We start from the raw sequence: 137,618 nt of genomic DNA on the forward strand, positions 1-137,618 counted from the left end.
CCTGATTTGGCTGAAGTAGAACTTCTGCTCTGGGTGTGCTCCATTGCCCTAGAGCTGCCATGCCCAAGGTGCTGCCTTGGTTCCAAACGGGCAGAGAGGCCCCAAAGCATCTTGCTTCCAGCTCTCTTGGAAGCTAAGAACCAACTCGCTCTGCCCCGTGCTCTTACAGCCTACCGGGAACATGTCTTTGAAAGGCCTGTGAAACGCACTTCCTTGGCAGGCCTGACCTGGCTGAAATAGAACTTCTGCTGTGGGTGTGCTCCATTGCCCTAGAGCTGCCAGGCCCAAAGGGCTGCCTTTTTCCAAAGACGGAGAGTGGACCCAAAGCATCTTGCTCCCAGCTCTTCGGGAAGCTAGGAAACAGCTGGCTCTGCCCAGTGCTCTTACAGCCTAAGAAAACATCTCTTTGAAAGGCCTGTGAAACGCAGTTTCTTGGCAGGCCTGACCTGGCTGAAGTAGAACTTCTGTTCTGGTTGTGCTACATAGGCCTAGAGCTACCAGGACCTAAGGGCTGCCTTGTTTCCAAAGGGGGAGAGAGGCCCCAAAGCATCTTGCCTCCAGCACTTTGGGAAGCTAAAAAACAACTGGCTCTGCCCAGTGCTCTCACAGCCTACCGTGAACATCTCTTACCAAGGGCTGTGAAACGCAGTTTCTGGGCAGGACTGATCTGCCTGAAGTAGAACTTCTGCTGTGGGTGTGCTCCATTGGCCTAGAGCTGCCAGGCCCAAACGGCTGCCTTGTGTCCAAAGGGAGAGAGAGGCCCCAAAGCATCTTGCTTCCAGCTCTGTGGGAAGCTAAAGCAACTGGCTCTCCACAGTGCTCTCACAGCCTACCGGGAACATCTCTTACCAAGGCCTGTGAAACGCAGTTTGTTGGTGGCCTGAACTGGCCGAAGTAGAACTTCTGCTCTGGGTGTGCTCCACTGGCCTAGAGCTACCTGCCCCAAAGGGCTGCCTTGATTCCAAAGTGAGAGAGTGGCACTAAAGCATCTTGCTTCCAGCTCTTCGGGAAGCTAAGAAACATCTGGCGTTGCCCAGTGCTCTTACAGCCTACCGGGAACATCTCTTACCAAGGCCTGTGAAACGCCGTTTCCTGGCAGGCCTGATTTGGCTGAAGTAGAACTTCTGCTCTGGGTGTGCTCCATTGCCCTAGAGCTGCCAGGCCCAAGGTGCTGCCTTGTTTCCAAAGGGGCAGAGAGGCCCCAAAGCATCTTGCTTCCAGCTCTCTGGGAAGCTAAGAACCAACTCGCTCTGCCCCGTGCTCTTACAGCCTACCGGGAACATGTCTTTGAAAGGCCTGTGAAACGCAGTTTCTTGGCACGTCTGATCTGGCTGAAGTAGAACTCCTGCTCTGGGCGTGCTACTTTGGCCTAGAGCTGCCAGGCCCAAAGGGCCGCCTTGTTTCCAAAGGGGCTGAGAGTCCCCAAAGTACCTTGCTTCCAAATCTTTGGGAAGCTAAGAAACAACTGGCTCTGCACAGGGCTCTCACAGCCTACCGGCAACGTGACAGAGAAAGGCCTGCGAGACGCAGTTTCTTGGCAGGCCTGACCTGGCTGACGTAGAACTTCTGCTCTGGGTGTGCTCCATTGCCCTAGAGCTGCCAGGCCCAAAGGGCTGCCTTTTTCCAAAGACGGAGAGTGGACCCAAAGCATCTTGCTCCCAGCTCTTCGGGAAGCTAGGAAACAGCTGGCTCTGCCCAGTGCTCTTACAGCCTAAGAGAACATCTCTTTGAAAGGCCTGTGAAACGCAGTTTCTTGGCAGGCCTGACCTGGCTGAAGTAGAACTTCTGTTCTGGTTGTGCTACATAGGCCTAGAGCTACCAGGACCTAAGGGCTGCCTTGTTTCCAAAGGGGGAGAGAGGCCCCAAAGCATCTTGCCTCCAGCACTTTGGGAAGCTAAAAAACAACTGGCTCTGCCCAGTGCTCTCACAGCCTACCGTGAACATCTCTTACCAAGGGCTGTGAAACGCAGTTTCTGGGCAGGACTGATCTGCCTGAAGTAGATCTTCTGCTGTGGGTGTGCTCCATTGGCCTAGAGCTGCCAGGCCCAAACGGCTGCCTTGTGTCCAAAGGGAGAGAGAGGCCCCAAAGCATCTTGCTTCCAGCTCTGTGGGAAGCTAAAGCAACTGGCTCTCCACAGTGCTCTCACAACCTACCGGGAACATCTCTTACCAAGGCCTGTGAAATGCAGTTTGTTGGTGGCCTGAACTGGCCGAAGTAGAACTTCTGCTCTGGGTGTGCTCCACTGGCCTAGAGCTACCTGCCCCAAAGGGCTGCCTTGATTCCAAAGTGAGAGAGTGGCACCAAAGCATCTTGCTTCCAGCTCTTCGGGAAGCTAAGAAACATCTGGCGTTGCCCAGTGCTCTTACAGCCTACCGGGAACATCTCTTACCAAGGCCTGTGAAACGCCGTTTCCTGGCAGGCCTGATTTGGCTGAAGTAGAACTTCTGCTCTGGGTGTGCTCCATTGCCCTAGAGCTGCCAGGCCCAAGGTGCTGCCTTGTTTCCAAAGGGGCAGAGAGGCCCCAAAGCATCTTGCTTCCAGCTCTCTGGGAAGCTAAGAACCAACTCGCTCTGCCCCGTGCTCTTACGGCCTACCGGGAACATGTCTTTGAAAGGCCTGTGAAACGCAGTTTCTTGGCAGGCCTGATCTGGCTGAAGTAGAACTCCTGCTCTGGGCGTGCTACTTTGGCCTAGAGCTGCCAGGCCCAAAGGGCCGCCTTGTTTCCAAAGGGGCTGAGAGTCCCCAAAGTACCTTGCTTCCAAATCTTTGGGAAGCTAAGAAACAACTGGCTCTGCACAGTGCTCTTACACCTACCGGGAACATCTCTTACCAAGGCCTGTCAAACGCTGTTTCTTTGCAGGCCTGATCAGGCTGAAGTAGAACTCCTGCTCTGCGTGTGCTCCATTGGCCTAGAGCTTCCCGACCCAAAAGGCTGCCTTGTTCCCAAACGACCAGAGGGGTCCCAAGCATCTTGCTTCCAGCTTTTCAGGAAGGTAAGAAACAACTGGCTCTGCCCAGTGCTCTTACAGCCTACCGGGAACATCTCTTACCAAGGCCTGTGAAACGCAGTTTCCTGGCAGGCCTGATCTGGCTGAAGTAGAACTTCTGCTCTGGGTGTGCTCCATTGCCCTAGAGCTGCCAGGCCCAAGGTGCTGCCTTGTTTCCAAAGGGGCAGAGAAGCCCCAAAGCATCTTGCTTCCAGCTCTCTGGGAAGCTAAGAACCAACTCGCTCTGCCCCGTGCTCTTACAGCCTACCGGGAGCATGTCTTTGAAAGGCCTGTGAAACGCACTTCCTTGGCAGGCCTGATCTGGCTGAAATAGAACTTCTGCTCTGGGTGTCCTCCATTGCCCTAGAGCTGCCAGGCCCAAAGGGCTGCCTTTTTCCAAAGACGGAGAGTGGACCCAAAGCATCTTGCTCCCAGCTCTTCGGGAAGCTAGGAAACAGCTGGCTCTGCCCAGTGCTCTTACAGCCTAAGAGAACATCTCTTTGAAAGGCCTGTGAAACGCAGTTTCTTGGCAGGCCTGACCTGGCTGAAGTAGAACTTCTGTTCTGGTTGTGCTACATAGGCCTAGAGCTACCAGGACCTAAGGGCTGCCTTGATTCCAAAGGGGGAGAGAGGCCCCTAAGCATCTTGCCTCCAGCACTTTGGGAAGCTAAAAAACAACTGGCTCTGCCCAGTGCTCTCACAGCCTACCGTGAACATCTCTTACCAAGGGCTGTGAAACGCAGTTTCTGGGCAGGACTGATCTGCCTGAAGTAGAACTTCTGCTGTGGGTGTGCTCCATTGGCCTAGAGCTGCCAGGCCCAAACGGCTGCCTTGTGTCCAAAGGGAGAGAGAGGCCCCAAAGCATCTTGCTTCCAGCTCTGTGGGAAGCTAAAGCAACTGGCTCTCCACAGTGCTCTCACAGCCTACCGGGAACATCTCTTACCAAGGCCTGTGAAACGCAGTTTCTTGGCAGGCCTGATCTGGCTGAAGTAGAACTCCAGCTCTGGGCGTGCTACTTTGGCCTAGAGCTGCCAGGCCCAAAGGGCCGCCTTGTTTCCAAAGGGGCTGAGAGTCCCCAAAGTATCTTGCTTCCAAATCTTTGGGAAGCTAAGAAACAACTGGCTCTGCACAGTGCTCTCACAGCCTACCGGCAACGTGACAGAGAAAGGCCTGTGAGACGCAGTTTCTTGGAAGGCCTGATCTGGCTGAGGTAGAACTTCTGCTCTGGGTGTACTCCATTGGCCTAGGGCTGCCAGGCCCAAAGGGCTGCCTTTATTTCCAAAGTGTGAGAGAGGCCCCAAAGCATCTTGCTTCCTGCTCTCTGGGAAGCTAAAACAGCTGGCTCTGCACAGTGCTCTCAAAGCCAACCGGGAACGTCACATACAAAGGCCTGTGAAACGCAGCTTCTTGACAGGCCTTATCTGGCTGAGGTAGAACTTGTGCTCTGGGTGTGCTACTTTGGCCTAGAGCTGCCAGGCACAAAGGCTGCTTTGTTTCCAAAGGGGGAGAGAGGCCCCAAATCATGTTGCTTCCAGCTGTTTTTGAAGCTAAGAAACAACTCGCTCTGCCAGGTACTCTTACAGCCTTCCGGGAACACCTCTTACGAAGGCCTGTGAAAAGCAGTTTCTTGGCAGGCCTGATCTGGCTGAGGTCGAACTTCTGCTCTGGGTGTGCTCCATTGCCCTAGAGCTGAAAGGCCCAAAGGGCTGCCTTGTTTCCAAAGGGGGAGAGAGGCCCCAAAGCATCTTGCTTCCACCTCTTGGGAAGCTAAGAAACAACTGGCTGTGCCCAGTGCTCTTATAGCCTAAGAGAACATCTCTTATCAAGGCCTGTGAAACGCACTTTCTAGGCAGGCCTGATCTGGAAGAAGTAGAACTTCTGCTCTGGTTGTGCTCCATTGCCCTAGAGCTGCCAGACCCAACGTGCTGCCTTGTTTCCAAACGGGCAGAGAGGCCCCAAAGCGTCTTGCTTCCAGCTGTTTGGGAAACAAGGAAACAACTGGCTCTGCACCGTGCTCTCACAGCCTACCGGGAACGTCACATACAAAGGCCTCTGAAACGCAGTTCCTTGGCAGGCCTGATCTGGCTGAGGTAGAACTTCTGCTCTGGGTGTGCTCCATTGGCCTAGAGCTGAAAGGCCCAAAGGTCGGCCTTGTTTGCCAAGGGGCAGAGAGGCCCCAAAGCATCTTGCTTCCAGCTCTTCGGGAAGCTAAGAAACATCTGGCGTTGCCCAGTGCTCTTACAGTCTACCGGGAACATCTCTTACCAAGGCCTGTGAAACACCGTTTCCTGGCAGGCCTGATTTGGCTGAAGTAGAACTTCTGCTCTGGGTGTGCTCCATTGCACTAGAGCTGCCAGGCCCAAGGTGCTGCCTTGTTTCCAAAGGGGCAGAGAGGCCCCAAAGCATCTTGCTTCCAGCTCTCTGGGAAGCTAAGAACCAACTCGCTCTGGCCCGTGCTCTTACAGCCTACCGGGAACATGTCTTTGAAAGGCCTGTGAAACGCAGTTTCTTGGCAGGCCTCATCTGGCTGAAGTAGAACTCCGGCTCTGGGTGTGCTCCATTGCCCTAGAGCTGCCAGGCCCCAAGTGCTGCCCTGTTTCCAAGGGGCAGAGAGGCACAAAGCATCTTGCTTCCCGGTCTTTGCGAAGCTAAGAAACAACTGGCTCTGCCCAGTGCTCTTACACCTACCGGGAACATCTCTTACCAAGGCCTGTCAAACGCTGTTTCTTTGCAGGCCTGATCAGGCTGAAGTAGAACTCCTGCTCTGCGTGTGCTCCATTTGCCTAGAGCTTCCCGACCCAAAAGGCTGCCTTGTTCCCAAACGACCAGAGGGGTCCCAAGCATCTTGCTTCCAGCTTTTCAGGAAGGTAAGAAACAACTGGCTCTGCCCAGTGCTCTTACAGCCTACCGGGAACATCTCTTACCAAGGCCTGTGAAACGCACTTTCCTGGCAGGCCTGATCTGGCTGAAGTAGAACTTCTGCTCTGGGTGTGCTCCATTGCCCTAGAGCTGCCAGGCCCAAGGTGCTGCCTTGTTTCCAAAGGGGCAGAGAAGCCCCAAAGCATCTTGCTTCCAGCTCTCTGGGAAGCTAAGAACCAACTCGCTCTGCCCCGTGCTCTTACAGCCTACCGGGAGCATGTCTTTGAAAGGCCTGTGAAACGCACTTCCTTGGCAGGACTGACCTGGCTGAAATAGAACTTCTGCTCTGGGTGTCCTCCATTGCCCTAGAGCTGCCAGGCCCAAAGGGCTGCCTTTTTCCAAAGACGGAGAGTGGACCCAAAGCATCTTGCTCCCAGCTCTTCGGGAAGCTAGGAAACAGCTGGCTCTGCCCAGTGCTCTTACAGCCTAAGAGAACATCTCTTATAAAGGCCTGTGAAACGCAGTTTCTTGGCAGGCCTGACCTGGCTGAAGTAGAACTTCTGTTCTGGTTGTGCTACATAGGCCTAGAGCTACCAGGACCTAAGGGCTGCCTTGTTTCCAAAGGGGGAGAGAGGCCCCAAAGCATCTTGCCTCCAGCACTTTGGGAAGCTAAAAAACAACTGGCTCTGCCCAGTGCTCTCACAGCCTACCGTGAACATCTCTTACCAAGGGCTGTGAAACGCAGTTTCTGGGCAGGACTGATCTGCCTGAAGTAGAACTTCTGCTGTGGGTGTGCTCCATTGGCCTAGAGCTGCCAGGCCCAAACGGCTGCCTTGTGTCCAAAGGGAGAGAGAGGCCCCAAAGCATCTTGCTTCCAGCTCTGTGGGAAGCTAAAGCAACTGGCTCTCCACAGTGCTCTCACAGCCTACCGGGAACATCTCTTACCAAGGCCTGTGAAACGCAGTTTCTTGGCAGGCCTGATCTGGCTGAAGTAGAACTCCTGCTCTGGGCGTGCTACTTTGGCCTAGAGCTGCCAGGCCCAAAGGGCCGCCTTGTTTCCAAAGGGGCTGAGAGTCCCCAAAGTATCTTGCTTCCAAATCTTTGGGAAGCTAAGAAACAACTGGCTCTGCACAGTGCTCTCACAGCCTACCGGCAACGTGACAGAGAAAGGCCTGTGAGACGCCGTTTCTTGGAAGGCCTGATCTGGCTGAGGTAGAACTTCTGCTCTGGGTGTACTCCATTGGCCTAGGGCTGCCAGGCCCAAAGGGCTGCCTTTATTTCCAAAGTGTGAGAGAGGCCCCAAAGCATCTTGCTTCCTGCTCTCTGGGAAGCTAAAACAGCTGGCTCTGCACAGTGCTCTCAAAGCCAACCGGGAACGTCACATACAAAGGCCTGTGAAACGCAGCTTCTTGACAGGCCTTATCTGGCTGAGGTAGAACTTGTGCTCTGGGTGTGCTACTTTGGCCTAGAGCTGCCAGGCACAAAGGCTGCTTTGTTTCCAAAGGGGGAGAGAGGCCCCAAATCATGTTGCTTCCAGCTGTTTTTGAAGCTAAGAAACAACTCGTTCTGCCAGGTACTCTTACAGCCCTCCGGGAACACCTCTTACGAAGGCCTGTGAAAAGCAGTTTCTTGGCAGGCCTGATCTGGCTGAGGTCGAACTTCTGCTCTGGGTGTGCTCCATTGCCCTAGAGCTGAAAGGCCCAAAGGGCTGCCTTGTTTCCAAAGGGGGAGAGAGGCCCCAAAGCATCTTGCTTCCACCTCTTGGGAAGCTAAGAAACAACTGGCTGTGCCCAGTGCTCTTATAGCCTAAGAGAACATCTCTTATCAAGGCCTGTGAAACGCACTTTCTAGGCAGGCCTGATCTGGAAGAAGTAGAACTTCTGCTCTGGTTGTGCTCCATTGCCCTAGAGCTGCCAGACCCAACGTGCTGCCTTGTTTCCAAAGGGGCAGAGAGGCCCCAAAGCGTCTTGCTTCCAGCTGTTTGGGACACAAGGAAACAACTGGCTCTGCACCGTGCTCTCACAGCCTACCGGGAACGTCACATACAAAGGCCTCTGAAACGCAGTTTCTTGGCAGGCCTGATCTGGCTGAGGTAGAACTTCTGCTCTGGGTGTGCTCCATTGGCCTAGAGCTGAAAGGCCCAAAGGTCGGCCTTGTTGGCAAAGGGGCAGGGAGCCCCCAAAGCATCTTGCTTCCAGCTCTTTGGAGAGCTAAGAAACAACTGGCTCTGCCCAGTGCTCTTACAGCCTAAGAGACAATCTCTTACCAAGGCCTGTGAAACGCACTTTGTTGGTGGCCTGATTTAGCTGAAGTAGAACTTCTGCTCTGGGTGTGCTCCATTGGCCTAGAGCTGCCTGGCCCAAAGGGCCGCCTTGTTTGCAAAGGGGATGAGAGGCCCCAAAGCATCTTGCTTCCAGCTCTTCGGGAAGCTAAGAAACATCTGGCGTTGCCCAGTGCCCTTACAGCCTACCGGGAAAATCTCTTACCAAGGCCTGTGAAACGCCGTTTCCTGGCAGGCCTGATTTGGCTGAAGTAGAACTTCTGCTCTGGGTGTGCTCCATTGCCCTAGAGCTGCCATGCCCAAGGTGCTGCCTTGGTTCCAAACGGGCAGAGAGGCCCCAAAGCATCTTGCTTCCAGCTCTCTGGGAAGCTAAGAACCAACTCGCTCTGCCCCGTGCTCTTACAGCCTACCGGGAACATGTCTTTGAAAGGCCTGTGAAACGCACTTCCTTGGCAGGACTGACCTGGCTGAAATAGAACTTCTGCTCTGGGTGTGCTCCATTGCCCTAGAGCTGCCAGGCCCAAAGGGCTGCCTTTTTCCAAAGACGGAGAGTGGACCCAAAGCATCTTGCTCCCAGCTCTTCGGGAAGCTAGGAAACAGCTGGCTCTGCCCAGTGCTCTTACAGCCTAAGAGAACATCTCTTTGAAAGGCCTGTGAAACGCAGTTTCTTGGCAGGCCTGACCTGGCTGAAGTAGAACTTCTGTTCTGGTTGTGCTACATAGGCCTAGAGCTACCAGGACCTAAGGGCTGCCTTGTTTCCAAAGGGGGAGAGAGGCCCCAAAGCATCTTGCCTCCAGCACTTTGGGAAGCTAAGAAACAACTGGCTCTGCCCAGTGCTCTCACAGCCTACCGTGAACATCTCTTACCAAGGGCTGTGAAACGCAGTTTCTGGGCAGGACTGATCTGCCTGAAGTAGAACTTCTGCTGTGGGTGTGCTCCATTGGCCTAGAGCTGCCAGGCCCAAACGGCTGCCTTGTGTCCAAAGGGAGAGAGAGGCCCCAAAGCATCTTGCTTCCAGCTCTGTGGGAAGCTAAAGCAACTGGCTCTCCACAGTGCTCTCACAGCCTACCGGGAACATCTCTTACCAAGGCCTGTGAAACGCAGTTTCTTGGCAGGCCTGATCTGGCTGAAGTAGAACTCCTGCTCTGGGCGTGCTACTTTGGCCTAGAGCTGCCAGGCCCAAAGGGCCGCCTTGTTTCCAAAGGGGCTGAGAGTCCCCAAAGTATCTTGCTTCCAAATCTTTGGGAAGCTAAGAAACAACTGGCTCTGCACAGTGCTCTCACAGCCTACCGGCAACGTGACAGAGAAAGGCCTGTGAGACGCCGTTTCTTGGAAGGCCTGATCTGGCTGAGGTAGAACTTCTGCTCTGGGTGTACTCCATTGGCCTAGGGCTGCCAGGCCCAAAGGGCTGCCTTTATTTCCAAAGTGTGAGAGAGGCCCCAAAGCATCTTGCTTCCTGCTCTCTGGGAAGCTAAAACAGCTGGCTCTGCACAGTGCTCTCAAAGCCAACCGGGAACGTCACATACAAAGGCCTGTGAAACGCAGCTTCTTGACAGGCCTTATCTGGCTGAGGTAGAACTTGTGCTCTGGGTGTGCTACTTTGGCCTAGAGCTGCCAGGCACAAAGGCTGCTTTGTTTCCAAAGGGGGAGAGAGGCCCCAAATCATGTTGCTTCCAGCTGTTTTTGAAGCTAAGAAACAACTCGTTCTGCCAGGTACTCTTACAGCCCTCCGGGAACACCTCTTACGAAGGCCTGTGAAAAGCAGTTTCTTGGCAGGCCTGATCTGGCTGAGGTCGAACTTCTGCTCTGGGTGTGCTCCATTGCCCTAGAGCTGAAAGGCCCAAAGGGCTGCCTTGTTTCCAAAGGGGGAGAGAGGCCCCAAAGCATCTTGCTTCCACCTCTTGGGAAGCTAAGAAACAACTGGCTGTGCCCAGTGCTCTTATAGCCTAAGAGAACATCTCTTATCAAGGCCTGTGAAACGCACTTTCTAGGCAGGCCTGATCTGGAAGAAGTAGAACTTCTGCTCTGGTTGTGCTCCATTGCCCTAGAGCTGCCAGACCCAACGTGCTGCCTTGTTTCCAAAGGGGCAGAGAGGCCCCAAAGCGTCTTGCTTCCAGCTGTTTGGGAAACAAGGAAACAACTGGCTCTGCACCGTGCTCTCACAGCCTACCGGGAACGTCACATACAAAGGCCTCTGAAACGCAGTTTCTTGGCAGGCCTTATCTGGCTGAGGTAGAACTTCTGCTCTGGGTGTGCTCCATTGGCCTAGAGCTGAAAGGCCCAAAGGTCGGCCTTGTTGGCAAAGGGGCAGGGAGCCCCCAAAGCATCTTGCTTCCAGCTCTTTGGAGAGCTAAGAAACAACTGGCTCTGCCCAGTGCTCTTACAGCCTAAGAGACAATCTCTTACCAAGGCCTGTGAAACGCACTTTGTTGGTGGCCTGATTTAGCTGAAGTAGAACTTCTGCTCTGGGTGTGCTCCATTGGCCTAGAGCTGCCTGGCCCAAAGGGCCGCCTTGTTTGCAAAGGGGATGAGAGGCCCCAAAGCATCTTGCTTCCAGCTCTTCGGGAAGCTAAGAAACATCTGGCGTTGCCCAGTGCCCTTACAGCCTACCGGGAAAATCTCTTACCAAGGCCTGTGAAACGCCGTTTCCTGGCAGGCCTGATTTGGCTGAAGTAGAACTTCTGCTCTGGGTGTGCTCCATTGCCCTAGAGCTGCCATGCCCAAGGTGCTGCCTTGGTTCCAAACGGGCAGAGAGGCCCCAAAGCATCTTGCTTCCAGCTCTCTGGGAAGCTAAGAACCAACTCGCTCTGCCCCGTGCTCTTACAGCCTACCGGGAACATGTCTTTGAAAGGCCTGTGAAACGCACTTCCTTGGCAGGACTGACCTGGCTGAAATAGAACTTCTGCTCTGGGTGTGCTCCATTGCCCTAGAGCTGCCAGGCCCAAAGGGCTGCCTTTTTCCAAAGACGGAGAGTGGACCCAAAGCATCTTGCTCCCAGCTCTTCGGGAAGCTAGGAAACAGCTGGCTCTGCCCAGTGCTCTTACAGCCTAAGAGAACATCTCTTTGAAAGGCCTGTGAAACGCAGTTTCTTGGCAGGCCTGACCTGGCTGAAGTAGAACTTCTGTTCTGGTTGTGCTACATAGGCCTAGAGCTACCAGGACCTAAGGGCTGCCTTGTTTCCAAAGGGGGAGAGAGGCCCCAAAGCATCTTGCCTCCAGCACTTTGGGAAGCTAAGAAACAACTGGCTCTGCCCAGTGCTCTCACAGCCTACCGTGAACATCTCTTACCAAGGGCTGTGAAACGCAGTTTCTGGGCAGGACTGATCTGCCTGAAGTAGAACTTCTGCTGTGGGTGTGCTCCATTGGCCTAGAGCTGCCAGGCCCAAACGGCTGCCTTGTGTCCAAAGGGAGAGAGAGGCCCCAAAGCATCTTGCTTCCAGCTCTGTGGGAAGCTAAAGCAACTGGCTCTCCACAGTGCTCTCACAGCCTACCGGGAACATCTCTTACCAAGGCCTGTGAAACGCAGTTTCTTGGCAGGCCTGATCTGGCTGAAGTAGAACTCCTGCTCTGGGCGTGCTACTTTGGCCTAGAGCTGCCAGGCCCAAAGGGCCGCCTTGTTTCCAAAGGGGCTGAGAGTCCCCAAAGTATCTTGCTTCCAAATCTTTGGGAAGCTAAGAAACAACTGGCTCTGCACAGTGCTCTCACAGCCTACCGGCAACGTGACAGAGAAAGGCCTGTGAGACGCCGTTTCTTGGAAGGCCTGATCTGGCTGAGGTAGAACTTCTGCTCTGGGTGTACTCCATTGGCCTAGGGCTGCCAGGCCCAAAGGGCTGCCTTTATTTCCAAAGTGTGAGAGAGGCCCCAAAGCATCTTGCTTCCTGCTCTCTGGGAAGCTAAAACAGCTGGCTCTGCACAGTGCTCTCAAAGCCAACCGGGAACGTCACATACAAAGGCCTGTGAAACGCAGCTTCTTGACAGGCCTTATCTGGCTGAGGTAGAACTTGTGCTCTGGGTGTGCTACTTTGGCCTAGAGCTGCCAGGCACAAAGGCTGCTTTGTTTCCAAAGGGGGAGAGAGGCCCCAAATCATGTTGCTTCCAGCTGTTTTTGAAGCTAAGAAACAACTCGTTCTGCCAGGTACTCTTACAGCCCTCCGGGAACACCTCTTACGAAGGCCTGTGAAAAGCAGTTTCTTGGCAGGCCTGATCTGGCTGAGGTCGAACTTCTGCTCTGGGTGTGCTCCATTGCCCTAGAGCTGAAAGGCCCAAAGGGCTGCCTTGTTTCCAAAGGGGGAGAGAGGCCCCAAAGCATCTTGCTTCCACCTCTTGGGAAGCTAAGAAACAACTGGCTGTGCCCAGTGCTCTTATAGCCTAAGAGAACATCTCTTATCAAGGCCTGTGAAACGCACTTTCTAGGCAGGCCTGATCTGGAAGAAGTAGAACTTCTGCTCTGGTTGTGCTCCATTGCCCTAGAGCTGCCAGACCCAACGTGCTGCCTTGTTTCCAAAGGGGCAGAGAGGCCCCAAAGCGTCTTGCTTCCAGCTGTTTGGGACACAAGGAAACAACTGGCTCTGCACCGTGCTCTCACAGCCTACCGGGAACGTCACATACAAAGGCCTCTGAAACGCAGTTCCTTGGCAGGCCTGATCTGGCTGAGGTAGAACTTCTGCTCTGGGTGTGCTCCATTGGCCTAGAGCTGAAAGGCCCAAAGGTCGGCCTTGTTGGCAAAGGGGCAGGGAGCCCCCAAAGCATCTTGCTTCCAGCTCTTTGGAGAGCTAAGAAACAACTGGCTCTGCCCAGTGCTCTTACAGCCTAAGAGACAATCTCTTACCAAGGCCTGTGAAACGCACTTTGTTGGTGGCCTGATTTAGCTGAAGTAGAACTTCTGCTCTGGGTGTGCTCCATTGGCCTAGAGCTGCCTGGCCCAAAGGGCCGCCTTGTTTGCAAAGGGGATGAGAGGCCCCAAAGCATCTTGCTTCCAGCTCTTCGGGAAGCTAAGAAACATCTGGCGTTGCCCAGTGCCCTTACAGCCTACCGGGAAAATCTCTTACCAAGGCCTGTGAAACGCCGTTTCCTGGCAGGCCTGATTTGGCTGAAGTAGAACTTCTGCTCTGGGTGTGCTCCATTGCCCTAGAGCTGCCATGCCCAAGGTGCTGCCTTGGTTCCAAACGGGCAGAGAGGCCCCAAAGCATCTTGCTTCCAGCTCTCTGGGAAGCTAAGAACCAACTCGCTCTGCCCCGTGCTCTTACAGCCTACCGGGAACATGTCTTTGAAAGGCCTGTGAAACGCACTTCCTTGGCAGGACTGACCTGGCTGAAATAGAACTTCTGCTCTGGGTGTGCTCCATTGCCCTAGAGCTGCCAGGCCCAAAGGGCTGCCTTTTTCCAAAGACGGAGAGTGGACCCAAAGCATCTTGCTCCCAGCTCTTCGGGAAGCTAGGAAACAGCTGGCTCTGCCCAGTGCTCTTACAGCCTAAGAGAACATCTCTTTGAAAGGCCTGTGAAACGCAGTTTCTTGGCAGGCCTGACCTGGCTGAAGTAGAACTTCTGTTCTGGTTGTGCTACATAGGCCTAGAGCTACCAGGACCTAAGGGCTGCCTTGTTTCCAAAGGGGGAGAGAGGCCCCAAAGCATCTTGCCTCCAGCACTTTGGGAAGCTAAGAAACAACTGGCTCTGCCCAGTGCTCTCACAGCCTACCGTGAACATCTCTTACCAAGGGCTGTGAAACGCAGTTTCTGGGCAGGACTGATCTGCCTGAAGTAGAACTTCTGCTGTGGGTGTGCTCCATTGGCCTAGAGCTGCCAGGCCCAAACGGCTGCCTTGTGTCCAAAGGGAGAGAGAGGCCCCAAAGCATCTTGCTTCCAGCTCTGTGGGAAGCTAAAGCAACTGGCTCTCCACAGTGCTCTCACAGCCTACCGGGAACATCTCTTACCAAGGCCTGTGAAACGCAGTTTCTTGGCAGGCCTGATCTGGCTGAAGTAGAACTCCTGCTCTGGGCGTGCTACTTTGGCCTAGAGCTGCCAGGCCCAAAGGGCCGCCTTGTTTCCAAAGGGGCTGAGAGTCCCCAAAGTATCTTGCTTCCAAATCTTTGGGAAGCTAAGAAACAACTGGCTCTGCACAGTGCTCTCACAGCCTACCGGCAACGTGACAGAGAAAGGCCTGTGAGACGCCGTTTCTTGGAAGGCCTGATCTGGCTGAGGTAGAACTTCTGCTCTGGGTGTACTCCATTGGCCTAGGGCTGCCAGGCCCAAAGGGCTGCCTTTATTTCCAAAGTGTGAGAGAGGCCCCAAAGCATCTTGCTTCCTGCTCTCTGGGAAGCTAAAACAGCTGGCTCTGCACAGTGCTCTCAAAGCCAACCGGGAACGTCACATACAAAGGCCTGTGAAACGCAGCTTCTTGATAGGCCTTATCTGGCTGAGGTAGAACTTGTGCTCTGGGTGTGCTACTTTGGCCTAGAGCTGCCAGGCACAAAGGCTGCTTTGTTTCCAAAGGGGGAGAGAGGCCCCAAATCATGTTGCTTCCAGCTGTTTTTGAAGCTAAGAAACAACTCGTTCTGCCAGGTACTCTTACAGCCCTCCGGGAACACCTCTTACGAAGGCCTGTGAAAAGCAGTTTCTTGGCAGGCCTGATCTGGCTGAGGTCGAACTTCTGCTCTGGGTGTGCTCCATTGCCCTAGAGCTGAAAGGCCCAAAGGGCTGCCTTGTTTCCAAAGGGGGAGAGAGGCCCCAAAGCATCTTGCTTCCACCTCTTGGGAAGCTAAGAAACAACTGGCTGTGCCCAGTGCTCTTATAGCCTAAGAGAACATCTCTTATCAAGGCCTGTGAAACGCACTTTCTAGGCAGGCCTGATCTGGAAGAAGTAGAACTTCTGCTCTGGTTGTGCTCCATTGCCCTAGAGCTGCCAGACCCAACGTGCTGCCTTGTTTCCAAAGGGGCAGAGAGGCCCCAAAGCGTCTTGCTTCCAGCTGTTTGGGACACAAGGAAACAACTGGCTCTGCACCGTGCTCTCACAGCCTACCGGGAACGTCACATACAAAGGCCTCTGAAACGCAGTTCCTTGGCAGGCCTGATCTGGCTGAGGTAGAACTTCTGCTCTGGGTGTGCTCCATTGGCCTAGAGCTGAAAGGCCCAAAGGTCGGCCTTGTTGGCAAAGGGGCAGGGAGCCCCCAAAGCATCTTGCTTCCAGCTCTTTGGAGAGCTAAGAAACAACTGGCTCTGCCCAGTGCTCTTACAGCCTAAGAGACAATCTCTTACCAAGGCCTGTGAAACGCACTTTGTTGGTGGCCTGATTTAGCTGAAGTAGAACTTCTGCTCTGGGTGTGCTCCATTGGCCTAGAGCTGCCTGGCCCAAAGGGCCGCCTTGTTTGCAAAGGGGATGAGAGGCCCCAAAGCATCTTGCTTCCAGCTCTTCGGGAAGCTAAGAAACATCTGGCGTTGCCCAGTGCCCTTACAGCCTACCGGGAAAATCTCTTACCAAGGCCTGTGAAACGCCGTTTCCTGGCAGGCCTGATTTGGCTGAAGTAGAACTTCTGCTCTGGGTGTGCTCCATTGCCCTAGAGCTGCCATGCCCAAGGTGCTGCCTTGGTTCCAAACGGGCAGAGAGGCCCCAAAGCATCTTGCTTCCAGCTCTCTGGGAAGCTAAGAACCAACTCGCTCTGCCCCGTGCTCTTACAGCCTACCGGGAACATGTCTTTGAAAGGCCTGTGAAACGCACTTCCTTGGCAGGACTGACCTGGCTGAAATAGAACTTCTGCTCTGGGTGTGCTCCATTGCCCTAGAGCTGCCAGGCCCAAAGGGCTGCCTTTTTCCAAAGACGGAGAGTGGACCCAAAGCATCTTGCTCCCAGCTCTTCGGGAAGCTAGGAAACAGCTGGCTCTGCCCAGTGCTCTTACAGCCTAAGAGAACATCTCTTTGAAAGGCCTGTGAAACGCAGTTTCTTGGCAGGCCTGACCTGGCTGAAGTAGAACTTCTGTTCTGGTTGTGCTACATAGGCCTAGAGCTACCAGGACCTAAGGGCTGCCTTGTTTCCAAAGGGGGAGAGAGGCCCCAAAGCATCTTGCCTCCAGCACTTTGGGAAGCTAAGAAACAACTGGCTCTGCCCAGTGCTCTCACAGCCTACCGTGAACATCTCTTACCAAGGGCTGTGAAACGCAGTTTCTGGGCAGGACTGATCTGCCTGAAGTAGAACTTCTGCTGTGGGTGTGCTCCATTGGCCTAGAGCTGCCAGGCCCAAACGGCTGCCTTGTGTCCAAAGGGAGAGAGAGGCCCCAAAGCATCTTGCTTCCAGCTCTGTGGGAAGCTAAAGCAACTGGCTCTCCACAGTGCTCTCACAGCCTACCGGGAACATCTCTTACCAAGGCCTGTGAAACGCAGTTTCTTGGCAGGCCTGATCTGGCTGAAGTAGAACTCCTGCTCTGGGCGTGCTACTTTGGCCTAGAGCTGCCAGGCCCAAAGGGCCGCCTTGTTTCCAAAGGGGCTGAGAGTCCCCAAAGTATCTTGCTTCCAAATCTTTGGGAAGCTAAGAAACAACTGGCTCTGCACAGTGCTCTCACAGCCTACCGGCAACGTGACAGAGAAAGGCCTGTGAGACGCCGTTTCTTGGAAGGCCTGATCTGGCTGAGGTAGAACTTCTGCTCTGGGTGTACTCCATTGGCCTAGGGCTGCCAGGCCCAAAGGGCTGCCTTTATTTCCAAAGTGTGAGAGAGGCCCCAAAGCATCTTGCTTCCTGCTCTCTGGGAAGCTAAAACAGCTGGCTCTGCACAGTGCTCTCAAAGCCAACCGGGAACGTCACATACAAAGGCCTGTGAAACGCAGCTTCTTGACAGGCCTTATCTGGCTGAGGTAGAACTTGTGCTCTGGGTGTGCTACTTTGGCCTAGAGCTGCCAGGCACAAAGGCTGCTTTGTTTCCAAAGGGGGAGAGAGGCCCCAAATCATGTTGCTTCCAGCTGTTTTTGAAGCTAAGAAACAACTCGTTCTGCCAGGTACTCTTACAGCCCTCCGGGAACACCTCTTACGAAGGCCTGTGAAAAGCAGTTTCTTGGCAGGCCTGATCTGGCTGAGGTCGAACTTCTGCTCTGGGTGTGCTCCATTGCCCTAGAGCTGAAAGGCCCAAAGGGCTGCCTTGTTTCCAAAGGGGGAGAGAGGCCCCAAAGCATCTTGCTTCCACCTCTTGGGAAGCTAAGAAACAACTGGCTGTGCCCAGTGCTCTTATAGCCTAAGAGAACATCTCTTATCAAGGCCTGTGAAACGCACTTTCTAGGCAGGCCTGATCTGGAAGAAGTAGAACTTCTGCTCTGGTTGTGCTCCATTGCCCTAGAGCTGCCAGACCCAACGTGCTGCCTTGTTTCCAAAGGGGCAGAGAGGCCCCAAAGCGTCTTGCTTCCAGCTGTTTGGGACACAAGGAAACAACTGGCTCTGCACCGTGCTCTCACAGCCTACCGGGAACGTCACATACAAAGGCCTCTGAAACGCAGTTCCTTGGCAGGCCTGATCTGGCTGAGGTAGAACTTCTGCTCTGGGTGTGCTCCATTGGCCTAGAGCTGAAAGGCCCAAAGGTCGGCCTTGTTGGCAAAGGGGCAGGGAGCCCCCAAAGCATCTTGCTTCCAGCTCTTTGGAGAGCTAAGAAACAACTGGCTCTGCCCAGTGCTCTTACAGCCTAAGAGACAATCTCTTACCAAGGCCTGTGAAACGCACTTTGTTGGTGGCCTGATTTAGCTGAAGTAGAACTTCTGCTCTGGGTGTGCTCCATTGGCCTAGAGCTGCCTGGCCCAAAGGGCCGCCTTGTTTGCAAAGGGGATGAGAGGCCCCAAAGCATCTTGCTTCCAGCTCTTCGGGAAGCTAAGAAACATCTGGCGTTGCCCAGTGCCCTTACAGCCTACCGGGAAAATCTCTTACCAAGGCCTGTGAAACGCCGTTTCCTGGCAGGCCTGATTTGGCTGAAGTAGAACTTCTGCTCTGGGTGTGCTCCATTGCCCTAGAGCTGCCATGCCCAAGGTGCTGCCTTGTTTCCAAAGGGGCAGAGAGGCCCCAAAGCATCTTGCTTCCAGCTCTCTGGGAAGCTAAGAACCAACTCGCTCTGCCCCGTGCTCTTACAGCCTACCGGGAACATGTCTTTGAAAGGCCTGTGAAACGCACTTCCTTGGCAGGCCTGACCTGGCTGAAATAGAACTTCTGCTCTGGGTGTGCTCCATTGCCCTAGAGCTGCCAGGCCCAAAGGGCTGCCTTTTTCCAAAGACGGAGAGTGGACCCAAAGCATCTTGCTCCCAGCTCTTCGGGAAGCTAGGAAACAGCTGGCTCTGCCCAGTGCTCTTACAGCCTAAGAAAACATCTCTTTGAAAGGCCTGTGAAACGCAGTTTCTTGGCAGGCCTGACCTGGCTGAAGTAGAACTTCTGTTCTGGTTGTGCTACATAGGCCTAGAGCTACCAGGACCTAAGGGCTGCCTTGTTTCCAAAGGGGGAGAGAGGCCCCAAAGCATCTTGCCTCCAGCACTTTGGGAAGCTAAGAAACAACTGGCTCTGCCCAGTGCTCTCACAGCCTACCGTGAACATCTCTTACCAAGGGCTGTGAAACGCAGTTTCTGGGCAGGACTGATCTGCCTGAAGTAGAACTTCTGCTGTGGGTGTGCTCCATTGGCCTAGAGCTGCCAGGCCCAAACGGCTGCCTTGTGTCCAAAGGGAGAGAGAGGCCCCAAAGCATCTTGCTTCCAGCTCTGTGGGAAGCTAAAGCAACTGGCTCTCCACAGTGCTCTCACAGCCTACCGGGAACATCTCTTACCCAGGCCTGTGAAACGCAGTTTGTTGGTGGCCTGAACTGGCCGAAGTAGAACTTCTGCTCTGGGTGTGCTCCACTGGCCTAGAGCTACCTGCCCCAAAGTGCTGCCTTGATTCCAAAGTGAGAGAGTGGCACCAAAGCATCTTGCTTCCAGCTCTTCGGGAAGCTAAGAAACATCTGGCGTTGCCCAGTGCTCTTACAGCCTACCGGGAAGATCTCTTACCAAGGCCTGTGAAACGCCGTTTCCTGGCAGGCCTGATTTGGCTGAAGTAGAACTTCTGCTCTGGGTGTGCTCCATTGCCCTAGAGCTGCCAGGCCCAAGGTGCTGCCTTGTTTCCAAAGGGGCAGAGAGGCCCCAAAGCATCTTGCTTCCAGCTCTCTGGGAAGCTAAGAACCAACTCGCTCTGCCCCGTGCTCTTACAGCCTACCGGGAACATGTCTTTGAAAGGCCTGTGAAATGCAGTTTCTTGGCAGGCCTGATCTGGCTGAAGTAGAACTCCTGCTCTGGGCGTGCTACTTTGGCCTAGAGCTGCCAGGCCCAAAGGGCCGCTTTGTTTCCAAAGGGGCTGAGAGTCCCCAAAGTACCTTTCTTCCAAATCTTTGGGAAGCTAAGAAACAACTGGCTCTGCACAGTGCTCTCACAGCCTACCGGCAACGTGACCGGGAAAGGCCTGTGAGACGCAGTTTCTTGGAAGGCCTGATCTGGCTGAGGTAGAACTTCTGCTCTGGGTGTGCTCCATTGGCCTAGAGCTGAAAGGCCCAAAGGTCGGCCTTGTTGGCAAAGGGGCAGGGAGCCCCCAAAGCATCTTGCTTCCAGCTCTTTGGAGAGCTAAGAAACAACTGGCTCTGCCCAGTGCTCTTACAGCCTAAGAGACAATCTCTTACCAAGGCCTGTGAAACGCACTTTGTTGGTGGCCTGATTCAGCTGAAGTAGAACTTCTGCTCTGGGTGTGCTCCATTGGCCTAGAGCTGCCTGGCCCAAAGGGCCGCCTTGTTTGCAAAGGGGATGAGAGGCCCCAAAGCATCTTGCTTCCAGCTCTTCGGGAAGCTAAGAAACATCTGGCGTTGCCCAGTGCTCTTACAGCCTACTGGGAAAATCTCTTACCAAGGCCTGTGAAACGCCGTTTCCTGGCAGGCCTGATTTGGCTGAAGTAGAACTTCTGCTCTGGGTGTGCTCCATTGCCCTAGAGCTGCCATGCCCAAGGTGCTGCCTTGGTTCCAAACGGGCAGAGAGGCCCCAAAGCATCTTGCTTCCAGCTCTCTGGGAAGCTAAGAACCAACTCGCTCTGCCCCGTGCTCTTACAGCCTACCGGGAGCATGTCTTTGAAAGGCCTGTGAAACGCACTTCCTTGGCAGGCCTGACCTGGCTGAAGTAGAACTTCTGCTCTGGGTGTGCTCCATTGCCCTAGAGCTGCCAGGCCCAAAGGGCTGCCTTGTTTCCAAAGACGGAGAGTGGACCCAAAGCATCTTGCTCCCAGCTCTTCGGGAAGCTAAGAAACAGCTGGGTCTGCCCAGTGCTCTTACAGACTAAGAGAACATGTCTTTGAAAGGCCTGTGAAACGCAGTTTCTTGGCAGGCCTGACCTGGCTGAAGTAGAACTTCTGTTCTGGTTGTGCTACATAGGCCTAGAGCTACCAGGACCTAAGGGCTGCCTTGTTTCCAAAGGGTGAGAGAGGCCCCAAAGCATCTTGCCTCCAGCACTTTGGGAAGCTAAAAAACAACTGGCTCTGCCCAGTGCTCTCACAGCCTACCGTGAACATCTCTTACCAAGGGCTGTGAAACGCAGTTTCTGGGCAGGACTGATCTGCCTGAAGTAGAACTTCTGCTGTGGGTGTGCTCCATTGGCCTAGAGCTGCCAGGCCCAAACGGCTGCCTTGTGTCCAAAGGGAGAGAGAGGCCCCAAAGCATCTTGCTTCCAGCTCTGTGGGAAGCTAAAGCAACTGGCTCTCCACAGTGCTCTCACAGCCTACCGGGAACATCACTTACCAAGGCCTGTGAAACGCAGTTTCTTGGCAGGCCTGATCTGGCTGAAGTAGAACTCCAGCTCTGGGCGTGCTACTTTGGCCTAGAGCTGCCAGGCCCAAAGGGCCGCCTTGTTTCCAAAGGGGCTGAGAGTCCCCAAAGTATCTTGCTTCCAAATCTTTGGGAAGCTAAGAAACAACTGGCTCTGCACAGTGCTCTCACAGCCTACCGGCAACGTGACAGAGAAAGGCCTGTGAGACGCAGTTTCTTGGAAGGCCTGATCTGGCTGAGGTAGAACTTCTGCTCTGGGTGTACTCCATTGGCCTAGGGCTGCCAGGCCCAAAGGGCTGCCTTTATTTCCAAAGTGTGAGAGAGGCCCCAAAGCATCTTGCTTCCTGCTCTCTGGGAAGCTAAAACAGCTGGCTCTGCACAGTGCTCTCAAAGCCAACCGGGAACGTCACATACAAAGGCCTGTGAAACGCAGCTTCTTGACAGGCCTTATCTGGCTGAGGTAGAACTTGTGCTCTGGGTGTGCTACTTTGGCCTAGAGCTGCCAGGCACAAAGGCTGCTTTGTTTCCAAAGGGGGAGAGAGGCCCCAAATCATGTTGCTTCCAGCTGTTTTTGAAGCTAAGAAACAACTCGCTCTGCCAGGTACTCTTACAGCCTTCCGGGAACACCTCTTACGAAGGCCTGTGAAAAGCAGTTTCTTGGCAGGCCTGATCTGGCTGAGGTCGAACTTCTGCTCTGGGTGTGCTCCATTGCCCTAGAGCTGAAAGGCCCAAAGGGCTGCCTTGTTTCCAAAGGGGGAGAGAGGCCCCAAAGCGTCTTGCTTCCACCTATTGGGAAGCTAAGAAACAACTGGCTGTGCCCAGTGCTCTTATAGCCTAAGAGAACATCTCTTATCAAGGCCTGTGAAACGCACTTTCTAGGCAGGCCTGATCTGGAAGAAGTAGAACTTCTGCTCTGGTTGTGCTTCATTGCCCTAGAGCTGCCAGACCCAACGTGCTGCCTTGTTTCCAAAGGGGCAGAGAGGCCCCAAAGCGTCTTGCTTCCAGCTGTTTGGGAAACAACGAAACAACTGGCTCTGCACCGTGCTCTCACAGCCTACCGGGAACGTCACATACAAAGGCCTCTGAAACGCAGTTCCTTGGCAGGCCTGATCTGGCTGAGGTAGAACTTCTGCTCTGGGTGTGCTCCATTGGCTTAGAGCTGAAAGGCCCAAAGGTCGGCCTTGTTTGCAAAGGGGATGAGAGGCCCCAAAGCATCTTGCTTCCAGCTCTTCGGGAAGCTAAGAAACATCTGGCGTTGCCCAGTGCTCTTACAGCCTACCGGGAAAATCTCTTACCAAGGCCTGTGAAACGCCGTTTCCTGGCAGGCCTGATTTGGCTGAAGTAGAACTTCTGCTCTGGGTGTGCTCCATTGCCCTAGAGCTGCCATGCCCAAGGTGCTGCCTTGGTTCCAAACGGGCAGAGAGGCCCCAAAGCATCTTGCTTCCAGCTCTCTGGGAAGCTAAGAACCAACTCGCTCTGCCCCGTGCTCTTACAGCCTACCGGGAACATGTCTTTGAAAGGCCTGTGAAACGCACTTCCTTGGCAGGCCTGACCTGGCTGAAATAGAACTTCTTCTGTGGGTGTGCTCCATTGCCCTAGAGCTGCCAGGCCCAAAGGGCTGCCTTTTTCCAAAGACGGAGAGTGGACCCAAAGCATCTTGCTCCCAGCTCTTCGGGAAGCTAGGAAACAGCTGGCTCTGCCCAGTGCTCTTACAGCCTAAGAAAACATCTCTTTGAAAGGCCTGTGAAACGCAGTTTCTTGGCAGGCCTGACCTGGCTGAAGTAGAACTTCTGTTCTGGTTGTGCTACATAGGCCTAGAGCTACCAGGACCTAAGGGCTGCCTTGTTTCCAAAGGGGGAGAGAGGCCCCAAAGCATCTTGCCTCCAGCACTTTGGGAAGCTAAAAAACAACTGGCTCTGCCCAGTGCTCTCACAGCCTACCGTGAACATCTCTTACCAAGGGCTCTGAAACGCAGTTTCTGGGCAGGACTGATCTGCCTGAAGTAGAACTTCTGCTGTGGGTGTGCTCCATTGGCCTAGAGCTGCCAGGCCCAAACGGCTGCCTTGTGTCCAAAGGGAGAGAGAGGCCCCAAAGCATCTTGCTTCCAGCTCTGTGGGAAGCTAAAGCAACTGGCTCTCCACAGTGCTCTCACAGCCTACCGGGAACATCTCTTACCAAGGCCTGTGAAACGCAGTTTGTTGGTGGCCTGAACTGGCCGAAGTAGAACTTCTGCTCTGGGTGTGCTCCACTGGCCTAGAGCTACCTGCCCCAAAGGGCTGCCTTGATTCCAAAGTGAGAGAGTGGCACTAAAGCATCTTGCTTCCAGCTCTTCGGGAAGCTAAGAAACATCTGGCGTTGCCCAGTGCTCTTACAGCCTACCGGGAACATCTCTTACCAAGGCCTGTGAAACGCCGTTTCCTGGCAGGCCTGATTTGGCTGAAGTAGAACTTCTGCTCTGGGTGTGCTCCATTGCCCTAGAGCTGCCAGGCCCAAGGTGCTGCCTTGTTTCCAAAGGGGCAGAGAGGCCCCAAAGCATCTTGCTTCCAGCTCTCTGGGAAGCTAAGAACCAACTCGCTCTGGCCCGTGCTCTTACAGCCTACCGGGAACATGTCTTTGAAAGGCCTGTGAAACGCAGTTTCTTGGCACGTCTGATCTGGCTGAAGTAGAACTCCTGCTCTGGGCGTGCTACTTTGGCCTAGAGCTGCCAGGCCCAAAGGGCCGCCTTGTTTCCAAAGGGGCTGAGAGTCCCCAAAGTACCTTGCTTCCAAATCTTTGGGAAGCTAAGAAACAACTGGCTCTGCACAGTGCTCTCACAGCCTACCGGCAACGTGACCGGGAAAGGCCTGTGAGACGCAGTTTCTTGGCAGGCCTGATCTGGCTGAGGTAGAACTTCTGCTCTGGGTGTGCTCCTTTGGCCTAGAGCTGAAAGGCCCAAAGGTCGGCCTTGTTGGCAAAGGGGCAGGGAGCCCCCAAAGCATCTTGCTTCCAGCTCTTTGGAGAGCTAAGAAACAACTGGCTCTGCCCAGTGCTCTTACAGCCTAAGAGACAATCTCTTACCAAGGCCTGTGAAACGCACTTTGTTGGTGGCCTGATTTAGCTGAAGTAGAACTTCTGCTCTGGGTGTGCTCCATTGGCCTAGAGCTGCCTGGCCCAAAGGGCCGCCTTGTTTGCAAAGGGGATGAGAGGCCCCAAAGCATCTTGCTTCAAGCTCTTCGGGAAGCTAAGAAACATCTGGCGTTGCCTAGTGCTCTTACAGCCTACCGGGAAAATCTCTTACCAAGGCCTGTGAAACGCCGTTTCCTGGCAGGCCTGATTTGGCTGAAGTAGAACTTCTGCTCTGGGTGTGCTCCATTGCCCTAGAGCTGCCATGCCCAAGGTGCTGCCTTGTTTCCAAAGGGGCAGAGAGGCCCCAAAGCATCTTGCTTCCAGCTCTCTGGGAAGCTAAGAACCAACTCGCTCTGCCCCGTGCTCTTACAGCCTACCGGGAGCATGTCTTTGAAAGGCCTGTGAAACGCACTTCCTTGGCAGGCCTGACCTGGCTGAAATAGAACTTCTGCTCTGGGTGTGCTCCATTGCCCTAGAGCTGCCAGGCCCAAAGGGCTGCCTTTTTCCAAAGACGGAGAGTGGACCCAAAGCATCTTGCTCCCAGCTCTTCGGGAAGCTAGGAAACAGCTGGCTCTGCCCAGTGCTCTTACAGCCTAAGAGAACATCTCTTTGAAAGGCCTGTGAAACGCAGTTTCTTGGCAGGCCTGACCTGGCTGAAGTAGAACTTCTGTTCTGGTTGTGCTACATAGGCCTAGAGCTACCAGGACCTAAGGGCTGCCTTGTTTCCAAAGGGGGAGAGAGGCCCCAAAGCATCTTGCCTCCAGCACTTTGGGAAGCTAAAAAACAACTGGCTCTGCCCAGTGCTCTCACAGCCTACCGTGAACATCTCTTACCAAGGGCTGTGAAACGCAGTTTCTGGGCAGGACTGATCTGCCTGAAGTAGATCTTCTGCTGTGGGTGTGCTCCATTGGCCTAGAGCTGCCAGGCCCAAACGGCTGCCTTGTGTCCAAAGGGAGAGAGAGGCCCCAAAGCATCTTGCTTCCAGCTCTGTGGGAAGCTAAAGCAACTGGCTCTCCACAGTGCTCTCACAACCTACCGGGAACATCTCTTACCAAGGCCTGTGAAACGCAGTTTGTTGGTGGCCTGAACTGGCCGAAGTAGAACTTCTGCTCTGGGTGTGCTCCACTGGCCTAGAGCTACCTGCCCCAAAGGGCTGCCTTGATTCCAAAGTGAGAGAGTGGCACCAAAGCATCTTGCTTCCAGCTCTTCGGGAAGCTAAGAAACATCTGGCGTTGCCCAGTGCTCTTACAGCCTACCGGGAACATCTCTTACCAAGGCCTGTGAAACGCCGTTTCCTGGCAGGCCTGATTTGGCTGAAGTAGAACTTCTGCTCTGGGTGTGCTCCATTGCCCTAGAGCTGCCAGGCCCAAGGTGCTGCCTTGTTTCCAAAGGGGCAGAGAGGCCCCAAAGCATCTTGCTTCCAGCTCTCTGGGAAGCTAAGAACCAACTCGCTCTGCCCCGTGCTCTTACAGCCTACCGGGAACATGTCTTTGAAAGGCCTGTGAAACGCAGTTTCTTGGCAGGCCTGATCTGGCTGAAGTAGAACTCCTGCTCTGGGCGTGCTACTTTGGCCTAGAGCTGCCAGGCCCAAAGGGCCGCCTTGTTTCCAAAGGGGCTGAGAGTCCCCAAAGTACCTTGCTTCCAAATCTTTGGGAAGCTAAGAAACAACTGGCTCTGCACAGTGCTCTTACACCTACCGGGAACATCTCTTACCAAGGCCTGTCAAACGCTGTTTCTTTGCAGGCCTGATCAGGCTGAAGTAGAACTCCTGCTCTGCGTGTGCTCCATTGGCCTAGAGCTTCCCGACCCAAAAGGCTGCCTTGTTCCCAAACGACCAGAGGGGTCCCAAGCATCTTGCTTCCAGCTTTTCAGGAAGGTAAGAAACAACTGGCTCTGCCCAGTGCTCTTACAGCCTACCGGGAACATCTCTTACCAAGGCCTGTGAAACGCAGTTTCCTGGCAGGCCTGATCTGGCTGAAGTAGAACTTCTGCTCTGGGTGTGCTCCATTGCCCTAGAGCTGCCAGGCCCAAGGTGCTGCCTTGTTTCCAAAGGGGCAGAGAAGCCCCAAAGCATCTTGCTTCCAGCTCTCTGGGAAGCTAAGAACCAACTCGCTCTGCCCCGTGCTCTTACAGCCTACCGGGAGCATGTCTTTGAAAGGCCTGTGAAACGCACTTCCTTGGCAGGCCTGACCTGGCTGAAATAGAACTTCTGCTCTGGGTGTCCTCCATTGCCCTAGAGCTGCCAGGCCCAAAGGTCTGCCTTTTTCCAAAGACGGAGAGTGGACCCAAAGCATCTTGCTCCCAGCTCTTCGGGAAGCTAGGAAACAGCTGGCTCTGCCCAGTGCTCTTACAGCCTAAGAGAACATCTCTTTGAAAGGCCTGTGAAACGCAGTTTCTTGGCAGGCCTGACCTGGCTGAAGTAGAACTTCTGTTCTGGTTGTGCTACATAGGCCTAGAGCTACCAGGACCTAAGGGCTGCCTTGATTCCAAAGGGGGAGAGAGGCCCCTAAGCATCTTGCCTCCAGCACTTTGGGAAGCTAAAAAACAACTGGCTCTGCCCAGTGCTCTCACAGCCTACCGTGAACATCTCTTACCAAGGGCTGTGAAACGCAGTTTCTGGGCAGGACTGATCTGCCTGAAGTAGAACTTCTGCTGTGGGTGTGCTCCATTGGCCTAGAGCTGCCAGGCCCAAACGGCTGCCTTGTGTCCAAAGGGAGAGAGAGGCCCCAAAGCATCTTGCTTCCAGCTCTGTGGGAAGCTAAAGCAACTGGCTCTCCACAGTGCTCTCACAGCCTACCGGGAACATCTCTTACCAAGGCCTGTGAAACGCAGTTTCTTGGCAGGCCTGATCTGGCTGAAGTAGAACTCCAGCTCTGGGCGTGCTACTTTGGCCTAGAGCTGCCAGGCCCAAAGGGCCGCCTTGTTTCCAAAGGGGCTGAGAGTCCCCAAAGTATCTTGCTTCCAAATCTTTGGGAAGCTAAGAAACAACTGGCTCTGCACAGTGCTCTCACAGCCTACCGGCAACGTGACAGAGAAAGGCCTGTGAGACGCAGTTTCTTGGAAGGCCTGATCTGGCTGAGGTAGAACTTCTGCTCTGGGTGTACTCCATTGGCCTAGGGCTGCCAGGCCCAAAGGGCTGCCTTTATTTCCAAAGTGTGAGAGAGGCCCCAAAGCATCTTGCTTCCTGCTCTCTGGGAAGCTAAAACAGCTGGCTCTGCACAGTGCTCTCAAAGCCAACCGGGAACGTCACATACAAAGGCCTGTGAAACGCAGCTTCTTGACAGGCCTTATCTGGCTGAGGTAGAACTTGTGCTCTGGGTGTGCTACTTTGGCCTAGAGCTGCCAGGCACAAAGGCTGCTTTGTTTCCAAAGGGGGAGAGAGCCCCAAATCATGTTGCTTCCAGCTGTTTTTGAAGCTAAGAAACAACTCGCTCTGCCAGGTACTCTTACAGCCTTCCGGGAACACCTCTTACGAAGGCCTGTGAAAAGCAGTTTCTTGGCAGGCCTGATCTGGCTGAGGTCGAACTTCTGCTCTGGGTGTGCTCCATTGCCCTAGAGCTGAAAGGCCCAAAGGGCTGCCTTGTTTCCAAAGGGGGAGAGAGGCCCCAAAGCATCTTGCTTCCACCTCTTGGGAAGCTAAGAAACAACTGGCTGTGCCCAGTGCTCTTATAGCCTAAGAGAACATCTCTTATCAAGGCCTGTGAAACGCACTTTCTAGGCAGGCCTGATCTGGAAGAAGTAGAACTTCTGCTCTGGTTGTGCTCCATTGCCCTAGAGCTGCCAGACCCAACGTGCTGCCTTGTTTCCAAACGGGCAGAGAGGCCCCAAAGCGTCTTGCTTCCAGCTGTTTGGGAAACAAGGAAACAACTGGCTCTGCACCGTGCTCTCACAGCCTACCGGGAACGTCACATACAAAGGCCTCTGAAACGCAGTTCCTTGGCAGGCCTGATCTGGCTGAGGTAGAACTTCTGCTCTGGGTGTGCTCCATTGGCCTAGAGCTGAAAGGCCCAAAGGTCGGCCTTGTTGGCAAAGGGGCAGGGAGCCCCCAAAGCATCTTGCTTCCAGCTCTTTGGAGAGCTAAGAAACAACTGGCTCTGCCCAGTGCTCTTACAGCCTAAGAGACAATCTCTTACCAAGGCCTGTGAAACGCACTTTGTTGGTGGCCTGATTTAGCTGAAGTAGAACTTCTGCTCTGGGTGTGCTCCATTGGCCTAGAGCTGCCTGGCCCAGAGGGCCGCCTTGTTTGCAAAGGGGATGAGAGGCCCCAAAGCATCTTGCTTCCAGCTCTTCGGGAAGCTAAGAAACATCTGGCGTTGCCCAGTGCCCTTACAGCCTACCGGGAAAATCTCTTACCAAGGCCTGTGAAACGCCGTTTCCTGGCAGGCCTGATTTGGCTGAAGTAGAACTTCTGCTCTGGGTGTGCTCCATTGCCCTAGAGCTGCCATGCCCAAGGTGCTGCCTTGTTTCCAAAGGGGCAGAGAGGCCCCAAAGCATCTTGCTTCCAGCTCTCTGGGAAGCTAAGAACCAACTCGCTCTGCCCCGTGCTTTTACAGCCTACCGGGAACATGTCTTTGAAAGGCCTGTGAAACGCACTTCCTTGGCAGGCCTGACCTGGCTGAAATAGAACTTCTGCTCTGGGTGTGCTCCATTGCCCTAGAGCTGCCAGGCCCAAAGGGCTGCCTTTTTCCAAAGACGGAGAGTGGACCCAAAGCATCTTGCTCCCAGCTCTTCGGGAAGCTAAGAAACAGCTGGCTCTGCCCAGTGCTCTTACAGCCTAAGAGAACATCTCTTTGAAAGGCCTGTGAAACGCAGTTTCTTGGCAGGCCTGACCTGGCTGAAGTAGAACTTCTGTTCTGGTTGTGCTACATAGGCCTAGAGCTACCAGGACCTAAGGGCTGCCTTGTTTCCAAAGGGGGAGAGAGGCCCCAAAGCATCTTGCCTCCAGCACTTTGGGAAGCTAAAAAACAACTGGTTCTGCCCAGTGCTCTCACAGCCTACCGTGAACATCTCTTACCAAGGGCTGTGAAACGCAGTTTCTGGGCAGGACTGATCTGCCTGAAGTAGACCTTCTGCTGTGGGTGTGCTCCATTGGCCTAGAGCTGCCAGGCCCAAACGGCTGCCTTGTGTCCAAGGGAGAGAGAGGCCCCAAAGCATCTTGCTTCCAGCTCTGTGGGAAGCTAAAGCAACTGGCTCTCCACAGTGCTCTCACAGCCTACCGGGAACATCTCTTACCAAGGCCTGTGAAATGCAGTTTCTTGGCTGGCCTGATCTGGCTGAAGTAGAACTCCTGCTCTGGGCGTGCTACTTTGGCCTAGAGCTGCCAGGCCCAAAGGGCCGCCTTGTTTCCAAAGGGGCTGAGAGTCCCCAAAGTATCTTGCTTCCAAATCTTTGGGAAGCTAAGAAACAACTGGCTCTGCACAGTGCTCTCACAGCCTACCGGCAACGTGACAGAGAAAGGCCTGTGAGACGCAGTTTCTTGGAAGGCCTGATCTGGCTGAGGTAGAACTTCTGCTCTGGGTGTACTCCATTGGCCTAGGGCTGCCAGGCCCAAAGGGCTGCCTTTATTTCCAAAGTCTGAGAGAGGCCCCAAAGCATCTTGCTTCCTGCTCTCTGGGAAGCTAAAACAACTGGCTCTGCACAGTGCTCTCAAAGCCAACCGGGAACGTCACATACAAAGGCCTGTGAAACGCAGCTTCTTGACAGGCCTTATCTGGCTGAGGTAGAACTTGTGCTCTGGGTGTGCTACTTTGGCCTAGAGCTGCCAGGCACAAAGGCTGCTTTGTTTCCAAAGGGGGAGAGAGGCCCCAAATCATGTTGCTTCCAGCTGTTTTTGAAGCTAAGAAACAACTCGCTCTGCCAGGTACTCTTACAGCCTTCCGGGAACACCTCTTACGAAGGCCTGTGAAAAGCAGTTTCTTGGCAGGCCTGATCTGGCTGAGGTCGAACTTCTGCTCTGGGTGTGCTCCATTGCCCTAGAGCTGAAAGGCCCAAAGGGCTGCCTTGTTTCCAAAGGGGGAGAGAGGCCCCAAAGCGTCTTGCTTCCACCTATTGGGAAGCTAAGAAACAACTGGCTGTGCCCAGTGCTCTTATAGCCTAAGAGAACATCTCTTATCAAGGCCTGTGAAACGCACTTTCTAGGCAGGCCTGATCTGGAAGAAGTAGAACTTCTGCTCTGGTTTTGCACCATTGCCCTAGACCTGCCAGACCCAACGTGCTGCCTTGTTTCCAAAGGGGTAGAGACGCCACAAAGCGTCTTGCTTCCAGCTGTTTGGGAAACAAGGAAACAACTGGCTCTGCACCTTGCTCTCACAGCCTACCGGGAACGTCACATACAAAGGCCTCTGAAACGCAGTTCCTTGGCAGGCCTGATCTGGCTGAAGTAGGACTTCTGCTCTGGGTGTGCTCCATTGGCCTAGAGCTGAAAGGCCCAAAGGGATGCCTTGTTTGCAAAGGGGCAGAGAGGCCCCAAAGCATCTTGCTTCCAGCTCTTTGGGAAGCTAAGAAACAACTGGCTCTGCCCAGTGCTCTTACAGCCTGAGAGAAAATCTCTCACCAAGGCCCGTGAAACGCACTTTGTTGGTGGCCTGATCTAGCTGAAGTAGAACTTCTGCTCTGGGTGTGCTCCATTGCCCTAGAGCTGCCTGGCCCAAAGTGCCGCCTTGTTCGCAAAGGGGATGAGAGGCCCCAAAGCATCTTGCTTCCAGCTCTCTGGGAAGCTAAGAACCAACTCGCTCTGGCCCGTGCTCTTACAGCCTACCGGGAACATGTCTTTGAAAGGCCTCTGAAACGCAGTTTCTTGGCAGGCCTGATCTGGCTGAAGTAGAACTCCTGCTCTGGGCGTGCTACTTTGGCCTAGAGCTGCCAGGCCCAAAGGGCCGCCTTGTTTCCAAAGGGGCTGAGAGTCCCCAAAGTATCGTGCTTCCAAATCTTTGGCAAGCTAAGAAACAACTGGCTCTGCACAGTGCTCTCACAGCCTACTGGCAACGTGACAGGGAAAGGCCTGTGAGACGCAGTTTCTTGGAAGGCCTGATCTGGCTGAGGTAGAACTTCTGCTCTGGGTGTGCTCCATTGGCCTAGAGCTGAAAGGCCCAAAGGTCGGCCTTGTTGGCAAAGGGGCAGGGAGCCCCCAAAGCATCTTGCTTCCAGCTCTTTGGAGAGCTAAGAAACAACTGGCTCTGCCCAGTGCTCTTACAGCCTAAGAGACAATCTCTTACCAAGGCCTGTGAAACGCACTTTGTTGGTGGCCTGATTTAGCTGAAGTAGAACTTCTGCTCTGGGTGTGCTCCATTGGCCTAGAGCTGCCTGGCCCAAAGGGCCGCCTTGTTTGCAAAGGGGATGAGAGGCCCCAAAGCATCTTGCTTCCAGCTCTTCGGGAAGCTAAGAAACATCTGGCGTTGCCCAGTGCTCTTACAGCCTACCGGGAACATCTCTTACCAAGGCCTGTGAAACGCCGTTTCCTGGCAGGCCTGATTTGGCTGAAGTAGAACTTCTGCTCTGGGTGTGCTCCATTGCCCTAGAGCGGCCAGTCCCAAAGTGCTGCCCTGTTTCCAAGGGGCAGAGAGGCCCAAAGCATCTTGCTTCCCGGTCTTTGCGAAGCTAAGAAACAACTGGCTCTGCCCAGTGCTCTTACACCTACCGGGAACATCTCTTACCAAGGCCTGTCAAACGCTGTTTCTTTGCAGGCCTGATCAGGCTGAAGTAGAACTCCTGCTCTGCATGTGCTCCATTGGCCTAGAGCTTCCCGACCCAAAAGGCTGCCTTGTTCCCAAACGGGCAGAGGGGTCCCAAGCATCTTGCTTCCAGCTTTTCAGGAAGGTAAGAAACAACTGGCTCTGCCCAGTGCTCTTACAGCCTACCGGGAACATCTCTTACCAAGGCCTGTGAAACGCAGTTTCCTGGCAGGCCTGATCTGGCTGAAGTAGAACTTCTGCTCTGGGTGTGCTCCATTGCCCTAGAGCTGCCAGGCCCAAAGGGCTGCCTTTTTCCAAAGACGGAGAGTGGACCCAAAGCATCTTGCTCCCAGCTCTTCGGGAAGCTATGAAACAGCTGGCTCTGCCCAGTGCTCTTACAGCCTAAGAGAACATCTCTTTGAAAGGCCTGTGAAACGCAGTTTCTTGGCAGGCCTGACCTGGCTGAAGTAGAACTTCTGTTCTGGTTGTGCTACATAGGCCTAGAGCTACCAGGACCTAAGGGCTGCCTTGTTTCCAAAGGGGGAGAGAGGCCCCAAAGCATCTTGCCTCCAGCACTTTGGGAAGCTAAAAAACAACTGGCTCTGCCCAGTGCTCTCACAGCCTACCGTGAACATCTCTTACCAAGGGCTGTGAAACGCAGTTTCTGGGCAGGACTGATCTGCCTGAAGTAGACCTTCTGCTGTGGGTGTGCTCCATTGGCCTAGAGCTGCCAGGCCCAAACGGCTGCCTTGTGTACAAAGGGAGAGAGAGGCCCCAAAGCATCTTGCTTCCAGCTCTGTGGGAAGCTAAAGCAACTGGCTCTCCACAGTGCTCTCACAGCCTACCGGGAACATCTCTTACCAAGGCCTGTGAAACGCAGTTTCTTGGCAGGCCTGATCTGGCTGAAGTAGAACTCCTGCTCTGGGCGTGCTACTTTGGCCTAGAGCTGCCAGGCCCAAAGGGCCGCCTTGTTTCCAAAGGGGCTGAGAGTCCCCAAAGTATCTTGCTTCCAAATCTTTGGGAAGCTAAGAAACAACTGGCTCTGCACAGTGCTCTCACAGCCTACCGGCAACGTGACAGAGAAAGGCCTGTGAGACGCAGTTTCTTGGAAGGCCTGATTTGGCTGAGGTAGAACTTCTGCTCTGGGTGTACTCCATTGGCCTAGGGCTGCCAGGCCCAAAGGGCTGAGTTTATTTCCAAAGTGTGAGAGAGGCCCCAAAGCATCTTGCTTCCTGCTCTCTGGGAAGCTAAAACAACTGGCTCTGCACAGTGCTCTCAAAGCCAACCGGGAACGTCACATACAAAGGCCTGTGAAACGCAGCTTCTTGACAGGCCTTATCTGGCTGAGGTAGAACTTGTGCTCTGGGTGTGCTACTTTGGCCTAGAGCTGCCAGGCACAAAGGCTGCTTTGTTTCCAAAGGGGGAGAGAGGCCCCAAATCATGTTGCTTCCAGCTGTTTTTGAAGCTAAGAAACAACTCGCTCTGCCAGGTACTCTTACAGCCTTCCGGGAACACCTCTTACGAAGGCCTGTGAAAAGCAGTTTCTTGGCAGGCCTGATCTGGCTGAGGTCGAACTTCTGCTCTGGGTGTGCTCCATTGCCCTAGAGCTGAAAGGCCCAAAGGGCTGCCTTGTTTCCAAAGGGGGAGAGAGGCCCCAAAGCATCTTGCTTCCACCTCTTGGGAAGCTAAGAAACAACTGGCTGTGCCCAGTGCTCTTATAGCCTAAGAGAACATCTCTTATCAAGGCCTGTGAAACGCACTTTCAAGGCAGGCCTGATCTGGAAGAAGTAGAACTTCTGCTCTGGTTGTGCTCCATTGCCCTAGAGCTGCCAGACCCAACGTGCTGCCTTGTTTCCAAAGGGGCAGAGAGGCCCCAAAGCGTCTTGCTTCCAGCTGTTAGGGAAACAAGGAAACAACTGGCTCTGCACCTTGCTCTCACAGCCTACCGGGAACGTCACATACAAAGGCCTCTGAAACGCAGTTCCTTGGCAGGCCTGATCTGGCTGAAGTAGGACTTCTGCTCTGGGTGTGCTCCCTTGGCCTAGAGCTGAAAGGCCCAAAGGGATGCCTTGTTTGCAAAGGGGCAGAGAGGCCCCAAAGCATCTTGCTTCCAGCTGTTTGGGAAGCTAAGAAACAACTGGCTCTGCCCAGTGCTCTTACAGCCTGAGAGAAAATCTCTCACCAAGGCCTGTGAAACGCACTTTGTTGGTGGCCTGATCTAGCTGAAGTAGAACTTCTGCTATGGGTGTGCTCCATTGGCCTAGAGCTGCCTGGCCCAAAGGGCCGCCTTGTTCGCAAAGGGGATGAGAGGCCCCAAAGCATCTTGCTTCCAGCTCTTCGGGAAGCTAAGAAACATCTGGCGTTGCCCAGTGCTCTTACAGCCTAAGGGGAACATCTCTTACCAAGGCCTGTGAAACGCAGTTTGTTGGTGGCCTGAACTGGCTGAAGTAGAACTTCTGCTCTGGGTGTGCTCCACTGGCCTAGAGCTACCTGCCCCAAAGTGCTGCCTTGATTCCAAAGTGAGAGAGTGGCACCAAAGCATCTTGCTTCCAGCTCTTCGGGAAGCTAAGAAACATCTGGCGTTGCCCAGTGCTCTTACAGCCTACCGGGAACATCTCTTACCAAGGCCTGTGAAACGCCGTTTCCTGGCAGGCCTGATTTGGCTGAAGTAGAACTTCTGCTCTGGGTGTGCTCCATTGCCCTAGAGCTGCCAGGCCCAAGGTGCTGCCTTCTTTCCAAAGGGGCAGAGAGGCCCCAAAGCATCTTGCTTCCAGCTCTCTGGGAAGCTAAGAACCAACTCGCTCTGGCCCGTGCTCTTACAGCCTACCGGGAACATGTCTTTGAAAGGCCTCTGAAACGCAGTTTCTTGGCAGGCCTGATCTGGCTGAAGTAGAACTCCTGCTCTGGGCGTGCTACTTTGGCCTAGAGCTGCCAGGCCCAAAGGGCCGCCTTGTTTCCAAAGGGGCTGAGAGTCCCCAAAGTATCGTGCTTCCAAATCTTTGGCAAGCTAAGAAACAACTGGCTCTGCACAGTGCTCTCACAGCCTACCGGCAACGTGACAGGGAAAGGCCTGTGAGACGCAGTTTCTTGGAAGGCCTGATCTGGCTGAGGTAGAACTTCTGCTCTGGGTGTGCTCCATTGGCCTAGAGCTGAAAGGCCCAAAGGTCGGCCTTGTTGGCAAAGGGGCAGGGAGCCCCCAAAGCATCTTGCTTCCAGCTCTTTGGAGAGCTAAGAAACAACTGGCTCTGCCCAGTGCTCTTACAGCCTAAGAGACAATCTCTTACCAAGGCCTGTGAAACGCACTTTGTTGGTGGCCTGATTTAGCTGAAGTAGAACTTCTGCTCTGGGTGTGCTCCATTGGCCTAGAGCTGCCTGGCCCAAAGGGCCGCCTTGTTTGCAAAGGGGATGAGAGGCCCCAAAGCATCTTGCTTCCAGCTCTTCGGGAAGCTAAGAAACATCTGGCGTTGCCCAGTGCTCTTACAGCCTACCGGGAACATCTCTTACCAAGGCCTGTGAAACGCCGTTTCCTGGCAGGCCTGATTTGGCTGAAGTAGAACTTCTGCTCTGGGTGTGCTCCATTGCCCTAGAGCGGCCAGTCCCAAAGTGCTGCCCTGTTTCCAAGGGGCAGAGAGGCCCAAAGCATCTTGCTTCCCGGTCTTTGCGAAGCTAAGAAACAACTGGCTCTGCCCAGTGCTCTTACACCTACCGGGAACATCTCTTACCAAGGCCTGTCAAACGCTGTTTCTTTGCAGGCCTGATCAGGCTGAAGTAGAACTCCTGCTCTGCATGTGCTCCATTGGCCTAGAGCTTCCCGACCCAAAAGGCTGCCTTGTTCCCAAACGGGCAGAGGGGTCCCAAGCATCTTGCTTCCAGCTTTTCAGGAAGGTAAGAAACAACTGGCTCTGCCCAGTGCTCTTACAGCCTACCGGGAACATCTCTTACCAAGGCCTGTGAAACGCAGTTTCCTGGCAGGCCTGATCTGGCTGAAGTAGAACTTCTGCTCTGGGTGTGCTCCATTGCCCTAGAGCTGCCAGGCCCAAAGGGCTGCCTTTTTCCAAAGACGGAGAGTGGACCCAAAGCATCTTGCTCCCAGCTCTTCGGGAAGCTAGGAAACAGCTGGCTCTGCCCAGTGCTCTTACAGCCTAAGAGAACATCTCTTTGAAAGGCCTGTGAAACGCAGTTTCTTGGCAGGCCTGACCTGGCTGAAGTAGAACTTCTGTTCTGGTTGTGCTACATAGGCCTAGAGCTACCAGGACCTAAGGGCTGCCTTGTTTCCAAAGGGGGAGAGAGGCCCCAAAGCATCTTGCCTCCAGCACTTTGGGAAGCTAAAAAACAACTGGCTCTGCCCAGTGCTCTAACAGCCTACCGTGAACATCTCTTACCAAGGGCTGTGAAACGCAGTTTCTGGGCAGGACTGATCTGCCTGAAGTAGACCTTCTGCTGTGGGTGTGCTCCATTGGCCTAGAGCTGCCAGGCCCAAACGGCTGCCTTGTGTACAAAGGGAGAGAGAGGCCCCAAAGCATCTTGCTTCCAGCTCTGTGGGAAGCTAAAGCAACTGGCTCTCCACAGTGCTCTCACAGCCTACCGGGAACATCTCTTACCAAGGCCTGTGAAACGCAGTTTCTTGGCAGGCTTGATCTGGCTGAAGTAGAACTCCTGCTCTGGGCGTGCTACTTTGGCCTAGAGCTGCCAGGCCCAAAGGGCCGCCTTGTTTCCAAAGGGGCTGAGAGTCCCCAAAGTATCTTGCTTCCAAATCTTTGGGAAGCTAAGAAACAACTGGCTCTGCACAGTGCTCTCACAGCCTACCGGCAACGTGACAGAGAAAGGCCTGTGAGACGCAGTTTCTTGGAAGGCCTGATTTGGCTGAGGTAGAACTTCTGCTCTGGGTGTACTCCATTGGCCTAGGGCTGCCAGGCCCAAAGGGCTGAGTTTATTTCCAAAGTGTGAGAGAGGCCCCAAAGCATCTTGCTTCCTGCTCTCTGGGAAGCTAAAACAACTGGCTCTGCACAGTGCTCTCAAAGCCAACCGGGAACGTCACATACAAAGGCCTGTGAAACGCAGCTTCTTGACAGGCCTTATCTGGCTGAGGTAGAACTTGTGCTCTGGGTGTGCTACTTTGGCCTAGAGCTGCCAGGCACAAAGGCTGCTTTGTTTCCAAAGGGGGAGAGAGGCCCCAAATCATGTTGCTTCCAGCTGTTTTTGAAGCTAAGAAACAACTCGCTCTGCCAGGTACTCTTACAGCCTTCCGGGAACACCTCTTACGAAGGCCTGTGAAAAGCAGTTTCTTGGCAGGCCTGATCTGGCTGAGGTCGAACTTCTGCTCTGGGTGTGCTCCATTGCCCTAGAGCTGAAAGGCCCAAAGGGCTGCCTTGTTTCCAAAGGGGGAGAGAGGCCCCAAAGCATCTTGCTTCCACCTCTTGGGAAGCTAAGAAACAACTGGCTGTGCCCAGTGCTCTTATAGCCTAAGAGAACATCTCTTATCAAGGCCTGTGAAACGCACTTTCAAGGCAGGCCTGATCTGGAAGAAGTAGAACTTCTGCTCTGGTTGTGCTCCATTGCCCTAGAGCTGCCAGACCCAACGTGCTGCCTTGTTTCCAAAGGGGCAGAGAGGCCCCAAAGCGTCTTGCTTCCAGCTGTTAGGGAAACAAGGAAACAACTGGCTCTGCACCTTGCTCTCACAGCCTACCGGGAACGTCACATACAAAGGCCTCTGAAACGCAGTTCCTTGGCAGGCCTGATCTGGCTGAAGTAGGACTTCTGCTCTGGGTGTGCTCCATTGGCCTAGAGCTGAAAGGCCCAAAGGGATGCCTTGTTTGCAAAGGGGCAGAGAGGCCCCAAAGCATCTTGCTTCCAGCTGTTTGGGAAGCTAAGAAACAACTGGCTCTGCCCAGTGCTCTTACAGCCTGAGAGAAAATCTCTCACCAAGGCCTGTGAAACGCACTTTGTTGGTGGCCTGATCTAGCTGAAGTAGAACTTCTGCTATGGGTGTGCTCCATTGGCCTAGAGCTGCCTGGCCCAAAGTGCCGCCTTGTTCGCAAAGGGGATGAGAGGCCCCAAAGCATCTTGCTTCCAGCTCTTCGGGAAGCTAAGAAACATCTGGCGTTGCCCAGTGCTCTTACAGCCTAAGGGGAACATCTCTTACCAAGGCCTGTGAAACGCAGTTTGTTGGTGGCCTGAACTGGCTGAAGTAGAACTTCTGCTCTGGGTGTGCTCCACTGGCCTAGAGCTACCTGCCCCAAAGTGCTGCCTTGATTCCAAAGTGAGAGAGTGGCACCAAAGCATCTTGCTTCCAGCTCTTCGGGAAGCTAAGAAACATCTGGCGTTGCCCAGTGCTCTTACAGCCTACCGGGAACATCTCTTACCAAGGCCTGTGAAACGCCGTTTCCTGGCAGGCCTGATTTGGCTGAAGTAGAACTTCTGCTCTGGGTGTGCTCCATTGCCCTAGAGCGGCCAGGCCCAAAGTGCTGCCCTGTTTCCAAGGGGCAGAGAGGCCCAAAGCATCTTGCTTCCCGGTCTTTGCGAAGCTAAGAAACAACTGGCTCTGCCCAGTGCTCTTACACCTACCGGGAACATCTCTTACCAAGGCCTGTCAAACGCTGTTTCTTTGCAGGCCTGATCAGGCTGAAGTAGAACTCCTGCTCTGCGTGTGCTCCATTGGCCTAGAGCTTCCCGACCCAAAAGGCTGCCTTGTTCCCAAACGGGTAGTGGGGTCCCAAGCATCTTGCTTCCAGCTTTTCAGGAAGGTAAGAAACAACTGGCTCTGCCCAGTGCTCTTACAGCCTACCGGGAACATCTCTTACCAAGGCCTGTGAAACGCAGTTTCCTGGCAGGCCTGATCTGGCTGAAGTAGAACTTCTGCTCTGGGTGTGCTCCATTGCCCTAGAGCTGCCAGGCCCAAAGGGCTGCCTTTTTCCAAAGACGGAGAGTGGACCCAAAGCATCTTGCTCCCAGCTCTTCGGGAAGCTATGAAACAGCTGGCTCTGCCCAGTGCTCTTACAGCCTAAGAGAACATCTCTTTGAAAGGCCTGTGAAACGCAGTTTCTTGGCAGGCCTGACCTGGCTGAAGTAGAACTTCTGTTCTGGTTGTGCTACATAGGCCTAGAGCTACCAGGACCTAAGGGCTGCCTTGTTTCCAAAGGGGGAGAGAGGCCCCAAAGCATCTTGCCTCCAGCACTTTGGGAAGCTAAAAAACAACTGGCTCTGCCCAGTGCTCTAACAGCCTACCGTGAACATCTCTTACCAAGGGCTGTGAAATGCAGTTTCTGGGCAGGACTGATCTGCCTGAAGTAGACCTTCTGCTGTGGGTGTGCTCCATTGGCCTAGAGCTGCCAGGCCCAAACGGCTGCCTTGTGTACAAAGGGAGAGAGAGGCCCCAAAGCATCTTGCTTCCAGCTCTGTGGGAAGCTAAAGCAACTGGCTCTCCACAGTGCTCTCACAGCCTACCGGGAACATCTCTTACCAAGGCCTGTGAAACGCAGTTTCTTGGCAGGCTTGATCTGGCTGAAGTAGAACTCCTGCTCTGGGCGTGCTACTTTGGCCTAGAGCTGCCAGGCCCAAAGGGCCGCCTTGTTTCCAAAGGGGCTGAGAGTCCCCAAAGTATCTTGCTTCCAGCTCTTCGGGAAGCTAAGAAACAACTGGCTCTGCACAGTGCTCTCACAGCCTACCGGCAACGTGACAGAGAAAGGCCTGTGAGACGCAGTTTCTTGGAAGGCCTGATTTGGCTGAGGTAGAACTTCTGCTCTGGGTGTACTCCATTGGCCTAGGGCTGCCAGGCCCCAAGGGCTGAGTTTATTTCCAAAGTGTGAGAGAGGCCCCAAAGCATCTTGCTTCCTGCTCTCTGGGAAGCTAAAACAACTGGCTCTGCACAGTGCTCTCAAAGCCAACCGGGAACGTCACATACAAAGGCCTGTGAAACGCAGCTGCTTGACAGGCCTTATCTGGCTGAGGTAGAACTTGTGCTCTGGGTGTGCTACTTTGGCCTAGAGCTGCCAGGCACAAAGGCTGCTTTGTTTCCAAAGGGGGAGAGAGGCCCCAAATCATGTTGCTTCCAGCTGTTTTTGAAGCTAAGAAACAACTCGCTCTGCCAGGTACTCTTACAGCCTTCCGGGAACACCTCTTACGAAGGCCTGTGAAAAGCAGTTTCTTGGCAGGCCTGATCTGGCTGAGGTCGAACTTCTGCTCTGGGTGTGCTCCATTGCCCTAGAGCTGAAAGGCCCAAAGGGCTGCCTTGTTTCCAAAGGGGGAGAGAGGCCCCAAAGCGTCTTGCTTCCACCTCTTCGGAAGCTACGAAACAACTGGCTGTGCCCAGTGCTCTTATAGCCTAAGAGAACATCTCTTATCAAGGCCTGTGAAACGCACTTTCTAGGCAGGCCTGATCTGGAAGAAGTAGAACTTCTGCTCTGGTTGTGCTCCATTGCCCTAGAGCTGCCAGACCAACGTGCTGCCTTGTTTCCAAAGGGGCAGAGAGGCCCCAAAGCGTCTTGCTTCCAGCTGTTAGGGAAACAAGGAAACAACTGGCTCTGCACCTTGCTCTCACAGCCTACCGGGAACATCACATACAAAGGCCTCTGAAACGCAGTTCCTTGGCAGGCCTGATCTGGCTGAAGTAGGACTTCTGCTCTGGGTGTGCTCCATTGGCCTAGAGCTGAAAGGCCCAAAGGGATGCCTTGTTTGCAAAGGGGCAGAGAGGCCCCAAAGCATCTTGCTTCCAGCTGTTTGGGAAGCTAAGAAACAACTGGCTCTGCCCAGTGCTCTTACAGCCTGAGAGAAAATCTCTCACCAAGGCCTGTGAAACGCACTTTGTTGGTGGCCTGATCTAGCTGAAGTAGAACTTCTGCTATGGGTGTGCTCCATTGGCCTAGAGCTGCCTGGCCCAAAGGGCCGCCTTGTTCGCAAAGGGGATGAGAGGCCCCAAAGCATCTTGCTTCCAGCTCTTCGGGAAGCTAAGAAACATCTGGCGTTGCCCAGTGCTCTTACAGCCTAAGGGGAACATCTCTTACCAAGGCCTGTGAAACGCAGTTTGTTGGTGGCCTGAACTGGCTGAAGTAGAACTTCTGCTCTGGGTGTGCTCCACTGGCCTAGAGCTACCTGCCCCAAAGTGCTGCCTTGATTCCAAAGTGAGAGAGTGGCACCAAAGCATCTTGCTTCCAGCTCTTCGGGAAGCTAAGAAACATCTGGCGTTGCCCAGTGCTCTTACAGCCTACCGGGTACATCTCTTACCAAGGCCTGTGAAACGCCGTTTCCTGGCAGGCCTGATTTGGCTGAAGTAGAACTTCTGCTCTGGGTGTGCTCCATTGCCCTAGAGCTGCCAGGCCCAAGGTGCTGCCTTCTTTCCAAATGGGCAGAGAGGCCCCAAAGCATCTTGCTTCCAGCTCTCTGGGAAGCTAAGAACCAACTCGCTCTGGCCCGTGCTCTTACAGCCTACCGGGAACATGTCTTTGAAAGGCCTCTGAAACGCAGTTTCTTGGCAGGCCTGATCTGGCTGAAGTAGAACTCCTGCTCTGGGCGTGCTACTTTGGCCTAGAGCTGCCAGGCCCAAAGGGCCGCCTTGTTTCCAAAGGGGCTGAGAGTCCCCAAAGTATCGTGCTTCCAAATCTTTGGGAAGCTAAGAAACAACTGGCTCTGCACAGTGCTCTCACAGCCTACCGGCAACGTGACCGGGAAAGGCCTGTGAGACGCAGTTTCTTGGAAGGCCTGATCTGGCTGAGGTAGAACTTCTGCTCTGGGTGTGCTCCATTGGCCTAGAGCTGAAAGGCCCAAAGGTCGGCCTTGTTGGCAAAGGGGCAGGGAGCCCCCAAAGCATCTTGCTTCCAGCTCTTTGGAGAGCTAAGAAACAACTGGCTCTGCCCAGTGCTCTTACAGCCTAAGAGACAATCTCTTACCAAGGCCTGTGAAACGCACTTTGTTGGTGGCCTGATTTAGCTGAAGTAGAACTTCTGCTCTGGGTGTTCCATTCGCCTAGAGCTGCCTGGCCCAAAGGGCCGCCTTGTTTGCAAAGGGGATGAGAGGCCCCAAAGCATCTTGCTTCCAGCTCTTCGGGAAGCTAAGAAACATCTGGCGTTGCCCAGTGCTCTTACAGCCTACCGGGAACATCTCTTACCAAGGCCTGTGAAACGCCGTTTCCTGGCAGGCCTGATTTGGCTGAAGTAGAACTTCTGCTCTGGGTGTGCTCCATTGCCCTAGAGCTGCCATGCCCAAGGTGCTGCCTTGTTTCCAAAGGGGCAGAGAGGCCCCAAAGCATCTTGCTTCCAGCTCTCTGGGAAGCTAAGAACCAACTCGCTCTGCCCCGTGCTCTTACAGCCTACCGGGAACATGTCTTTGAAAGGCCTGTGAAACGCACTTCCTTGGCAGGCCTGACCTGGCTGAAATAGAACTTCTGCTCTGGGTGTGCTCCATTGCCCTAGAGCTGCCAGGCCCAAAGGGCTGCCTTTTTCCAAAGACGGAGAGTGGACCCAAAGCATCTTGCTCCCAGCTCTTCGGGAAGCTAGGAAACAGCTGGTTCTGCCCAGTGCTCTTACAGCCTAAGAAAACATCTCTTTGAAAGGCCTGTGAAACGCAGTTTCTTGGCAGGCCTGACCTGGCTGAAGTAGAACTTCTGTTCTGGTTGTGCTACATAGGCCTAGAGCTACCAGGACCTAAGGGCTGCCTTGTTTCCAAAGGGTGAGAGAGGCCCCAAAGCATCTTGCCTCCAGCACTTTGGGAAGCTAAAAAACAACTGGCTCTGCCCAGTGCTCTCACAGCCTACCGTGAACATCTCTTACCAAGGGCTGTGAAACGCAGTTTCTGGGCAGGACTGATCTGCCTGAAGTAGAACTTCTGCTGTGGGTGTGCTCCATTGGCCTAGAGCTGCCAGGCCCAAACGGCTGCCTTGTGTCCAAAGGGAGAGAGAGGCCCCAAAGCATCTTGCTTCCAGCTCTTCGGGAAGCTAAAGCAACTGGCTCTCCACAGTGCTCTCACAGCCTACCGGGAACATCTCTTACCAAGGCCTGTGAAACGCAGTTTGTTGGTGGCCTGAACTGGCCGAAGTAGAACTTCTGCTCTGGGTGTGCTCCACTGGCCTAGAGCTACCTGCCCCAAAGGGCTGCCTTGATTCCAAAGTGAGAGAGTGGCACCAAAGCATATTGCTTCCAGCTCTTCGGGAAGCTAAGAAACATCTGGCGTTGCCCAGTGCTCTTACAGCCTACCGGGAACATCTCTTACCAAGGCCTGTGAAACGCCGTTTCCTGGCAGGCCTGATTTGGCTGAAGTAGAACTTCTGCTCTGGGTGTGCTCCATTGCCCTAGAGCTGCCAGGCCCAAGGTGCTGCCTTGTTTCCAAAGTGTGAGAGAGGCCCCAAAGCATCTTGCTTCCTGCTCTCTGGGAAGCTAAAACAACTGGCTCTGCACAGTGCTCTCAAAGCCAACCGGGAACGTCACATACAAACGCCTGTGAAACGCAGCTTCTTGACAGGCCTTATCTGGCTGAGGTAGAACTTGTGTTCTGGGTGTGCTACTTTGGCCTAGAGCTGCCAGGCACAAAGGCTGCTTTGTTTCCAAAGGGGGAGAGAGGCCCCAAATCATGTTGCTTCCAGCTGTTTTTGAAGCTAAGAAACAACTCGCTCTGCCAGGTACTCTTACAGCCTTCCGGGAACACCTCTTACGAAGGCCTGTGAAAAGCAGTTTCTTGGCAAGCCTGATCTGGCTGAGGTCGAACTTCTGCTCTGGGTGTGCTCCATTGCCCTAGAGCTGAAAGGCCCAAAGGGCTGCCTTGTTTCCAAAGGGGGAGAGAGGCCCCAAAGCGTCTTGCTTCCACCTCTTCGGAAGCTAAGAAACAACTGGCTGTGCCCAGTGCTCTTATAGCCTAAGAGAACATCTCTTATCAAGGCCTGTGAAACGCACTTTCTAGGCAGTCCTGATCTGGAAGAAGTAGAACTTCTGCTCTGGTTGTGCTCCATTGCCCTAGAGTTGCCAGACCCAACGTGCTGCCTTGATTCCAAAGGGGCAGAGAGGCCCCAAAGCGTCTTGCTTCCAGCTGTTTGGGAAACAAGGAAACAACTGGCTCTGCACCGTGCTCTCACAGCCTACCGGGAACGTCACATACAAAGGCCTCTGAAACTCAGTTCCTTGGCAGGCCTGATCTGGCTGAAGTAGGACTTCTGCTCTGGGTGTGCTCCATTGGCCTAGAGCTGAAAGGCCCAAAGGTCGGCCTTGTTGGCAAAGGGGCAGGGAGCCCCCAAAGCATCTTGCTTCCAGCTCTTTGGGAAGCTAAGAAACAACTGGCTCTGCCCAGTGCTCTTACAGCCTAAGAGACAATCTCTTACCAAGGCCTGTGAAACGCACTTTGTTGGTGGCCTGATCTAGCTGAAGTAGAACTTCTGCTCTGGGTGTGCTCCATTGGCCTAGAGCTGCCTGGCCCCAAGGGCCGCCTTGTTTGCCAAGGGGCAGAGAGGCCCCAAAGCATCTTGCTTCCAGCTCTTCGGGAAGCTAAGAAACATCTGGCGTTGCCCAGTGCTCTTACAGCCTACCGGGAACATCTCTTACCAAGGCCTGTGAAACGCAGTTTGTTGGTGGCCTGAACTGGCCGAAGTAGAACTTCTGTTCTGGTTGTGCTACATAGGCCTAGAGCTACCAGGACCTAAGGGCTGCCTTGTTTCCAAAGGGGGAGAGAGGCCCCAAAGCATCTTGCCTCCAGCACTTTGGTAAGCTAAAAAACAACTGGTTCTGCCCAGTGCTCTCACAGCCTTCCGTGAACATCTCTTACCAAGGGCTGTGAAACGCAGTTTCTGGGCAGGACTGATCTGCCTGAAGTAGAACTTCTGCTGTGGGTGTGCTCCATTGGCCTAGAGCTACCTGCCCCAAAGTGCTGCCTTGATTCCAAAGTGAGAGAGTGGCACCAAAGCATCTTGCTTCCAGCTCTTCGGGAAGATAAGAAACATCTGGCGTTGCCCAGTGCTCTTACAGCCTAAAGGGTACATCTCTTACCAAGGCCTGTGTAACGCCGTTTCCTGGCAGGCCTGATTTGGCTGAAGTAGAACTTCTGCTCTGGGTGTGCTCCATTGCCCTAGAGCTGCCAGGCCCAAGGTGCTGCCTTCTTTCCAAAGGGGCAGAGAGGCCCCAAAGCATCTTGCTTCCAGCTCTCTGGGAAGCTAAGAACCAACTCGCTCTGGCCCGTGCTCTTACAGCCTACCGGGAACATGTCTTTGAAAGGCCTCTGAAACGCAGTTTCTTGGCAGGCCTGATCTGGCTGAAGTAGAACTCCTGCTCTGGGCGTGCTACTTTGGCCTAGAGCTGCCAGGCCCAAAGGGCCGCCTTGTTTCCAAAGGGGCTGAGAGTCCCCAAAGTATCTTGCTTCCAAATCTTTGGGAAGCTAAGAAACAACTGGCTCTGCACAGTGCTCTCACAGCCTACCGGCAACGTGACCGGGAAAGGCCTGTGAGACGCAGTTTCTTGGAAGGCCTGATCTGGCTGAGGTAGAACTTCTGCTCTGGGTGTGCTCCATTGGCCTAGAGCTGAAAGGCCCAAAGGTCGGCCTTGTTGGCAAAGGGGCAGGGAGCCCCCAAAGCATCTTGCTTCCAGCTCTTTGGAGAGCTAAGAAACAACTGGCTCTGCCCAGTGCTCTTACAGCCTAAGAGACAATCTCTTACCAAGGCCTGTGAAACGCACTTTGTTGGTGGCCTGATTTAGCTGAAGTAGAACTTCTGCTCTGGGTGTGCTCCATTGGCCTAGAGCTGCCTGGCCCAAAGGGCCGCCTTGTTTGCAAAGGGGATGAGAGGCCCCAAAGCATCTTGCTTCCAGCTCTTCGGGAAGCTAAGAAACATCTGGCGTTGCCCAGTGCTCTTACAGCCTACCGGGAAAATCTCTTACCAAGGCCTGTGAAACGCCGTTTCCTGGCAGGCCTGATTTGGCTGAAGTAGAACTTCTGCTCTGGGTGTGCTCCATTGCCCTAGAGCTGCCATGCCCAAGGTGCTGCCTTGTTTCCAAAGGGGCAGAGAGGCCCCAAAGCATCTTGCTTCCAGCTCTCTGGGAAGCTAAGAACCAACTCGCTCTGCCCAGTGCTCTTACAGCCCACCGGGAACATGTCTTTGAAAGGCCTGTGAAACGCACTTCCTTGGCAGGCCTGACCTGGCTGAAATAGAACTTCTGCTCTGGGTGTGCTCCATTGCCCTAGAGCTGCCAGGCCCAAAGGGCTGCCTTTTTCCAAAGACGGAGAGTGGACCCAAAGCATCTTGCTCCCAGCTCTTCGGGAAGCTAGGAAACAGCTGGCTCTGCCCAGTGCTCTTACAGCCTAAGAAAACATCTCTGAAAGGCCTGTGAAACGCAGTTTCTTGGCAGGCCTGACCTGGCTGAAGTAGAACTTCTGTTCTGGTTGTGCTACATAGGCCTAGAGCTACCAGGACCTAAGGGCTGCCTTGTTTCCAAAGGGGGAGAGAGGCCCCAAAGCATCTTGCCTCCAGCACTTTGGGAAGCTAAAAAACAACTGGCTCTGCCCAGTGCTCTCACAGCCTACCGTGAACATCTCTTACCAAGGGCTGTGAAACGCAGTTTCTGGGCAGGACTGATCTGCCTGAAGTAGAACTTCTGCTGTGGGTGTGCTCCATTGGCCTAGAGCTGCCAGGCCCAAACGGCTGCCTTGTGTCCAAAGGGAGAGAGAGGCCCCAAAGCATCTTGCTTCCAGCTCTGTGGGAAGCTAAAGCAACTGGCTCTCCACAGTGCTCTCACAGCCTACCGGGAACATCTCTTACCAAGGCCTGTGAAACGCAGTTTGTTGGTGGCCTGAACTGGCCGAAGTACAACTTCTGCTCTGGGTGTGTTCCACTGGCCTAGAGCTACCTGCCCCAAAGGGCTGCCTTGATTCCAAAGTGAGAGAGTGGCACCAAAGCATCTTGCTTCCAGCTCTTCGGGAAGCTAAGAAACATCTGGCGTTGCCCAGTGCTCTTACAGCCTACCGGGAACATCTCTTACCAAGGCCTGTGAAACGCCGTTTCCTGGCAGGCCTGATTTGGCTGAAGTAGAACTTCTGCACTGGGTGTGCTCCATTGCCCTAGAGCTGCCAGGCCCAAGGTGCTGCCTTCTTTCCAAAGGGGCAGAGAGGCCCCAAAGCATCTTGCTTCCAGCATCTGGGAAGCTAAGACCCAACTCGCTCTGCCCCGTGCTCTTACAGCCTACCGGGAACATGTCTTTGAAAGGCCTGTGAAACGCAGTTTCTTGGCAGGCCTGATCTGGCTGAAGTAGAACTCCTGCTCTGGGCGTGCTACTTTGGCCTAGAGCTGCCAGGCCCAAAGGGCCGCCTTGTTTCCAAAGGGGCTGAGAGTCCCCAAAGTACCTTGCTTCCAAATCTTTGGGAAGCTAAGAAACAACTGGCTCTGCACAGTGCTCTCACAGCCTACCGGCAACGTGACAGGGAAAGGCCTGTGAGACGCAGTTTCTTGGAAGGCCTGATCTGGCTGAGGTAGAACTTCTGCTCTGGGTGTGCTCCATTGGCCTAGAGCTGAAAGGCCCAAAGGTCGGCCTTGTTGGCAAAGGGGCAGGGAGCCCCCAAAGCATCTTGCTTCCAGCTCTTTGGAGAGCTAAGAAACAACTGGCTCTGCCCAGTGCTCTTACAGCCTAAGAGAAAATCTCTTACCAAGGCCTGTGAAACGCACTTTGTTGGTGGCCTGATTTAGCTGAAGTAGAACTTCTGCTCTGGGTGTGCTCCATTGGCCTAGAGCTGCCTGGCCCAAAGGGCCGCCTTGTTTGCAAAGGGGATGAGAGGCCCCAAAGCATCTTGCTTCCAGCTCTTCGGGAAGCTAAGAAACATCTGGCGTTGCCCAGTGCTCTTACAGCCTACCGGGAACATCTCTTACCAAGGCCTGTGAAACGCAGCTTCTTGACAGGCCTTATCTGGCTGAGGTAGAACTTGTGCTCTGGGTGTGCTACTTTGGCCTAGAGCTGCCAGGCACAAAGGCTGCTTTCTTTCCAAAGGGGAGAGAGGCCCCAAATCATGTTGCTTCCAGCTGTTTTTGAAGCTAAGAAACAACTCGCTCTGCCAGGTACTCTTACAGCCTTCCGGGAACACCTCTTACGAAGGCCTGTGAAAAGCAGTTTCTTGGCAGGCCTGATCTGGCTGAGGTAGAACTTCTGCTCTGGGTGTGCTCCATTGCCCTAGAGCTGAAAGGCCCAAAGGGCTGCCTTGTTTCCAAAGGGGGAGAGACGCCCCAAAGCATCTTGCTTCCACCTCTTGGGAAGCTAAGAAACAACTGGCTGTGCCCAGTGCTTTTATAGCCTAAGAGAACATCTCTTATCAAGGCCTGTGAAACGCACTTTCTAGGCAGGCCTGATCTGGAAGAAGTAGAACTTCTGCTCTGGTTGTGCTCCATTGGCCTAGAGCTGCCAGACCCAACGTGCTGCCTTGTTTCCAAAGGGGCAGAGAGGCTCCAAAGCGTCTTGCTTCCAGCTGTTTGGGAAACAAGGAAAGAACTGGCTCTGCACCGTGCTCTCACAGCCTACCGGGAACGTCACATACAAAGGCCTCTGAAACTCAGTTCCTTGGCAGGCCTGATCTGGCTGAAGTAGGACTTCTGCTCTGGGTGTGCTCCATTGGCCTAGAGCTGAAAGGCCCAAAGGTCGGCCTTGTTGGCAAAGGGGCAGGGAGCCCCCAAAGCATCTTGCTTCCAGCTCTTTGGGAAGCTAAGAAACAACTGGCTCTGCCCAGTGCTCTTACAGCCTAAGAGACAATCTCTTACCAAGGCCTGTGAAACGCACTTTGTTGGTGGCCTGATCTAGCTGAAGTAGAACTTCTGCTCTGGGTGTGCTCCATTGGCCTAGAGCTGCCTGGCCCCAAGGGCCGCCTTGTTTGCCAAGGGGCAGAGAGGCCCCAAAGCATCTTGCTTCCAGCTCTTCGGGAAGCTAAGAAACATCTGGCGTTGCCCAGTGCTCTTACAGCCTACCGGGAACATCTCTTACCAAGGCCTGTGAAACGCAGTTTGTTGGTGGCCTGAACTGGCCGAAGTAGAACTTCTGTTCTGGTTGTGCTACATAGGCCTAGAGCTACCAGGACCTAAGGGCTGCCTTGTTTCCAAAGGGGGAGAGAGGCCCCAAAGCATCTTGCCTCCAGCACTTTGGTAAGCTAAAAAACAACTGGTTCTGCCCAGTGCTCTCACAGCCTACCGTGAACATCTCTTACCAAGGGCTGTGAAACGCAGTTTCTGGGCAGGACTGATCTGGCTGAGGTAGAACTTCTGCTCTGGGTGTACTCCATTGGCCTAGGGCTGCCAGGCCCAAAGGGCTGCCTTTATTTCCAAAGTGTGAGAGAGGCCCGAAAGCATCTTGCTTCCTGCTCTCTGGGAAGCTAAAACAACTGGCTCTGCACAGTGCTCTCACAGCCAACCGGGAACGTCACATACAAAGGCCTGTGAAACGCAGCTTCTTGACAGGCCTTATCTGGCTGAGGTAGAACTTGTGCTCTGGGTGTGCTACTTTGGCCTAGAGCTGCCAGGCACAAAGGCTGCTTTGTTTCCAAAGGGGGAGAGAGGCCCCAAATCATGTTGCTTCCAGCTGTTTTTGAAGCTAAGAAACAACTCGCTCTGCCAGGTATTCTTACAGCCTTCCGGGAACACCTCTTACGAAGGCCTGTGAAAAGCAGTTTCTTGGCAGGCCTGATCTGGCTGAGGTAGAACTTCTGCTCTGGGTGTGCTCCATTGGCATAGAGCTGAAAGGCCCAAAGGGATGCCTTGTTTGCAAAGGGGCAGAGAGGCCCCAAAGCATCTTGCTTCCAGCTCTTTGGGAAGCTAAGAAACAACTGGCTCTGCCCAGTGCTCTTACAGCCTGAGAGAAAATCTATTACCAAGGCCTGTGAAACGCACTTTGTTGGTGGCCTGATCTAGCTGAAGTAGAACTTCTGCTCTGGGTGTGCTCCATTGGCCTAGAGCTGCCTGGCCCAAAGGGCCGCCTTGTTTGCAAAGGGGATGAGAGGCCCCAAAGCATCTTGCTTCCAGCTCTTCGGGAAGCTAAGAAACATCTGGCGTTGCCCAGTGCTCTTACAGCCTACCGGGAACATCTCTTACCAAGGCCTGTGAAACGCAGTTTGTTGGTGGCCTGAACTGGCCGAAGTAGAACTTCTGCTCTGGGTGTGCTCCACTGGCCTAGAGCTACCTGCCCCAAAGGGCTGCCTTGATTCCAAAGTGAGAGAGTGGCACCAAAGCATCTTGCTTCCAGCTCTTCGGGAAGCTAAGAAACATCTGGCGTTGCCCAGTGCTCTTACAGGGTACCGGGAACATCTCTTACCAAGGCCTGTGAAACGCCGTTTCCTGGCAGGCCTGATTTGGCTGAAGTAGAACTTCTGCTCTGGGTGTGCTCCATTGCCCTAGAGCTGCCAGGCCCAAGGTGCTGCCTTGTTTCCAAAGGGGCAGAGAGGCCCCAAAGCATCTTGCTTCCAGCTCTCTGGGAAGCTAAGAACCAACTCGCTCTGGCCCGTGCTCTTACAGCCTACCGGGAACATGTCTTTGAAAGGCCTGTGAAACGCAGTTTCCTGGCAGGCCTCATCTGGCTGAAGTAGAACTCCGGCTCTGGGTGTGCTCCATTGCCCTAGAGCTGCCAGGCCCAAAGTGCTGCCCTGTTTCCAAGGGGCAGAGAGGCCCAAAGCATCTTGCTTCCCGGTCTTTGCGAAGCTAAGAAACAACTGGCTCTGCCCAGTGCTCTTACACCTACCGGGAACATCTCTTACCAAGGCCTGTCAAACGCTGTTTCTTTGCAGGCCTGATCAGGCTGAAGTAGAACTCCTGCTCTGCGTGTGCTCCATTGGCCTAGAGCTTCCCGACCCAAAAGGCTGCCTTGTTCCCAAACGGGCAGAGGGGTCCCAAGCATCTTGCTTCCAGCTTTTCAGGAAGGTAAGAAACAACTGGCTCTGCCCAGTGCTCTTACAGCCTACTGGGAACATCTCTTACCAAGGCCTGTGAAACGCAGTTTCCTGGCAGGCCTGATCTGGCTGAAGTAGAACTTCTGCTCTGGGTGTGCTCCATTGCCCTAGAGCTGCCAGGCCCAAAGGGCTGCCTTGTTTCCAAAGACGGAGAGTGGACCCAAAGCATCTTGCTCCCAGCTCTTCGGGAAGCTAAGAAACAGCTGGCTCTGCCCAGTGCTCTTACAGCCTACCGTGAACATCTCTTTGAAAGGCCTGTGAAACGCAGTTTCTTGGCAGGCCTGACCTGGCTGAAGTAGAACTTCTGTTCTGGTTGTGCTACATAGGCCTAGAGCTAACAGGACCTAAGGGCTGCCTTGTTTCCAAAGGGGGAGAGAGGCCCCAAAGCATCTTGCCTCCAGCACTTTGGCAAGCTAAAAAACAACTGGTTCTGCCCAGTGCTCTCACAGCCTACCGTGAACATCTCTTACCAAGGCCTGTGTAACGCAGTTTCTTGGCAGGCCTGATCTGGCTGAAGTAGAACTCCTGCTCTGGGCGTGCTACTTTGGCCTAGAGCTGCCAGGCCCAAAGGGCCGCCTTGTTTCCAAAGGGGCTGAGAGTCCCCAAAGTATCTTGCTTCCAAATCTTTGGGAAGCTAAGAAACAACTGGCTCTGCACAGTGCTCTCACAGCCTACTGGCGACGTGACAGAGAAAGGCCTGTGAGACGCAGTTTCTTGGAAGGCCTGATCTCGCTGAGGTAGAACTTCTGCTCTGGGTGTACTCCATTGGCCTAGGGCTGCCAGGCCCCAAGGGCTGCCTTTATTTCCAAAGTGTGAGAGAGGCCCCAAAGCATCTTGCTTCCTGCTCTCTGGGAAGCTAAAACAACTGGCTCTGCACAGTGCTCTCAAAGCCAACCGCGAACGTCACATACAAAGGCCTGTGAAACGCAGCTTCTTGACAGGCCTTATCTGGCTGAGGTAGAACTTGTGCTCTGGGTGTGCTACTTTGGCCTAGAGCTGCCAGGCACAAAGGCTGCTTTGTTTCCAAAGGGGGAGAGAGGCCCCAAATCATGTTGCTTCCAGCTGTTTTTGAAGCTAAGAAACAACTCGCTCTGCCAGGTACTCTTACAGCCTTCCGGGAACACCTCTTACGAAGGCCTGTGAAAAGCAGTTTCTTGGCAGGCCTGATCTGGCTGAGGTCGAACTTCTGCTCTGGGTGTGCTCCATTGCCCTAGAGCTGAAAGGCCCAAAGGGCTGCCTTGTTTCCAAAGGGGGAGAGAGGCCCCAAAGCGTCTTGCTTCCACCTATTGGGAAGCTAAGAAACAACTGGCTGTGCCCAGTGCTCTTATAGCCTAAGAGAACATCTCTTATCAAGGCCTGTGAAACGCACTTTCTAGGCAGGCCTGATCTGGAAGAAGTAGAACTTCTGCTCTGGTTGTGCTTCATTGCCCTAGAGCTGCCAGACCCAACGTGCTGCCTTGTTTCCAAAGGGGCAGAGAGGCCCCAAAGCGTCTTGCTTCCAGCTGTTTGGGAAACAACGAAACAACTGGCTCTGCACCGTGCTCTCACAGCCTACCGGGAACGTCACATACAAAGGCCTCTGAAACGCAGTTCCTTGGCAGGCCTGATCTGGCTGAGGTAGAACTTCTGCTCTGGGTGTGCTCCATTGGCTTAGAGCTGAAAGGCCCAAAGGTCGGCCTTGTTTGCAAAGGGGATGAGAGGCCCCAAAGCATCTTGCTTCCAGCTCTTCGGGAAGCTAAGAAACATCTGGCGTTGCCCAGTGCTCTTACAGCCTACCGGGAACATCTCTTACCAAGGCCTGTGAAACGCCGTTTCCTGGCAGGCCTGATTTGGCTGAAGTAGAACTTCTGCTCTGGGTGTGCTTCATTGCCCTAGAGCTGCCAGACCCAACGTGCTGCCTTGTTTCCAAAGTGTCAGAGAGGCCCCAAAGCGTCTTGCTTCCAGCTGTTTGGGAAACAAGGAAACAACTGGCTCTGCACCGTGCTCTCACAGCCTACCGGGAACGTCACATACAAAGGCCTCTGAAACGCAGTTCCTTGGCAGGCCTGATCTGGCTGAAGAAGGACTTCTGCTCTGGGTGTGCTCCACTGGCCTAGAGCTGAAAGGCCCAAAGGGATGCCTTGTTTGCAAAGGGGTAGAGAGGCCCCAAAGCATCTTGCTTCCAGCTCTTTGGGAAGCTAAGAAACAACTGTCTCTGCCCAGTGCTCTAACAGAGTACCGGGAACATCTATTACCAAAGCCTTTGAAACGCAGTTTCTTGGAAGGCCTTATCTGGCTGAGTTAGAACTTCTGCTCTGGGTGTGCTCCATTGGCCTAGAGCTGAAAGGCCCAAAGGGATGCCTTGTTTGCAAAGGGGCAGAGAGGCCCCAAAGCATCTTGATTCCAGCTCTTTGGGAAGCTAAGAAACAACTGGCTCTGCCCAGTGCTCTTACAGCCTGAGAGAAAATCTCTTACCAAGGCCTGTGAAACGCACTTTGTTGGTGGCGTGATCTAGCTGAAGTAGAACTTCTGCTCTGGGTGTGCTCCATTGGCCTAGATCTGCCTGGCCCAAAGGGCCGCCTTGTTTGCCAAGGGGCAGAGAGGCCCCAAAGCATCTTGCTTCCAGCTCTTCGGGAAGCTAAGAAACATCTGGCGTTGCCCAGTGCTCTTACAGCCTACCGGGAACATCTCTTACCAAGGCCTGTGAAACGCAGTTTGTTGGTGGCCTGAACTGGCCGAAGTAGAACTTCTGTTCTGGTTGTGCTACATAGGCCTAGAGCTACCAGGACCTAAGGGCTGCCTTGTTTCCAAAGGGGGAGAGAGGCCCCAAAGCATCTTGCCTCCAGCACTTTGGTAAGCTAAAAAACAACTGGTTCTGCCCAGTGCTCTCACAGCCTACCGTGAACATCTCTTACCAAGGGCTGTGAAACGCAGTTTCTGGGCAGGACTGATCTGCCTGAAGTAGAACTTCTGCTGTGGGTGTGCTCCATTGGCCTAGAGCTACCTGCCCCAAAGTGCTGCCTTGATTCCAAAGTGAGAGAGTGGCACCAAAGCATCTTGCTTCCAGCTCTTCGGGAAGATAAGAAACATCTGGCGTTGCCCAGTGCTCTTACAGCCTAAAGGGTACATCTCTTACCAAGGCCTGTGTAACGCCGTTTCCTGGCAGGCCTGATTTGGCTGAAGTAGAACTTCTGCTCTGGGTGTGCTCCATTGCCCTAGAGCTGCCAGGCCCAAGGTGCTGCCTTCTTTCCAAAGGGGCAGAGAGGCCCCAAAGCATCTTGCTTCCAGCTCTCTGGGAAGCTAAGAACCAACTCGCTCTGGCCCGTGCTCTTAAAGCCTACCGGGAACATGTCTTTGAAAGGCCTCTGAAACGCAGTTTCTTGGCAGGCCTGATCTGGCTGAAGTAGAACTCCTGCTCTGGGCGTGCTACTTTGGCCTAGAGCTGCCAGGCCCAAAGGGCCGCCTTGTTTCCAAAGGGGCTGAGAGTCCCCAAAGTATCTTGCTTCCAAATCTTTGGGAAGCTAAGAAACAACTGGCTCTGCACAGTGCTCTCACAGCCTACCGGCAACGTGACCGGGAAAGGCCTGTGAGACGCAGTTTCTTGGAAGGCCTGATCTGGCTGAGGTAGAAGTTCTGCTCTGGGTGTGCTCCATTGGCCTAGAGCTGAAAGGCCCAAAGGTCGGCCTTGTTGGCAAAGGGGCAGGGAGCCCCCAAAGCATCTTGCTTCCAGCTCTTTGGAGAGCTAAGAAACAACTGGCTCTGCCCAGTGCTCTTACAGCCTAAGAGACAATCTCTTACCAAGGCCTGTGAAACGCACTTTGTTGGTGGCCTGATTTAGCTGAAGTAGAACTTCTGCTCTGGGTGTGCTCCATTGGCCTAGAGCTGCCTGGCCCAAAGGGCCGCCTTGTTTGCAAAGGGGATGAGAGGCCCCAAAGCATCTTGCTTCCAGCTCTTCGGGAAGCTAAGAAACATCTGGCGTTGCCCAGTGCTCTTACAGCCTACCGGGAAAATCTCTTACCAAGGCCTGTGAAACGCCGTTTCCTGGCAGGCCTGATTTGGCTGAAGTAGAACTTCTGCTCTGGGTGTGCTCCATTGCCCTAGAGCTGCCATGCCCAAGGTGCTGCCTTGTTTCCAAAGGGGCAGAGAGGCCCCAAAGCATCTTGCTTCCAGCTCTCTGGGAAGCTAAGAACCAACTCGCTCTGCCCAGTGCTCTTACAGCCCACCGGGAACATGTCTTTGAAAGGCCTGTGAAACGCACTTCCTTGGCAGGCCTGACCTGGCTGAAATAGAACTTCTGCTCTGGGTGTGCTCCATTGCCCTAGAGCTGCCAGGCCCAAAGGGCTGCCCTTTTCCAAAGACGGAGAGTGGACCCAAAGCATCTTGCTCCCAGCTCTTCGGGAAGCTAGGAAACAGCTGGCTCTGCCCAGTGCTCTTACAGCCTAAGAAAACATCTCTGAAAGGCCTGTGAAACGCAGTTTCTTGGCAGGCCTGACCTGGCTGAAGTAGAACTTCTGTTCTGGTTGTGCTACATAGGCCTAGAGCTACCAGGACCTAAGGGCTGCCTTGTTTCCAAAGGGGGAGAGAGGCCCCAAAGCATCTTGCCTCCAGCACTTTGGGAAGCTAAAAAACAACTGGCTCTGCCCAGTGCTCTCACAGCCTACCGTGAACATCTCTTACCAAGGGCTGTGAAACGCAGTTTCTGGGCAGGACTGATCTGCCTGAAGTAGAACTTCTGCTGTGGGTGTGCTCCATTGGCCTAGAGCTGCCAGGCCCAAACGGCTGCCTTGTGTCCAAAGGTAGAGAGAGGCCCCAAAGCATCTTGCTTCCAGCTCTGTGGGAAGCTAAAGCAACTGGCTCTCCACAGTGCTCTCACAGCCTACCGGGAACATCTCTTACCAAGGCCTGTGAAACGCAGTTTGTTGGTGGCCTGAACTGGCCGAAGTAGAACTTCTGCTCTGGGTGTGTTCCACTGGCCTAGAGCTACCTGCCCCAAAGGGCTGCCTTGATTCCAAAGTGAGAGAGTGGCACCAAAGCATCTTGCTTCCAGCTCTTCGGGAAGCTAAGAAACATCTGGCGTTGCCCAGTGCTCTTACAGCCTACCGGGAACATCTCTTACCAAGGCCTGTGAAACGCCGTTTCCTGGCAGGCCTGATTTGGCTGAAGTAGAACTTCTGCACTGGGTGTGCTCCATTGCCCTAGAGCTGCCAGGCCCAAGGTGCTGCCTTGTTTCCAAAGGGGCAGAGAGGCCCCAAAGCATCTTGCTTCCAGCATCTGGGAAGCTAAGACCCAACTCGCTCTGCCCCGTGCTCTTACAGCCTACCGGGAACATGTCTTTGAAAGGCCTGTGAAACGCAGTTTCTTGGCAGGCCTGATCTGGCTGAAGTAGAACTCCTGCTCTGGGCGTGCTACTTTGGCCTAGAGCTGCCAGGCCCAAAGGGCCGCCTTGTTTCCAAAGGGGCTGAGAGTCCCCAAAGTACCTTGCTTCCAAATCTTTGGGAAGCTAAGAAACAACTGGCTCTGCACAGTGCTCTCACAGCCTACCGGCAACGTGACAGGGAAAGGCCTGTGAGACGCAGTTTCTTGGAAGGCCTGATCTGGCTGAGGTAGAACTTCTGCTCTGGGTGTGCTCCATTGGCCTAGAGCTGAAAGGCCCAAAGGTCGGCCTTGTTGGCAAAGGGGCAGGGAGCCCCCAAAGCATCTTGCTTCCAGCTCTTTGGAGAGCTAAGAAACAACTGGCTCTGCCCAGTGCTCTTACAGCCTAAGAGAAAATCTCTTACCAAGGCCTGTGAAACGCACTTTGTTGGTGGCCTGATTTAGCTGAAGTAGAACTTCTGCTCTGGGTGTGCTCCATTGGCCTAGAGCTGCCTGGCCCAAAGGGCCGCCTTGTTTGCAAAGGGGATGAGAGGCCCCAAAGCATCTTGCTTCCAGCTCTTCGGGAAGCTAAGAAACATCTGGCGTTGCCCAGTGCTCTTACAGCCTACCGGGAACATCTCTTACCAAGGCCTGTGAAACGCAGCTTCTTGACAGGCCTTATCTGGCTGAGGTAGAACTTGTGCTCTGGGTGTGCTACTTTGGCCTAGAGCTGCCAGGCACAAAGGCTGCTTTCTTTCCAAAGGGGAGAGAGGCCCCAAATCATGTTGCTTCCAGCTGTTTTTGAAGCTAAGAAACAACTCGCTCTGCCAGGTACTCTTACAGCCTTCCGGGAACACCTCTTACGAAGGCCTGTGAAAAGCAGTTTCTTGGCAGGCCTGATCTGGCTGAGGTAGAACTTCTGCTCTGGGTGTGCTCCATTGCCCTAGAGCTGAAAGGCCCAAAGGGCTGCCTTGTTTCCAAAGGGGGAGAGACGCCCCAAAGCATCTTGCTTCCACCTCTTGGGAAGCTAAGAAACAACTGGCTGTGCCCAGTGCTTTTATAGCCTAAGAGAACATCTCTTATCAAGGCCTGTGAAACGCACTTTCTAGGCAGGCCTGATCTGGAAGAAGTAGAACTTCTGCTCTGGTTGTGCTCCATTGGCCTAGAGCTGCCAGACCCAACGTGCTGCCTTGTTTCCAAAGGGGCAGAGAGGCTCCAAAGCGTCTTGCTTCCAGCTGTTTGGGAAACAAGGAAAGAACTGGCTCTGCACCGTGCTCTCACAGCCTACCGGGAACGTCACATACAAAGGCCTCTGAAACTCAGTTCCTTGGCAGGCCTGATCTGGCTGAAGTAGGACTTCTGCTCTGGGTGTGCTCCATTGGCCTAGAGCTGAAAGGCCCAAAGGTCGGCCTTGTTGGCAAAGGGGCAGGGAGCCCCCAAAGCATCTTGCTTCCAGCTCTTTGGGAAGCTAAGAAACAACTGGCTCTGCCCAGTGCTCTTACAGCCTAAGAGACAATCTCTTACCAAGGCCTGTGAAACGCACTTTGTTGGTGGCCTGATCTAGCTGAAGTAGAACTTCTGCTCTGGGTGTGCTCCATTGGCCTAGAGCTGCCTGGCCCCAAGGGCCGCCTTGTTTGCCAAGGGGCAGAGAGGCCCCAAAGCATCTTGCTTCCAGCTCTTCGGGAAGCTAAGAAACATCTGGCGTTGCCCAGTGCTCTTACAGCCTACCGGGAACATCTCTTACCAAGGCCTGTGAAACGCAGTTTGTTGGTGGCCTGAACTGGCCGAAGTAGAACTTCTGTTCTGGTTGTGCTACATAGGCCTAGAGCTACCAGGAACTAAGGGCTGCCTTGTTTCCAAAGGGGGAGAGAGGCCCCAAAGCATCTTGCCTCCAGCACTTTGCTAAGCTAAAAAACAACTGGTTCTGCCCAGTGCTCTCACAGCCTACCGTGAACATCTCTTACCAAGGGCTGTGAAACGCAGTTTCTGGGCAGGACTGATCTGGCTGAGGTAGAACTTCTGCTCTGGGTGTACTCCATTGGCCTAGGGCTGCCAGGCCCAAAGGGCTGCCTTTATTTCCAAAGTGTGAGAGAGGCCCGAAAGCATCTTGCTTCCTGCTCTCTGGGAAGCTAAAACAACTGGCTCTGCACAGTGCTCTCAAAGCCAACCGGGAACGTCACATACAAAGGCCTGTGAAACGCAGCTTCTTGATAGGCCTTATCTGGCTGAGGTAGAACTTGTGCTCTGGGTGTGCTACTTTGGCCTAGAGCTGCCAGGCACAAAGGCTGCTTTGTTTCCAAAGGGGGAGAGAGGCCCCAAATCATGTTGCTTCCAGCTGTTTTTGAAGCTAAGAAACAACTCGCTCTGCCAGGTACTCTTACAGCCTTCCGGGAACACCTCTTACGAAGGCCCATGAAAAGCAGCTTCTTGGCAGGCCTGATCTGGCTGAGGTAGAACTTCTGCTCTGGGTGTGCTCCATTGGCCTAGAGCTGAAAGGCCCAAAGGGATGCCTTGTTTGCAAAGGGGCAGAGAGGCCCCAAAGCATCTTGCTTCCAGCTCTTTGGGAAGCTAAGAAACAACTGGCTCTGCCCAGTGCTCTTACAGCCTGAGAGAAAATCTATTACCAAGGCCTGTGAAACGCACTTTGTTGGTGGCCTGATCTAGCTGAAGTAGAACTTCTGCTCTGGGTGTGCTCCATTGGCCTAGAGCTGCCTGGCCCAAAGGGCCGCCTTGTTTGCAAAGGGGATGAGAGGCCCCAAAGCATCTTGCTTCCAGCTCTTCGGGAAGCTAAGAAACATCTGGCGTTGCCCAGTGCTCTTACAGCCTACCGGGAACATCTCTTACCAAGGCCTGTGAAACGCAGTTTGTTGGTGGCCTGAACTGGCCGAAGTAGAACTTCTGCTCTGGGTGTGCTCCACTGGCCTAGAGCTACCTGCCCCAAAGGGCTGCCTTGATTCCAAAGTGAGAGAGTGGCACCAAAGCATCTTGCTTCCAGCTCTTCGGGAAGCTAAGAAACATCTGGCGTTGCCCAGTGCTCTTACAGGGTACCGGGAACATCTCTTACCAAGGCCTGTGAAACGCCGTTTCCTGGCAGGCCTGATTTGGCTGAAGTAGAACTTCTGCTCTGGGTGTGCTCCATTGCCCTAGAGCTGCCAGGCCCAAGGTGCTGCCTTGTTTCCAAAGGGGCAGAGAGGCCCCAAAGCATCTTGCTTCCAGCTCTCTGGGAAGCTAAGAACCAACTCGCTCTGGCCCGTGCTCTTACAGCCTACCGGGAACATGTCTTTGAAAGGCCTGTGAAACGCAGTTTCCTGGCAGGCCTCATCTGGCTGAAGTAGAACTCCGGCTCTGGGTGTGCTCCATTGCCCTAGAGCTGCCAGGCCCAAAGTGCTGCCCTGTTTCCAAGGGGCAGAGAGGCCCAAAGCATCTTGCTTCCCGGTCTTTGCGAAGCTAAGAAACAACTGGCTCTGCCCAGTGCTCTTACACCTACCGGGAACATCTCTTACCAAGGCCTGTCAAACGCTGTTTCTTTGCAGGCCTGATCAGGCTGAAGTAGAACTCCTGCTCTGCGTGTGCTCCATTGGCCTAGAGCTTCCCGACCCAAAAGGCTGCCTTGTTCCCAAACGGGCAGAGGGGTCCCAAGCATCTTGCTTCCAGCTTTTCAGGAAGGTAAGAAACAACTGGCTCTGCCCAGTGCTCTTACAGCCTACTGGGAACATCTCTTACCAAGGCCTGTGAAACGCAGTTTCCTGGCAGGCCTGATCTGGCTGAAGTAGAACTTCTGCTCTGGGTGTGCTCCATTGCCCTAGAGCTGCCAGGCCCAAAGGGCTGCCTTGTTTCCAAAGACGGAGAGTGGACCCAAAGCATCTTGCTCCCAGCTCTTCGGGAAGCTAAGAAACAGCTGGCTCTGCCCAGTGCTCTTACAGCCTACCGTGAACATCTCTTTGAAAGGCCTGTGAAACGCAGTTTCTTGGCAGGCCTGACCTGGCTGAAGTAGAACTTCTGTTCTGGTTGTGCTACATAGGCCTAGAGCTAACAGGACCTAAGGGCTGCCTTGTTTCCAAAGGGGGAGAGAGGCCCCAAAGCATCTTGCCTCCAGCACTTTGGCAAGCTAAAAAACAACTGGTTCTGCCCAGTGCTCTCACAGCCTACCGTGAACATCTCTTACCAAGGCCTGTGTAACGCAGTTTCTTGGCAGGCCTGATCTGGCTGAAGTAGAACTCCTGCTCTGGGCGTGCTACTTTGGCCTAGAGCTGCCAGGCCCAAAGGGCCGCCTTGTTTCCAAAGGGGCTGAGAGTCCCCAAAGTATCTTGCTTCCAAATCTTTGGGAAGCTAAGAAACAACTGGCTCTGCACAGTGCTCTCACAGCCTACTGGCGACGTGACAGAGAAAGGCCTGTGAGACGCAGTTTCTTGGAAGGCCTGATCTCGCTGAGGTAGAACTTCTGCTCTGGGTGTACTCCATTGGCCTAGGGCTGCCAGGCCCCAAGGGCTGCCTTTATTTCCAAAGTGTGAGAGAGGCCCCAAAGCATCTTGCTTCCTGCTCTCTGGGAAGCTAAAACAACTGGCTCTGCACAGTGCTCTCAAAGCCAACCGGGAACGTCACATACAAAGGCCTGTGAAACGCAGCTTCTTGACAGGCCTTATCTGGCTGAGGTAGAACTTGTGCTCTGGGTGTGCTACTTTGGCCTAGAGCTGCCAGGCACAAAGGCTGCTTTGTTTCCAAAGGGGGAGAGAGGCCCCAAATCATGTTGCTTCCAGCTGTTTTTGAAGCTAAGAAACAACTCGCTCTGCCAGGTACTCTTACAGCCTTCCGGGAACACCTCTTACGAAGGCCTGTGAAAAGCAGTTTCTTGGCAGGCCTGATCTGGCTGAGGTCGAACTTCTGCTCTGGGTGTGCTCCATTGCCCTAGAGCTGAAAGGCCCAAAGGGCTGCCTTGTTTCCAAAGGGGGAGAGAGGCCCCAAAGCATATTGCTTCCACCTCTTGGGAAGCAAAGAAACAACTGGCTAAGCCCAGTGTTCTTATAGCCTAAACGAACATCTCTTATCAAGGCCTGTGAAACGCACTGTCTAGGCAGGCCTGATCTGGAAGAAGTAGAACTTCTGCTCTGGTTGTGCTTCATTGCCCTAGAGCTGCCAGACCCAACGTGCTGCCTTGTTTCCAAAGTGTCAGAGAGGCCCCAAAGCGTCTTGCTTCCAGCTGTTTGGGAAACAAGGAAACAACTGGCTCTGCACCGTGCTCTCACAGCCTACCGGGAACGTCACATACAAAGGCCTCTGAAACGCAGTTCCTTGGCAGGCCTGATCTGGCTGAAGAAGGACTTCTGCTCTGGGTGTGCTCCACTGGCCTAGAGCTGAAAGGCCCAAAGGGATGCCTTGTTTGCAAAGGGGTAGAGAGGCCCCAAAGCATCTTGCTTCCAGCTCTTTGGGAAGCTAAGAAACAACTGTCTCTGCCCAGTGCTCTAACAGAGTACCGGGAACATCTATTACCAAAGCCTTTGAAACGCAGTTTCTTGGAAGGCCTTATCTGGCTGAGTTAGAACTTCTGCTCTGGGTGTGCTCCATTGGCCTAGAGCTGAAAGGCCCAAAGGGATGCCTTGTTTGCAAAGGGGCAGAGAGGCCCCAAAGCATCTTGATTCCAGCTCTTTGGGAAGCTAAGAAACAACTGGCTCTGCCCAGTGCTCTTACAGCCTGAGAGAAAATCTCTTACCAAGGCCTGTGAAACGCACTTTGTTGGTGGCGTGATCTAGCTGAAGTAGAACTTCTGCTCTGGGTGTGCTCCATTGGCCTAGATCTGCCTGGCCCAAAGGGCCGCCTTGTTTGCCAAGGGGCAGAGAGGCCCCAAAGCATCTTGCTTCCAGCTCTTCGGGAAGCTAAGAAACATCTGGCGTTGCCCAGTGCTCTTACAGCCTACCGGGAACATCTCTTACCAAGGCCTGTGAAACACCGTTTCCTGGCAGGCCTGCTTTGGCTGAAGTAGAACTTCTGCTCTGGGTGTGCTCCATTGCACTAGAGCTGCCAGGCCCAAGGTGCTGCCTTGTTTCCAAAGGGGCAGAGAGGCCCCAAAGCATCTTGCCTCCAGCACTTTGGGAAGCTAAAAAACAACTGGCTCTGCCCAGTGCTCTCACAGCCTACCGTGAACATCTCTTACCAAGGGCTGTGAAACGCAGTTTCTGGGCAGGACTGATCTGCCTGAAGTAGAACTTCTGCTGTGGGTGTGCTCCATTGGCCTAGAGCTGCCAGGCCCAAACGGCTGCCTTGTGTCCAAAGGGAGAGAGAGGCCCCAAAGCATCTTGCTTCCAGCTCTGTGGGAAGCTAAAGCAACTGGCTCTCCACAGTGCTCTCACAGCCTACCGGGAACATCTCTTACCAAGGCCTGTGAAACGCAGTTTGTTGGTGGCCTGAACTGGCCGAAGTAGAACTTCTGCTCTGGGTGTGTTCCACTGGCCTAGAGCTACCTGCCCCAAAGGGCTGCCTTGATTCCAAAGTGAGAGAGTGGCACCAAAGCATCTTGCTTCCAGCTCTTCGGGAAGCTAAGAAACATCTGGCGTTGCCCAGTGCTCTTACAGCCTACCGGGAACATCTCTTACCAAGGCCTGTGAAACGCCGTTTCCTGGCAGGCCTGATTTGGCTGAAGTAGAACTTCTGCACTGGGTGTGCTCCATTGCCCTAGAGCTGCCAGGCCCAAGGTGCTGCCTTGTTTCCAAAGGGGCAGAGAGGCCCCAAAGCATCTTGCTTCCAGCATCTGGGAAGCTAAGACCCAACTCGCTCTGCCCCGTGCTCTTACAGCCTACCGGGAACATGTCTTTGAAAGGCCTGTGAAACGCAGTTTCTTGGCAGGCCTGATCTGGCTGAAGTAGAACTCCTGCTCTGGGCGTGCTACTTTGGCCTAGAGCTGCCAGGCCCAAAGGGCCGCCTTGTTTCCAAAGGGGCTGAGAGTCCCCAAAGTACCTTGCTTCCAAATCTTTGGGAAGCTAAGAAACAACTGGCTCTGCACAGTGCTCTCACAGCCTACCGGCAACGTGACAGGGAAAGGCCTGTGAGACGCAGTTTCTTGGAAGGCCTGATCTGGCTGAGGTAGAACTTCTGCTCTGGGTGTGCTCCATTGGCCTAGAGCTGAAAGGCCCAAAGGTCGGCCTTGTTGGCAAAGGGGCAGGGAGCCCCCAAAGCATCTTGCTTCCAGCTCTTTGGAGAGCTAAGAAACAACTGGCTCTGCCCAGTGCTCTTACAGCCTAAGAGAAAATCTCTTACCAAGGCCTGTGAAACGCACTTTGTTGGTGGCCTGATTTAGCTGAAGTAGAACTTCTGCTCTGGGTGTGCTCCATTGGCCTAGAGCTGCCTGGCCCAAAGGGCCGCCCTGTTTGCAAAGGGGATGAGAGACCCCAAAGCATCTTGCTTCCAGCTCTTCGGGAAGCTAAGAAACATCTGGCGTTGCCCAGTGCTCTTACAGCCTACCGGGAACATCTCTTACCAAGGCCTGTGAAACGCAGCTTCTTGACAGGCCTTATCTGGCTGAGGTAGAACTTGTGCTCTGGGTGTGCTACTTTGGCCTAGAGCTGCCAGGCACAAAGGCTGCTTTCTTTCCAAAGGGGAGAGAGGCCCCAAATCATGTTGCTTCCAGCTGTTTTTGAAGCTAAGAAACAACTCGCTCTGCCAGGTACTCTTACAGCCTTCCGGGAACACCTCTTACGAAGGCCTGTGAAAAGCAGTTTCTTGGCAGGCCTGATCTGGCTGAGGTCGAACTTCTGCTCTGGGTGTGCTCCATTGCCCTAGAGCTGAAAGGCCCAAAGGGCTGCCTTGTTTCCAAAGGGGGAGAGACGCCCCAAAGCATCTTGCTTCCACCTCTTGGGAAGCTAAGAAACAACTGGCTGAGCCCAGTGCTTTTATAGCCTAAGAGAACATCTCTTATCAAGGCCTGTGAAACGCACTTTCTAGGCAGGCCTGATCTGGAAGAAGTAGAACTTCTGCTCTGGTTGTGCTCCATTGGCCTAGAGCTGCCAGACCCAACGTGCTGCCTTGTTTCCAAAGGGGCAGAGAGGCTCCAAAGCGTCTTGCTTCCAGCTGTTTGGGAAACAAGGAAACAACTGGCTCTGCACCGTGCTCTCACAGCCTACCGGGAACGTCACATACAAAGGCCTCTGAAACTCAGTTCCTTGGCAGGCCTGATCTGGCTGAAGTAGGACTTCTGCTCTGGGTGTGCTCCATTGGCCTAGAGCTGAAAGGCCCAAAGGTCGGCCTTGTTGGCAAAGGGGCAGGGAGCCCCCAAAGCATCTTGCTTCCAGCTCTTTGGGAAGCTAAGAAACAACTGGCTCTGCCCAGTGCTCTTACAGCCTAAGAGACAATCTCTTACCAAGGCCTGTGAAACGCACTTTGTTGGTGGCCTGATCTAGCTGAAGTAGAACTTCTGCTCTGGGTGTGCTCCATTGGCCTAGAGCTGCCTGGCCCCAAGGGCCGCCTTGTTTGCCAAGGGGCAGAGAGGCCCCAAAGCATCTTGCTTCCAGCTCTTCGGGAAGCTAAGAAACATCTGGCGTTGCCCAGTGCTCTTACAGCCTACCGGGAACATCTCTTACCAAGGCCTGTGAAACGCAGTTTGTTGGTGGCCTGAACTGGCCGAAGTAGAACTTCTGTTCTGGTTGTGCTACATAGGCCTAGAGCTACCAGGACCTAAGGGCTGCCTTGTTTCCAAAGGGGGAGAGAGGCCCCAAAGCATCTTGCCTCCAGCACTTTGGTAAGCTAAAAAACAACTGGTTCTGCCCAGTGCTCTCACAGCCTACCGTGAACATCTCTTACCAAGGGCTGTGAAACGCAGTTTCTGGGCAGGACTGATCTGCCTGAAGTAGAACTTCTGCTGTGGGTGTGCTCCATTGGCCTAGAGCTGCCAGGCCCAAACGGCTGCCTTGTGTCCAAAGGGAGAGAGAGGCCCCAAAGCATCTTGCTTCCAGCTCTGTGGGAAGTTAAAGCAACTGGCTCTCCACAGTGTTCTCACAGCCTACCGGGAACATCTCTTACCAAGGCCTGTGAAACGCAGTTTCTTGGCAGGCCTGATCTGGCTGAAGTAGAACTCCTGCTCTGGGCGTGCTACTTTGGCCTAGAGCTGCCAGGCCCAAAGGGCCGCCTTGTTTCCAAAGGGGCTGAGAGTCCCCAAAGTATCTTGCTTCCAAATCTTTGGGAAGCTAAGACACAACTGGCTCTGCACAGTGCTCTCACAGCCTACCGGCAACGTGACAGAGAAAGGCCTGTGAGACGCAGTTTCTTGGAAGGCCTGATCTGGCTGAGGTAGAACTTCTGCTCTGGGTGTACTCCATTGGCCTAGGGCTGCCAGGCCCAAAGGGCTGCCTTTATTTCCAAAGTGTGAGAGAGGCCCGAAAGCATCTTGCTTCCTGCTCTCTGGGAAGCTAAAACAACTGGCTCTGCACAGTGCTCTCAAAGCCAACCGGGAACGTCACATACAAAGGCCTGTGAAACGCAGCTTCTTGATAGGCCTTATCTGGCTGAGGTAGAACTTGTGCTCTGGGTGTGCTACTTTGGCCTAGAGCTGCCAGGCACAAAGGCTGCTTTGTTTCCAAAGGGGGAGAGAGGCCCCAAATCATGTTGCTTCCAGCTGTTTTTGAAGCTAAGAAACAACTCGCTCTGCCAGGTATTCTTACAGCCTTCCGGGAACACCTCTTACGAAGGCCTGTGAAAAGCAGTTTCTTGGCAGGCCTGATCTGGCTGAGGTAGAACTTCTGCTCTGGGTGTGCTCCATTGGCCTAGAGCTGAAAGGCCCAAAGGGATGCCTTGTTTGCAAAGGGGCAGAGAGGCCCCAAAGCATCTTGCTTCCAGCTCTTTGGGAAGCTAAGAAACAACTGGCTCTGCCCAGTGCTCTTACAGCCTGAGAGAAAATCTATTACCAAGGCCTGTGAAACGCACTTTGTTGGTGGCCTGATCTAGCTGAAGTAGAACTTCTGCTCTGGGTGTGCTCCATTGACCTAGAGCTGCCTGGCCCAAAGGGCTGCCTTGTTTCCAAAGACGGAGAGTGGACCCAAAGCATCTTGCTCCCAGCTCTTCGGGAAGCTAAGAAACAGCTGGCTCTGCCCAGTGCTCTTACAGCCTACTGTGAACATCTCTTTGAAAGGCCTGTGAAACGCAGTTTCTTGGCAGGCCTGACCTGGCTGAAGTAGAACTTCTGTTCTGGTTGTGCTACATAGGCCTAGAGCTAACAGGACCTAAGGGCTGCCTTGTTTCCAAAGGGGGAGAGAGGCCCCAAAGCATCTTGCCTCCAGCACTTTGGCAAGCTAAAAAACAACTGGTTCTGCCCAGTGCTCTCACAGCCTACCGTGAACATCTCTTACCAAGGCCTGTGTAACGCAGTTTCTTGGCAGGCCTGATCTGGCTGAAGTAGAACTCCTGCTCTGGGCGTGCTACTTTGGCCTAGAGCTGCCAGGCCCAAAGGGCCGCCTTGTTTCCAAAGGGGCTGAGAGTCCCCAAAGTATCTTGCTTCCAAATCTTTGGGAAGCTAAGAAACAACTGGCTCTGCACAGTGCTCTCACAGCCTACTGGCGACGTGACAGAGAAAGGCCTGTGAGACGCAGTTTCTTGGAAGGCCTGATCTCGCTGAGGTAGAACTTCTGCTCTGGGTGTACTCCATTGGCCTAGGGCTGCCAGGCCCCAAGGGCTGCCTTTATTTCCAAAGTGTGAGAGAGGCCCCAAAGCATCTTGCTTCCTGCTCTCTGGGAAGCTAAAACAACTGGCTCTGCACAGTGCTCTCAAAGCCAACCGCGAACGTCACATACAAAGGCCTGTGAAACGCAGCTTCTTGACAGGCCTTATCTGGCTGAGGTAGAACTTGTGCTCTGGGTGTGCTACTTTGGCCTAGAGCTGCCAGGCACAAAGGCTGCTTTGTTTCCAAAGGGGGAGAGAGGCCCCAAATCATGTTGCTTCCAGCTGTTTTTGAAGCTAAGAAACAACTCGCTCTGCCAGGTACTCTTACAGCCTTCCGGGAACACCTCTTACGAAGGCCTGTGAAAAGCAGTTTCTTGGCAGGCCTGATCTGGCTGAGGTCGAACTTCTGCTCTGGGTGTGCTCCATTGCCCTAGAGCTGAAAGGCCCAAAGGGCTGCCTTGTTTCCAAAGGGGGAGAGAGGCCCCAAAGCATATTGCTTCCACCTCTTGGGAAGCAAAGAAACAACTGGCTAAGCCCAGTGTTCTTATAGCCTAAACGAACATCTCTTATCAAGGCCTGTGAAACGCACTGTCTAGGCAGGCCTGATCTGGAAGAAGTAGAACTTCTGCTCTGGTTGTGCTTCATTGCCCTAGAGCTGCCAGACCCAACGTGCTGCCTTGTTTCCAAAGTGTCAGAGAGGCCCCAAAGCGTCTTGCTTCCAGCTGTTTGGGAAACAAGGAAACAACTGGCTCTGCACCGTGCTCTCACAGCCTACCGGGAACGTCACATACAAAGGCCTCTGAAACGCAGTTCCTTGGCAGGCCTGATCTGGCTGAAGAAGGACTTCTGCTCTGGGTGTGCTCCACTGGCCTAGAGCTGAAAGGCCCAAAGGGATGCCTTGTTTGCAAAGGGGTAGAGAGGCCCCAAAGCATCTTGCTTCCAGCTCTTTGGGAAGCTAAGAAACAACTGTCTCTGCCCAGTGCTCTAACAGAGTACCGGGAACATCTATTACCAAAGCCTTTGAAACGCAGTTTCTTGGAAGGCCTTATCTGGCTGAGTTAGAACTTCTGCTCTGGGTGTGCTCCATTGGCCTAGAGCTGAAAGGCCCAAAGGGATGCCTTGTTTGCAAAGGGGCAGAGAGGCCCCAAAGCATCTTGATTCCAGCTCTTTGGGAAGCTAAGAAACAACTGGCTCTGCCCAGTGCTCTTACAGCCTGAGAGAAAATCTCTTACCAAGGCCTGTGAAACGCACTTTGTTGGTGGCGTGATCTAGCTGAAGTAGAACTTCTGCTCTGGGTGTGCTCCATTGGCCTAGATCTGCCTGGCCCAAAGGGCCGCCTTGTTTGCCAAGGGGCAGAGAGGCCCCAAAGCATCTTGCTTCCAGCTCTTCGGGAAGCTAAGAAACATCTGGCGTTGCCCAGTGCTCTTACAGCCTACCGGGAACATCTCTTACCAAGGCCTGTGAAACACCGTTTCCTGGCAGGCCTGCTTTGGCTGAAGTAGAACTTCTGCTCTGGGTGTGCTCCATTGCACTAGAGCTGCCAGGCCCAAGGTGCTGCCTTGTTTCCAAAGGGGCAGAGAGGCCCCAAAGCATCTTGCCTCCAGCACTTTGGGAAGCTAAAAAACAACTGGCTCTGCCCAGTGCTCTCACAGCCTACCGTGAACATCTCTTACCAAGGGCTGTGAAACGCAGTTTCTGGGCAGGACTGATCTGCCTGAAGTAGAACTTCTGCTGTGGGTGTGCTCCATTGGCCTAGAGCTGCCAGGCCCAAACGGCTGCCTTGTGTCCAAAGGGAGAGAGAGGCCCCAAAGCATCTTGCTTCCAGCTCTGTGGGAAGCTAAAGCAACTGGCTCTCCACAGTGCTCTCACAGCCTACCGGGAACATCTCTTACCAAGGCCTGTGAAACGCAGTTTGTTGGTGGCCTGAACTGGCCGAAGTAGAACTTCTGCTCTGGGTGTGTTCCACTGGCCTAGAGCTACCTGCCCCAAAGGGCTGCCTTGATTCCAAAGTGAGAGAGTGGCACCAAAGCATCTTGCTTCCAGCTCTTCGGGAAGCTAAGAAACATCTGGCGTTGCCCAGTGCTCTTACAGCCTACCGGGAACATCTCTTACCAAGGCCTGTGAAACGCCGTTTCCTGGCAGGCCTGATTTGGCTGAAGTAGAACTTCTGCACTGGGTGTGCTCCATTGCCCTAGAGCTGCCAGGCCCAAGGTGCTGCCTTGTTTCCAAAGGGGCAGAGAGGCCCCAAAGCATCTTGCTTCCAGCATCTGGGAAGCTAAGACCCAACTCGCTCTGCCCCGTGCTCTTACAGCCTACCGGGAACATGTCTTTGAAAGGCCTGTGAAACGCAGTTTCTTGGCAGGCCTGATCTGGCTGAAGTAGAACTCCTGCTCTGGGCGTGCTACTTTGGCCTAGAGCTGCCAGGCCCAAAGGGCCGCCTTGTTTCCAAAGGGGCTGAGAGTCCCCAAAGTACCTTGCTTCCAAATCTTTGGGAAGCTAAGAAACAACTGGCTCTGCACAGTGCTCTCACAGCCTACCGGCAACGTGACAGGGAAAGGCCTGTGAGACGCAGTTTCTTGGAAGGCCTGATCTGGCTGAGGTAGAACTTCTGCTCTGGGTGTGCTCCATTGGCCTAGAGCTGAAAGGCCCAAAGGTCGGCCTTGTTGGCAAAGGGGCAGGGAGCCCCCAAAGCATCTTGCTTCCAGCTCTTTGGAGAGCTAAGAAACAACTGGCTCTGCCCAGTGCTCTTACAGCCTAAGAGAAAATCTCTTACCAAGGCCTGTGAAACGCACTTTGTTGGTGGCCTGATTTAGCTGAAGTAGAACTTCTGCTCTGGGTGTGCTCCATTGGCCTAGAGCTGCCTGGCCCAAAGGGCCGCCCTGTTTGCAAAGGGGATGAGAGGCCCCAAAGCATCTTGCTTCCAGCTCTTCGGGAAGCTAAGAAACATCTGGCGTTGCCCAGTGCTCTTACAGCCTACCGGGAACATCTCTTACCAAGGCCTGTGAAACGCAGCTTCTTGACAGGCCTTATCTGGCTGAGGTAGAACTTGTGCTCTGGGTGTGCTACTTTGGCCTAGAGCTGCCAGGCACAAAGGCTGCTTTCTTTCCAAAGGGGAGAGAGGCCCCAAATCATGTTGCTTCCAGCTGTTTTTGAAGCTAAGAAACAACTCGCTCTGCCAGGTACTCTTACAGCCTTCCGGGAACACCTCTTACGAAGGCCTGTGAAAAGCAGTTTCTTGGCAGGCCTGATCTGGCTGAGGTCGAACTTCTGCTCTGGGTGTGCTCCATTGCCCTAGAGCTGAAAGGCCCAAAGGGCTGCCTTGTTTCCAAAGGGGGAGAGACGCCCCAAAGCATCTTGCTTCCACCTCTTGGGAAGCTAAGAAACAACTGGCTGTGCCCAGTGCTTTTATAGCCTAAGAGAACATCTCTTATCAAGGCCTGTGAAACGCACTTTCTAGGCAGGCCTGATCTGGAAGAAGTAGAACTTCTGCTCTGGTTGTGCTCCATTGGCCTAGAGCTGCCAGACCCAACGTGCTGCCTTGTTTCCAAAGGGGCAGAGAGGCTCCAAAGCGTCTTGCTTCCAGCTGTTTGGGAAACAAGGAAACAACTGGCTCTGCACCGTGCTCTCACAGCCTACCGGGAACGTCACATACAAAGGCCTCTGAAACTCAGTTCCTTGGCAGGCCTGATCTGGCTGAAGTAGGACTTCTGCTCTGGGTGTGCTCCATTGGCTTAGAGCTGAAAGGCCCAAAGGTCGGCCTTGTTGGCAAAGGGGCAGGGAGCCCCCAAAGCATCTTGCTTACAGCTCTTTGGGAAGCTAAGAAACAACTGGCTCTGCCCAGTGCTCTTACAGCCTAAGAGACAATCTCTTACCAAGGCCTGTGAAACGCACTTTGTTGGTGGCCTGATCTAGCTGAAGTAGAACTTCTGCTCTGGGTGTGCTCCATTGGCCTAGAGCTGCCTGGCCCCAAGGGCCGCCTTGTTTGCCAAGGGGCAGAGAGGCCCCAAAGCATCTTGCTTCCAGCTCTTCGGGAAGCTAAGAAACATCTGGCGTTGCCCAGTGCTCTTACAGCCTACCGGGAACATCTCTTACCAAGGCCTGTGAAACGCAGTTTGTTGGTGGCCTGAACTGGCCGAAGTAGAACTTCTGTTCTGGTTGTGCTACATAGGCCTAGAGCTACCAGGACCTAAGGGCTGCCTTGTTTCCAAAGGGGGAGAGAGGCCCCAAAGCATCTTGCCTCCAGCACTTTGGTAAGCTAAAAAACAACTGGTTCTGCCCAGTGCTCTCACAGCCTACCGTGAACATCTCTTACCAAGGGCTGTGAAACGCAGTTTCTGGGCAGGACTGATCTGCCTGAAGTAGAACTTCTGCTGTGGGTGTGCTCCATTGGCCTAGAGCTGCCAGGCCCAAACGGCTGCCTTGTGTCCAAAGGGAGAGAGAGGCCCCAAAGCATCTTGCTTCCAGCTCTGTGGGAAGTTAAAGCAACTGGCTCTCCACAGTGTTCTCACAGCCTACCGGGAACATCTCTTACCAAGGCCTGTGAAACGCAGTTTCTTGGCAGGCCTGATCTGGCTGAAGTAGAACTCCTGCTCTGGGCGTGCTACTTTGGCCTAGAGCTGCCAGGCCCAAAGGGCCGCCTTGTTTCCAAAGGGGCTGAGAGTCCCCAAAGTATCTTGCTTCCAAATCTTTGGGAAGCTAAGACACAACTGGCTCTGCACAGTGCTCTCACAGCCTACCGGCAACGTGACAGAGAAAGGCCTGTGAGACGCAGTTTCTTGGAAGGCCTGATCTGGCTGAGGTAGAACTTCTGCTCTGGGTGTACTCCATTGGCCTAGGGCTGCCAGGCCCAAAGGGCTGCCTTTATTTCCAAAGTGTGAGAGAGGCCCGAAAGCATCTTGCTTCCTGCTCTCTGGGAAGCTAAAACAACTGGCTCTGCACAGTGCTCTCAAAGCCAACCGGGAACGTCACATACAAAGGCCTGTGAAACGCAGCTTCTTGATAGGCCTTATCTGGCTGAGGTAGAACTTGTGCTCTGGGTGTGCTACTTTGGCCTAGAGCTGCCAGGCACAAAGGCTGCTTTGTTTCCAAAGGGGGAGAGAGGCCCCAAATCATGTTGCTTCCAGCTGTTTTTGAAGCTAAGAAACAACTCGCTCTGCCAGGTATTCTTACAGCCTTCCGGGAACACCTCTTACGAAGGCCTGTGAAAAGCAGTTTCTTGGCAGGCCTGATCTGGCTGAGGTAGAACTTCTGCTCTGGGTGTGCTCCATTGGCCTAGAGCTGAAAGGCCCAAAGGGATGCCTTGTTTGCAAAGGGGCAGAGAGGCCCCAAAGCATCTTGCTTCCAGCTCTTTGGGAAGCTAAGAAACAACTGGCTCTGCCCAGTGCTCTTACAGCCTGAGAGAAAATCTATTACCAAGGCCTGTGAAACGCACTTTGTTGGTGGCCTGATCTAGCTGAAGTAGAACTTCTGCTCTGGGTGTGCTCCATTGACCTAGAGCTGCCTGGCCCAAAGGGCCGCCTTGTTTGCAAAGGGGATGAGAGGCCCCAAAGCATCTTGCTTCCAGCTCTTCGGGAAGCTAAGAAACATCTGGCGTTGCCCAGTGCTCTTACAGCCTACCGGGAACATCTCTTACCAAGGCCTGTGAAACGCAGTTTGTTGGTGGCCTGAACAGGCCGAAGTAGAACTTCTGCTCTGGGTGTGCTCCACTGGCCTAGAGCTACCTGCCCCAAAGGGCTGCCTTGATTCCAAAGTGAGAGAGTGGCACCAAAGCATCTTGCTTCCAGCTCTTCGGGAAGCTAAGAAACATCTGGCGTTGCCCAGTGCTCTTACAGGGTACCGGGAACATCTCTTACCAAGGCCTGTGAAACGCCGTTTCCTGGCAGGCCTGATTTGGCTGAAGTAGAACTTCTGCTCTGGGTGTGCTCCATTGCCCTAGAGCTGCCAGGCCCAAGGTGCTGCCTTGTTTCCAAAGGGGCAGAGAGGCCCCAAAGCATCTTGCTTCCAGCTCTCTGGGAAGCTAAGAACCAACTCGCTCTGGCCCGTGCTCTTACAGCCTACCGGGAACATGTCTTTGAAAGGCCTGTGAAACGCAGTTTCCTGGCAGGCCTCATCTGGCTGAAGTAGAACTCCGGCTCTGGGTGTGCTCCATTGCCCTAGAGCTGCCAGGCCCAAAGTGCTGCCCTGTTTCCAAGGGGCAGAGAGGCCCAAAGCATCTTGCTTCCCGGTCTTTGCGAAGCTAAGAAACAACTGGCTCTGCCCAGTGCTCTTACACCTACCGGGAACATCTCTTACCAAGGCCTGTCAAACGCTGTTTCTTTGCAGGCCTGATCAGGCTGAAGTAGAACTCCGGCTCTGGGTGTGCTCCATTGCCCTAGAGCTGCCAGGCCCAAAGTGCTGCCCTGTTTCCAAGGGGCAGAGAGGCCCAAAGCATCTTGCTTCCCGGTCTTTGCGAAGCTAAGAAACAACTGGCTCTGCCCAGTGCTCTTACACCTACCGGGAACATCTCTTACCAAGGCCTGTCAAACGCTGTTTCTTTGCAGGCCTGATCAGGCTGAAGTAGAACTCCTGCTCTGCGTGTGCTCCATTGGCCTAGAGCTTCCCGACCCAAAAGGCTGCCTTGTTCCCAAACGGGCAGAGGGGTCCCAAGCATCTTGCTTCCAGCTTTTCAGGAAGGTAAGAAACAACTGGCTCTGCCCAGTGCTCTTACAGCCTACTGGGAACATCTCTTACCAAGGCCTGTGAAACGCAGTTTCCTGGCAGGCCTGATCTGGCTGAAGTAGAACTTCTGCTCTGGGTGTGCTCCATTGCCCTAGAGCTGCCAGGCCCAAAGGGCTGCCTTGTTTCCAAAGACGGAGAGTGGACCCAAAGCATCTTGCTCCCAGCTCTTCGGGAAGCTAAGAAACAGCTGGCTCTGCCCAGTGCTCTTACAGACTAAGAGAACATGTCTTTGAAAGGCCTGTGAAACGCAGTTTCTTGGCAGGCCTGATCTGGCTGAAGTAGAACTCCTGCTCTGGGCGTGCTACTTTGGCCTAGAGCTGCCAGGCCCAAAGGGCCGCCTTGTTTCCAAAGGGGCTGAGAGTCCTCAAAGTATCTTGCTTCCAAATCTTTGGGAAGCTAAGAAACAACTGGCTCTGCACAGTGCTCTCACAGCCTACCGGCAACGTGACAGAGAAAGGCCTGTGAGACGCAGTTTCTTGGAAGGCCTGATCTGGCTGAGGTAGAACTTCTGCTCTAGGTGTACTCCATTGGCCTAGGGCTGCCAGGCCCAAAGGGCTGCCTTTATTTCCAAAGTGTGAGAGAGGCCCCAAAGCATCTTGCTTCCTGCTCTCTGGGAAGCTAAAACAGCTGGCTCTGCACAGTGCTCTCAAAGCCAACCGGGAACGTCACATACAAAGGCCTGTGAAACGCAGCTTCTTGACAGGCCTTATCTGGCTGAGGTAGAACTTGTGCTCTGGGTGTGCTACTTTGGCCTAGAGCTGCCAGGCACAAAGGCTGCTTTGTTTCCAAAGGGGGAGAGAGGCCCCAAATCATGTTGCTTCCAGCTGTTTTTGAAGCTAAGAAACAACTCGCTCTGCCAGGTACTCTTACAGCCTTCCGGGAACACCTCTTACGAAGGCCTGTGAAAAGCAGTTTCTTGGCAGGCCTGATCTGGCTGAGGTCGAACTTCTGCTCTGGGTGTGCTCCATTGCCCTAGAGCTGAAAGGCCCAAAGGGCTGCCTTGTTTCCAAAGGGGGAGAGAGGCCCCAAAGCGTCTTGCTTCCACCTCTTCGGAAGCTAAGAAACAACTGGCTGTGCCCAGTGCTCTTATAGCCTAAGAGAACATCTCTTATCAAGGCCTGTGAAACGCACTTTCTAGGCAGGCCTGATCTGGAAGAAGTAGAACTTCTGCTCTGGTTGTGCTCCATTGCCCTAGAGCTGCCAGACCCAACGTGCTGCCTTGTTTCCAAAGGGGCAGAGAGGCCCCAAAGCGTCTTGCTTCCAGCTGTTTGGGAAACAAGGAAACAACTGGCTCTGCACCGTGCTCTCACAGCCTACCGGGAACGTCACATACAAAGGCCTCTGAAACGCAGTTCCTTGGCAGGCCTGATCTGGCTGAGGTAGAACTTCTGCTCTGGGTGTGCTCCATTGGCTTAGAGCTGAAAGGCCAAAAGGTCGGCCTTGTTTGCAAAGGGGATGAGAGGCCCCAAAGCATCTTGCTTCCAGCTCTTCGGGAAGCTAAGAAACATCTGGCGTTGCCCAGTGCTCTTACAGCCTACCGGGAAAATCTCTTACCAAGGCCTGTGAAACGCCGTTTCCTGGCAGGCCTGATTTGGCTGAAGTAGAACTTCTGCTCTGGGTGTGCTCCATTGCCCTAGAGCTGCCATGCCCAAGGTGCTGCCTTGTTTCCAAACGGGCAGAGAGGCCCCAAAGCATCTTGCTTCCAGCTCTCTGGGAAGCTAAGAACCAACTCGCTCTGCCCCGTGCTCTTACAGCCTACCGGGAACATGTCTTTGAAAGGCCTGTGAAACGCACTTCCTTGGCAGGCCTGACCTGGCTGAAATAGAACTTCTGCTCTGGGTGTGCTCCATTGGCCTAGAGCTGCCAGGCCCAAAGGGCTGCCTTTTTCCAAAGACGGAGAGTGGACCCAAAGCATCTTGCTCCCAGCTCTTCGGGAAGCTAGGAAACAGCTGGCTCTGCCCAGTGCTCTTACAGCCTAAGAAAACATCTCTTTGAAAGGCCTGTGAAACGCAGTTTCTTGGCAGGCCTGACCTGGCTGAAGTAGAACTTCTGTTCTGGTTGTGCTACATAGGCCTAGAGCTACCAGGACCTAAGGGCTGCCTTGTTTCCAAAGGGGGAGAGAGGCCCCAAAGCATCTTGCCTCCAGCACTTTGGGAAGCTAAAAAACAACTGGCTCTGCCCAGTGCTCTCACAGCCTACCGTGAACATCTCTTACCAAGGGCTGTGAAACGCAGTTTCTGGGCAGGACTGATCTGCCTGAAGTAGAACTTCTGCTGTGGGTGTGCTCCATTGGCCTAGAGCTGCCAGGCCCAAACGGCTGCCTTGTGTCCAAAGGGAGAGAGAGGCCCCAAAGCATCTTGCTTGCAGCTCTGTGGGAAGCTAAAGCAACTGGCTCTCCACAGTGCTCTCACAGCCTACCGGGAACATCTCTTACCAAGGCCTGTGAAACGCAGTTTGTTGGTGGCCTGAACTGGCTGAAGTAGAACTTCTGCTCTGGGTGTGCTCCACTGGCCTAGAGCTACCTGCCCCAAAGGGCTGCCTTGATTCCAAAGTGAGAGAGTGGCACCAAAGCATCTTGCTTCCAGCTCTTCGGGAAGCTAAGAAACATCTGGCGTTGCCCAGTGCTCTTACAGGGTACCGGGAACATCTCTTACCAAGGCCTGTGAAACGCCGTTTCCTGGCAGGCCTGATTTGGCTGAAGTAGAACTTCTGCTCTGGGTGTGCTCCATTGCCCTAGAGCTGCCAGGCCCAAGGTGCTGCCTTGTTTCCAAAGGGGCAGAGAGGCCCCAAAGCATCTTGCTTCCAGCTCTCTGGGAAGCTAAGAACCAACTCGCTCTGCCCCGTGCTCTTACAGCCTACCGGGAACATGTCTTTGAAAGGCCTGTGAAACGCAGTTTCTTGGCAGGCCTGATCTGGCTGAAGTAGAACTCCTGCTCTGGGCGTGCTACTTTGGCCTAGAGCTGCCAAGCCCAAAGGGCCGCCTTGTTTCCAAAGGGGCTGAGAGTCCCCAAAGTACCTTGCTTCCAAATCTTTGGGAAGCTAAGAAACAACTGGCTCTGCACAGTGCTCTCACAGCCTACCGGCAACGTGACCGGGAAAGGCCTGTGAGACGCAGTTTCTTGGCAGGCCTGATCTGGCTGAGGTAGAACTTCTGCTCTGGGTGTGCTCCATTGGCCTAGAGCTGAAAGGCCCAAAGGTCGGCCTTGTTGGCAAAGGGGCAGGGAGCCCCCAAAGCATCTTGCTTCCAGCTCTTTGGAGAGCTAAGAAACAACTGGCTCTGCCCAGTGCTCTTACAGCCTAAGAGACAATCTCTTACCAAGGCCTGTGAAACGCACTTTGTTGGTGGCCTGATTTAGCTGAAGTAGAACTTCTGCTCTGGGTGTGCTCCATTGGCCTAGAGCTGCCTGGCCCAAAGGGCCGCCTTGTTTGCAAAGGGGATGAGAGGCCCCAAAGCATCTTGCTTCCAGCTCTTCGGGAAGCTAAGAAACATCTGGCGTTGCCCAGTGCTCTTACAGCCTACCGGGAAAATCTCTTACCAAGGCCTGTGAAACGCCGTTTCCTGGCAGGCCTGATTTGGCTGAAGTAGAACTTCTGCTCTGGGTGTGCTCCATTGCCCTAGAGCTGCCATGCCCAAGGTGCTGCCTTGTTTCCAAAGGGGCAGAGAGGCCCCAAAGCATCTTGCTTCCAGCTCTCTGGGAAGCTAAGAACCAACTCGCTCTGCCCAGTGCTCTTACAGCCCACCGGGAACATGTCTTTGAAAGGCCTGTGAAACGCACTTCCTTGGCAGGCCTGACCTGGCTGAAATAGAACTTCTGCTCTGGGTGTGCTCCATTGCCCTAGAGCTGCCAGGCCCAAAGGGCTGCCTTTTTCCAAAGACGGAGAGTGGACCCAAAGCATCTTGCTCCCAGCTCTTCGGGAAGCTAGGAAACAGCTGGCTCTGCCCAGTGCTCTTACAGCCTAAGAAAACATCTCTGAAAGGCCTGTGAAACGCAGTTTCTTGGCAGGCCTGACCTGGCTGAAGTAGAACTTCTGTTCTGGTTGTGCTACATAGGCCTAGAGCTACCAGGACCTAAGGGCTGCCTTGTTTCCAAAGGGGGAGAGAGGCCCCAAAGCATCTTGCCTCCAGCACTTTGGGAAGCTAAAAAACAACTGGCTCTGCCCAGTGCTCTCACAGCCTACCGTGAACATCTCTTACCAAGGGCTGTGAAACGCAGTTTCTGGGCAGGACTGATCTGCCTGAAGTAGAACTTCTGCTGTGGGTGTGCTCCATTGGCCTAGAGCTGCCAGGCCCAAACGGCTGCCTTGTGTCCAAAGGGAGAGAGAGGCCCCAAAGCATCTTGCTTCCAGCTCTGTGGGAAGCTAAAGCAACTGGCTCTCCACAGTGCTCTCACAGCCTACCGGGAACATCTCTTACCAAGGCCTGTGAAACGCAGTTTGTTGGTGGCCTGAACTGGCCGAAGTAGAACTTCTGCTCTGGGTGTGTTCCACTGGCCTAGAGCTACCTGCCCCAAAGGGCTGCCTTGATTCCAAAGTGAGAGAGTGGCACCAAAGCATCTTGCTTCCAGCTCTTCGGGAAGCTAAGAAACATCTGGCGTTGCCCAGTGCTCTTACAGCCTACCGGGAACATCTCTTACCAAGGCCTGTGAAACGCCGTTTCCTGGCAGGCCTGATTTGGCTGAAGTAGAACTTCTGCACTGGGTGTGCTCCATTGCCCTAGAGCTGCCAGGCCCAAGGTGCTGCCTTGTTTCCAAAGGGGCAGAGAGGCCCCAAAGCATCTTGCTTCCAGCATCTGGGAAGCTAAGACCCAACTCGCTCTGCCCCGTGCTCTTACAGCCTACCGGGAAAATGTCTTTGAAAGGCCTGTGAAACGCAGTTTCTTGGCAGGCCTGATCTGGCTGAAGTAGAACTCCTGCTCTGGGCGTGCTACTTTGGCCTAGAGCTGCCAGGCCCAAAGGGCCGCCTTGTTTCCAAAGGGGCTGAGAGTCCCCAAAGTACCTTGCTTCCAAATCTTTGGGAAGCTAAGAAACAACTGGCTCTGCACAGTGCTCTCACAGCCTACCGGCAACGTGACAGGGAAAGGCCTGTGAGACGCAGTTTCTTGGAAGGCCTGATCTGGCTGAGGTAGAACTTCTGCTCTGGGTGTGCTCCATTGGCCTAGAGCTGAAAGGCCCAAAGGTCGGCCTTGTTGGCAAAGGGGCAGGGAGCCCCCAAAGCATCTTGCTTCCAGCTCTTTGGAGAGCTAAGAAACAACTGGCTCTGCCCAGTGCTCTTACAGCCTAAGAGAAAATCTCTTACCAAGGCCTGTGAAACGCACTTTGTTGGTGGCCTGATTTAGCTGAAGTAGAACTTCTGCTCTGGGTGTGCTCCATTGGCCTAGAGCTGCCTGGCCCAAAGGGCCGCCTTGTTTGCAAAGGGGATGAGAGGCCCCAAAGCATCTTGCTTCCAGCTCTTCGGGAAGCTAAGAAACATCTGGCGTTGCCCAGTGCTCTTACAGCCTACCGGGAACATCTCTTACCAAGGCCTGTGAAACGCAGCTTCTTGACAGGCCTTATCTGGCTGAGGTAGAACTTGTGCTCTGGGTGTGCTACTTTGGCCTAGAGCTGCCAGGCACAAAGGCTGCTTTCTTTCCAAAGGGGAGAGAGGCCCCAAATCATGTTGCTTCCAGCTGTTTTTGAAGCTAAGAAACAACTCGCTCTGCCAGGTACTCTTACAGCCTTCCGGGAACACCTCTTACGAAGGCCTGTGAAAAGCAGTTTCTTGGCAGGCCTGATCTGGCTGAGGTAGAACTTCTGCTCTGGGTGTGCTCCATTGCCCTAGAGCTGAAAGGCCCAAAGGGCTGCCTTGTTTCCAAAGGGGGAGAGACGCCCCAAAGCATCTTGCTTCCACCTCTTGGGAAGCTAAGAAACAACTGGCTGTGCCCAGTGCTTTTATAGCCTAAGAGAACATCTCTTATCAAGGCCTGTGAAACGCACTTTCTAGGCAGGCCTGATCTGGAAGAAGTAGAACTTCTGCTCTGGTTGTGCTCCATTGGCCTAGAGCTGCCAGACCCAACGTGCTGCCTTGTTTCCAAAGGGGCAGAGAGGCTCCAAAGCGTCTTGCTTCCAGCTGTTTGGGAAACAAGGAAACAACTGGCTCTGCACCGTGCTCTCACAGCCTACCGGGAACGTCACATACAAAGGCCTCTGAAACTCAGTTCCTTGGCAGGCCTGATCTGGCTGAAGTAGGACTTCTGCTCTGGGTGTGCTCCATTGGCCTAGAGCTGAAAGGCCCAAAGGTCGGCCTTGTTGGCAAAGGGGCAGGGAGCCCCCAAAGCATCTTGCTTCCAGCTCTTTGGGAAGCTAAGAAACAACTGGCTCTGCCCAGTGCTCTTACAGCCTAAGAGACAATCTCTTACCAAGGCCTGTGAAACGCACTTTGTTGGTGGCCTGATCTAGCTGAAGTAGAACTTCTGCTCTGGGTGTGCTCCATTGGCCTAGAGCTGCCTGGCCCCAAGGGCCGCCTTGTTTGCCAAGGGGCAGAGAGGCCCCAAAGCATCTTGCTTCCAGCTCTTCGGGAAGCTAAGAAACATCTGGCGTTGCCCAGTGCTCTTACAGCCTACCGGGAACATCTCTTACCAAGGCCTGTGAAACGCAGTTTGTTGGTGGCCTGAACTGGCCGAAGTAGAACTTCTGTTCTGGTTGTGCTACATAGGCCTAGAGCTACCAGGACCTAAGGGCTGCCTTGTTTCCAAAGGGGGAGAGAGGCCCCAAAGCATCTTGCCTCCAGCACTTTGGTAAGCTAAAAAACAACTGGTTCTGCCCAGTGCTCTCACAGCCTTCCGTGAACATCTCTTACCAAGGGCTGTGAAACGCAGTTTCTGGGCAGGACTGATCTGCCTGAAGTAGAACTTCTGCTGTGGGTGTGCTCCATTGGCCTAGAGCTACCTGCCCCAAAGTGCTGCCTTGATTCCAAAGTGAGAGAGTGGCACCAAAGCATCTTGCTTCCAGCTCTTCGGGAAGATAAGAAACATCTGGCGTTGCCCAGTGCTCTTACAGCCTAAAGGGTACATCTCTTACCAAGGCCTGTGTAACGCCGTTTCCTGGCAGGCCTGATTTGGCTGAAGTAGAACTTCTGCTCTGGGTGTGCTCCATTGCCCTAGAGCTGCCAGGCCCAAGGTGCTGCCTTCTTTCCAAAGGGGCAGAGAGGCCCCAAAGCATCTTGCTTCCAGCTCTCTGGGAAGCTAAGAACCAACTCGCTCTGGCCCGTGCTCTTACAGCCTACCGGGAACATGTCTTTGAAAGGCCTCTGAAACGCAGTTTCTTGGCAGGCCTGATCTGGCTGAAGTAGAACTCCTGCTCTGGGCGTGCTACTTTGGCCTAGAGCTGCCAGGCCCAAAGGGCCGCCTTGTTTCCAAAGGGGCTGAGAGTCCCCAAAGTATCTTGCTTCCAAATCTTTGGGAAGCTAAGAAACAACTGGCTCTGCACAGTGCTCTCACAGCCTACCGGCAACGTGACCGGGAAAGGCCTGTGAGACGCAGTTTCTTGGAAGGCCTGATCTGGCTGAGGTAGAACTTCTGCTCTGGGTGTGCTCCATTGGCCTAGAGCTGAAAGGCCCAAAGGTCGGCCTTGTTGGCAAAGGGGCAGGGAGCCCCCAAAGCATCTTGCTTCCAGCTCTTTGGAGAGCTAAGAAACAACTGGCTCTGCCCAGTGCTCTTACAGCCTAAGAGACAATCTCTTACCAAGGCCTGTGAAACGCACTTTGTTGGTGGCCTGATTTAGCTGAAGTAGAACTTCTGCTCTGGGTGTGCTCCATTGGCCTAGAGCTGCCTGGCCCAAAGGGCCGCCTTGTTTGCAAAGGGGATGAGAGGCCCCAAAGCATCTTGCTTCCAGCTCTTCGGGAAGCTAAGAAACATCTGGCGTTGCCCAGTGCTCTTACAGCCTACCGGGAAAATCTCTTACCAAGGCCTGTGAAACGCCGTTTCCTGGCAGGCCTGATTTGGCTGAAGTAGAACTTCTGCTCTGGGTGTGCTCCATTGCCCTAGAGCTGCCATGCCCAAGGTGCTGCCTTGTTTCCAAAGGGGCAGAGAGGCCCCAAAGCATCTTGCTTCCAGCTCTCTGGGAAGCTAAGAACCAACTCGCTCTGCCCAGTGCTCTTACAGCCCACCGGGAACATGTCTTTGAAAGGCCTGTGAAACGCACTTCCTTGGCAGGCCTGACCTGGCTGAAATAGAACTTCTGCTCTGGGTGTGCTCCATTGCCCTAGAGCTGCCAGGCCCAAAGGGCTGCCTTTTTCCAAAGACGGAGAGTGGACCCAAAGCATCTTGCTCCCAGCTCTTCGGGAAGCTAGGAAACAGCTGGCTCTGCCCAGTGCTCTTACAGCCTAAGAAAACATCTCTGAAAGGCCTGTGAAACGCAGTTTCTTGGCAGGCCTGACCTGGCTGAAGTAGAACTTCTGTTCTGGTTGTGCTACATAGGCCTAGAGCTACCAGGACCTAAGGGCTGCCTTGTTTCCAAAGGGGGAGAGAGGCCCCAAAGCATCTTGCCTCCAGCACTTTGGGAAGCTAAAAAACAACTGGCTCTGCCCAGTGCTCTCACAGCCTACCGTGAACATCTCTTACCAAGGGCTGTGAAACGCAGTTTCTGGGCAGGACTGATCTGCCTGAAGTAGAACTTCTGCTGTGGGTGTGCTCCATTGGCCTAGAGCTGCCAGGCCCAAACGGCTGCCTTGTGTCCAAAGGGAGAGAGAGGCCCCAAAGCATCTTGCTTCCAGCTCTGTGGGAAGCTAAAGCAACTGGCTCTCCACAGTGCTCTCACAGCCTACCGGGAACATCTCTTACCAAGGCCTGTGAAACGCAGTTTGTTGGTGGCCTGAACTGGCCGAAGTACAACTTCTGCTCTGGGTGTGTTCCACTGGCCTAGAGCTACCTGCCCCAAAGGGCTGCCTTGATTCCAAAGTGAGAGAGTGGCACCAAAGCATCTTGCTTCCAGCTCTTCGGGAAGCTAAGAAACATCTGGCGTTGCCCAGTGCTCTTACAGCCTACCGGGAACATCTCTTACCAAGGCCTGTGAAACGCCGTTTCCTGGCAGGCCTGATTTGGCTGAAGTAGAACTTCTGCACTGGGTGTGCTCCATTGCCCTAGAGCTGCCAGGCCCAAGGTGCTGCCTTGTTTCCAAAGGGGCAGAGAGGCCCCAAAGCATCTTGCTTCCAGCATCTGGGAAGCTAAGACCCAACTCGCTCTGCCCCGTGCTCTTACAGCCTACCGGGAAAATGTCTTTGAAAGGCCTGTGAAACGCAGTTTCTTGGCAGGCCTGATCTGGCTGAAGTAGAACTCCTGCTCTGGGCGTGCTACTTTGGCCTAGAGCTGCCAGGCCCAAAGGGCCGCCTTGTTTCCAAAGGGGCTGAGAGTCCCCAAAGTACCTTGCTTCCAAATCTTTGGGAAGCTAAGAAACAACTGGCTCTGCACAGTGCTCTCACAGCCTACCGGCAACGTGACAGGGAAAGGCCTGTGAGACGCAGTTTCTTGGAAGGCCTGATCTGGCTGAGGTAGAACTTCTGCTCTGGGTGTGCTCCATTGGCCTAGAGCTGAAAGGCCCAAAGGTCGGCCTTGTTGGCAAAGGGGCAGGGAGCCCCCAAAGCATCTTGCTTCCAGCTCTTTGGAGAGCTAAGAAACAACTGGCTCTGCCCAGTGCTCTTACAGCCTAAGAGAAAATCTCTTACCAAGGCCTGTGAAACGCACTTTGTTGGTGGCCTGATTTAGCTGAAGTAGAACTTCTGCTCTGGGTGTGCTCCATTGGCCTAGAGCTGCCTGGCCCAAAGGGCCGCCTTGTTTGCAAAGGGGATGAGAGGCCCCAAAGCATCTTGCTTCCAGCTCTTCGGGAAGCTAAGAAACATCTGGCGTTGCCCAGTGCTCTTACAGCCTACCGGGAACATCTCTTACCAAGGCCTGTGAAACGCAGCTTCTTGACAGGCCTTATCTGGCTGAGGTAGAACTTGTGCTCTGGGTGTGCTACTTTGGCCTAGAGCTGCCAGGCACAAAGGCTGCTTTCTTTCCAAAGGGGAGAGAGGCCCCAAATCATGTTGCTTCCAGCTGTTTTTGAAGCTAAGAAACAACTCGCTCTGCCAGGTACTCTTACAGCCTTCCGGGAACACCTCTTACGAAGGCCTGTGAAAAGCAGTTTCTTGGCAGGCCTGATCTGGCTGAGGTAGAACTTCTGCTCTGGGTGTGCTCCATTGCCCTAGAGCTGAAAGGCCCAAAGGGCTGCCTTGTTTCCAAAGGGGGAGAGACGCCCCAAAGCATCTTGCTTCCACCTCTTGGGAAGCTAAGAAACAACTGGCTGTGCCCAGTGCTTTTATAGCCTAAGAGAACATCTCTTATCAAGGCCTGTGAAACGCACTTTCTAGGCAGGCCTGATCTGGAAGAAGTAGAACTTCTGCTCTGGTTGTGCTCCATTGGCCTAGAGCTGCCAGACCCAACGTGCTGCCTTGTTTCCAAAGGGGCAGAGAGGCTCCAAAGCGTCTTGCTTCCAGCTGTTTGGGAAACAAGGAAACAACTGGCTCTGCACCGTGCTCTCACAGCCTACCGGGAACGTCACATACAAAGGCCTCTGAAACTCAGTTCCTTGGCAGGCCTGATCTGGCTGAAGTAGGACTTCTGCTCTGGGTGTGCTCCATTGGCCTAGAGCTGAAAGGCCCAAAGGTCGGCCTTGTTGGCAAAGGGGCAGGGAGCCCCCAAAGCATCTTGCTTCCAGCTCTTTGGGAAGCTAAGAAACAACTGGCTCTGCCCAGTGCTCTTACAGCCTAAGAGACAATCTCTTACCAAGGCCTGTGAAACGCACTTTGTTGGTGGCCTGATCTAGCTGAAGTAGAACTTCTGCTCTGGGTGTGCTCCATTGGCCTAGAGCTGCCTGGCCCCAAGGGCCGCCTTGTTTGCCAAGGGGCAGAGAGGCCCCAAAGCATCTTGCTTCCAGCTCTTCGGGAAGCTAAGAAACATCTGGCGTTGCCCAGTGCTCTTACAGCCTACCGGGAACATCTCTTACCAAGGCCTGTGAAACGCAGTTTGTTGGTGGCCTGAACTGGCCGAAGTAGAACTTCTGTTCTGGTTGTGCTACATAGGCCTAGAGCTACCAGGACCTAAGGGCTGCCTTGTTTCCAAAGGGGGAGAGAGGCCCCAAAGCATCTTGCCTCCAGCACTTTGGTAAGCTAAAAAACAACTGGTTCTGCCCAGTGCTCTCACAGCCTACCGTGAACATCTCTTACCAAGGGCTGTGAAACGCAGTTTCTGGGCAGGACTGATCTGCCTGAAGTAGAACTTCTGCTGTGGGTGTGCTCCATTGGCCTAGAGCTACCTGCCCCAAAGTGCTGCCTTGATTCCAAAGTGAGAGAGTGGCACCAAAGCATCTTGCTTCCAGCTCTTCGGGAAGATAAGAAACATCTGGCGTTGCCCAGTGCTCTTACAGCCTACCGGGAACATCTCTTACCAAGGCCTGTGAAACGCCGTTTCCTGGCAGGCCTGATTTGGCTGAAGTAGAACTTCTGCTCTGGGTGTGCTCCATTGCCCTAGAGCTGCCAGGCCCAAGGTGCTGCCTTCTTTCCAAAGGGGCAGAGAGGCCCCAAAGCATCTTGCTTCCAGCTCTCTGGGAAGCTAAGAACCAACTCGCTCTGCCCCGTGCTCTTACAGCCTACCGGGAACATGTCTTTGAAAGGCCTGTGAAACGCAGTTTCTTGGCAGGCCTGATCTGGCTGAAGTAGAACTCCTGCTCTGGGCGTGCTACTTTGGCCTAGAGCTGCCAGGCCCAAAGGGCCGCCTTGTTTCCAAAGGGGCTGAGAGTCCCCAAAGTATCTTGCTTCCAAATCTTTGGGAAGCTAAGAAACAACTGGCTCTGCACAGTGCTCTCACAGCCTACCGGCAACGTGACCGGGAAAGGCCTGTGAGACGCAGTTTCTTGGAAGGCCTGATCTGGCTGAGGTAGAACTTCTGCTCTGGGTGTGCTCCATTGGCCTAGAGCTGAAAGGCCCAAAGGTCGGCCTTGTTGGCAAAGGGGCAGGGAGCCCCCAAAGCATCTTGCTTCCAGCTCTTTGGAGAGCTAAGAAACAACTGGCTCTGCCCAGTGCTCTTACAGCCTAAGAGACAATCTCTTACCAAGGCCTGTGAAACGCACTTTGTTGGTGGCCTGATTTAGCTGAAGTAGAACTTCTGCTCTGGGTGTGCTCCATTGGCCTAGAGCTGCCTGGCCCAAAGGGCCGCCTTGTTTGCAAAGGGGATGAGAGGCCCCAAAGCATCTTGCTTCCAGCTCTTCGGGAAGCTAAGAAACATCTGGCGTTGCCCAGTGCTCTTACAGCCTACCGGGAAAATCTCTTACCAAGGCCTGTGAAACGCCGTTTCCTGGCAGGCCTGATTTGGCTGAAGTAGAACTTCTGCTCTGGGTGTGCTCCATTGCCCTAGAGCTGCCATGCCCAAGGTGCTGCCTTGGTTCCAAACGGGCAGAGAGGCCCCAAAGCATCTTGCTTCCAGCTCTCTGGGAAGCTAAGAACCAACTCGCTCTGCCCAGTGCTCTTACAGCCCACCGGGAACATGTCTTTGAAAGGCCTGTGAAACGCACTTCCTTGGCAGGCCTGACCTGGCTGAAATAGAACTTCTGCTCTGGGTGTGCTCCATTGCCCTAGAGCTGCCAGGCCCAAAGGGCTGCCTTTTTCCAAAGACGGAGAGTGGACCCAAAGCATCTTGCTCCCAGCTCTTCGGGAAGCTAGGAAACAGCTGGCTCTGCCCAGTGCTCTTACAGCCTAAGAAAACATCTCTGAAAGGCCTGTGAAACGCAGTTTCTTGGCAGGCCTGACCTGGCTGAAGTAGAACTTCTGTTCTGGTTGTGCTACATAGGCCTAGAGCTACCAGGACCTAAGGGCTGCCTTGTTTCCAAAGGGGGAGAGAGGCCCCAAAGCATCTTGCCTCCAGCACTTTGGGAAGCTAAAAAACAACTGGCTCTGCCCAGTGCTCTCACAGCCTACCGTGAACATCTCTTACCAAGGGCTGTGAAACGCAGTTTCTGGGCAGGACTGATCTGCCTGAAGTAGAACTTCTGCTGTGGGTGTGCTCCATTGGCCTAGAGCTGCCAGGCCCAAACGGCTGCCTTGTGTCCAAAGGGAGAGAGAGGCCCCAAAGCATCTTGCTTCCAGCTCTGTGGGAAGCTAAAGCAACTGGCTCTCCACAGTGCTCTCACAGCCTACCGGGAACATCTCTTACCAAGGCCTGTGAAACGCAGTTTGTTGGTGGCCTGAACTGGCCGAAGTAGAACTTCTGCTCTGGGTGTGTTCCACTGGCCTAGAGCTACCTGCCCCAAAGGGCTGCCTTGATTCCAAAGTGAGAGAGTGGCACCAAAGCATCTTGCTTCCAGCTCTTCGGGAAGCTAAGAAACATCTGGTGTTGCCCAGTGCTCTTACAGCCTACCGGGAACATCTCTTACCAAGGCCTGTGAAACGCCGTTTCCTGGCAGGCCTGATTTGGCTGAAGTAGAACTTCTGCACTGGGTGTGCTCCATTGCCCTAGAGCTGCCAGGCCCAAGGTGCTGCCTTGTTTCCAAAGGGGCAGAGAGGCCCCAAAGCATCTTGCTTCCAGCATCTGGGAAGCTAAGACCCAACTCGCTCTGCCCCGTGCTCTTACAGCCTACCGGGAAAATGTCTTTGAAAGGCCTGTGAAACGCAGTTTCTTGGCAGGCCTGATCTGGCTGAAGTAGAACTCCTGCTCTGGGCGTGCTACTTTGGCCTAGAGCTGCCAGGCCCAAAGGGCCGCCTTGTTTCCAAAGGGGCTGAGAGTCCCCAAAGTACCTTGCTTCCAAATCTTTGGGAAGCTAAGAAACAACTGGCTCTGCACAGTGCTCTCACAGCCTACCGGCAACGTGACAGGGAAAGGCCTGTGAGACGCAGTTTCTTGGAAGGCCTGATCTGGCTGAGGTAGAACTTCTGCTCTGGGTGTGCTCCATTGGCCTAGAGCTGAAAGGCCCAAAGGTCGGCCTTGTTGGCAAAGGGGCAGGGAGCCCCCAAAGCATCTTGCTTCCAGCTCTTTGGAGAGCTAAGAAACAACTGGCTCTGCCCAGTGCTCTTACAGCCTAAGAGACAATCTCTTACCAAGGCCTGTGAAACGCACTTTGTTGGTGGCCTGATTTAGCTGAAGTAGAACTTCTGCTCTGGGTGTGCTCCATTGGCCTAGAGCTGCCTGGCCCAAAGGGCCGCCTTGTTTGCAAAGGGGATGAGAGGCCCCAAAGCATCTTGCTTCCAGCTCTTCGGGAAGCTAAGAAACATCTGGTGTTGCCCAGTGCTCTTACAGCCTACCGGGAACATCTCTTACCAAGGCCTGTGAAACGCCGTTTCCTGGCAGGCCTGATTTGGCTGAAGTAGAACTTCTGCACTGGGTGTGCTCCATTGCCCTAGAGCTGCCAGGCCCAAGGTGCTGCCTTGTTTCCAAAGGGGCAGAGAGGCCCCAAAGCATCTTGCTTCCAGCATCTGGGAAGCTAAGACCCAACTCGCTCTGCCCCGTGCTCTTACAGCCTACCGGGAAAATGTCTTTGAAAGGCCTGTGAAACGCAGTTTCTTGGCAGGCCTGATCTGGCTGAAGTAGAACTCCTGCTCTGGGCGTGCTACTTTGGCCTAGAGCTGCCAGGCCCAAAGGGCCGCCTTGTTTCCAAAGGGGCTGAGAGTCCCCAAAGTATCTTGCTTCCAAATCTTTGGGAAGCTAAGAAACAACTGGCTCTGCACAGTGCTCTCACAGCCTACCGGCAACGTGACAGGGAAAGGCCTGTGAGACGCAGTTTCTTGGAAGGCCTGATCTGGCTGAGGTAGAACTTCTGCTCTGGGTGTGCTCCATTGCCCTAGAGCTGAAAGGCCCAAAGGGCTGCCTTGTTTCCAAAGGGGGAGAGACGCCCCAAAGCATCTTGCTTCCACCTCTTGGGAAGCTAAGAAACAACTGGCTGTGCCCAGTGCTTTTATAGCCTAAGAGAACATCTCTTATCAAGGCCTGTGAAACGCACTTTCTAGGCAGGCCTGATCTGGAAGAAGTAGAACTTCTGCTCTGGTTGTGCTCCATTGGCCTAGAGCTGCCAGACCCAACGTGCTGCCTTGTTTCCAAAGGGGCAGAGAGGCTCCAAAGCGTCTTGCTTCCAGCTGTTTGGGAAACAAGGAAACAACTGGCTCTGCACCGTGCTCTCACAGCCTACCGGGAACGTCACATACAAAGGCCTCTGAAACTCAGTTCCTTGGCTGGCCTGATCTGGCTGAAGTAGGACTTCTGCTCTGGGTGTGCTCCATTGGCCTAGAGCTGAAAGGCCCAAAGGTCGGCCTTGTTGGCAAAGGGGCAGGGAGCCCCCAAAGCATCTTGCTTCCAGCTCTTTGGGAAGCTAAGAAACAACTGGCTCTGCCCAGTGCTCTTACAGCCTAAGAGACAATCTCTTACCAAGGCCTGTGAAACGCACTTTGTTGGTGGCCTGATTTAGCTGAAGTAGAACTTCTGCTCTGGGTGTGCTCCATTGGCCTAGAGCTGCCTGGCCCAAAGGGCCGCCTTGTTTGCAAAGGGGATGAGAGGCCCCAAAGCATCTTGCTTCCAGCTCTTCGGGAAGCTAAGAAACATCTGGTGTTGCCCAGTGCTCTTACAGCCTACCGGGAACATCTCTTACCAAGGCCTGTGAAACGCCGTTTCCTGGCAGGCCTGATTTGGCTGAAGTAGAACTTCTGCACTGGGTGTGCTCCATTGCCCTAGAGCTGCCAGGCCCAAGGTGCTGCCTTGTTTCCAAAGGGGCAGAGAGGCCCCAAAGCATCTTGCTTCCAGCTCTCTGGGAAGCTAAGAACCAACTCGCTCTGGCCCGTGCTCTTACAGCCTACCGGGAACATGTCTTTGAAAGGCCTCTGAAACGCAGTTTCTTGGCAGGCCTGATCTGGCTGAAGTAGAACTCCTGCTCTGGGCGTGCTACTTTGGCCTAGAGCTGCCAGGCCCAAAGGGCCGCCTTGTTTCCAAAGGGGCTGAGAGTCCCCAAAGTATCTTGCTTCCAAATCTTTGGGAAGCTAAGAAACAACTGGCTCTGCACAGTGCTCTCACAGCCTACCGGCAACGTGACCGGGAAAGGCCTGTGAGACGCAGTTTCTTGGAAGGCCTGATCTGGCTGAGGTAGAACTTCTGCTCTGGGTGTGCTCCATTGCCCTAGAGCTGAAAGGCCCAAAGGGCTGCCTTGTTTCCAAAGGGGGAGAGACGCCCCAAAGCATCTTGCTTCCACCTCTTGGGAAGCTAAGAAACAACTGGCTGTGCCCAGTGCTTTTATAGCCTAAGAGAACATCTCTTATCAAGGCCTGTGAAACGCACTTTCTAGGCAGGCCTGATCTGGAAGAAGTAGAACTTCTGCTCTGGTTGTGCTCCATTGGCCTAGAGCTGCCAGACCCAACGTGCTGCCTTGTTTCCAAAGGGGCAGAGAGGCTCCAAAGCGTCTTGCTTCCAGCTGTTTGGGAAACAAGGAAACAACTGGCTCTGCACCGTGCTCTCACAGCCTACCGGGAACGTCACATACAAAGGCCTCTGAAACTCAGTTCCTTGGCTGGCCTGATCTGGCTGAAGTAGGACTTCTGCTCTGGGTGTGCTCCATTGGCCTAGAGCTGAAAGGCCCAAAGGTCGGCCTTGTTGGCAAAGGGGCAGGGAGCCCCCAAAGCATCTTGCTTCCAGCTCTTTGGAGAGCTAAGAAACAACTGGCTCTGCCCAGTGCTCTTACAGCCTAAGAGACAATCTCTTACCAAGGCCTGTGAAACGCACTTTGTTGGTGGCCTGATTTAGCTGAAGTAGAACTTCTGCTCTGGGTGTGCTCCATTGGCCTAGAGCTGCCTGGCCCAAAGGGCCGCCTTGTTTGCAAAGGGGATGAGAGGCCCCAAAGCATCTTGCTTCCAGCTCTTCGGGAAGCTAAGAAACATCTGGCGTTGCCCAGTGCTCTTACAGCCTACCGGGAACATCTCTTACCAAGGCCTGTGAAACGCAGTTTGTTGGTGGCCTGAACTGGCCGAAGTAGAACTTCTGTTCTGGTTGTGCTACATAGGCCTAGAGCTACCAGGACCTAAGGGCTGCCTTGTTTCCAAAGGGGGAGAGAGGCCCCAAAGCATCTTGCCTCCAGCACTTTGGTAAGCTAAAAAACAACTGGTTCTGCCCAGTGCTCTCACAGCCTTCCGTGAACATCTCTTACCAAGGGCTGTGAAACGCAGTTTCTGGGCAGGACTGATCTGCCTGAAGTAGAACTTCTGCTGTGGGTGTGCTCCATTGGCCTAGAGCTACCTGCCCCAAAGTGCTGCCTTGATTCCAAAGTGAGAGAGTGGCACCAAAGCATCTTGCTTCCAGCTCTTCGGGAAGATAAGAAACATCTGGCGTTGCCCAGTGCTCTTACAGCCTAAAGGGTACATCTCTTACCAAGGCCTGTGTAACGCCGTTTCCTGGCAGGCCTGATTTGGCTGAAGTAGAACTTCTGCTCTGGGTGTGCTCCATTGCCCTAGAGCTGCCAGGCCCAAGGTGCTGCCTTCTTTCCAAAGGGGCAGAGAGGCCCCAAAGCATCTTGCTTCCAGCTCTCTGGGAAGCTAAGAACCAACTCGCTCTGGCCCGTGCTCTTACAGCCTACCGGGAACATGTCTTTGAAAGGCCTCTGAAACGCAGTTTCTTGGCAGGCCTGATCTGGCTGAAGTAGAACTCCTGCTCTGGGCGTGCTACTTTGGCCTAGAGCTGCCAGGCCCAAAGGGCCGCCTTGTTTCCAAAGGGGCTGAGAGTCCCCAAAGTATCTTGCTTCCAAATCTTTGGGAAGCTAAGAAACAACTGGCTCTGCACAGTGCTCTCACAGCCTACCGGCAACGTGACCGGGAAAGGCCTGTGAGACGCAGTTTCTTGGAAGGCCTGATCTGGCTGAGGTAGAACTTCTGCTCTGGGTGTGCTCCATTGGCCTAGAGCTGAAAGGCCCAAAGGTCGGCCTTGTTGGCAAAGGGGCAGGGAGCCCCCAAAGCATCTTGCTTCCAGCTCTTTGGAGAGCTAAGAAACAACTGGCTCTGCCCAGTGCTCTTACAGCCTAAGAGACAATCTCTTACCAAGGCCTGTGAAACGCACTTTGTTGGTGGCCTGATTTAGCTGAAGTAGAACTTCTGCTCTGGGTGTGCTCCATTGGCCTAGAGCTGCCTGGCCCAAAGGGCCGCCTTGTTTGCAAAGGGGATGAGAGGCCCCAAAGCATCTTGCTTCCAGCTCTTCGGGAAGCTAAGAAACATCTGGCGTTGCCCAGTGCTCTTACAGCCTACCGGGAAAATCTCTTACCAAGGCCTGTGAAACGCCGTTTCCTGGCAGGCCTGATTTGGCTGAAGTAGAACTTCTGCTCTGGGTGTGCTCCATTGCCCTAGAGCTGCCATGCCCAAGGTGCTGCCTTGTTTCCAAAGGGGCAGAGAGGCCCCAAAGCATCTTGCTTCCAGCTCTCTGGGAAGCTAAGAACCAACTCGCTCTGCCCAGTGCTCTTACAGCCCACCGGGAACATGTCTTTGAAAGGCCTGTGAAACGCACTTCCTTGGCAGGCCTGACCTGGCTGAAATAGAACTTCTGCTCTGGGTGTGCTCCATTGCCCTAGAGCTGCCAGGCCCAAAGGGCTGCCTTTTTCCAAAGACGGAGAGTGGACCCAAAGCATCTTGCTCCCAGCTCTTCGGGAAGCTAGGAAACAGCTGGCTCTGCCCAGTGCTCTTACAGCCTAAGAAAACATCTCTGAAAGGCCTGTGAAACGCAGTTTCTTGGCAGGCCTGACCTGGCTGAAGTAGAACTTCTGTTCTGGTTGTGCTACATAGGCCTAGAGCTACCAGGACCTAAGGGCTGCCTTGTTTCCAAAGGGGGAGAGAGGCCCCAAAGCATCTTGCCTCCAGCACTTTGGGAAGCTAAAAAACAACTGGCTCTGCCCAGTGCTCTCACAGCCTACCGTGAACATCTCTTACCAAGGGCTGTGAAACGCAGTTTCTGGGCAGGACTGATCTGCCTGAAGTAGAACTTCTGCTGTGGGTGTGCTCCATTGGCCTAGAGCTGCCAGGCCCAAACGGCTGCCTTGTGTCCAAAGGGAGAGAGAGGCCCCAAAGCATCTTGCTTCCAGCTCTGTGGGAAGCTAAAGCAACTGGCTCTCCACAGTGCTCTCACAGCCTACCGGGAACATCTCTTACCAAGGCCTGTGAAACGCAGTTTGTTGGTGGCCTGAACTGGCCGAAGTAGAACTTCTGCTCTGGGTGTGTTCCACTGGCCTAGAGCTACCTGCCCCAAAGGGCTGCCTTGATTCCAAAGTGAGAGAGTGGCACCAAAGCATCTTGCTTCCAGCTCTTCGGGAAGCTAAGAAACATCTGGCGTTGCCCAGTGCTCTTACAGCCTACCGGGAACATCTCTTACCAAGGCCTGTGAAACGCCGTTTCCTGGCAGGCCTGATTTGGCTGAAGTAGAACTTCTGCACTGGGTGTGCTCCATTGCCCTAGAGCTGCCAGGCCCAAGGTGCTGCCTTCTTTCCAAAGGGGCAGAGAGGCCCCAAAGCATCTTGCTTCCAGCATCTGGGAAGCTAAGACCCAACTCGCTCTGCCCCGTGCTCTTACAGCCTACCGGGAAAATGTCTTTGAAAGGCCTGTGAAACGCAGTTTCTTGGCAGGCCTGATCTGGCTGAAGTAGAACTCCTGCTCTGGGCGTGCTACTTTGGCCTAGAGCTGCCAGGCCCAAAGGGCCGCCTTGTTTCCAAAGGGGCTGAGAGTCCCCAAAGTACCTTGCTTCCAAATCTTTGGGAAGCTAAGAAACAACTGGCTCTGCACAGTGCTCTCACAGCCTACCGGCAACGTGACAGGGAAAGGCCTGTGAGACGCAGTTTCTTGGAAGGCCTGATCTGGCTGAGGTAGAACTTCTGCTCTGGGTGTGCTCCATTGGCCTAGAGCTGAAAGGCCCAAAGGTCGGCCTTGTTGGCAAAGGGGCAGGGAGCCCCCAAAGCATCTTGCTTCCAGCTCTTTGGAGAGCTAAGAAACAACTGGCTCTGCCCAGTGCTCTTACAGCCTAAGAGAAAATCTCTTACCAAGGCCTGTGAAACGCACTTTGTTGGTGGCCTGATTTAGCTGAAGTAGAACTTCTGCTCTGGGTGTGCTCCATTGGCCTAGAGCTGCCTGGCCCAAAGGGCCGCCTTGTTTGCAAAGGGGATGAGAGGCCCCAAAGCATCTTGCTTCCAGCTCTTCGGGAAGCTAAGAAACATCTGGCGTTGCCCAGTGCTCTTACAGCCTACCGGGAACATCTCTTACCAAGGCCTGTGAAACGCAGCTTCTTGACAGGCCTTATCTGGCTGAGGTAGAACTTGTGCTCTGGGTGTGCTACTTTGGCCTAGAGCTGCCAGGCACAAAGGCTGCTTTCTTTCCAAAGGGGAGAGAGGCCCCAAATCATGTTGCTTCCAGCTGTTTTTGAAGCTAAGAAACAACTCGCTCTGCCAGGTACTCTTACAGCCTTCCGGGAACACCTCTTACGAAGGCCTGTGAAAAGCAGTTTCTTGGCAGGCCTGATCTGGCTGAGGTAGAACTTCTGCTCTGGGTGTGCTCCATTGCCCTAGAGCTGAAAGGCCCAAAGGGCTGCCTTGTTTCCAAAGGGGGAGAGACGCCCCAAAGCATCTTGCTTCCACCTCTTGGGAAGCTAAGAAACAACTGGCTGTGCCCAGTGCTTTTATAGCCTAAGAGAACATCTCTTATCAAGGCCTGTGAAACGCACTTTCTAGGCAGGCCTGATCTGGAAGAAGTAGAACTTCTGCTCTGGTTGTGCTCCATTGGCCTAGAGCTGCCAGACCCAACGTGCTGCCTTGTTTCCAAAGGGGCAGAGAGGCTCCAAAGCGTCTTGCTTCCAGCTGTTTGGGAAACAAGGAAACAACTGGCTCTGCACCGTGCTCTCACAGCCTACCGGGAACGTCACATACAAAGGCCTCTGAAACTCAGTTCCTTGGCAGGCCTGATCTGGCTGAAGTAGGACTTCTGCTCTGGGTGTGCTCCATTGGCCTAGAGCTGAAAGGCCCAAAGGTCGGCCTTGTTGGCAAAGGGGCAGGGAGCCCCCAAAGCATCTTGCTTCCAGCTCTTTGGGAAGCTAAGAAACAACTGGCTCTGCCCAGTGCTCTTACAGCCTAAGAGACAATCTCTTACCAAGGCCTGTGAAACGCACTTTGTTGGTGGCCTGATCTAGCTGAAGTAGAACTTCTGCTCTGGGTGTGCTCCATTGGCCTAGAGCTGCCTGGCCCCAAGGGCCGCCTTGTTTGCCAAGGGGCAGAGAGGCCCCAAAGCATCTTGCTTCCAGCTCTTCGGGAAGCTAAGAAACATCTGGCGTTGCCCAGTGCTCTTACAGCCTACCGGGAACATCTCTTACCAAGGCCTGTGAAACGCAGTTTGTTGGTGGCCTGAACTGGCCGAAGTAGAACTTCTGTTCTGGTTGTGCTACATAGGCCTAGAGCTACCAGGACCTAAGGGCTGCCTTGTTTCCAAAGGGGGAGAGAGGCCCCAAAGCATCTTGCCTCCAGCACTTTGGTAAGCTAAAAAACAACTGGTTCTGCCCAGTGCTCTCACAGCCTTCCGTGAACATCTCTTACCAAGGGCTGTGAAACGCAGTTTCTGGGCAGGACTGATCTGCCTGAAGTAGAACTTCTGCTGTGGGTGTGCTCCATTGGCCTAGAGCTACCTGCCCCAAAGTGCTGCCTTGATTCCAAAGTGAGAGAGTGGCACCAAAGCATCTTGCTTCCAGCTCTTCGGGAAGATAAGAAACATCTGGCGTTGCCCAGTGCTCTTACAGCCTAAAGGGTACATCTCTTACCAAGGCCTGTGTAACGCCGTTTCCTGGCAGGCCTGATTTGGCTGAAGTAGAACTTCTGCTCTGGGTGTGCTCCATTGCCCTAGAGCTGCCAGGCCCAAGGTGCTGCCTTCTTTCCAAAGGGGCAGAGAGGCCCCAAAGCATCTTGCTTCCAGCTCTCTGGGAAGCTAAGAACCAACTCGCTCTGGCCCGTGCTCTTACAGCCTACCGGGAACATGTCTTTGAAAGGCCTCTGAAACGCAGTTTCTTGGCAGGCCTGATCTGGCTGAAGTAGAACTCCTGCTCTGGGCGTGCTACTTTGGCCTAGAGCTGCCAGGCCCAAAGGGCCGCCTTGTTTCCAAAGGGGCTGAGAGTCCCCAAAGTATCTTGCTTCCAAATCTTTGGGAAGCTAAGAAACAACTGGCTCTGCACAGTGCTCTCACAGCCTACCGGCAACGTGACCGGGAAAGGCCTGTGAGACGCAGTTTCTTGGAAGGCCTGATCTGGCTGAGGTAGAACTTCTGCTCTGGGTGTGCTCCATTGGCCTAGAGCTGAAAGGCCCAAAGGTCGGCCTTGTTGGCAAAGGGGCAGGGAGCCCCCAAAGCATCTTGCTTCCAGCTCTTTGGAGAGCTAAGAAACAACTGGCTCTGCCCAGTGCTCTTACAGCCTAAGAGACAATCTCTTACCAAGGCCTGTGAAACGCACTTTGTTGGTGGCCTGATTTAGCTGAAGTAGAACTTCTGCTCTGGGTGTGCTCCATTGGCCTAGAGCTGCCTGGCCCAAAGGGCCGCCTTGTTTGCAAAGGGGATGAGAGGCCCCAAAGCATCTTGCTTCCAGCTCTTCGGGAAGCTAAGAAACATCTGGCGTTGCCCAGTGCTCTTACAGCCTACCGGGAAAATCTCTTACCAAGGCCTGTGAAACGCCGTTTCCTGGCAGGCCTGATTTGGCTGAAGTAGAACTTCTGCTCTGGGTGTGCTCCATTGCCCTAGAGCTGCCATGCCCAAGGTGCTGCCTTGTTTCCAAAGGGGCAGAGAGGCCCCAAAGCATCTTGCTTCCAGCTCTCTGGGAAGCTAAGAACCAACTCGCTCTGCCCAGTGCTCTTACAGCCCACCGGGAACATGTCTTTGAAAGGCCTGTGAAACGCACTTCCTTGGCAGGCCTGACCTGGCTGAAATAGAACTTCTGCTCTGGGTGTGCTCCATTGCCCTAGAGCTGCCAGGCCCAAAGGGCTGCCTTTTTCCAAAGACGGAGAGTGGACCCAAAGCATCTTGCTCCCAGCTCTTCGGGAAGCTAGGAAACAGCTGGCTCTGCCCAGTGCTCTTACAGCCTAAGAAAACATCTCTGAAAGGCCTGTGAAACGCAGTTTCTTGGCAGGCCTGACCTGGCTGAAGTAGAACTTCTGTTCTGGTTGTGCTACATAGGCCTAGAGCTACCAGGACCTAAGGGCTGCCTTGTTTCCAAAGGGGGAGAGAGGCCCCAAAGCATCTTGCCTCCAGCACTTTGGGAAGCTAAAAAACAACTGGCTCTGCCCAGTGCTCTCACAGCCTACCGTGAACATCTCTTACCAAGGGCTGTGAAACGCAGTTTCTGGGCAGGACTGATCTGCCTGAAGTAGAACTTCTGCTGTGGGTGTGCTCCATTGGCCTAGAGCTGCCAGGCCCAAACGGCTGCCTTGTGTCCAAAGGGAGAGAGAGGCCCCAAAGCATCTTGCTTCCAGCTCTGTGGGAAGCTAAAGCAACTGGCTCTCCACAGTGCTCTCACAGCCTACCGGGAACATCTCTTACCAAGGCCTGTGAAACGCAGTTTGTTGGTGGCCTGAACTGGCCGAAGTAGAACTTCTGCTCTGGGTGTGTTCCACTGGCCTAGAGCTACCTGCCCCAAAGGGCTGCCTTGATTCCAAAGTGAGAGAGTGGCACCAAAGCATCTTGCTTCCAGCTCTTCGGGAAGCTAAGAAACATCTGGCGTTGCCCAGTGCTCTTACAGCCTACCGGGAACATCTCTTACCAAGGCCTGTGAAACGCCGTTTCCTGGCAGGCCTGATTTGGCTGAAGTAGAACTTCTGCACTGGGTGTGCTCCATTGCCCTAGAGCTGCCAGGCCCAAGGTGCTGCCTTGTTTCCAAAGGGGCAGAGAGGCCCCAAAGCATCTTGCTTCCAGCATCTGGGAAGCTAAGACCCAACTCGCTCTGCCCCGTGCTCTTACAGCCTACCGGGAAAATGTCTTTGAAAGGCCTGTGAAACGCAGTTTCTTGGCAGGCCTGATCTGGCTGAAGTAGAACTCCTGCTCTGGGCGTGCTACTTTGGCCTAGAGCTGCCAGGCCCAAAGGGCCGCCTTGTTTCCAAAGGGGCTGAGAGTCCCCAAAGTACCTTGCTTCCAAATCTTTGGGAAGCTAAGAAACAACTGGCTCTGCACAGTGCTCTCACAGCCTACCGGCAACGTGACAGGGAAAGGCCTGTGAGACGCAGTTTCTTGGAAGGCCTGATCTGGCTGAGGTAGAACTTCTGCTCTGGGTGTGCTCCATTGGCCTAGAGCTGAAAGGCCCAAAGGTCGGCCTTGTTGGCAAAGGGGCAGGGAGCCCCCAAAGCATCTTGCTTCCAGCTCTTTGGAGAGCTAAGAAACAACTGGCTCTGCCCAGTGCTCTTACAGCCTAAGAGAAAATCTCTTACCAAGGCCTGTGAAACGCACTTTGTTGGTGGCCTGATTTAGCTGAAGTAGAACTTCTGCTCTGGGTGTGCTCCATTGGCCTAGAGCTGCCTGGCCCAAAGGGCCGCCTTGTTTGCAAAGGGGATGAGAGGCCCCAAAGCATCTTGCTTCCAGCTCTTCGGGAAGCTAAGAAACATCTGGCGTTGCCCAGTGCTCTTACAGCCTACCGGGAACATCTCTTACCAAGGCCTGTGAAACGCAGCTTCTTGACAGGCCTTATCTGGCTGAGGTAGAACTTGTGCTCTGGGTGTGCTACTTTGGCCTAGAGCTGCCAGGCACAAAGGCTGCTTTCTTTCCAAAGGGGAGAGAGGCCCCAAATCATGTTGCTTCCAGCTGTTTTTGAAGCTAAGAAACAACTCGCTCTGCCAGGTACTCTTACAGCCTTCCGGGAACACCTCTTACGAAGGCCTGTGAAAAGCAGTTTCTTGGCAGGCCTGATCTGGCTGAGGTCGAACTTCTGCTCTGGGTGTGCTCCATTGCCCTAGAGCTGAAAGGCCCAAAGGGCTGCCTTGTTTCCAAAGGGGGAGAGACGCCCCAAAGCATCTTGCTTCCACCTCTTGGGAAGCTAAGAAACAACTGGCTGTGCCCAGTGCTTTTATAGCCTAAGAGAACATCTCTTATCAAGGCCTGTGAAACGCACTTTCTAGGCAGGCCTGATCTGGAAGAAGTAGAACTTCTGCTCTGGTTGTGCTCCATTGGCCTAGAGCTGCCAGACCCAACGTGCTGCCTTGTTTCCAAAGGGGCAGAGAGGCTCCAAAGCGTCTTGCTTCCAGCTGTTTGGGAAACAAGGAAAGAACTGGCTCTGCACCGTGCTCTCACAGCCTACCGGGAACGTCACATACAAAGGCCTCTGAAACTCAGTTCCTTGGCAGGCCTGATCTGGCTGAAGTAGGACTTCTGCTCTGGGTGTGCTCCATTGGCCTAGAGCTGAAAGGCCCAAAGGTCGGCCTTGTTGGCAAAGGGGCAGGGAGCCCCCAAAGCATCTTGCTTCCAGCTCTTTGGGAAGCTAAGAAACAACTGGCTCTGCCCAGTGCTCTTACAGCCTAAGAGACAATCTCTTACCAAGGCCTGTGAAACGCACTTTGTTGGTGGCCTGATCTAGCTGAAGTAGAACTTCTGCTCTGGGTGTGCTCCATTGGCCTAGAGCTGCCTGGCCCCAAGGGCCGCCTTGTTTGCCAAGGGGCAGAGAGGCCCCAAAGCATCTTGCTTCCAGCTCTTCGGGAAGCTAAGAAACATCTGGCGTTGCCCAGTGCTCTTACAGCCTACCGGGAACATCTCTTACCAAGGCCTGTGAAACGCAGTTTGTTGGTGGCCTGAACTGGCCGAAGTAGAACTTCTGTTCTGGTTGTGCTACATAGGCCTAGAGCTACCAGGACCTAAGGGCTGCCTTGTTTCCAAAGGGGGAGAGAGGCCCCAAAGCATCTTGCCTCCAGCACTTTGGTAAGCTAAAAAACAACTGGTTCTGCCCAGTGCTCTCACAGCCTTCCGTGAACATCTCTTACCAAGGGCTGTGAAACGCAGTTTCTGGGCAGGACTGATCTGCCTGAAGTAGAACTTCTGCTGTGGGTGTGCTCCATTGGCCTAGAGCTACCTGCCCCAAAGTGCTGCCTTGATTCCAAAGTGAGAGAGTGGCACCAAAGCATCTTGCTTCCAGCTCTTCGGGAAGATAAGAAACATCTGGCGTTGCCCAGTGCTCTTACAGCCTAAAGGGTACATCTCTTACCAAGGCCTGTGTAACGCCGTTTCCTGGCAGGCCTGATTTGGCTGAAGTAGAACTTCTGCTCTGGGTGTGCTCCATTGCCCTAGAGCTGCCAGGCCCAAGGTGCTGCCTTCTTTCCAAAGGGGCAGAGAGGCCCCAAAGCATCTTGCTTCCAGCTCTCTGGGAAGCTAAGAACCAACTCGCTCTGGCCCGTGCTCTTACAGCCTACCGGGAACATGTCTTTGAAAGGCCTCTGAAACGCAGTTTCTTGGCAGGCCTGATCTGGCTGAAGTAGAACTCCTGCTCTGGGCGTGCTACTTTGGCCTAGAGCTGCCAGGCCCAAAGGGCCGCCTTGTTTCCAAAGGGGCTGAGAGTCCCCAAAGTATCTTGCTTCCAAATCTTTGGGAAGCTAAGAAACAACTGGCTCTGCACAGTGCTCTCACAGCCTACCGGCAACGTGACCGGGAAAGGCCTGTGAGACGCAGTTTCTTGGAAGGCCTGATCTGGCTGAGGTAGAACTTCTGCTCTGGGTGTGCTCCATTGGCCTAGAGCTGAAAGGCCCAAAGGTCGGCCTTGTTGGCAAAGGGGCAGGGAGCCCCCAAAGCATCTTGCTTCCAGCTCTTTGGAGAGCTAAGAAACAACTGGCTCTGCCCAGTGCTCTTACAGCCTAAGAGACAATCTCTTACCAAGGCCTGTGAAACGCACTTTGTTGGTGGCCTGATTTAGCTGAAGTAGAACTTCTGCTCTGGGTGTGCTCCATTGGCCTAGAGCTGCCTGGCCCAAAGGGCCGCCTTGTTTGCAAAGGGGATGAGAGGCCCCAAAGCATCTTGCTTCCAGCTCTTCGGGAAGCTAAGAAACATCTGGCGTTGCCCAGTGCTCTTACAGCCTACCGGGAAAATCTCTTACCAAGGCCTGTGAAACGCCGTTTCCTGGCAGGCCTGATTTGGCTGAAGTAGAACTTCTGCTCTGGGTGTGCTCCATTGCCCTAGAGCTGCCATGCCCAAGGTGCTGCCTTGTTTCCAAAGGGGCAGAGAGGCCCCAAAGCATCTTGCTTCCAGCTCTCTGGGAAGCTAAGAACCAACTCGCTCTGCCCAGTGCTCTTACAGCCCACCGGGAACATGTCTTTGAAAGGCCTGTGAAACGCACTTCCTTGGCAGGCCTGACCTGGCTGAAATAGAACTTCTGCTCTGGGTGTGCTCCATTGCCCTAGAGCTGCCAGGCCCAAAGGGCTGCCTTTTTCCAAAGACGGAGAGTGGACCCAAAGCATCTTGCTCCCAGCTCTTCGGGAAGCTAGGAAACAGCTGGCTCTGCCCAGTGCTCTTACAGCCTAAGAAAACATCTCTGAAAGGCCTGTGAAACGCAGTTTCTTGGCAGGCCTGACCTGGCTGAAGTAGAACTTCTGTTCTGGTTGTGCTACATAGGCCTAGAGCTACCAGGACCTAAGGGCTGCCTTGTTTCCAAAGGGGGAGAGAGGCCCCAAAGCATCTTGCCTCCAGCACTTTGGGAAGCTAAAAAACAACTGGCTCTGCCCAGTGCTCTCACAGCCTACCGTGAACATCTCTTACCAAGGGCTGTGAAACGCAGTTTCTGGGCAGGACTGATCTGCCTGAAGTAGAACTTCTGCTGTGGGTGTGCTCCATTGGCCTAGAGCTGCCAGGCCCAAACGGCTGCCTTGTGTCCAAAGGGAGAGAGAGGCCCCAAAGCATCTTGCTTCCAGCTCTGTGGGAAGCTAAAGCAACTGGCTCTCCACAGTGCTCTCACAGCCTACCGGGAACATCTCTTACCAAGGCCTGTGAAACGCAGTTTGTTGGTGGCCTGAACTGGCCGAAGTACAACTTCTGCTCTGGGTGTGTTCCACTGGCCTAGAGCTACCTGCCCCAAAGGGCTGCCTTGATTCCAAAGTGAGAGAGTGGCACCAAAGCATCTTGCTTCCAGCTCTTCGGGAAGCTAAGAAACATCTGGCGTTGCCCAGTGCTCTTACAGCCTACCGGGAACATCTCTTACCAAGGCCTGTGAAACGCCGTTTCCTGGCAGGCCTGATTTGGCTGAAGTAGAACTTCTGCACTGGGTGTGCTCCATTGCCCTAGAGCTGCCAGGCCCAAGGTGCTGCCTTCTTTCCAAAGGGGCAGAGAGGCCCCAAAGCATCTTGCTTCCAGCATCTGGGAAGCTAAGACCCAACTCGCTCTGCCCCGTGCTCTTACAGCCTACCGGGAACATGTCTTTGAAAGGCCTGTGAAACGCAGTTTCTTGGCAGGCCTGATCTGGCTGAAGTAGAACTCCTGCTCTGGGCGTGCTACTTTGGCCTAGAGCTGCCAGGCCCAAAGGGCCGCCTTGTTTCCAAAGGGGCTGAGAGTCCCCAAAGTACCTTGCTTCCAAATCTTTGGGAAGCTAAGAAACAACTGGCTCTGCACAGTGCTCTCACAGCCTACCGGCAACGTGACAGGGAAAGGCCTGTGAGACGCAGTTTCTTGGAAGGCCTGATCTGGCTGAGGTAGAACTTCTGCTCTGGGTGTGCTCCATTGGCCTAGAGCTGAAAGGCCCAAAGGTCGGCCTTGTTGGCAAAGGGGCAGGGAGCCCCCAAAGCATCTTGCTTCCAGCTCTTTGGAGAGCTAAGAAACAACTGGCTCTGCCCAGTGCTCTTACAGCCTAAGAGAAAATCTCTTACCAAGGCCTGTGAAACGCACTTTGTTGGTGGCCTGATTTAGCTGAAGTAGAACTTCTGCTCTGGGTGTGCTCCATTGGCCTAGAGCTGCCTGGCCCAAAGGGCCGCCTTGTTTGCAAAGGGGATGAGAGGCCCCAAAGCATCTTGCTTCCAGCTCTTCGGGAAGCTAAGAAACATCTGGCGTTGCCCAGTGCTCTTACAGCCTACCGGGAACATCTCTTACCAAGGCCTGTGAAACGCAGCTTCTTGACAGGCCTTATCTGGCTGAGGTAGAACTTGTGCTCTGGGTGTGCTACTTTGGCCTAGAGCTGCCAGGCACAAAGGCTGCTTTCTTTCCAAAGGGGAGAGAGGCCCCAAATCATGTTGCTTCCAGCTGTTTTTGAAGCTAAGAAACAACTCGCTCTGCCAGGTACTCTTACAGCCTTCCGGGAACACCTCTTACGAAGGCCTGTGAAAAGCAGTTTCTTGGCAGGCCTGATCTGGCTGAGGTAGAACTTCTGCTCTGGGTGTGCTCCATTGCCCTAGAGCTGAAAGGCCCAAAGGGCTGCCTTGTTTCCAAAGGGGGAGAGACGCCCCAAAGCATCTTGCTTCCACCTCTTGGGAAGCTAAGAAACAACTGGCTGTGCCCAGTGCTTTTATAGCCTAAGAGAACATCTCTTATCAAGGCCTGTGAAACGCACTTTCTAGGCAGGCCTGATCTGGAAGAAGTAGAACTTCTGCTCTGGTTGTGCTCCATTGGCCTAGAGCTGCCAGACCCAACGTGCTGCCTTGTTTCCAAAGGGGCAGAGAGGCTCCAAAGCGTCTTGCTTCCAGCTGTTTGGGAAACAAGGAAAGAACTGGCTCTGCACCGTGCTCTCACAGCCTACCGGGAACGTCACATACAAAGGCCTCTGAAACTCAGTTCCTTGGCAGGCCTGATCTGGCTGAAGTAGGACTTCTGCTCTGGGTGTGCTCCATTGGCCTAGAGCTGAAAGGCCCAAAGGTCGGCCTTGTTGGCAAAGGGGCAGGGAGCCCCCAAAGCATCTTGCTTCCAGCTCTTTGGGAAGCTAAGAAACAACTGGCTCTGCCCAGTGCTCTTACAGCCTAAGAGACAATCTCTTACCAAGGCCTGTGAAACGCACTTTGTTGGTGGCCTGATCTAGCTGAAGTAGAACTTCTGCTCTGGGTGTGCTCCATTGGCCTAGAGCTGCCTGGCCCCAAGGGCCGCCTTGTTTGCCAAGGGGCAGAGAGGCCCCAAAGCATCTTGCTTCCAGCTCTTCGGGAAGCTAAGAAACATCTGGCGTTGCCCAGTGCTCTTACAGCCTACCGGGAACATCTCTTACCAAGGCCTGTGAAACGCAGTTTGTTGGTGGCCTGAACTGGCCGAAGTAGAACTTCTGTTCTGGTTGTGCTACATAGGCCTAGAGCTACCAGGACCTAAGGGCTGCCTTGTTTCCAAAGGGGGAGAGAGGCCCCAAAGCATCTTGCCTCCAGCACTTTGGTAAGCTAAAAAACAACTGGTTCTGCCCAGTGCTCTCACAGCCTACCGTGAACATCTCTTACCAAGGGCTGTGAAACGCAGTTTCTGGGCAGGACTGATCTGCCTGAAGTAGAACTTCTGCTGTGGGTGTGCTCCATTGGCCTAGGGCTGCCAGGCCCAAAGGGCTGCCTTTATTTCCAAAGTGTGAGAGAGGCCCGAAAGCATCTTGCTTCCTGCTCTCTGGGAAGCTAAAACAACTGGCTCTGCACAGTGCTCTCACAGCCAACCGGGAACGTCACATACAAAGGCCTGTGAAACGCAGCTTCTTGACAGGCCTTATCTGGCTGAGGTAGAACTTGTGCTCTGGGTGTGCTACTTTGGCCTAGAGCTGCCAGGCACAAAGGCTGCTTTGTTTCCAAAGGGGGAGAGAGGCCCCAAATCATGTTGCTTCCAGCTGTTTTTGAAGCTAAGAAACAACTCGCTCTGCCAGGTATTCTTACAGCCTTCCGGGAACACCTCTTACGAAGGCCTGTGAAAAGCAGTTTCTTGGCAGGCCTGATCTGGCTGAGGTAGAACTTCTGCTCTGGGTGTGCTCCATTGGCATAGAGCTGAAAGGCCCAAAGGGATGCCTTGTTTGCAAAGGGGCAGAGAGGCCCCAAAGCATCTTGCTTCCAGCTCTTTGGGAAGCTAAGAAACAACTGGCTCTGCCCAGTGCTCTTACAGCCTGAGAGAAAATCTATTACCAAGGCCTGTGAAACGCACTTTGTTGGTGGCCTGATCTAGCTGAAGTAGAACTTCTGCTCTGGGTGTGCTCCATTGGCCTAGAGCTGCCTGGCCCAAAGGGCCGCCTTGTTTGCAAAGGGGATGAGAGGCCCCAAAGCATCTTGCTTCCAGCTCTTCGGGAAGCTAAGAAACATCTGGCGTTGCCCAGTGCTCTTACAGCCTACCGGGAACATCTCTTACCAAGGCCTGTGAAACGCAGTTTGTTGGTGGCCTGAACTGGCCGAAGTAGAACTTCTGCTCTGGGTGTGCTCCACTGGCCTAGAGCTACCTGCCCCAAAGGGCTGCCTTGATTCCAAAGTGAGAGAGTGGCACCAAAGCATCTTGCTTCCAGCTCTTCGGGAAGCTAAGAAACATCTGGCGTTGCCCAGTGCTCTTACAGGGTACCGGGAACATCTCTTACCAAGGCCTGTGAAACGCCGTTTCCTGGCAGGCCTGATTTGGCTGAAGTAGAACTTCTGCTCTGGGTGTGCTCCATTGCCCTAGAGCTGCCAGGCCCAAGGTGCTGCCTTGTTTCCAAAGGGGCAGAGAGGCCCCAAAGCATCTTGCTTCCAGCTCTCTGGGAAGCTAAGAACCAACTCGCTCTGGCCCGTGCTCTTACAGCCTACCGGGAACATGTCTTTGAAAGGCCTGTGAAACGCAGTTTCCTGGCAGGCCTCATCTGGCTGAAGTAGAACTCCGGCTCTGGGTGTGCTCCATTGCCCTAGAGCTGCCAGGCCCAAAGTGCTGCCCTGTTTCCAAGGGGCAGAGAGGCCCAAAGCATCTTGCTTCCCGGTCTTTGCGAAGCTAAGAAACAACTGGCTCTGCCCAGTGCTCTTACACCTACCGGGAACATCTCTTACCAAGGCCTGTCAAACGCTGTTTCTTTGCAGGCCTGATCAGGCTGAAGTAGAACTCCTGCTCTGCGTGTGCTCCATTGGCCTAGAGCTTCCCGACCCAAAAGGCTGCCTTGTTCCCAAACGGGCAGAGGGGTCCCAAGCATCTTGCTTCCAGCTTTTCAGGAAGGTAAGAAACAACTGGCTCTGCCCAGTGCTCTTACAGCCTACTGGGAACATCTCTTACCAAGGCCTGTGAAACGCAGTTTCCTGGCAGGCCTGATCTGGCTGAAGTAGAACTTCTGCTCTGGGTGTGCTCCATTGCCCTAGAGCTGCCAGGCCCAAAGGGCTGCCTTGTTTCCAAAGACGGAGAGTGGACCCAAAGCATCTTGCTCCCAGCTCTTCGGGAAGCTAAGAAACAGCTGGCTCTGCCCAGTGCTCTTACAGCCTACCGTGAACATCTCTTTGAAAGGCCTGTGAAACGCAGTTTCTTGGCAGGCCTGACCTGGCTGAAGTAGAACTTCTGTTCTGGTTGTGCTACATAGGCCTAGAGCTAACAGGACCTAAGGGCTGCCTTGTTTCCAAAGGGGGAGAGAGGCCCCAAAGCATCTTGCCTCCAGCACTTTGGCAAGCTAAAAAACAACTGGTTCTGCCCAGTGCTCTCACAGCCTACCGTGAACATCTCTTACCAAGGCCTGTGTAACGCAGTTTCTTGGCAGGCCTGATCTGGCTGAAGTAGAACTCCTGCTCTGGGCGTGCTACTTTGGCCTAGAGCTGCCAGGCCCAAAGGGCCGCCTTGTTTCCAAAGGGGCTGAGAGTCCCCAAAGTATCTTGCTTCCAAATCTTTGGGAAGCTAAGAAACAACTGGCTCTGCACAGTGCTCTCACAGCCTACTGGCGACGTGACAGAGAAAGGCCTGTGAGACGCAGTTTCTTGGAAGGCCTGATCTCGCTGAGGTAGAACTTCTGCTCTGCGTGTACTCCATTGGCCTAGGGCTGCCAGGCCCCAAGGGCTGCCTTTATTTCCAAAGTGTGAGAGAGGCCCCAAAGCATCTTGCTTCCTGCTCTCTGGGAAGCTAAAACAACTGGCTCTGCACAGTGCTCTCAAAGCCAACCGCGAACGTCACATACAAAGGCCTGTGAAACGCAGCTTCTTGACAGGCCTTATCTGGCTGAGGTAGAACTTGTGCTCTGGGTGTGCTACTTTGGCCTAGAGCTGCCAGGCACAAAGGCTGCTTTGTTTCCAAAGGGGGAGAGAGGCCCCAAATCATGTTGCTTCCAGCTGTTTTTGAAGCTAAGAAACAACTCGCTCTGCCAGGTACTCTTACAGCCTTCCGGGAACACCTCTTACGAAGGCCTGTGAAAAGCAGTTTCTTGGCAGGCCTGATCTGGCTGAGGTCGAACTTCTGCTCTGGGTGTGCTCCATTGCCCTAGAGCTGAAAGGCCCAAAGGGCTGCCTTGTTTCCAAAGGGGGAGAGAGGCCCCAAAGCATATTGCTTCCACCTCTTGGGAAGCAAAGAAACAACTGGCTAAGCCCAGTGTTCTTATAGCCTAAACGAACATCTCTTATCAAGGCCTGTGAAACGCACTGTCTAGGCAGGCCTGATCTGGAAGAAGTAGAACTTCTGCTCTGGTTGTGCTTCATTGCCCTAGAGCTGCCAGACCCAACGTGCTGCCTTGTTTCCAAAGTGTCAGAGAGGCCCCAAAGCGTCTTGCTTCCAGCTGTTTGGGAAACAAGGAAACAACTGGCTCTGCACCGTGCTCTCACAGCCTACCGGGAACGTCACATACAAAGGCCTCTGAAACGCAGTTCCTTGGCAGGCCTGATCTGGCTGAAGAAGGACTTCTGCTCTGGGTGTGCTCCACTGGCCTAGAGCTGAAAGGCCCAAAGGGATGCCTTGTTTGCAAAGGGGTAGAGAGGCCCCAAAGCATCTTGCTTCCAGCTCTTTGGGAAGCTAAGAAACAACTGTCTCTGCCCAGTGCTCTAACAGAGTACCGGGAACATCTATTACCAAAGCCTTTGAAACGCAGTTTCTTGGAAGGCCTTATCTGGCTGAGTTAGAACTTCTGCTCTGGGTGTGCTCCATTGGCCTAGAGCTGAAAGGCCCAAAGGGATGCCTTGTTTGCAAAGGGGCAGAGAGGCCCCAAAGCATCTTGATTCCAGCTCTTTGGGAAGCTAAGAAACAACTGGCTCTGCCCAGTGCTCTTACAGCCTGAGAGAAAATCTCTTACCAAGGCCTGTGAAACGCACTTTGTTGGTGGCGTGATCTAGCTGAAGTAGAACTTCTGCTCTGGGTGTGCTCCATTGGCCTAGATCTGCCTGGCCCAAAGGGCCGCCTTGTTTGCCAAGGGGCAGAGAGGCCCCAAAGCATCTTGCTTCCAGCTCTTCGGGAAGCTAAGAAACATCTGGCGTTGCCCAGTGCTCTTACAGCCTACCGGGAACATCTCTTACCAAGGCCTGTGAAACGCAGTTTGTTGGTGGCCTGAACTGGCCGAAGTAGAACTTCTGTTCTGGTTGTGCTACATAGGCCTAGAGCTACCAGGACCTAAGGGCTGCCTTGTTTCCAAAGGGGGAGAGAGGCCCCAAAGCATCTTGCCTCCAGCACTTTGGTAAGCTAAAAAACAACTGGTTCTGCCCAGTGCTCTCACAGCCTACCGTGAACATCTCTTACCAAGGGCTGTGAAACGCAGTTTCTGGGCAGGACTGATCTGCCTGAAGTAGAACTTCTGCTGTGGGTGTGCTCCATTGGCCTAGAGCTACCTGCCCCAAAGTGCTGCCTTGATTCCAAAGTGAGAGAGTGGCACCAAAGCATCTTGCTTCCAGCTCTTCGGGAAGATAAGAAACATCTGGCGTTGCCCAGTGCTCTTACAGCCTAAAGGGTACATCTCTTACCAAGGCCTGTGTAACGCCGTTTCCTGGCAGGCCTGATTTGGCTGAAGTAGAACTTCTGCTCTGGGTGTGCTCCATTGCCCTAGAGCTGCCAGGCCCAAGGTGCTGCCTTCTTTCCAAAGGGGCAGAGAGGCCCCAAAGCATCTTGCTTCCAGCTCTCTGGGAAGCTAAGAACCAACTCGCTCTGGCCCGTGCTCTTACAGCCTACCGGGAACATGTCTTTGAAAGGCCTCTGAAACGCAGTTTCTTGGCAGGCCTGATCTGGCTGAAGTAGAACTCCTGCTCTGGGCGTGCTACTTTGGCCTAGAGCTGCCAGGCCCAAAGGGCCGCCTTGTTTCCAAAGGGGCTGAGAGTCCCCAAAGTATCTTGCTTCCAAATCTTTGGGAAGCTAAGAAACAACTGGCTCTGCACAGTGCTCTCACAGCCTACCGGCAACGTGACCGGGAAAGGCCTGTGAGACGCAGTTTCTTGGAAGGCCTGATCTGGCTGAGGTAGAACTTCTGCTCTGGGTGTGCTCCATTGGCCTAGAGCTGAAAGGCCCAAAGGTCGGCCTTGTTGGCAAAGGGGCAGGGAGCCCCCAAAGCATCTTGCTTCCAGCTCTTTGGAGAGCTAAGAAACAACTGGCTCTGCCCAGTGCTCTTACAGCCTAAGAGACAATCTCTTACCAAGGCCTGTGAAACGCACTTTGTTGGTGGCCTGATTTAGCTGAAGTAGAACTTCTGCTCTGGGTGTGCTCCATTGGCCTAGAGCTGCCTGGCCCAAAGGGCCGCCTTGTTTGCAAAGGGGATGAGAGGCCCCAAAGCATCTTGCTTCCAGCTCTTCGGGAAGCTAAGAAACATCTGGCGTTGCCCAGTGCTCTTACAGCCTACCGGGAAAATCTCTTACCAAGGCCTGTGAAACGCCGTTTCCTGGCAGGCCTGATTTGGCTGAAGTAGAACTTCTGCTCTGGGTGTGCTCCATTGCCCTAGAGCTGCCATGCCCAAGGTGCTGCCTTGTTTCCAAAGGGGCAGAGAGGCCCCAAAGCATCTTGCTTCCAGCTCTCTGGGAAGCTAAGAACCAACTCGCTCTGCCCAGTGCTCTTACAGCCCACCGGGAACATGTCTTTGAAAGGCCTGTGAAACGCACTTCCTTGGCAGGCCTGACCTGGCTGAAATAGAACTTCTGCTCTGGGTGTGCTCCATTGCCCTAGAGCTGCCAGGCCCAAAGGGCTGCCCTTTTCCAAAGACGGAGAGTGGACCCAAAGCATCTTGCTCCCAGCTCTTCGGGAAGCTAGGAAACAGCTGGCTCTGCCCAGTGCTCTTACAGCCTAAGAAAACATCTCTGAAAGGCCTGTGAAACGCAGTTTCTTGGCAGGCCTGACCTGGCTGAAGTAGAACTTCTGTTCTGGTTGTGCTACATAGGCCTAGAGCTACCAGGACCTAAGGGCTGCCTTGTTTCCAAAGGGGGAGAGAGGCCCCAAAGCATCTTGCCTCCAGCACTTTGGGAAGCTAAAAAACAACTGGCTCTGCCCAGTGCTCTCACAGCCTACCGTGAACATCTCTTACCAAGGGCTGTGAAACGCAGTTTCTGGGCAGGACTGATCTGCCTGAAGTAGAACTTCTGCTGTGGGTGTGCTCCATTGGCCTAGAGCTGCCAGGCCCAAACGGCTGCCTTGTGTCCAAAGGGAGAGAGAGGCCCCAAAGCATCTTGCTTCCAGCTCTGTGGGAAGCTAAAGCAACTGGCTCTCCACAGTGCTCTCACAGCCTACCGGGAACATCTCTTACCAAGGCCTGTGAAACGCAGTTTGTTGGTGGCCTGAACTGGCCGAAGTAGAACTTCTGCTCTGGGTGTGTTCCACTGGCCTAGAGCTACCTGCCCCAAAGGGCTGCCTTGATTCCAAAGTGAGAGAGTGGCACCAAAGCATCTTGCTTCCAGCTCTTCGGGAAGCTAAGAAACATCTGGCGTTGCCCAGTGCTCTTACAGCCTACCGGGAACATCTCTTACCAAGGCCTGTGAAACGCCGTTTCCTGGCAGGCCTGATTTGGCTGAAGTAGAACTTCTGCACTGGGTGTGCTCCATTGCCCTAGAGCTGCCAGGCCCAAGGTGCTGCCTTGTTTCCAAAGGGGCAGAGAGGCCCCAAAGCATCTTGCTTCCAGCATCTGGGAAGCTAAGACCCAACTCGCTCTGCCCCGTGCTCTTACAGCCTACCGGGAACATGTCTTTGAAAGGCCTGTGAAACGCAGTTTCTTGGCAGGCCTGATCTGGCTGAAGTAGAACTCCTGCTCTGGGCGTGCTACTTTGGCCTAGAGCTGCCAGGCCCAAAGGGCCGCCTTGTTTCCAAAGGGGCTGAGAGTCCCCAAAGTACCTTGCTTCCAAATCTTTGGGAAGCTAAGAAACAACTGGCTCTGCACAGTGCTCTCACAGCCTACCGGCAACGTGACAGGGAAAGGCCTGTGAGACGCAGTTTCTTGGAAGGCCTGATCTGGCTGAGGTAGAACTTCTGCTCTGGGTGTGCTCCATTGGCCTAGAGCTGAAAGGCCCAAAGGTCGGCCTTGTTGGCAAAGGGGCAGGGAGCCCCCAAAGCATCTTGCTTCCAGCTCTTTGGAGAGCTAAGAAACAACTGGCTCTGCCCAGTGCTCTTACAGCCTAAGAGAAAATCTCTTACCAAGGCCTGTGAAACGCACTTTGTTGGTGGCCTGATTTAGCTGAAGTAGAACTTCTGCTCTGGGTGTGCTCCATTGGCCTAGAGCTGCCTGGCCCAAAGGGCCGCCTTGTTTGCAAAGGGGATGAGAGGCCCCAAAGCATCTTGCTTCCAGCTCTTCGGGAAGCTAAGAAACATCTGGCGTTGCCCAGTGCTCTTACAGCCTACCGGGAACATCTCTTACCAAGGCCTGTGAAACGCAGCTTCTTGACAGGCCTTATCTGGCTGAGGTAGAACTTGTGCTCTGGGTGTGCTACTTTGGCCTAGAGCTGCCAGGCACAAAGGCTGCTTTCTTTCCAAAGGGGAGAGAGGCCCCAAATCATGTTGCTTCCAGCTGTTTTTGAAGCTAAGAAACAACTCGCTCTGCCAGGTACTCTTACAGCCTTCCGGGAACACCTCTTACGAAGGCCTGTGAAAAGCAGTTTCTTGGCAGGCCTGATCTGGCTGAGGTAGAACTTCTGCTCTGGGTGTGCTCCATTGCCCTAGAGCTGAAAGGCCCAAAGGGCTGCCTTGTTTCCAAAGGGGGAGAGACGCCCCAAAGCATCTTGCTTCCACCTCTTGGGAAGCTAAGAAACAACTGGCTGTGCCCAGTGCTTTTATAGCCTAAGAGAACATCTCTTATCAAGGCCTGTGAAACGCACTTTCTAGGCAGGCCTGATCTGGAAGAAGTAGAACTTCTGCTCTGGTTGTGCTCCATTGGCCTAGAGCTGCCAGACCCAACGTGCTGCCTTGTTTCCAAAGGGGCAGAGAGGCTCCAAAGCGTCTTGCTTCCAGCTGTTTGGGAAACAAGGAAAGAACTGGCTCTGCACCGTGCTCTCACAGCCTACCGGGAACGTCACATACAAAGGCCTCTGAAACTCAGTTCCTTGGCAGGCCTGATCTGGCTGAAGTAGGACTTCTGCTCTGGGTGTGCTCCATTGGCCTAGAGCTGAAAGGCCCAAAGGTCGGCCTTGTTGGCAAAGGGGCAGGGAGCCCCCAAAGCATCTTGCTTCCAGCTCTTTGGGAAGCTAAGAAACAACTGGCTCTGCCCAGTGCTCTTACAGCCTAAGAGACAATCTCTTACCAAGGCCTGTGAAACGCACTTTGTTGGTGGCCTGATCTAGCTGAAGTAGAACTTCTGCTCTGGGTGTGCTCCATTGGCCTAGAGCTGCCTGGCCCCAAGGGCCGCCTTGTTTGCCAAGGGGCAGAGAGGCCCCAAAGCATCTTGCTTCCAGCTCTTCGGGAAGCTAAGAAACATCTGGCGTTGCCCAGTGCTCTTACAGCCTACCGGGAACATCTCTTACCAAGGCCTGTGAAACGCAGTTTGTTGGTGGCCTGAACTGGCCGAAGTAGAACTTCTGTTCTGGTTGTGCTACATAGGCCTAGAGCTACCAGGAACTAAGGGCTGCCTTGTTTCCAAAGGGGGAGAGAGGCCCCAAAGCATCTTGCCTCCAGCACTTTGGTAAGCTAAAAAACAACTGGTTCTGCCCAGTGCTCTCACAGCCTACCGTGAACATCTCTTACCAAGGGCTGTGAAACGCAGTTTCTGGGCAGGACTGATCTGGCTGAGGTAGAACTTCTGCTCTGGGTGTACTCCATTGGCCTAGGGCTGCCAGGCCCAAAGGGCTGCCTTTATTTCCAAAGTGTGAGAGAGGCCCGAAAGCATCTTGCTTCCTGCTCTCTGGGAAGCTAAAACAACTGGCTCTGCACAGTGCTCTCAAAGCCAACCGGGAACGTCACATACAAAGGCCTGTGAAACGCAGCTTCTTGATAGGCCTTATCTGGCTGAGGTAGAACTTGTGCTCTGGGTGTGCTACTTTGGCCTAGAGCTGCCAGGCACAAAGGCTGCTTTGTTTCCAAAGGGGGAGAGAGGCCCCAAATCATGTTGCTTCCAGCTGTTTTTGAAGCTAAGAAACAACTCGCTCTGCCAGGTACTCTTACAGCCTTCCGGGAACACCTCTTACGAAGGCCCATGAAAAGCAGCTTCTTGGCAGGCCTGATCTGGCTGAGGTAGAACTTCTGCTCTGGGTGTGCTCCATTGGCCTAGAGCTGAAAGGCCCAAAGGGATGCCTTGTTTGCAAAGGGGCAGAGAGGCCCCAAAGCATCTTGCTTCCAGCTCTTTGGGAAGCTAAGAAACAACTGGCTCTGCCCAGTGCTCTTACAGCCTGAGAGAAAATCTATTACCAAGGCCTGTGAAACGCACTTTGTTGGTGGCCTGATCTAGCTGAAGTAGAACTTCTGCTCTGGGTGTGCTCCATTGGCCTAGAGCTGCCTGGCCCAAAGGGCCGCCTTGTTTGCAAAGGGGATGAGAGGCCCCAAAGCATCTTGCTTCCAGCTCTTCGGGAAGCTAAGAAACATCTGGCGTTGCCCAGTGCTCTTACAGCCTACCGGGAACATCTCTTACCAAGGCCTGTGAAACGCAGTTTGTTGGTGGCCTGAACTGGCCGAAGTAGAACTTCTGCTCTGGGTGTGCTCCACTGGCCTAGAGCTACCTGCCCCAAAGGGCTGCCTTGATTCCAAAGTGAGAGAGTGGCACCAAAGCATCTTGCTTCCAGCTCTTCGGGAAGCTAAGAAACATCTGGCGTTGCCCAGTGCTCTTACAGGGTACCGGGAACATCTCTTACCAAGGCCTGTGAAACGCCGTTTCCTGGCAGGCCTGATTTGGCTGAAGTAGAACTTCTGCTCTGGGTGTGCTCCATTGCCCTAGAGCTGCCAGGCCCAAGGTGCTGCCTTGTTTCCAAAGGGGCAGAGAGGCCCCAAAGCATCTTGCTTCCAGCTCTCTGGGAAGCTAAGAACCAACTCGCTCTGGCCCGTGCTCTTACAGCCTACCGGGAACATGTCTTTGAAAGGCCTGTGAAACGCAGTTTCCTGGCAGGCCTCATCTGGCTGAAGTAGAACTCCGGCTCTGGGTGTGCTCCATTGCCCTAGAGCTGCCAGGCCCAAAGTGCTGCCCTGTTTCCAAGGGGCAGAGAGGCCCAAAGCATCTTGCTTCCCGGTCTTTGCGAAGCTAAGAAACAACTGGCTCTGCCCAGTGCTCTTACACCTACCGGGAACATCTCTTACCAAGGCCTGTCAAACGCTGTTTCTTTGCAGGCCTGATCAGGCTGAAGTAGAACTCCTGCTCTGCGTGTGCTCCATTGGCCTAGAGCTTCCCGACCCAAAAGGCTGCCTTGTTCCCAAACGGGCAGAGGGGTCCCAAGCATCTTGCTTCCAGCTTTTCAGGAAGGTAAGAAACAACTGGCTCTGCCCAGTGCTCTTACAGCCTACTGGGAACATCTCTTACCAAGGCCTGTGAAACGCAGTTTCCTGGCAGGCCTGATCTGGCTGAAGTAGAACTTCTGCTCTGGGTGTGCTCCATTGCCCTAGAGCTGCCAGGCCCAAAGGGCTGCCTTGTTTCCAAAGACGGAGAGTGGACCCAAAGCATCTTGCTCCCAGCTCTTCGGGAAGCTAAGAAACAGCTGGCTCTGCCCAGTGCTCTTACAGCCTACCGTGAACATCTCTTTGAAAGGCCTGTGAAACGCAGTTTCTTGGCAGGCCTGACCTGGCTGAAGTAGAACTTCTGTTCTGGTTGTGCTACATAGGCCTAGAGCTAACAGGACCTAAGGGCTGCCTTGTTTCCAAAGGGGGAGAGAGGCCCCAAAGCATCTTGCCTCCAGCACTTTGGCAAGCTAAAAAACAACTGGTTCTGCCCAGTGCTCTCACAGCCTACCGTGAACATCTCTTACCAAGGCCTGTGTAACGCAGTTTCTTGGCAGGCCTGATCTGGCTGAAGTAGAACTCCTGCTCTGGGCGTGCTACTTTGGCCTAGAGCTGCCAGGCCCAAAGGGCCGCCTTGTTTCCAAAGGGGCTGAGAGTCCCCAAAGTATCTTGCTTCCAAATCTTTGGGAAGCTAAGAAACAACTGGCTCTGCACAGTGCTCTCACAGCCTACTGGCGACGTGACAGAGAAAGGCCTGTGAGACGCAGTTTCTTGGAAGGCCTGATCTCGCTGAGGTAGAACTTCTGCTCTGGGTGTACTCCATTGGCCTAGGGCTGCCAGGCCCCAAGGGCTGCCTTTATTTCCAAAGTGTGAGAGAGGCCCCAAAGCATCTTGCTTCCTGCTCTCTGGGAAGCTAAAACAACTGGCTCTGCACAGTGCTCTCAAAGCCAACCGGGAACGTCACATACAAAGGCCTGTGAAACGCAGCTTCTTGACAGGCCTTATCTGGCTGAGGTAGAACTTGTGCTCTGGGTGTGCTACTTTGGCCTAGAGCTGCCAGGCACAAAGGCTGCTTTGTTTCCAAAGGGGGAGAGAGGCCCCAAATCATGTTGCTTCCAGCTGTTTTTGAAGCTAAGAAACAACTCGCTCTGCCAGGTACTCTTACAGCCTTCCGGGAACACCTCTTACGAAGGCCTGTGAAAAGCAGTTTCTTGGCAGGCCTGATCTGGCTGAGGTCGAACTTCTGCTCTGGGTGTGCTCCATTGCCCTAGAGCTGAAAGGCCCAAAGGGCTGCCTTGTTTCCAAAGGGGGAGAGAGGCCCCAAAGCATATTGCTTCCACCTCTTGGGAAGCAAAGAAACAACTGGCTAAGCCCAGTGTTCTTATAGCCTAAACGAACATCTCTTATCAAGGCCTGTGAAACGCACTGTCTAGGCAGGCCTGATCTGGAAGAAGTAGAACTTCTGCTCTGGTTGTGCTTCATTGCCCTAGAGCTGCCAGACCCAACGTGCTGCCTTGTTTCCAAAGTGTCAGAGAGGCCCCAAAGCGTCTTGCTTCCAGCTGTTTGGGAAACAAGGAAACAACTGGCTCTGCACCGTGCTCTCACAGCCTACCGGGAACGTCACATACAAAGGCCTCTGAAACGCAGTTCCTTGGCAGGCCTGATCTGGCTGAAGAAGGACTTCTGCTCTGGGTGTGCTCCACTGGCCTAGAGCTGAAAGGCCCAAAGGGATGCCTTGTTTGCAAAGGGGTAGAGAGGCCCCAAAGCATCTTGCTTCCAGCTCTTTGGGAAGCTAAGAAACAACTGTCTCTGCCCAGTGCTCTAACAGAGTACCGGGAACATCTATTACCAAAGCCTTTGAAACGCAGTTTCTTGGAAGGCCTTATCTGGCTGAGTTAGAACTTCTGCTCTGGGTGTGCTCCATTGGCCTAGAGCTGAAAGGCCCAAAGGGATGCCTTGTTTGCAAAGGGGCAGAGAGGCCCCAAAGCATCTTGATTCCAGCTCTTTGGGAAGCTAAGAAACAACTGGCTCTGCCCAGTGCTCTTACAGCCTGAGAGAAAATCTCTTACCAAGGCCTGTGAAACGCACTTTGTTGGTGGCGTGATCTAGCTGAAGTAGAACTTCTGCTCTGGGTGTGCTCCATTGGCCTAGATCTGCCTGGCCCAAAGGGCCGCCTTGTTTGCCAAGGGGCAGAGAGGCCCCAAAGCATCTTGCTTCCAGCTCTTCGGGAAGCTAAGAAACATCTGGCGTTGCCCAGTGCTCTTACAGCCTACCGGGAACATCTCTTACCAAGGCCTGTGAAACACCGTTTCCTGGCAGGCCTGCTTTGGCTGAAGTAGAACTTCTGCTCTGGGTGTGCTCCATTGCACTAGAGCTGCCAGGCCCAAGGTGCTGCCTTGTTTCCAAAGGGGCAGAGAGGCCCCAAAGCATCTTGCCTCCAGCACTTTGGGAAGCTAAAAAACAACTGGCTCTGCCCAGTGCTCTCACAGCCTACCGTGAACATCTCTTACCAAGGGCTGTGAAACGCAGTTTCTGGGCAGGACTGATCTGCCTGAAGTAGAACTTCTGCTGTGGGTGTGCTCCATTGGCCTAGAGCTGCCAGGCCCAAACGGCTGCCTTGTGTCCAAAGGGAGAGAGAGGCCCCAAAGCATCTTGCTTCCAGCTCTGTGGGAAGCTAAAGCAACTGGCTCTCCACAGTGCTCTCACAGCCTACCGGGAACATCTCTTACCAAGGCCTGTGAAACGCAGTTTGTTGGTGGCCTGAACTGGCCGAAGTAGAACTTCTGCTCTGGGTGTGTTCCACTGGCCTAGAGCTACCTGCCCCAAAGGGCTGCCTTGATTCCAAAGTGAGAGAGTGGCACCAAAGCATCTTGCTTCCAGCTCTTCGGGAAGCTAAGAAACATCTGGCGTTGCCCAGTGCTCTTACAGCCTACCGGGAACATCTCTTACCAAGGCCTGTGAAACGCCGTTTCCTGGCAGGCCTGATTTGGCTGAAGTAGAACTTCTGCACTGGGTGTGCTCCATTGCCCTAGAGCTGCCAGGCCCAAGGTGCTGCCTTGTTTCCAAAGGGGCAGAGAGGCCCCAAAGCATCTTGCTTCCAGCATCTGGGAAGCTAAGACCCAACTCGCTCTGCCCCGTGCTCTTACAGCCTACCGGGAACATGTCTTTGAAAGGCCTGTGAAACGCAGTTTCTTGGCAGGCCTGATCTGGCTGAAGTAGAACTCCTGCTCTGGGCGTGCTACTTTGGCCTAGAGCTGCCAGGCCCAAAGGGCCGCCTTGTTTCCAAAGGGGCTGAGAGTCCCCAAAGTACCTTGCTTCCAAATCTTTGGGAAGCTAAGAAACAACTGGCTCTGCACAGTGCTCTCACAGCCTACCGGCAACGTGACAGGGAAAGGCCTGTGAGACGCAGTTTCTTGGAAGGCCTGATCTGGCTGAGGTAGAACTTCTGCTCTGGGTGTGCTCCATTGGCCTAGAGCTGAAAGGCCCAAAGGTCGGCCTTGTTGGCAAAGGGGCAGGGAGCCCCCAAAGCATCTTGCTTCCAGCTCTTTGGAGAGCTAAGAAACAACTGGCTCTGCCCAGTGCTCTTACAGCCTAAGAGAAAATCTCTTACCAAGGCCTGTGAAACGCACTTTGTTGGTGGCCTGATTTAGCTGAAGTAGAACTTCTGCTCTGGGTGTGCTCCATTGGCCTAGAGCTGCCTGGCCCAAAGGGCCGCCCTGTTTGCAAAGGGGATGAGAGACCCCAAAGCATCTTGCTTCCAGCTCTTCGGGAAGCTAAGAAACATCTGGCGTTGCCCAGTGCTCTTACAGCCTACCGGGAACATCTCTTACCAAGGCCTGTGAAACGCAGCTTCTTGACAGGCCTTATCTGGCTGAGGTAGAACTTGTGCTCTGGGTGTGCTACTTTGGCCTAGAGCTGCCAGGCACAAAGGCTGCTTTCTTTCCAAAGGGGAGAGAGGCCCCAAATCATGTTGCTTCCAGCTGTTTTTGAAGCTAAGAAACAACTCGCTCTGCCAGGTACTCTTACAGCCTTCCGGGAACACCTCTTACGAAGGCCTGTGAAAAGCAGTTTCTTGGCAGGCCTGATCTGGCTGAGGTCGAACTTCTGCTCTGGGTGTGCTCCATTGCCCTAGAGCTGAAAGGCCCAAAGGGCTGCCTTGTTTCCAAAGGGGGAGAGACGCCCCAAAGCATCTTGCTTCCACCTCTTGGGAAGCTAAGAAACAACTGGCTGTGCCCAGTGCTTTTATAGCCTAAGAGAACATCTCTTATCAAGGCCTGTGAAACGCACTTTCTAGGCAGGCCTGATCTGGAAGAAGTAGAACTTCTGCTCTGGTTGTGCTCCATTGGCCTAGAGCTGCCAGACCCAACGTGCTGCCTTGTTTCCAAAGGGGCAGAGAGGCTCCAAAGCGTCTTGCTTCCAGCTGTTTGGGAAACAAGGAAACAACTGGCTCTGCACCGTGCTCTCACAGCCTACCGGGAACGTCACATACAAAGGCCTCTGAAACTCAGTTCCTTGGCAGGCCTGATCTGGCTGAAGTAGGACTTCTGCTCTGGGTGTGCTCCATTGGCCTAGAGCTGAAAGGCCCAAAGGTCGGCCTTGTTGGCAAAGGGGCAGGGAGCCCCCAAAGCATCTTGCTTCCAGCTCTTTGGGAAGCTAAGAAACAACTGGCTCTGCCCAGTGCTCTTACAGCCTAAGAGACAATCTCTTACCAAGGCCTGTGAAACGCACTTTGTTGGTGGCCTGATCTAGCTGAAGTAGAACTTCTGCTCTGGGTGTGCTCCATTGGCCTAGAGCTGCCTGGCCCCAAGGGCCGCCTTGTTTGCCAAGGGGCAGAGAGGCCCCAAAGCATCTTGCTTCCAGCTCTTCGGGAAGCTAAGAAACATCTGGCGTTGCCCAGTGCTCTTACAGCCTACCGGGAACATCTCTTACCAAGGCCTGTGAAACGCAGTTTGTTGGTGGCCTGAACTGGCCGAAGTAGAACTTCTGTTCTGGTTGTGCTACATAGGCCTAGAGCTACCAGGACCTAAGGGCTGCCTTGTTTCCAAAGGGGGAGAGAGGCCCCAAAGCATCTTGCCTCCAGCACTTTGGTAAGCTAAAAAACAACTGGTTCTGCCCAGTGCTCTCACAGCCTACCGTGAACATCTCTTACCAAGGGCTGTGAAACGCAGTTTCTGGGCAGGACTGATCTGCCTGAAGTAGAACTTCTGCTGTGGGTGTGCTCCATTGGCCTAGAGCTGCCAGGCCCAAACGGCTGCCTTGTGTCCAAAGGGAGAGAGAGGCCCCAAAGCATCTTGCTTCCAGCTCTGTGGGAAGTTAAAGCAACTGGCTCTCCACAGTGTTCTCACAGCCTACCGGGAACATCTCTTACCAAGGCCTGTGAAACGCAGTTTCTTGGCAGGCCTGATCTGGCTGAAGTAGAACTCCTGCTCTGGGCGTGCTACTTTGGCCTAGAGCTGCCAGGCCCAAAGGGCCGCCTTGTTTCCAAAGGGGCTGAGAGTCCCCAAAGTATCTTGCTTCCAAATCTTTGGGAAGCTAAGACACAACTGGCTCTGCACAGTGCTCTCACAGCCTACCGGCAACGTGACAGAGAAAGGCCTGTGAGACGCAGTTTCTTGGAAGGCCTGATCTGGCTGAGGTAGAACTTCTGCTCTGGGTGTACTCCATTGGCCTAGGGCTGCCAGGCCCAAAGGGCTGCCTTTATTTCCAAAGTGTGAGAGAGGCCCGAAAGCATCTTGCTTCCTGCTCTCTGGGAAGCTAAAACAACTGGCTCTGCACAGTGCTCTCAAAGCCAACCGGGAACGTCACATACAAAGGCCTGTGAAACGCAGCTTCTTGATAGGCCTTATCTGGCTGAGGTAGAACTTGTGCTCTGGGTGTGCTACTTTGGCCTAGAGCTGCCAGGCACAAAGGCTGCTTTGTTTCCAAAGGGGGAGAGAGGCCCCAAATCATGTTGCTTCCAGCTGTTTTTGAAGCTAAGAAACAACTCGCTCTGCCAGGTATTCTTACAGCCTTCCGGGAACACCTCTTACGAAGGCCTGTGAAAAGCAGTTTCTTGGCAGGCCTGATCTGGCTGAGGTAGAACTTCTGCTCTGGGTGTGCTCCATTGGCCTAGAGCTGAAAGGCCCAAAGGGATGCCTTGTTTGCAAAGGGGCAGAGAGGCCCCAAAGCATCTTGCTTCCAGCTCTTTGGGAAGCTAAGAAACAACTGGCTCTGCCCAGTGCTCTTACAGCCTGAGAGAAAATCTATTACCAAGGCCTGTGAAACGCACTTTGTTGGTGGCCTGATCTATCTGAAGTAGAACTTCTGCTCTGGGTGTGCTCCATTGACCTAGAGCTGCCTGGCCCAAAGGGCTGCCTTGTTTCCAAAGACGGAGAGTGGACCCAAAGCATCTTGCTCCCAGCTCTTCGGGAAGCTAAGAAACAGCTGGCTCTGCCCAGTGCTCTTACAGCCTACCGTGAACATCTCTTTGAAAGGCCTGTGAAACGCAGTTTCTTGGCAGGCCTGACCTGGCTGAAGTAGAACTTCTGTTCTGGTTGTGCTACATAGGCCTAGAGCTAACAGGACCTAAGGGCTGCCTTGTTTCCAAAGGGGGAGAGAGGCCCCAAAGCATCTTGCCTCCAGCACTTTGGCAAGCTAAAAAACAACTGGTTCTGCCCAGTGCTCTCACAGCCTACCGTGAACATCTCTTACCAAGGCCTGTGTAACGCAGTTTCTTGGCAGGCCTGATCTGGCTGAAGTAGAACTCCTGCTCTGGGCGTGCTACTTTGGCCTAGAGCTGCCAGGCCCAAAGGGCCGCCTTGTTTCCAAAGGGGCTGAGAGTCCCCAAAGTATCTTGCTTCCAAATCTTTGGGAAGCTAAGAAACAACTGGCTCTGCACAGTGCTCTCACAGCCTACTGGCGACGTGACAGAGAAAGGCCTGTGAGACGCAGTTTCTTGGAAGGCCTGATCTCGCTGAGGTAGAACTTCTGCTCTGGGTGTACTCCATTGGCCTAGGGCTGCCAGGCCCCAAGGGCTGCCTTTATTTCCAAAGTGTGAGAGAGGCCCCAAAGCATCTTGCTTCCTGCTCTCTGGGAAGCTAAAACAACTGGCTCTGCACAGTGCTCTCAAAGCCAACCGCGAACGTCACATACAAAGGCCTGTGAAACGCAGCTTCTTGACAGGCCTTATCTGGCTGAGGTAGAACTTGTGCTCTGGGTGTGCTACTTTGGCCTAGAGCTGCCAGGCACAAAGGCTGCTTTGTTTCCAAAGGGGGAGAGAGGCCCCAAATCATGTTGCTTCCAGCTGTTTTTGAAGCTAAGAAACAACTCGCTCTGCCAGGTACTCTTACAGCCTTCCGGGAACACCTCTTACGAAGGCCTGTGAAAAGCAGTTTCTTGGCAGGCCTGATCTGGCTGAGGTCGAACTTCTGCTCTGGGTGTGCTCCATTGCCCTAGAGCTGAAAGGCCCAAAGGGCTGCCTTGTTTCCAAAGGGGGAGAGAGGCCCCAAAGCATATTGCTTCCACCTCTTGGGAAGCAAAGAAACAACTGGCTAAGCCCAGTGTTCTTATAGCCTAAACGAACATCTCTTATCAAGGCCTGTGAAACGCACTGTCTAGGCAGGCCTGATCTGGAAGAAGTAGAACTTCTGCTCTGGTTGTGCTTCATTGCCCTAGAGCTGCCAGACCCAACGTGCTGCCTTGTTTCCAAAGTGTCAGAGAGGCCCCAAAGCGTCTTGCTTCCAGCTGTTTGGGAAACAAGGAAACAACTGGCTCTGCACCGTGCTCTCACAGCCTACCGGGAACGTCACATACAAAGGCCTCTGAAACGCAGTTCCTTGGCAGGCCTGATCTGGCTGAAGAAGGACTTCTGCTCTGGGTGTGCTCCACTGGCCTAGAGCTGAAAGGCCCAAAGGGATGCCTTGTTTGCAAAGGGGTAGAGAGGCCCCAAAGCATCTTGCTTCCAGCTCTTTGGGAAGCTAAGAAACAACTGTCTCTGCCCAGTGCTCTAACAGAGTACCGGGAACATCTATTACCAAAGCCTTTGAAACGCAGTTTCTTGGAAGGCCTTATCTGGCTGAGTTAGAACTTCTGCTCTGGGTGTGCTCCATTGGCCTAGAGCTGAAAGGCCCAAAGGGATGCCTTGTTTGCAAAGGGGCAGAGAGGCCCCAAAGCATCTTGATTCCAGCTCTTTGGGAAGCTAAGAAACAACTGGCTCTGCCCAGTGCTCTTACAGCCTGAGAGAAAATCTCTTACCAAGGCCTGTGAAACGCACTTTGTTGGTGGCGTGATCTAGCTGAAGTAGAACTTCTGCTCTGGGTGTGCTCCATTGGCCTAGATCTGCCTGGCCCAAAGGGCCGCCTTGTTTGCCAAGGGGCAGAGAGGCCCCAAAGCATCTTGCTTCCAGCTCTTCGGGAAGCTAAGAAACATCTGGCGTTGCCCAGTGCTCTTACAGCCTACCGGGAACATCTCTTACCAAGGCCTGTGAAACACCGTTTCCTGGCAGGCCTGCTTTGGCTGAAGTAGAACTTCTGCTCTGGGTGTGCTCCATTGCACTAGAGCTGCCAGGCCCAAGGTGCTGCCTTGTTTCCAAAGGGGCAGAGAGGCCCCAAAGCATCTTGCCTCCAGCACTTTGGGAAGCTAAAAAACAACTGGCTCTGCCCAGTGCTCTCACAGCCTACCGTGAACATCTCTTACCAAGGGCTGTGAAACGCAGTTTCTGGGCAGGACTGATCTGCCTGAAGTAGAACTTCTGCTGTGGGTGTGCTCCATTGGCCTAGAGCTGCCAGGCCCAAACGGCTGCCTTGTGTCCAAAGGGAGAGAGAGGCCCCAAAGCATCTTGCTTCCAGCTCTGTGGGAAGCTAAAGCAACTGGCTCTCCACAGTGCTCTCACAGCCTACCGGGAACATCTCTTACCAAGGCCTGTGAAACGCAGTTTGTTGGTGGCCTGAACTGGCCGAAGTAGAACTTCTGCTCTGGGTGTGTTCCACTGGCCTAGAGCTACCTGCCCCAAAGGGCTGCCTTGATTCCAAAGTGAGAGAGTGGCACCAAAGCATCTTGCTTCCAGCTCTTCGGGAAGCTAAGAAACATCTGGCGTTGCCCAGTGCTCTTACAGCCTACCGGGAACATCTCTTACCAAGGCCTGTGAAACGCCGTTTCCTGGCAGGCCTGATTTGGCTGAAGTAGAACTTCTGCACTGGGTGTGCTCCATTGCCCTAGAGCTGCCAGGCCCAAGGTGCTGCCTTGTTTCCAAAGGGGCAGAGAGGCCCCAAAGCATCTTGCTTCCAGCATCTGGGAAGCTAAGACCCAACTCGCTCTGCCCCGTGCTCTTACAGCCTACCGGGAACATGTCTTTGAAAGGCCTGTGAAACGCAGTTTCTTGGCAGGCCTGATCTGGCTGAAGTAGAACTCCTGCTCTGGGCGTGCTACTTTGGCCTAGAGCTGCCAGGCCCAAAGGGCCGCCTTGTTTCCAAAGGGGCTGAGAGTCCCCAAAGTACCTTGCTTCCAAATCTTTGGGAAGCTAAGAAACAACTGGCTCTGCACAGTGCTCTCACAGCCTACCGGCAACGTGACAGGGAAAGGCCTGTGAGACGCAGTTTCTTGGAAGGCCTGATCTGGCTGAGGTAGAACTTCTGCTCTGGGTGTGCTCCATTGGCCTAGAGCTGAAAGGCCCAAAGGTCGGCCTTGTTGGCAAAGGGGCAGGGAGCCCCCAAAGCATCTTGCTTCCAGCTCTTTGGAGAGCTAAGAAACAACTGGCTCTGCCCAGTGCTCTTACAGCCTAAGAGAAAATCTCTTACCAAGGCCTGTGAAACGCACTTTGTTGGTGGCCTGATTTAGCTGAAGTAGAACTTCTGCTCTGGGTGTGCTCCATTGGCCTAGAGCTGCCTGGCCCAAAGGGCCGCCCTGTTTGCAAAGGGGATGAGAGGCCCCAAAGCATCTTGCTTCCAGCTCTTCGGGAAGCTAAGAAACATCTGGCGTTGCCCAGTGCTCTTACAGCCTACCGGGAACATCTCTTACCAAGGCCTGTGAAACGCAGCTTCTTGACAGGCCTTATCTGGCTGAGGTAGAACTTGTGCTCTGGGTGTGCTACTTTGGCCTAGAGCTGCCAGGCACAAAGGCTGCTTTCTTTCCAAAGGGGAGAGAGGCCCCAAATCATGTTGCTTCCAGCTGTTTTTGAAGCTAAGAAACAACTCGCTCTGCCAGGTACTCTTACAGCCTTCCGGGAACACCTCTTACGAAGGCCTGTGAAAAGCAGTTTCTTGGCAGGCCTGATCTGGCTGAGGTCGAACTTCTGCTCTGGGTGTGCTCCATTGCCCTAGAGCTGAAAGGCCCAAAGGGCTGCCTTGTTTCCAAAGGGGGAGAGACGCCCCAAAGCATCTTGCTTCCACCTCTTGGGAAGCTAAGAAACAACTGGCTGTGCCCAGTGCTTTTATAGCCTAAGAGAACATCTCTTATCAAGGCCTGTGAAACGCACTTTCTAGGCAGGCCTGATCTGGAAGAAGTAGAACTTCTGCTCTGGTTGTGCTCCATTGGCCTAGAGCTGCCAGACCCAACGTGCTGCCTTGTTTCCAAAGGGGCAGAGAGGCTCCAAAGCGTCTTGCTTCCAGCTGTTTGGGAAACAAGGAAACAACTGGCTCTGCACCGTGCTCTCACAGCCTACCGGGAACGTCACATACAAAGGCCTCTGAAACTCAGTTCCTTGGCAGGCCTGATCTGGCTGAAGTAGGACTTCTGCTCTGGGTGTGCTCCATTGGCTTAGAGCTGAAAGGCCCAAAGGTCGGCCTTGTTGGCAAAGGGGCAGGGAGCCCCCAAAGCATCTTGCTTACAGCTCTTTGGGAAGCTAAGAAACAACTGGCTCTGCCCAGTGCTCTTACAGCCTAAGAGACAATCTCTTACCAAGGCCTGTGAAACGCACTTTGTTGGTGGCCTGATCTAGCTGAAGTAGAACTTCTGCTCTGGGTGTGCTCCATTGGCCTAGAGCTGCCTGGCCCCAAGGGCCGCCTTGTTTGCCAAGGGGCAGAGAGGCCCCAAAGCATCTTGCTTCCAGCTCTTCGGGAAGCTAAGAAACATCTGGCGTTGCCCAGTGCTCTTACAGCCTACCGGGAACATCTCTTACCAAGGCCTGTGAAACGCAGTTTGTTGGTGGCCTGAACTGGCCGAAGTAGAACTTCTGTTCTGGTTGTGCTACATAGGCCTAGAGCTACCAGGACCTAAGGGCTGCCTTGTTTCCAAAGGGGGAGAGAGGCCCCAAAGCATCTTGCCTCCAGCACTTTGGTAAGCTAAAAAACAACTGGTTCTGCCCAGTGCTCTCACAGCCTACCGTGAACATCTCTTACCAAGGGCTGTGAAACGCAGTTTCTGGGCAGGACTGATCTGCCTGAAGTAGAACTTCTGCTGTGGGTGTGCTCCATTGGCCTAGAGCTGCCAGGCCCAAACGGCTGCCTTGTGTCCAAAGGGAGAGAGAGGCCCCAAAGCATCTTGCTTCCAGCTCTGTGGGAAGTTAAAGCAACTGGCTCTCCACAGTGTTCTCACAGCCTACCGGGAACATCTCTTACCAAGGCCTGTGAAACGCAGTTTCTTGGCAGGCCTGATCTGGCTGAAGTAGAACTCCTGCTCTGGGCGTGCTACTTTGGCCTAGAGCTGCCAGGCCCAAAGGGCCGCCTTGTTTCCAAAGGGGCTGAGAGTCCCCAAAGTATCTTGCTTCCAAATCTTTGGGAAGCTAAGACACAACTGGCTCTGCACAGTGCTCTCACAGCCTACCGGCAACGTGACAGAGAAAGGCCTGTGAGACGCAGTTTCTTGGAAGGCCTGATCTGGCTGAGGTAGAACTTCTGCTCTGGGTGTACTCCATTGGCCTAGGGCTGCCAGGCCCAAAGGGCTGCCTTTATTTCCAAAGTGTGAGAGAGGCCCGAAAGCATCTTGCTTCCTGCTCTCTGGGAAGCTAAAACAACTGGCTCTGCACAGTGCTCTCAAAGCCAACCGGGAACGTCACATACAAAGGCCTGTGAAACGCAGCTTCTTGATAGGCCTTATCTGGCTGAGGTAGAACTTGTGCTCTGGGTGTGCTACTTTGGCCTAGAGCTGCCAGGCACAAAGGCTGCTTTGTTTCCAAAGGGGGAGAGAGGCCCCAAATCATGTTGCTTCCAGCTGTTTTTGAAGCTAAGAAACAACTCGCTCTGCCAGGTATTCTTACAGCCTTCCGGGAACACCTCTTACGAAGGCCTGTGAAAAGCAGTTTCTTGGCAGGCCTGATCTGGCTGAGGTAGAACTTCTGCTCTGGGTGTGCTCCATTGGCCTAGAGCTGAAAGGCCCAAAGGGATGCCTTGTTTGCAAAGGGGCAGAGAGGCCCCAAAGCATCTTGCTTCCAGCTCTTTGGGAAGCTAAGAAACAACTGGCTCTGCCCAGTGCTCTTACAGCCTGAGAGAAAATCTATTACCAAGGCCTGTGAAACGCACTTTGTTGGTGGCCTGATCTAGCTGAAGTAGAACTTCTGCTCTGGGTGTGCTCCATTGACCTAGAGCTGCCTGGCCCAAAGGGCCGCCTTGTTTGCAAAGGGGATGAGAGGCCCCAAAGCATCTTGCTTCCAGCTCTTCGGGAAGCTAAGAAACATCTGGCGTTGCCCAGTGCTCTTACAGCCTACCGGGAACATCTCTTACCAAGGCCTGTGAAACGCAGTTTGTTGGTGGCCTGAACAGGCCGAAGTAGAACTTCTGCTCTGGGTGTGCTCCACTGGCCTAGAGCTACCTGCCCCAAAGGGCTGCCTTGATTCCAAAGTGAGAGAGTGGCACCAAAGCATCTTGCTTCCAGCTCTTCGGGAAGCTAAGAAACATCTGGCGTTGCCCAGTGCTCTTACAGGGTACCGGGAACATCTCTTACCAAGGCCTGTGAAACGCCGTTTCCTGGCAGGCCTGATTTGGCTGAAGTAGAACTTCTGCTCTGGGTGTGCTCCATTGCCCTAGAGCTGCCAGGCCCAAGGTGCTGCCTTGTTTCCAAAGGGGCAGAGAGGCCCCAAAGCATCTTGCTTCCAGCTCTCTGGGAAGCTAAGAACCAACTCGCTCTGGCCCGTGCTCTTACAGCCTACCGGGAACATGTCTTTGAAAGGCCTGTGAAACGCAGTTTCCTGGCAGGCCTCATCTGGCTGAAGTAGAACTCCGGCTCTGGGTGTGCTCCATTGCCCTAGAGCTGCCAGGCCCAAAGTGCTGCCCTGTTTCCAAGGGGCAGAGAGGCCCAAAGCATCTTGCTTCCCGGTCTTTGCGAAGCTAAGAAACAACTGGCTCTGCCCAGTGCTCTTACACCTACCGGGAACATCTCTTACCAAGGCCTGTCAAACGCTGTTTCTTTGCAGGCCTGATCAGGCTGAAGTAGAACTCCTGCTCTGCGTGTGCTCCATTGGCCTAGAGCTTCCCGACCCAAAAGGCTGCCTTGTTCCCAAACGGGCAGAGGGGTCCCAAGCATCTTGCTTCCAGCTTTTCAGGAAGGTAAGAAACAACTGGCTCTGCCCAGTGCTCTTACAGCCTACTGGGAACATCTCTTACCAAGGCCTGTGAAACGCAGTTTCCTGGCAGGCCTGATCTGGCTGAAGTAGAACTTCTGCTCTGGGTGTGCTCCATTGCCCTAGAGCTGCCAGGCCCAAAGGGCTGCCTTGTTTCCAAAGACGGAGAGTGGACCCAAAGCATCTTGCTCCCAGCTCTTCGGGAAGCTAAGAAACAGCTGGCTCTGCCCAGTGCTCTTACAGACTAAGAGAACATGTCTTTGAAAGGCCTGTGAAACGCAGTTTCTTGGCAGGCCTGATCTGGCTGAAGTAGAACTCCTGCTCTGGGCGTGCTACTTTGGCCTAGAGCTGCCAGGCCCAAAGGGCCGCCTTGTTTCCAAAGGGGCTGAGAGTCCTCAAAGTATCTTGCTTCCAAATCTTTGGGAAGCTAAGAAACAACTGGCTCTGCACAGTGCTCTCACAGCCTACCGGCAACGTGACAGAGAAAGGCCTGTGAGACGCAGTTTCTTGGAAGGCCTGATCTGGCTGAGGTAGAACTTCTGCTCTAGGTGTACTCCATTGGCCTAGGGCTGCCAGGCCCAAAGGGCTGCCTTTATTTCCAAAGTGTGAGAGAGGCCCCAAAGCATCTTGCTTCCTGCTCTCTGGGAAGCTAAAACAGCTGGCTCTGCACAGTGCTCTCAAAGCCAACCGGGAACGTCACATACAAAGGCCTGTGAAACGCAGCTTCTTGACAGGCCTTATCTGGCTGAGGTAGAACTTGTGCTCTGGGTGTGCTACTTTGGCCTAGAGCTGCCAGGCACAAAGGCTGCTTTGTTTCCAAAGGGGGAGAGAGGCCCCAAATCATGTTGCTTCCAGCTGTTTTTGAAGCTAAGAAACAACTCGCTCTGCCAGGTACTCTTACAGCCTTCCGGGAACACCTCTTACGAAGGCCTGTGAAAAGCAGTTTCTTGGCAGGCCTGATCTGGCTGAGGTCGAACTTCTGCTCTGGGTGTGCTCCATTGCCCTAGAGCTGAAAGGCCCAAAGGGCTGCCTTGTTTCCAAAGGGGGAGAGAGGCCCCAAAGCGTCTTGCTTCCACCTCTTCGGAAGCTAAGAAACAACTGGCTGTGCCCAGTGCTCTTATAGCCTAAGAGAACATCTCTTATCAAGGCCTGTGAAACGCACTTTCTAGGCAGGCCTGATCTGGAAGAAGTAGAACTTCTGCTCTGGTTGTGCTCCATTGCCCTAGAGCTGCCAGACCCAACGTGCTGCCTTGTTTCCAAAGGGGCAGAGAGGCCCCAAAGCGTCTTGCTTCCAGCTGTTTGGGAAACAAGGAAACAACTGGCTCTGCACCGTGCTCTCACAGCCTACCGGGAACGTCACATACAAAGGCCTCTGAAACGCAGTTCCTTGGCAGGCCTGATCTGGCTGAGGTAGAACTTCTGCTCTGGGTGTGCTCCATTGGCTTAGAGCTGAAAGGCCCAAAGGTCGGCCTTGTTTGCAAAGGGGATGAGAGGCCCCAAAGCATCTTGCTTCCAGCTCTCTGGGAAGCTAAGAACCAACTCGCTCTGCCCCGTGCTCTTACAGCCTACCGGGAACATGTCTTTGAAAGGCCTGTGAAACGCACTTCCTTGGCAGGCCTGACCTGGCTGAAATAGAACTTCTGCTCTGGGTGTGCTCCATTGGCCTAGAGCTGCCAGGCCCAAAGGGCTGCCTTTTTCCAAAGACGGAGAGTGGACCCAAAGCATCTTGCTCCCAGCTCTTCGGGAAGCTAGGAAACAGCTGGCTCTGCCCAGTGCTCTTACAGCCTAAGAAAACATCTCTTTGAAAGGCCTGTGAAACGCAGTTTCTTGGCAGGCCTGACCTGGCTGAAGTAGAACTTCTGTTCTGGTTGTGCTACATAGGCCTAGAGCTACCAGGACCTAAGGGCTGCCTTGTTTCCAAAGGGGGAGAGAGGCCCCAAAGCATCTTGCCTCCAGCACTTTGGGAAGCTAAAAAACAACTGGCTCTGCCCAGTGCTCTCACAGCCTACCGTGAACATCTCTTACCAAGGGCTGTGAAACGCAGTTTCTGGGCAGGACTGATCTGCCTGAAGTAGAACTTCTGCTGTGGGTGTGCTCCATTGGCCTAGAGCTGCCAGGCCCAAACGGCTGCCTTGTGTCCAAAGGGAGAGAGAGGCCCCAAAGCATCTTGCTTGCAGCTCTGTGGGAAGCTAAAGCAACTGGCTCTCCACAGTGCTCTCACAGCCTACCGGGAACATCTCTTACCAAGGCCTGTGAAACGCAGTTTGTTGGTGGCCTGAACTGGCCGAAGTAGAACTTCTGCTCTGGGTGTGCTCCACTGGCCTAGAGCTACCTGCCCCAAAGGGCTGCCTTGATTCCAAAGTGAGAGAGTGGCACCAAAGCATCTTGCTTCCAGCTCTTCGGGAAGCTAAGAAACATCTGGCGTTGCCCAGTGCTCTTACAGGGTACCGGGAACATCTCTTACCAAGGCCTGTGAAACGCCGTTTCCTGGCAGGCCTGATTTGGCTGAAGTAGAACTTCTGCTCTGGGTGTGCTCCATTGCCCTAGAGCTGCCAGGCCCAAGGTGCTGCCTTGTTTCCAAAGGGGCAGAGAGGCCCCAAAGCATCTTGCTTCCAGCTCTCTGGGAAGCTAAGAACCAACTCGCTCTGCCCCGTGCTCTTACAGCCTACCGGGAACATGTCTTTGAAAGGCCTGTGAAACGCAGTTTCTTGGCAGGCCTGATCTGGCTGAAGTAGAACTCCTGCTCTGGGCGTGCTACTTTGGCCTAGAGCTGCCAAGCCCAAAGGGCCGCCTTGTTTCCAAAGGGGCTGAGAGTCCCCAAAGTACCTTGCTTCCAAATCTTTGGGAAGCTAAGAAACAACTGGCTCTGCACAGTGCTCTCACAGCCTACCGGCAACGTGACCGGGAAAGGCCTGTGAGACGCAGTTTCTTGGCAGGCCTGATCTGGCTGAGGTAGAACTTCTGCTCTGGGTGTGCTCCATTGGCCTAGAGCTGAAAGGCCCAAAGGTCGGCCTTGTTGGCAAAGGGGCAGGGAGCCCCCAAAGCATCTTGCTTCCAGCTCTTTGGAGAGCTAAGAAACAACTGGCTCTGCCCAGTGCTCTTACAGCCTAAGAGACAATCTCTTACCAAGGACTGTGAAACGCACTTTGTTGGTGGCCTGATTTAGCTGAAGTAGAACTTCTGCTCTGGGTGTGCTCCATTGGCCTAGAGCTGCCTGGCACAAAGGGCCGCCTTGTTTGCAAAGGGGATGAGAGGCCCCAAAGCATCTTGCTTCCAGCTCTTCGGGAAGCTAAGAAACATCTGGCGTTGCCCAGTGCTCTTACAGCCTACCGGGAAAATCTCTTACCAAGGCCTGTGAAACGCCGTTTCCTGGCAGGCCTGATTTGGCTGAAGTAGAACTTCTGCTCTGGGTGTGCTCCATTGCCCTAGAGCTGCCAGGCCCAAGGTGCTGCCTTGTTTCCAAAGGGGCAGAGAGGCCCCAAAGCATCTTGCTTCCAGCTCTCTGGGAAGCTAAGAACCAACTCGCTCTGCCCCGTGCTCTTACAGCCTACCGGGAGCATGTCTTTGAAAGGCCTGTGAAACGCACTTCCTTGGCAGGCCTGACCTGGCTGAAATAGAACTTCTGCTCTGGGTGTGCTCCATTGGCCTAGAGCTGCCAGGCCCAAAGGGCTGCCTTTTTCCAAAGACGGAGAGTGGACCCAAAGCATCTTGCTCCCAGCTCTTCGGGAAGCTAGGAAACAGCTGGCTCTGCCCAGTGCTCTTACAGCCTAAGAAAACATCTCTTTGAAAGGCCTGTGAAACGCAGTTTCTTGTCAGGCCTGACCTGGCTGAAGTAGAACTTCTGTTCTGGTTGTGCTACATAGGCCTAGAGCTACCAGGACCTAAGGGCTGCCTTGTTTCCAAAGGGGGAGAGAGGCCCCAAAGCATCTTGCCTCCAGCACTTTGGGAAGCTAAAAAACAACTGGCTCTGCCCAGTGCTCTCACAGCCTACCGTGAACATCTCTTACCAAGGGCTGTGAAACGCAGTTTCTGGGCAGGACTGATCTGCCTGAAGTAGATCTTCTGCTGTGGGTGTGCTCCATTGGCCTAGAGCTGCCAGGCCCAAACGGCTGCCTTGTGTCCAAAGGGAGAGAGAGGCCCCAAAGCATCTTGCTTCCAGCTCTGTGGGAAGCTAAAGCAACTGGCTCTCCACAGTGCTCTCACAGCCTACCGGGAACATCTCTTACCAAGGCCTGTGAAACGCAGTTTGTTGGTGGCCTCAACTGGCCGAAGTAGAACTTCTGCTCTGGGTGTGCTCCACTGGCCTAGAGCTACCTGCCCCAAAGGGCTGCCTTGATTCCAAAGTGAGAGAGTGGCACCAAAGCATCTTGCTTCCAGCTCTTCGGGAAGCTAAGAAACATCTGGCGTTGCCCAGTGCTCTTACAGCCTACCGGGAACATCTCTTACCAAGGCCTGTGAAACGCCGTTTCCTGGCAGGCCTGATTTGGCTGAAGTAGAACTTCTGCTCTGGGTGTGCTCCATTGCCCTAGAGCTGCCAGGCCCAAGGTGCTGCCTTGTTTCCAAAGGGGCAGAGAGGCCCCAAAGCATCTTGCTTCCAGCTCTCTGGGAAGCTAAGAACCAACTCGCTCTGCCCCGTGCTCTTACAGCCTACCGGGAACATGTCTTTGAAAGGCCTGTGAAACGCAGTTTCTTGGCAGGCCTGATCTGGCTGAAGTAGAACTCCTACTCTGGGCGTGCTACTTTGGCCTAGAGCTGCCAGGCCCAAAGGGCCGCCTTGTTTCCAAAGGGGCTGAGAGTCCCCAAAGTACCTTGCTTCCAAATCTTTGGGAAGCTAAGAAACAACTGGCTCTGCACAGTGCTCTTACACCTACCGGGAACATCTCTTACCAAGGCCTGTCAAACGCTGTTTCTTTGCAGGCCTGATCAGGCTGAAGTAGAACTCCTGCTCTGCGTGTGCTCCATTGGCCTAGAGCTTCCCGACCCAAAAGGCTGCCTTGTTCCCAAACGACCAGAGGGGTCCCAAGCATCTTGCTTCCAGCTTTTCAGGAAGGTAAGAAACAACTGGCTCTGCCCAGTGCTCTTACAGCCTACCGGGAACATCTCTTACCAAGGCCTGTGAAACGCAGTTTCCTGGCAGGCCTGATCTGGCTGAAGTAGAACTTCTGCTCTGGGTGTGCTCCATTGCCCTAGAGCTGCCAGGCCCAAGGTGCTGCCTTGTTTCCAAAGGGGCAGAGAAGCCCCAAAGCATCTTGCTTCCAGCTCTCTGGGAAGCTAAGAACCAACTCGCTCTGCCCCGTGCTCTTACAGCCTACCGGGAGCATGTCTTTGAAAGGCCTGTGAAACGCACTTCCTTGGCAGGCCTGACCTGGCTGAAATAGAACTTCTGCTCTGGGTGTCCTCCATTGCCCTAGAGCTGCCAGGCCCAAAGGGCTGCCTTTTTCCAAAGACGGAGAGTGGACCCAAAGCATCTTGCTCCCAGCTCTTCGGGAAGCTAGGAAACAGCTGGCTCTGCCCAGTGCTCTTACAGCCTAAGAGAACATCTCTTTGAAAGGCCTGTGAAACGCAGTTTCTTGGCAGGCCTGACCTGGCTGAAGTAGAACTTCTGTTCTGGTTGTGCTACATAGGCCTAGAGCTACCAGGACCTAAGGGCTGCCTTGATTCCAAAGGGGAGAGAGGCCCCTAAGCATCTTGCCTCCAGCACTTTGGGAAGCTAAAAAACAACTGGCTCTGCCCAGTGCTCTCACAGCCTACCGTGAACATCTCTTACCAAGGGCTGTGAAACGCAGTTTCTGGGCAGGACTGATCTGCCTGAAGTAGAACTTCTGCTGTGGGTGTGCTCCATTGGCCTAGAGCTGCCAGGCCCAAACGGCTGCCTTGTGTCCAAAGGGAGAGAGAGGCCCCAAAGCATCTTGCTTCCAGCTCTGTGGGAAGCTAAAGCAACTGGCTCTCCACAGTGCTCTCACAGCCTACCGGGAACATCACTTACCAAGGCCTGTGAAACGCAGTTTCTTGGCAGGCCTGATCTGGCTGAAGTAGAACTCCAGCTCTGGGCGTGCTACTTTGGCCTAGAGCTGCCAGGCCCAAAGGGCCGCCTTGTTTCCAAAGGGGCTGAGAGTCCCCAAAGTATCTTGCTTCCAAATCTTTGGGAAGCTAAGAAACAACTGGCTCTGCACAGTGCTCTCACAGCCCACCGGCAACGTGACAGAGAAAGGCCTGTGAGACGCAGTTTCTTGGAAGGCCTGATCTGGCTGAGGTAGAACTTCTGCTCTGGGTGTACTCCATTGGCCTAGGGCTGCCAGGCCCAAAGGGCTGCCTTTATTTCCAAAGTGTGAGAGAGGCCCCAAAGCATCTTGCTTCCTGCTCTCTGGGAAGCTAAAACAGCTGGCTCTGCACAGTGCTCTCAAAGCCAACCGGGAACGTCACATACAAAGGCCTGTGAAACGCAGCTTCTTGACAGGCCTTATCTGGCTGAGGTAGAACTTGTGCTCTGGGTGTGCTACTTTGGCCTAGAGCTGCCATGCCCAAGGTGCTGCCTTGTTTCCAAAGGGGCAGAGAGGCCCCAAAGCATCTTGCTTCCAGCTCTCTGGGAAGCTAAGAACCAACTCGCTCTGCCCCGTGCTCTTACAGCCGACCGGGAACATGTCTTTGAAAGGCCTGTGAAACGCACTTCCTTGGCAGGCCTGACCTGGCTGAAATAGAACTTCTGCTCTGGGTGTGCTCCATTGCCCTAGAGCTGCCAGGCCCAAAGGGCTGCCTTTTTCCAGGGAGAGTGGACCCAAAGCATCTTGCTCCCAGCTCTTCGGGAAGCTAGGAAACAGCTGGCTCTGCCCAGTGCTCTTACAGCCTAAGAAAACATCTCTTTGAAAGGCCTGTGAAACGCAGTTTCTTGGCAGGCCTGACCTGGCTGAAGTAGAACTTCTGTTCTGGTTGTGCTACATAGGCCTAGAGCTACCAGGACCTAAGGGCTGCCTTGTTTCCAAACGGGGAGAGAGGCCCCAAAGCATCTTGCCTCCAGCACTTTGGGAAGCTAAAAAACAACTGGCTCTGCCCAGTGCTCTCACAGCCTACCGTGAACATCTCTTACCAAGGGCTGTGAAACGCAGTTTCTGGGCAGGACTGATCTGCCTGAAGTAGAACTTCTGCTGTGGGTGTGCTCCATTGGCCTAGAGCTGCCAGGCCCAAACGGCTGCCTTGTGTCCAAAGGGAGAGAGAGGCCCCAAACCATCTTGCTTCCAGCTCTGTGGGAAGCGAAAGCAACTGGCTCTCCACAGTGCTCTCACAGCCTACCGGGAACATCTCTTACCAAGGCCTGTGAAACGCAGTTTGTTGGTGGCCTGAACTGGCCGAAGTAGAACTTCTGCTCTGGGTGTGCTCCACTGGCCTAGAGCTACCTGCCCCAAAGGGCTGCCTTGATTCCAAAGTGAGAGAGTGGCACCAAAGCATCTTGCTTCCAGCTCTTCGGGAAGCTAAGAAACATCTGGCGTTGCCCAGTGCTCTTACAGCCTACCGGGTACATCTCTTACCAAGGCCTGTGAAACGCAGTTTCCTGGCAGGCCTGATTTGGCTGAAGTAGAACTTCTGCTCTGGGTGTGCTCCATTGCCCTAGAGCTGCCAGGCCCAAGGTGCTGCCTTCTTTCCAAAGGGGCAGAGAGGCCCCAAAGCATCTTGCTTCCAGCTCTCTGGGAAGCTAAGAACCAACTCGCTCTGCCCCGTGCTCTTACAGCCTACCGGGAACATGTCTTTGAAAGGCCTCTGAAACGCAGTTTCTTGGCAGGCCTGATCTGGCTGAAGTAGAACTCCTGCTCTGGGCGTGCTACTTTGGCCTAGAGCTGCCAGGCCCAAAGGGCCGCCTTGTTTCCAAAGGGGCTGAGAGTCCCCAAAGTATCGTGCTTCCAAATCTTTGGGAAGCTAAGAAACAACTGGCTCTGCACAGTGCTCTCACAGCCTACCGGCAACGTGACAGGGAAAGGCCTGTGAGACGCAGTTTCTTGGAAGGCCTGATCTGGCTGAGGTAGAACTTCTGCTCTGGGTGTGCTCCATTGGCCTAGAGCTGAAAGGCCCAAAGGTCGGCCTTGTTGGCAAAGGGGCAGGGAGCCCCCAAAGCATCTTGCTTCCAGCTCTTTGGAGAGCTAAGAAACAACTGGCTCTGCCCAGTGCTCTTACAGCCTAAGAGACAATCTCTTACCAAGGCCTGTGAAACGCACTTTGTTGGTGGCCTGATTTAGCTGAAGTAGAACTTCTGCTCTGGGTGTGCTCCATTGGCCTAGAGCTGCCTGGCCCAAAGGGCCGCCTTGTTTGCAAAGGGGATGAGAGGCCCCAAAGCATCTTGCTTCCAGCTCTTCGGGAAGCTAAGAAACATCTGGCGTTGCCCAGTGCTCTTACAGCCTACCGGGAACATCTCTTACCAAGGCCTGTGAAACGCAGTTTCCTGGCAGGCCTGATCTGGCTGAAGTAGAACTTCTGCGCTGGGTGTGCTCCATTGCCCTAGAGCTGCCAGGCCCAAAGGGCTGCCTTTTTCCAAAGACGGAGAGTGGACCCAAAGCATCTTGCTCCCAGCTCTTCGGGAAGCTATGAAACAGCTGGCTCTGCCCAGTGCTCTTACAGCCTAAGAGAACATCTCTTTGAAAGGCCTGTGAAACGCAGTTTCTTGGCAGGCCTGACCTGGCTGAAGTAGAACTTCTGTTCTGGTTGTGCTACATAGGCCTAGAGCTACCAGGACCTAAGGGCTGCCTTGTTTCCAAAGGGGGAGAGAGGCCCCAAAGCATCTTGCCTCCAGCACTTTGGGAAGCTAAAAAACAACTGGCTCTGCCCAGTGCTCTAACAGCCTACCGTGAACATCTCTTACCAAGGGCTGTGAAACGCAGTTTCTGGGCAGGACTGATCTGCCTGAAGTAGACCTTCTGCTGTGGGTGTGCTCCATTGGCCTAGAGCTGCCAGGCCCAAACGGCTGCCTTGTGTACAAAGGGAGAGAGAGGCCCCAAAGCATCTTGCTTCCAGCTCTGTGGGAAGCTAAAGCAACTGGCTCTCCACAGTGCTCTCACAGCCTACCGGGAACATCTCTTACCAAGGCCTGTGAAACGCAGTTTCTTGGCAGGCTTGATCTGGCTGAAGTAGAACTCCTGCTCTGGGCGTGCTACTTTGGCCTAGAGCTGCCAGGCCCAAAGGGCCGCCTTGTTTCCAAAGGGGCTGAGAGTCCCCAAAGTATCTGGCTTCCAAATCTTTGGGAATCTAAGAAACAACTGGCTCTGCACAGTGCTCTCACAGCCTACCGGCAACGTGACACAGAAAGGCCTGTGAGACGCAGTTTCTTGGAAGGCCTGATTTGGCTGAGGTAGAACTTCTGCTCTGGGTGTACTCCATTGGCCTAGGGCTGCCAGGCCCAAAGGGCTGAGTTTATTTCCAAAGTGTGAGAGAGGCCCCAAAGCATCTTGCTTCCTGCTCTCTGGGAAGCTAAAACAACTGGCTCTGCACAGTGCTCTCAAAGCCAACCGGGAACGTCACATACAAAGGCCTGTGAAACGCAGCTTCTTGACAGGCCTTATCTGGCTGAGGTAGAACTTGTGCTCTGGGTGTGCTACTTTGGCCTAGAGCTGCCAGGCACAAAGGCTGCTTTGTTTCCAAAGGGGGAGAGAGGCCCCAAATCATGTTGCTTCCAGCTGTTTTTGAAGCTAAGAAACAACTCGCTCTGCCAGGTACTCTTACAGCCTTCCGGGAACACCTCTTACGAAGGCCTGTGAAAAGCAGTTTCTTGGCAGGCCTGATCTGGCTGAGGTCGAACTTCTGCTCTGGGTGTGCTCCATTGCCCTAGAGCTGAAAGGCCCAAAGGGCTGCCTTGTTTCCAAAGGGGGAGAGAGGCCCCAAAGCATCTTGCTTCCACCTCTTGGGAAGCTAAGAAACAACTGGCTGTGCCCAGTGCTCTTATAGCCTAAGAGAACATCTCTTATCAAGGCCTGTGAAACGCACTTTCAAGGCAGGCCTGATCTGGAAGAAGTAGAACTTCTGCTCTGGTTGTGCTCCATTGCCCTAGAGCTGCCAGACCCAACGTGCTGCCTTGTTTCCAAAGGGGCAGAGAGGCCCCAAAGCGTCTTGCTTCCAGCTGTTAGGGAAACAAGGAAACAACTGGCTCTGCACCTTGCTCTCACAGCCTACCGGGAACGTCACATACAAAGGCCTCTGAAACGCAGTTCCTTGGCAGGCCTGATCTGGCTGAAGTAGGACTTCTGCTCTGGGTGTGCTCCATTGGCCTAGAGCTGAAAGGCCCAAAGGGATGC

This window comes from Equus asinus, chromosome 24, assembly GCF_041296235.1.
Source record: "Equus asinus isolate D_3611 breed Donkey chromosome 24, EquAss-T2T_v2, whole genome shotgun sequence".
NCBI lineage: Eukaryota > Metazoa > Chordata > Mammalia > Perissodactyla > Equidae > Equus > Equus asinus.